Here is a 144,179-nt window from a genome sequence, read left to right on the forward strand (position 1 = left end):
TCTCTGTTTGTGTTGTTCTTGTTTCTTCTGGAGCTGCTCCTTTGCAGGCTTCTCGGGCTTCTCGGGCTTTTCTTCCTTCTTGGCAAGAGGAGGGACAGGCGGAGGAGAGGCGCTCCTCTCCCTCTTCTGTTTTGGCGGAGGGATGGGCGGAGGATGACACGGGTGTTTTGGCGACGGGGGTGGGGTGCCCTTCTCCCTGGCCGGAGGGGGTGGGGGAGGCGATGACGGTGGCTGTACCCGAGGGCGCGGAGGTGGCGGTGGGGGGGTCTTCTTGGGTCGCTTGGTCTGCTCCTCGTCGAATCCCGAGTCGGGGCTGTCCTGGTCTCGCTCTTTGCCGTGCTTCATGCTCTTCTTCTTGGAAGGCAGGGGTCCCTTCAGCAGACACTTGACGATGAGCGAGATGTCTTTTTCAAACGGCTTGAATCCCTCCTTGCCATCCTTGTTTTCTTTGGGCCCCGAATCTTTACCAGAGGCCATTCTCTAACCAAGTTTCTTTGTTTATGCGTAACTTGTTTGTATATAAAAAATAATCAGTACCACAGTTCACACAATATTTGCCCTGCAAGTCCTCCCGTTGAGTACACACTATGACTGAATGCGGTAAAAAAATCATGCAAGCAATTGCTCCACGTCGCTGAATGATGACAGTGAAGTAGGAACGTGAGCCAACCTCCTCGTACAGCTGGCTCTCTCTCATCCAGACTTGACAGCTTTGAAGACAACAAACCAGTGATGTGTACTGATACTCCCCGTCCTCACGACTCAGTCATTGTGACAGGGGCATACACCTACAACAGTCATAACAGCTATTACACAGCACTACGCGAGCATTCAGAGTAACCGCATTGAGAGAATCTGAGATAGAAAGTAGCAGGCGTCATACGACTGACTAAAATACAACAAACAAGGTCAATTCAGAGCAACTTTTTTTTTTTCTCCCCAATCACACTCTGGAACAGAGCGCTAAGCCTCGGCACCCAATCAAACTAATCCAACAACCGTGGGCTTGAATCGGAAATGCGAGAGGCCTGAACCCGTGCATACGCGAATCGCTACGTGTCCCCAGCTGGTACGAGCGTTCGATCCAACTTTTCAGCAGGCACTGCTTGCTTCCCAGTGACAGCAAAAATACATACATTCACATCAATGCCCCCTCGGTCCTGTATTTTTGGACGACTCTTATTGAGCCAGGGTGCGTGTGGGTGAATCAGTTGCCTCTTCCTTTCAGGCCGCTCTGCCGATTTCAGCCAGACTTCCGTTTGACAAATTACCATGTCCAGGAAGCGATCCCCCCTCCTGGCACCTCCTGCCCCCCTTCGCGGCTATGCTTCTCCGTGATTCGTCGGCTCATTTGTATCTAGCAACGATCCCTCAGCCCAAGTTCTGTCCATCCACGCCTGCCAAATGCTTGCAACTTTACACGCTTTAAGTACAGCAAGATTCTCACTATGCATGTACCGCTGCTTTAAAACTGTGGCACACACAACGACGTTGTGAGCACCCCAGCATTCTCACATCAGGCACACTCTGTCGTATTTTCCATTCTACCCGACAAATCTGCTCGATCCTTCCAATAAAGGTGAGTGGTTTGCATGGTTGCCAGGCGCGGAATGTTGCACTTTCTGTCCTTAAAGGTTCTGTCTCCTCATCGGAATGTAATATGCACGATATCAACAATCAAAATTTGACGGCAGTCATGCAGATGATGACTTGCCATTGGGGACATGCATGAGCATGACTGTAATAATAACAGCGCTTTACCTGCATGTGTTCGCTTCAGACACACATTTACCCATACCCATCAATATCGGCTATTGTTTCTATATTTTGGTCTTTCACCTTCTCATTCATGTCCATATATGCCAGAATTTTTAAATGGTAAAATCATGTTTCCCAATAAGGAATAACAACTGATGCCCTATGGGTATGATTCTCTGAGATGTCTTAATGATGTCTGTTTTAATCATATGTAGGCACACATCCCCTTCTTTTTTTTCTCTCTCTTTTTTTCCTTCTATAGTATCTTTTGGAGATTTTGGTGACCTTTAATCTACCTTAGTATACTACAAGCTCGTTTATGTGGCAAGCCCACTACTATTTAAGCTATCTGCATGAATGTGCACTGTATACTGTCTCAACAGCTTTCACTCAAAAATTTTTACTCTGATCTCAAAATATTATTGCACAGCAGACTTGGAGAAGACTAGGACAGGCAGATGTTAGTCTTGCCTCCAAGGCTGTCAACATGATAAGCTGCATCTCTGCCAGTTGCTTTAACTGTCTAAGCCTTTGGCTTCTAATAGTCACCTCTGTTCCATGTTTGATCAGTGTGTAGGTACATGTATGTTGCACTAATCAAGTAGTCTTCAGGAAGACTAGTGGTAGTCTCACAGCAGCAGGTATTTCCTCACCAAAAAATGGTGCAAGTGACCAACTCAATTTAGTTTCACTGATCAATGATGTAGATTCCAAATATTTCTTTAAAAAAAAAAGAAGAAAGATACTAGAACTGAATTGAAACAAGTTGCCAAAACCATGTACGAAATTATTATACATTGTGCCAACAGATATATGGATACACTGTACATCGGTCTAGGTAAAATACTAGATTTTGTTCTCTTTCTCATATTGACATTGAGCATGATTTAAATAGATAATACTACCAATGATGACATCATGCAGATTTTGGCATCTGGTAATGCCTTTGCTAAAACCACATCTCTTGTCATATCATATGAGGACAGAGTTAAAGCAAAGCTTTCCAATGTTAAGCGAGCAAATTCCAACCAAAGTGGTACCCCTGACCTGACTGAATGCATTCCAAAAATAATAATCTAAAAATACCCCCGTTCTCCCTGTCCTTGAATGAACACATTGCACTACCACTGAACTTCCAATTTGATCTCTGGCCTCTTCAAACAATTTACACAGGGCACTTCCTGCAATTTCCACACACTCTTTACAAGATTTGAAGAGTCATACATCTGTTAATTATGCAGACCTTTAACGAGCCCGAACCGTCTCTGGCAGGAAGAGATTACTTAGACAGTGTTATCACAAGGGATTGACATTACCATTACAAAGGCGAGAAGAGTCTGACTTGTGGGTTTGACCAGCACCAAACTGGGGACAAGTTTTAAATAATGATGCCCACATGTATGCCAACCTACTGACACTTTTCAGTCACTCCTATACAGCTGTCTTGCTGTGTAGCCTTCTTTGTCGCATTCTCCTCATTTCTACCAGAATAATCTTCATTTTGGGGCTTTTCATGCATAAGGGGTACATGCCAAGCTTCACTGAATACCCTTGCTGGGCTTGACATTGATAGATTATACATTTCTTGCATTCTCCCTAGTTTCTCACAATAGTCAAAGCATCTCATGGTCACCTTTAACACTGACTTAATTTTGACTAGTCCAGGGTACACTTAGGCTGGGGTCCACTGGTCCACTTCAGAAATGTACATAATATGAATATTAGCTATTCAAAGAATTAAATTTCTGTAGTACATTCCTTGTATCATTTCAAAACAAGGAAAGAAAGAAGAAAACGATCCTACAATGTATTTGATTGTTTTGATTTGTTTCGAAGACTGAAACCATGTCAACTGAGGGGGAAAAAAACTCTTCTGAAGGACAGTAATGAAAGGAAAATCCCAAGAACACTCACACACACACACACACACACACACACACACGAAGGTTGCCTTAGCGCTTGTTGGTTTCACAAGGAGTAACAAGTCTCCCCTGACAATTGTCACCCTCTCGTGTCTGCAATTACTTTGGATCAGTGGATAAAACTTGAAAAGAGGCTTTAGCATAAATCCCTTGAGAGGATTACAGGCCTGCCCTGGACTAGCTGAGGTAACTGTGAACAGCACGGATTTGATACACTTTTGAGGTTCTCGAGAAAAGGACACTGGTAGAAGGTTTTTACCCCCCTGTCTAGACTGCACTCAGTCTGAATGAGATGATGACGTGAAATATTACTACTGCACATCAAAGCAAGAAAAACAACAACAAAGAAACAAAGAAAGAGAAAGGACAGTAAGCAGGGGTACAGACAGGAAAAGTAGCTCTGTTGAGAGCAGAATACATACATATTGTACTTGCCCAAACCGAAAAATTGTCATCTCATAATCTTACAAGAAAAGGGGTGCACACAAGCAAGACCTTTCTGGTTGGGAGCACAGTACAATTGTTCAAGGACAAAGCAAGGCATAAGAACAACACAACTTGGGGAGGGAAAGGGGGCACAGACCAGCATAGTGGTTAGTCGGGAACATTATACAACAAGGGTTTCTATAGTCACTGACTATACTTGGAAAATAAATTTACAAGGACCGCAGAAAATTTCTCTTGTAAATATGTGGTGCACAGCATTATTGCACGCTACTAATGTGATTTGCAGTTTCCCAATCAGATATATGCCACAAATACATGAAGGTTCTGCATGCTTTTTTACTGTTCAAAAAGTCCTCTTTTCCAGTAATGTAATAAATGGGGGGGGGGGGGTAAGGTGGCTCTTCTGACATATGTCCTTGAGTACATGAAGGACTCGACTATAAATAAACACACACATCAAAGACCAATTACGTCAATCAATACGGCCCTCACCTCTTCATTATTCATCATATATTTAATATGTAGTTCAAGCTCTATCTTTGGGTGTCCTCCTGTGTCTCTTGATTATGTGCTTGAAGCCATCCACGTTTACGAATCTTCTTGAACGTGTGCATATGATTGTAAATGTGCATGTGTTTTTGTCATTTCAATGTCTTCTATTAGCAGTTTTATCTATTTGAGGTAACTTGCACTCCAGAACTTACTTCAAATCCCTTACACTTGATGATTTCTTAAAAGAAATCCAAGCTGTGGGTACAGCTTTGAAGGTGACTGTTTCTATTCAGAGCTGTCCATGAACCTGTTCCTCCCCTCACCCCCACCCCCACCCCCCCCCCCCCAGCCTATGTCTTTTTTGAACAGAAAGCTGTTTTTTTTTTCTATTTTTTAGGCAAAGTTCACAGTACTCTGTCCACACTTGGAAGTAGTCTTCTCACACACACTAAGTTTACTAGTGCAGATAGACTCCGCATAAAGGCAGAAATTCCCTATGGGAATATTTGGCCAGAGACAACAATGCAATGCTGCACATATCTTCTTCCTTTTTTCTTTTTACAAAAACTTAATAAGTTTCCCTTTGCAAATTTGTCCCTGAGAAAATTTCAACACAGCTTCCTGTGTGCTTTTCCTGTTCTTCAACTTTTATCCCTCCTTGATCAATCTATCATCAGTTTTGATCCACTCAGGGTGGGTTCATCCAGACTGCCTATGATGAATCGTGCACATCAATCCAAAAAAATAATCCTTTACTCGGAAAGCATCTTAATCTTTCAATGTTTCCCAGATTCATAAACTAATCTACCTCTCGAATGGTGCGAGATTATCCCTTCATCTGCAGTGAGCAAATCACAGAATGTTCTCGCGACAGATAAATATGAGAATGAATCTCGTGATTCATGAAACAATCACACCATGTTATGTGTGTGTCACAAACTCTTTGTTTCAACGTAACCATTTCTCTGACTCCTTGGAACTGTTCTGGCATATTCTAACAGTTTTACAGCTCATGGCAGACTTCTGAATTTCAAACCGACAAGTTGCATGCCTTGCTGAAGCACTTACCTTGGTCCGGCTGTACAAGCATCTGCCCTGACCTCTTGACATCGTCAAACTTGGCGTAAATAATCGATAACCTGCAATGAGTGACGAAAAACAACGAATGCCTGAACATTCAAAATTTTCTCCAGCTTGCATAGTTACATACTAGAAAAAAAGAAAAACAAAAAGGAAAGCAAAGAAAGCAAGTTGCAAGCTGTCATAGAGTGTATTTCACTTGTGACATACTAATGATTGTGCATATTCATAAGTGTCATATATGATATGGCAGTTCTCAAATGATATCAGGTACTTGCTAAACAGACAATGAACCAGTTTTTGAACAATTTGTCTGATACTCAAGACTTTTGTTTTTCCTTGTTTGCACAACCAATACGACCTGTGCCACCGGCTGTCTCTATCTGAATAGTAGTACCACACTACTGTAAAAGTGGGTGTTTTCGCACGAGTAATTTTTGTGCTCTGCCGGGTAAGATGAATTTCGCGTGTTTTCAATTCCGCGAAATCAAGACATATACTACTGGAACATACAGCATGCAAAATTATTTGTTTGCTTTTATTTTCGCGCTAACTTCTGGTTGCACGAAATGCGCAAAAATGTTCACACTGCCAACAATTTTCACTTTCACAGAACACAAAAATCTTAATTTTTACGAGACATTTGTAATGCTGAAAATGAACAATTAGATAAGAAATCAGAAACCTTCTCCTGCACTACTTTTACAAACCTATCAATGGCAAACAATATTCAATGAGAGTTAGTAGGAATAGAATGTGCACGGGAAGGTTTGCATGGGAAGTCTACACATTTCAGTCTACTGAAATGTCCTTCTCTCTCGTATGTGACTCTGCCCTGCCCATCACACCGACCTTGATGATGGGATGCCTTTCTTGCCCAGGTCTATCCTGACTTTCTCTCCAACATGCCTGTAGATTTCAACCAGTGTGTTGATTGCTGTGTCGCGCACCTGTCAAAACGACAACAACAAAATCAGATATACATATATGGTGAATATAAAGCATCAAGGAAAACTTTCAAACTACACATAAAGCATTTTAACATAAAACAGCTGAGTAATAGCACAAACGATAGAATTCTAATAAGAATGTTTATGAGTTTTAATTTGTTATTAGATTGTTCATTTCTTGCCCTGTTGCTTGTGGAAGCTCACTACAATGTGAACAAAACTTGTAACTTTGTATAGTCTCAAGTTAATGGCTAGAACATATATAATTGGAAGAGATGTATTAATCTTATCCTATATACACATTATGTTTTAAAGGTACCATTTACCTTTGGGAGCAGTGATTTTAAAAAAATGTTTGAGTTATCACAATTGATGCATATGTGTAGGTCAGTTGTATCACAAAACATTCTACCATATAAAAAATTTGCAATAAAACCTAAAATATAACCTTGGAGATATTACTATTTTCTTACTAAACCATAGGTGTAGACAATTTAGTCCAGGAACAATCTTATTATAACTATTGTTCATATTTTGCATATTTAACAATACTTTACATTGATTATATTGGTTAACTTTTTTACACTGGTTGTTTCTATCTCTAACTCACATTTCAGAACTATTTTGAAGCACTAAAGCTGGGTTTTTGTTTTATCTGCAAATGGTAAATAATGCCTTTAAATGACAGGCTTGCTGCTCTTCTCCAACAAAGCATCACAGTGAAAAAATGCTCTGATCTAGTTCTTTATTTTTTTTTTTAAGGTGACTCTCAGGTGCAACATGTCTATAGCAGGTCTGCTGAGAACAAGATGAACACAATGTACACTAAAATTTCATTGACATAGACTTACTTGGCTGTTGGGATCTCCTAGAAGCTTGCATATTGATGGAACTATTTTACTAAGTGTTAGCGATCCGGCACCAAACCTGTGAAATTAGAAGCCAAGAACAAAAGTTCGGTGAACGGATTTGACAATAATTCATTACAGCTTTAAACATTATAATTGCAAACCTGTTGGATTGGAAGGCAAAGAAGAAGAAGAAAAAAAAAAAGAACAGCACAAACAAATGAAATATCATTGCAGGAAAAAAAAAAAATCTACTCAACCAAAGACTGTAATTGCATTATCTGTGGGAGATTTGCAATGATCTTGATTTACCCATACATTGTAGTTTTGTTACAGTAAATAAGATACTACTAAAATAGAGTATCTGCATGCCATGGACTTCCATTCACTTGTCCCTAATGTGGTTAAGCATGGCCTTTTTATAAACCGACAGAAGTGCAGAACTTGATAATCTGTCATGGCCACTTCTGAAAGCCATGTGTTATGTAGTTTAATGTCAATTTCTTCCAATTGGACAATATCCACCCCCTCCCCCAAAGTGCTCAGGTGCAGTGTTATGTGTTACTCTGGATGTCTGCATAATTAGTCTCTCTTGGCCTGGCTGCCCTTGACCAATTACGGGCCAAAAAGTAGCCAGTGAAAGGCAGTAATGAAATGCGAGGCCATCGCAAGTCGCATCACCATCCACTCTGGCGGTGGTTGTACTCTGTCTGACACATTCTGATAAATTCTGATAGTTTACAAAATTTTAATATGTCCACCCTCTTATATGTTTTTGTTGTTGTTGTTAGGGGGATCCTATTATTCCACAAAAAAAGAAAATCTACAAAATTTCACAATAATTTCTGAAGGAAAGCAAATGTATATTTTTCATTAAAAAAGCATATGGAACATATAACCATTACCGGTACTTGCTTTCAATGTAATAGCAGAAATATAAACTATGTCTTGCAGACCATTCTTGATAAAAAGGAAAGGCAAATGTTTTCACATTTCTCTCTTTTTAAAGTGCAGCTTCACAGTACCTCATCATGGTATAATATGCTTTGATGCCATCAAATCTGCAGCCGTAAGGGGTGGCGCGTAGAAGATGGGGGAAGGGGAGAGATTTAAGGTCGAGAAAATGGACACATAATCAATTCACCCCGACATTAGGCCAGAAGCCGAATGCTAATCAAGGGGATATCTGTTTACTTTTTGACATCACGTCGAAGCAAACAATGACTCAGACTCGATTGGTAATGGGACTGACAAGTTTCGTTCATTCATTCAGTCAGTCAGTGGTATCTCAGGGTCCCATCCCTCGAGGCCATGTGCAATATGTATGATAGCCAGTGCTGAATTTTTAATCTCAAAATGCACCCAAATTACAAAAACAACCGGCTCTCATATGATCCTATTATAAGCCAGTTCATAATTGGCTCATGTGCAGATTGGTACAAATGACCTTACTGTTTTTCTCAGTTAGCTTTGTACTTCACTTGTTTTCAAAGCAACATAATCAAAAGGCTCGCCCATTGACATAACAATACATGAAATTCATGTTCAAACAAGGGATGAATTTGCGTATACCAGGTGACCAGAATGGCCATACAATTGGTCTTTCAATTGGGAACACCTGGGGAGACATTCATTTCATGGTTTTGCATTAAATGCATTCATAATTCTTTTTTTCAGTAACATTGCCCAATACTAAGTCTTCACTGAAAACACTTTGTTACTACCCGCTGGATGTGCTGGCAAGCATCAAGGACTACATGAATAATCACTACATCAAAGATGCTTCACTCAGTGAATTCAAAAACCAACTTGCCTGTTAGTACAAATAACCTTTTTCTGCTCATGCGCAAAGTGGAACTACGAAAAGGCTTACTGAAAAAAAAAAAAAACAATTTTCAGAAACTGCTGTTGGACTTTTCTACACAAACATGTCAGGAGACTTCACTTTCCATACCTAAAATTTCATAGATCATCATTATTATTTTTTTTTTTGGGGGGGGGGGGGGGGGTAGGAGAAAGAGGAGGTGGCCTTTGCCTACATTATCAGAAATGACAAGACTATCATACAAGGACTAATATCAAAGTGTACACTATACACCACCTATGTATATATTTAAATGGTGTTTACTTAGATATTCTATTACCAGCACAAGAGGGCAGTATTTCACACTTTCAAATTGTATCACTCCTCTGCAACTGAGGTAGGCGCAACATTGGCTGTGTGGGGCATTGCACAAGATGCTCAACTAGTGTCTTTTCATATAAGACAACGATAAACAAGGTTTGATTCTGTGGACAGACATACCAACATCCAAACCCACACACAGACAGACAGATAAACAGACATACACAAACACACCACACACACATACACAATGAAGTCTGCCTTCAGCCAAGCAGTGATATTGTGAACTGTGTTCCGATGAATCATGCCACGCAGACGGGCAGCTTGGGGAAGGGTCGAGACACATTTACTCTGCGCTTGTCATCCCCCGAGCATTCCCGCCAGCATGGGAAGTGAGCCCTCAAGAGTTGAATGCCTGGGCATGTTACTGATGCAGACAGCATTGCTCAGTGCACAATGAAGGTTGCTGCACTGTTTTCACTGACAACCTCTTTCACTCTCTATCTTCCGTCTGGTAGTACACAATAATGATTTTACACACCAAAATGAACATGAAATAAGTCCTGTTATGAATCAATGGGGGGGGGGGGGGGAGCAAACTCAGGCATATAATTCATGCAGTGTTCACAAATGTCCTTAGTCCAACACATACTCAATTGATTCTTTGTGAATCATGATTTGCCTTCTTCAAGACTAATTGATGCACACAACCTGTGCATACAGTTGGGCCTTTTTCTGGTATCTGATTGATGGACAAGTAACGTGCTGCAATAAGCGGGTAAATGAATCATCAATTCATCACAGGTGAGCGCATTATCTAGTCTGGCAGGTACACCATGGGATGTCTGCATTCAATGTTGGATCGCTCTCAATGCGACTACTATATTCCGCCTCAAGTGTATCTTCCTCTTCTTCTTCAATTCAAGTGACCAAGTCATAACTATTTGGAATGGATACATTTGCGAGATGTACAAACCAAGTGTCTTATAAATTGTGTTTGGGTGGGTAAAATGCTTCTCTTTTTTTTTTCTTTTTTTTTTTTGGATCCTCAGTGGTTATCCACATTTTCACTTCTGTTTTTAAATTTTTCATTTGAAAAGTATGCTTCTAATTAAGGATTGGTTTTGATTCTATACACAATGTACTACGGATCATATCAAAGCTTGACATGAACATCACCATTCTCAGAGAATGGAATCATAATGTCAAGCTGTGGGGTCTACAATGTGCAGTGCTACCTGTCGATCAATAGAGTACAAAAAGTATTAATAGATATTTCAAACACACAGCTGCCAAACGCACTTACCACTAGTGCAATAGTTTGTGTCGTCAGGTGGTCAATGTCACTATTAGATTATGCCAAAACATATTTTCAGTAGACCACACTACACAAAAATTATGTTTTTGAAGTGTCTATCATTGACAATCAAAACATGCACTCTTGAAATTTAGATGATTAGTCCGAGGGCATTGACCAACCTCTCTCTGGCAAATTTGGGTCAAAACACGATGAAAGCAATGAAGATCAGCCATGCCAATATACCCGGCATAAAGATTTGTGCTAGTATTTTACAAGGTACCTCTCTGCAGAGTAATAACATGTCTCATACATGAAAAACTATATCCAATAACAAAAGATTAACTTTATATGACATCATTGATACAACATGCATGCTCCATCTTCCATTATCTGACCCCGGATATAAAAAACAAAAACAGTACAAGTAATAACGTATGCAATTATTGTCATCCCTTAAGACTGCCTCGGAAGTCATCCATCACCCTGCATCTGACGTCATCCCAGTCAATCAACGCAACAAATGAGGCATAAGATGCTAGACTCATTTCTTTCCTTTTTTTTTTGGGGGGGGGGGGGATGCTGCCAAACAATTTCGGATGAGGAGGAGGAGGAGGATAGCATCGAGCTCTACCAAGATGAGACAGCATATAAACAAACGGGGCAGGCGAGAAGATACAGGAATGGAGGGAAAGATGGATAAAGGAAGATGGATAAAGCATGTCTCTTCTCTCTAGAGAAAGTCTACCAATCCCATTGACAGCTGAGATATCAAGCATCCAAGAGTTCAGACATGGAAATGTACGGATGGATGGACTACATCCCCCTCCCTCCCCCACCCACTTTTCTTTCTTTTTTTTTCTCTCTCAACTGGAAATCATCCCAGACAGATCGCTTCCCAAATGGGGCACCTCATCCCATTTCAATCTTTAATGAACTCACTGCCTCCTCGCGCCTGTTCCAGCGTGACAGCCAAAACACAGACACAAAGGCAATACCACTTATATAGTGTAGGGTATTACTATGTTCCCTCTCTGCCATTACACGCCGCCCACACGCATCACCCCTGCATACTGGGAAGCATACATTCGCAGTGTTCAGTATGTTGATAGCCTGATGCATGAACAGTCACATCTGTGCAGCATACACACCCATGAATCCTCCAAACACACGTACAGAGGGAGGATACCATATTATTTATGCAGATGAAGAGATTGCACATATTCTCTGTTTTCAGCCTTTGAGCTCATTGCAATTGATATAAACACCTGGTGAAGCACTCTTCCTATCATTTCAAACAGTGCATTATTTTCAATGTTCACATATTTCATTGTTGATACTGCCCCCTTTCATATCCTACACCGATGGTGCTATGATAAGAGTGCCCAACTTAACAACAATTAGCTATGCTCAACTGACCTATCACTGAATATTCCAAACACCAAGATTCATGGCAGATTGGTGTATTTGGAGTGTCAATTTGATGCACTGGATACATACCATAAGCACCTAGAATGGGCAAGGGACTGAGGGAGAAATGAGGGCGGGGGGGGGGGGGGGGGGGGGGAGAGCAGGAGGGATGGAACGTGAGATGAGACAGAAAGACAGCTCCAGAAAAGAGAAAGATAGTACTGAGGGAGGGATGACAGATCAACAGTTGCCCTTAGCAACAGGAGGCCCTCAAGAGAGAGTAAAGTAACACTATATTGATGAATTAACAATGCGGTAATGGAATACATTTTTAACACAGAGGAGATGCACATAACTGCTTTCAATACTGAGGACATTGCATCTCATTTCATTCTTGGGAATATTGAAGCTTTTGTGTCATTATTTTGGGTGACTTTATATATATTCATTTTCAAGACATGATACAGAGAAAATGAAATGACATCTGGGTCCCATTTCATAAAAGATGTTAGGATAGCAACTCTTGCTGGAATGGCAACTTCCAATAGCAACAGCCAATCAGGAAGCTGGATTCTTGTTGTTACCATGACAATTGCCATTCCAGGAAGAGTTGCTATCATATCAACTTTTTATGAAATGGGCCCCTGGTCTCTCAATTGATAGGAGGCATTTTTTTTTCCCGCATATCACGTGGCAATATATGTACTTCAGGGAAGCAATGGTATAATTCTTCCATTGAACTGCTAATTATCTTTTGAAAATATTTTGACTACAATAAACACACAGGAGCAGAACTGTAAAAAAAAAATGGCTAACATTTTTGTTGCTGATGACTGTTCCATTCTGATTTCTCAGTGTCCTACCATCTAGGTTTCTCTGCAGAGCTCTGAATACATAAAAGATACTTACACATTAATTGTCTGCATCAGGCAGAGAAGCACCTCTTCTCTCACCCTCCAGCCCTTGTGTGAAAACCCCTTCATTAGCCTCTCGAAGACGTACTGCAAGAGAGAGAGAGAGAGAGAGAATATTTCCTCGCAGTTTAATATAGCAGTTTTTTTCTCCCACGCCAGAGTAGACGCAAAGGGAAACGGAGACGCGCCCGTTTTCTGGAGCGTGGTATTCATATCGGGGCGAGAGTCTCTGATGGAAACGGAAGCAAGCATCAAAATGGTAATCACAGTGATGTGGGATATCAATATACTGCCTCTTGTTAAAAACAGTGATGCCATAATGCAGTAACAAGCATTTCATTGAGACTCAGATAAACAGGACTACTTAATGCTTCAGTGGGACAATATCACAATAAAAATTTCAAAGGCATGTTATTTTTACCTCTTTTACAAATGTTGGTTCAAACAAGACATATTATTCACAAGATGTTCATACAAAACAGAATTTTTTACTTATCTACTAGCACACGAAAATTCAATAGATTTATGACAAAAAGTGTAGCCATGGTTATCTAACCTTGTAGCAGTCATGAAAAGGAATATTCAACAGTACCTTTGTATCTATTGCACTGGATATCACACAGCTAACATAAGTTTGCTGGCATAATGAGCCTAGAGTAGCCTCTAAAAATATACAGTGTGTATGAGCTGCTACACATACTCATTGTGCATAATACATCAACAGCTTTTGCAAGTTTACTGAACAAAATATGCTGTCAGTGGTGATGTAAAATCTTCTCTGCAACGATCACATAAAGGAGCACAATATGCAGTCTGATTTTGTTTGTGATATGGTTTGTGCAGGTCACGGTGTGATGTGTAGACCCATACATTGCACTTCATGTAGGATACAGATGTCTAAATTTTCGACCTCTTTTTCATCACGATACCTATAGTAGCTTATAGGAGCAACAGCCTCACTCGGTAGTTACCATGATAAAGTAGTGGCAACCGTAAATATAACAGATGACTGTGTGGAATACATCTGATAAAAGATGCTATCGGTTCTGCGGTATCCCAAATGAACCAAATGAAACAAGCATATACCTGCGGTGCATTATCAAATGGCTTAAAAAAAAATGACGACTTCAAAATCTATCTGAGTCACATTTAGAGCTGGAAAGAAGGCTCATTGTCAAATATTGCTCTCCCCTGCAGGCTTGAGCTGATGTGACTTGTTTGTTTATGTTACCAGCCCTCTGTTTCTGCCAATGTCACTATGGCAACAGTGGCACTTTCTGCGACATGAGTGCATGCACTACTTGAACATTAGCAGCATGAGCAACGGAACAAATTATGCTGGTAATGGCTTTAAACGGGGACATTTATTGCTGCTGTAAAAAGCTGAGAATCAAAGTTATGAGAGGTACACTACACACTGATTATGGGCACCTTCAGGCTGTGCCAGAAAGGTATTGCTTTACAGCATAACTGGCGATGGGAAATCTGGTCTATGGATCTTGTTACATCTTGGAAGACATTGTATACCACTAATAGTTTTATGTTTATGTTTATTCTTTTCATCCTGTTCTTACAAACTTGAGGGGAGAACATGGCAAGCAGAGAATACAGTAACATCCCATTCAATTCCCCAGATAGCAAAAAACAATCCATATGATAAAATGGCCAGCTTGTGTACTTTTTTTTTCTATGTCTCTCTATGCAAAACCTGCTGTTGAATGTCCAAAAAAAAAAAAAGGCTTCATTGTTTAAAATTGCTACTCAAATGGATTACATATTTGCGTAAAAGCCTTGGAAGTGTACTTGGTATGTGCAACATAGTGAAAACTGCATTAACGTGCCTTCAAGCATTCAATCAAATATGTATGCATCCCTTCCACGGTTGTTACGCTAAATGAACACGAGGTACAAACTTCAGCATGTTGTAATGGAATGAGAGTAGTGTGCGCCTCTTGCCAAAAGCTGAGTACACAGTATACCAGTCTACCTTATAGTGCCCCACTTCAACACAGACTCATCAAGATTTAAAAAAAAAAAAATAATTAATTATATCGTGGTAAAATCTTATCTGCTATGGCATTACTTGTTACCATGGCAATTGTAACTTGGCATTCTGAACAGAGAAAGCTGACATTTCAAGTGACGTCAGTTGTACCCAAGTAACACAGCAGTAAAGATTGCGCGATACTACAATGTTGATGTTTCACAGAGCATAGTGTACCCTGTAGGAAATGCAAATGTTTTACATACATTTGATGTGGCAATTAGTAAAAGGTTAATGACTGCTATCAAAAGTGTTGGCGAATCAATTACTATGAAGTCCAAAGGTCTTCTAACATTTCTTGTTTCGATCACGTGACCTAAGCAGTACTTGAGCAATCTTCTTTTTTTCACTTCCTTTGTGCATGGAATCTCACATACTTCACATTTACTTGGCACGTTTCCTTCCTATCACTGCTAAATATAATTCCAAGGATATCATGTCTACAAACACTCTTACCAGACTGAAGAAACCAATCCCTTCAAACTAATTCGAGATGACTCGCATTTCGTTCTGCTTGTGTAGAAGACATACGTAAGAATTTTTATGACAGTAGTCATTTATAATCACACATGTGTAGGGCCTCTGAGAATAACAGTGTTTAGCCACTGACAGAGCTACCCTACTGATACAAAACAAACAAATAAATAAATAAATAAAAAATCCAAGGTAGCTATTTCCATTCTCCACAAGAGAGATAGTGTTAAGCTGACATGCAGACATTCAAATTATTATCTCACATCAATTTTAAGATGTTGCTTAAAACTTCACAAGCTGCTCTTTTAAAATTGCTCATTTCGTGCGAAACTCTTTTGAGACAGTTTTGTCCATAAGCCTCTGGTCAAGTCTTGTTTGTAAAATTTATTTCGAGAGAAATGTGGCAACATTATCTTGACTGTTCTCATTATCAGAACAGAGCTCTTTTATACAAGTGTAGCTCACAAGTCCACAAAAAAAGGACAAATGAAACTCCAGTATGTTGAATTTACTTACACAGTACATTGAATTTACTGTAAGTTCGAAAGTTCCATTACATTTAAATGAGCTTCACAGTGGGTCATAGAACTCAACTGCCGAACTAAAACGGTGGTCTGCAACTCAGGCCAAAATCGAGAAAGTATACGATGAAATTGAAAATATTTTCTGCACGAATTTTCAGTGGCGTCGAAACACAAAATGGCTATATGAACGAATTGACTGCACATGCGCGAAAGGGATCTCATATATTCTTAACCGAGAATTGCGTGATAAAATACAAAGTAGAGTGATACTATGGTGCATGACTTGAACTTCCAGACTTCCACACCAAAAAGTGGTCATATTGTGTTGCACATCTACACGGTAGTCTGACATGGAATTAACATTACAAGATCAGTTAACAAGGTCTTTTTTTTTCCTTTATTGGGTGTAACGGGAGAAGAGGGGGAAGGAGAATGAGCACCCATACAAAGCGGCAGCACGAAGTCTGAGGATCGATTTCACACATAAAAATTACACCTCGTCGATCACACGCACACAAAGGGTACATGACATGCAGTGGCTCCTCAATTCAGCACGAGTATGGGGAAATGATGGAGATCAAGTAATTTTTGATTGATGTAAAGAATCAGACTGCAGATTAATCTTCTCTCAGATCAGCAACAGTGGTAGATCTACACAGACCAATGTCTTTTATTTCTTTCCAGTGAAAAGACAAGAAGACAGTTGAAACATTTGATAAAGTTGTGGAGAGACCAAGATTTAAAAAAAAAGAAGAAAATATACTGTGAACAGGTACTGCAGCTTCCATTCATTGCATTCGCCTCAGGGAATTTGAATTTCATGTTGAATGCCGCCTACCTTTGACTGTCCACCAGGAATAATATTTGAACTGTTTCCAGTGCTAAAGGTCACGTTGTAGGTGCACCCATCTCACACCTTCCAAACAAGAGAGAGGTGGGGTACAGTACTTCCAAGTCTAAAACTGACATTTGCCATACGGGCAAATATTTCCAGATATAGAATAACAAATATCAACTCTTCTCCCCAACCCCTCACACACACACTTTAAAACGGATAAATCAAATGCATTTTTTTTTCTAAATACAACATCATCTATAGCGGGTTAACAAAGACTTTTTCCCACAATGAAGTTTACACATCAGCTCAGAATTGTGTGTCTACCTACGAAGGATAGATTTACAAGTGTGTAAAGGTGTGCTTCAAAATCACACAGTACAAAGTGAGAAACTACATGCTCATTGTTGGTGATCTAAAAACGAAATGTGCATACCAGGGTAACCATTTACCAAACAGCAGAAATGCAATTCAATAAAAAAAACCCAAAAAAAAAAAACAGGTACTTTGACACATGATATATTTTAGCAGGTATTGAACAAGTCATGCAGTTTTCAGTAATATCATCAGAAGATAATGTGTTGTATATCGTCGCTGGGGTGACAAGACCTTGTATCTGCAATTTTGGTGAACATGCCTTTTTTCGATTAAAAGTCAAATAATGGGTTAAGTGATGTCCTGTCCAAATCCCAACTGTCTTACTCCAAAAATAAGCCACCACGGAATGTCATAGGAAAGACTATCCCATTCGCCACTTTGCTCTGGCCGCCATGTTTTTTGGCTCTCCTGAACATTTGACATTTTGTAGATACGAGGTCTTGTCGCCCCAGCGACGATATGACACTTAGGATGGCACAGTTCAGATCCTAGCTGAAATTGTCCATAAAACAGTCAGTGGACCCTATATTCATGATGCCACCAGTTTGAACAACAAACTATGTAATTTATACTCTATATTACATAAATATATTACATTTATACATTCACTTTTGTTTTAGTTTAGTGTTATTTGTTTGTTGTTGTTTTGTTTCGTTTCATTTTTGCTATTGGGATTTAAGCATATCTTTGTTAGTCCATATTTTGTGCTTTTTCTTAGAAAATGACACCCAATACCCTATGCGTTGATCAGTCTGCATGCTTCGAGCACCCTGTGCTACACTGTCTGTATTCAGTCAAAGCAATAATGTACTACCAGGTCTGTCCTACTCATACAAAAATCTCTTTGTGGAGCCGGGTCTGAGTGCTGTGCCTTCATAGAACTAGAAAACTGTTCTTGACTACAGAGGAATGTAGATGAATACATGGATGAAAAGATAGATTGATGGATTTGCGAACGGACAGATAGAAGGCTCAAGAAAGACATGGGAGAACCAGAGAGGGAGCGAGGAAACAGATTTTGCTCTTTTTTATAAAATGACACAAAAGAGAAAGAAAAATATAGATCACTTCGTCATTTCCTGCTCTGAGAGTCAATGTGTCAAAACCAACCTTTTGGAGCTAAATTCCAGTACTCTTGGTATGAATGCTTCCAAGGTACAGGAATGTCCTTGACACAGGTGTCTGACAAACTCTATTAGGTTGTCGCCACCAGTGTACTTTGCACTGACCAGCTGGCTAACCATGAACAGGGACTTCCTTCCATGTTTGCTGCTCTACTTCACTGCCAGCAGTACAATGTACCATCGCTACCACTGTACCACCAGCAAAATATCATGCAATATTGTCACATATGCTCCCCCACCACCCAAAAAAAATCCCCTCTCTGGTGTTTTATCCCGTAGAAGACTAGTCCCGAGCATACTCGTACACGCATCTATGGGAATTGCGTGCTGCAGCAATTAAGGAACCCGAGTTGCCATTCTTCTCCTGGACTGTGTTTTTGTTTTTGTTTGTTTGTTTGTTTTGTTTTGTTTTGTTTTTTTGCTTTATAAAATACTGTATACTAGTGGAACATCTGTAGCATGGCAATGACTTCCGTGAAGATGGAACCAAAAATAATTGAGGGCATTTAAATAATTTATAAAACATAGAAATTCTGTGTGTAACTTTTATCTGTTGTAATGCTCCAGGTACGTTCAATGCTCATTGCTACTCTACATTTCTCCTCTGGCTCGTCAATTCCTCTTCATGTTGTTTCACATAAAATGCCCTGTTATTGTACTGATATCCTCAGCTGTAAAGGTAATTGTCTTTTTCATCATCAGGTCCACTGTAAAGATAATAGTACTTTAGGCAAAAAACAGATGTGATATACTTATGTTCATGAGTGGTGTATATGCCATAGAGCAAAAATAAAGTCCTCACCTGGCGGTACCTTAAAGTTGGCAGGGCACCAAAGCACGGGTAGGAGAATCTAGCGACACAGTCTATTGCTTTCAAACAACAGTCTAATACAACCCAGCGTGCAGCAAAAGTGATAACATCCCGCTGCCTCATTCATCCAGCAAAAAAAAAAAAAAAAAAATCAATTATCTTTACAGTCCAGAATATCAGTGCAAAAACAGGGCATGTTATGTGAAACAATATAAAGAGATATTGACGAGCCAGAGGAGAAATTTCCCATTACAGACAACTTTAGGGGTATCTGTCCTATCTAACACTTCACCGAGGGGAAACCTGGCCACTATGTAAACTCATGACATATCTGTGTCTGCCATTGGGACAACACTGTATTTCTCATACGAATCTCTGTTCACAGCAAAGAGTATTATGTTCCGGTTCATCCTGCACGAAACCTCCCTAGCTGACAGCCCTTTATTGTCTGCGCAGGGAAAAGGCACTGTACTGCCAGTACACAGCATTTCATCACTCGCCGAGGTGTAGAACACCTCTGCATATTAACCTCCCAAGACAAAATATAAATAAAGTACATAGGATATCTTCACTGCCTTATTGACATCCTCACCTAAATTGTATAGTAGGATACGTCATCCTAAAAGTGAGTGATGGTCTATTCGATTGATGAGTTCATTGGACACATGGTGATTTCAATGGCTGCACAACATGGACATTAAACTGTGTCATTCTGAACACTGGGCATTTCTGAAGTAAACATGTTGCTTCAACACATTTAACTATGAGCGCTTTCAGACAAAAGACAAATCTTTCTAGTAATCATCTGTATGAATCGTGATTGTGATTGTGTTTTGAGCTTCGGACCTTTCAGATGCTCAAATGTTATATAGATCTCTTTCAGACAATAGAAAAAGCTCTCTTGTAATCATGTTTATGAATTGTTATTATAGTCTTTATTTGTTTTGGGTAGTTTTTTGTAGTTGGAAGTACCTGCTTACTGATCTGTCAATCAAACTCGCAAAGCGTATGCTTGCTAGTGAAGCCCAGGCAAAGAAATCACATTTATACATTTCACACCATCTGTAGGCAGAAGTAAATGTAGGGTCGAGCTCAGCTCCACCTACTCAATCTGAATCATGTTTGGGAGGTCATGCCACTCAGATGAGAAGTGCTCACCACGAATTGAGCAAATCAAGATTTGAAAACACCTCCGGATCTCGATTTGCTAATCAAGATTGATTTGCTCATCTAGAATCGTGATTGCAATGATATACTTTCATATATGCAAGAAATATCTCATTTACAATCACGTTTCTTCTAATAGAATCACAATTTCGAGAGAGATTTCCCTACTGTCTGAATGGGGGGTATGTTGGCATGCAATGTGTAAACATATCAATTGCATTTTGAGATGACGGCCCCGAGATGGATATAGCTGTAACTAGGTTATGCCTCATATATTTCTTTTTCCTGCAAACAAATGTGATCAACTCATACAACTGCTGCCAGTTTCTTGTTACAAATCCTTCAGAATTGCCTTTATGTGAGCTATGATGGGATTAAGCACGTGTTAAATCAAGGAGGGGCATTTTTTCCCCCTTGATCCATGAACAATAAGACCATATCCACAGCCACTGCTTTGTCCCACATATCAGCCACAGCATGGTTGCAAAAAAATAAAGAAAGAAATTACAACACTCTGCCAGAAGCCCTCTTGTAGCGCTGCTTTGTGGCGAGTGACTTGATAACAGGATTCTTAATATTCCGCCGCAGGGAAGCACGATTATTAGGAGGGATTTTCGGGAAAAATCACTTTCCTTTCTGAGACGCAATCAAGAATGCTCACCTGAGGTGTGGCTGCTGGTGCCATCAGCTTCTGTATTAAGGCTTGGGACTGCTCACGAACCTGAGTAAAAAGACAAATATATATATTTTTTTAACAACCATAAATGTAAACAAAAACCAATGAAGTGACCCCAAGAAACTAAGCAACTGTCTAGACAGCTAATTGAATGATCAAAAGCAAATTCTTCTTTGATTTGAAATGATGTACTTTCTGTTTCATCCCCCCCCCCTTTCCCCTCTGGCAAATCAAAGACCAGTTAATGGAATTATGTGCTGCATCGACACTGCACAGTTTATCATTATTGGTAACAATACTCTCACCCAATGGAAACAAAGCGTGACAAATATAAAGAACTATAACATTTTCCTTTATAACTTCAGTAGTCCTTAAAAACAAACTGAAAATTATCAGTTTCAGAATACTTTCATGTCAGGCCTGGCATAATCTTTTCTCTCTCATTAATGACAATAAAAATTGTGAGATCATTTCAAACGAAACATTACAACTTGTAGGGAATAAAAGAATCAGTCAAGAATATGCAGCACATTTACAGTGTAAAGAAATGTTAACTAGTTGCAGGACAAATCAGCATGCCACATTCATTAACCCGTTCCACTCGGGAACCTGGTAGCCTGTGTATTAAATATATGGGGATTTCCAAATTCAGTATGGAACGGGTTAACAACAGAATAATGATGCCATGCTTTCATTTTCATTTTCATCTTTTCTTTTCTTCTACACAAACATGACTGCATGTACAGTACATGTAAGGTATGCCATATATTTGTGACTAGAAAGCATGTACATGTATGCCATTTTGTGACTAGCAAAATTTGTGAAAATGAAAATACTGCAAAATATACCCCATACAAAGTATAGACACTAAATCTTGAAAAGGCAATTTTGTTGTTCATTTGTTAATGATTAAAAGTCTTGAAACATTAAATCCTGCATCACTCAAAATAACAAAATTTTGAGTAATTCTTCCGTTTGTTGTACAATTTCCTCAGAACACTTAATGCATCCATGGTACTGAATGTTGAAGACCACAGTAATACATCACAAGATGGCTACAAACTCGAGACATCACAAGGTTTCCTTATTAAGCAGTGGTGACGCAGTTCAGCATCAACCCTCGCACCTTGCTGTCTTTTACTGCAGCTTCCATCAGAATCATCACAGTTCTCCAGCTTCTAATTAGGGCATGGATTTTGTGGGTTGGTTTTGGAGGCAGGGTCACGCCGACCTGCACTTGTTAACATACCACAGAGACCCATGTGTATTTAGGGCCCCCATTCACATCTAGATTGGAGGGCATAATGTCACCTCATTCAAAACTGGATACACAAAACATTATCAGGTCTTGTGACAACATCTGACTGACAAAGTAAAAGGTCATGATAAGGTTATAAAAAGGGTCAGAGAAGAAAACAAACATCAAAAGAGCTAAAAGATAGAGTAAAGCACTTTACCTGTTCTTTGCTGTCCCCTAATCTGTCAACTGCTGGCGGTAAAGCTGTGTGTGGGAAGAAAATGTTTAGATAAGAGTTTTATTGAAGCGCCAAGGGGAAGTGCCAACCTTGTACATACAAAACTGTTTGAGTTACTGCAAATTACATCAAGGATCGAGAATTAATTGAATTTTAACACAAGCAGTCTACTTCAAAATATTCTCATATCAATGACACTGACAAACCCTACAAGCATCCTATGGAAGGGGGGAAAACGAAGAAGGAATTTCATTTCAATGTATTTATGAATTACAAATTTATGCAAAAATACACATTATTGTTAACAGTATTCTATAAATCATGACAAAATAATCATAGCATGCCTGAATACTCATATGACATTTATATCTTTCTTGAACACCATGACATTGGCTAACAAAATGACGGTAATTTCTCCTTGGGCATAATATGTGTACTGCCAGAGACAAGCCTCATTAAACCAACACTTCTAATGTGCCATTGATAGTGAAGCTAAAATTCCATTACATCTCCTAGTACAGCTAACCACTTTCCACTTAATCAAATAAATGTCTATTTTCCAAGACGTCTTCTCTCCTTTTTTATCCCTAATATCTCTTTAACGAACCATAGACATAGAGAGTGGGGGGTGGGGCATATTATCATCTAGTCATGAAATCAATTTATATCATTGCATAATGTAACGGGCTACCTAACCCTCCCTGTTAGTGCTACACCCAGCATCAGGAGACAATCTGAACACTGTTGGGGCAAATGCGTGCCTGGAACCCTTCAACTTGACTGCCCTGACAGAGCCCCACTAACGATTTCATTAGCATTTCACCAACGGGCATCTAATGTCTTGCTGTACACAGACGGGGCCCAAAGCTGAGATGCATGACAATCCAAACCAGACATCGACACACAGCTCCGGCTTTTGCCCGGACTACCAACTGCTCTCTCTCCCTCTCCCAAGAGTATGTCTGTAGTGTGTATGTATGTGTGTGTGTGTGTGTGTGTGTGTGTTTGCGTATGTATTTTTCATCTCATTGAGAACAGACAGAAATGCTCAACTAGTTAATGTGAGGACCCACAGCCATACCATGCACCTGCCATTGAAGTGAAGAATTTTTGATTCACTAACACTCCCACAAATTATCGTTGTTGTTGTTTTGATACACAGGGTAGTAATGTCATTATTGATGCAAACGATGTCAAACAAGAGCACCATATTCCTGGAGTTCCTATTTCCATCCAAACCATCAACACAGCAATACAGGATTTTCAATTGTAGAGTCACATCCACAGGTTACACTGATGGTACTATATTTCCTGGAAAGAGGAAGTGATTTCCCCCCCCCCCCCCCCCCCCCTCCGATTTCAAAGAGGCAAGCATTTGGGTTTTTGAATTCACACATAATAGCTACATACAGAGTTCCCCTGTTTTGATTTCTGCTCAAAATTTCATAAATCACAATTTTTAATAGCTTTATACTTCTGATGGCTGAGAGAACATTATGTTATCTTGACAGCATGCACCAACCCTGGCAGTACCACAAGCGACTTATTTCCATATAATCCCGAGGGTATTTGGAGATGTTACATCTTTAGTTCTGAAAGGATAAGACTGGTGTCATGGTTTTCGTAATCATATAAGTGTGCTGGTATCTCTTAAATCTCACTTGGTAGCATGCATTCTAATAACTTTTTTGCACACTACTCACATTTTCAAAGCGCTTAGATGTTAATCACAGCTGAAAAAATAAACAATGAACACACTATATCTTTTGCTGAAAACAAAATACCATTTTTCCACTCAATGCTCTATTTCTCAAACTGTGGCAATAGACTTCAATGTGTAATGTACATAAATGAATGCAGAGGAGGGTGTTCCTGTACTTAAAAATGAAAGAAGCATCAACTTTGTTTGTTATACGTGTGAACATGTACATGTATCTGCATGGTTCTTTCAAATGATGAATATTGAATTCAGTGCACATATTATACAGACTGTCTTCTGAGATATCTGGCATTAACATATAAATATACAGTTGTCCTACACACTGTATATGTTCTCTATTTGACCTGTCACACACACATACACACATACACACACACGAACACCGTACACATACTTGGCTACCCAATGTGTAGAATACCAATTAATCTGTGCCAGATAGGAGACTCTAACTGCATACATACAGATCTTACAACCATTTCAATTGTATGCAGTATCTCTGTCACTTTGACACACCAGGTGAAAAGCACAGTTGACATAATGAGGGCAGTTCCACAGTTTGCTCAAGCACAAACACACACAATCCAGCCAACCCTGGCATTGTTCTCCTCTGTTCAAATATTTCTACACACGTAATAATAGACCGCCTCCTGTGAATCAAATATTGTTTGCACTGGCGAACAACAACAACAAAAACAACAATAGGAGAAATCAAAGACAATATCAACAAATTGCCTAAACATGTGGGCGCTCAGGCTGTGCAGGCATACTTAACACTTTCTTCTCTTCCCTCTAATCCTCGCATTGTCATGTCCACCAAGCTACCTTGGGGACACCCACTTATGATGAACATATTCCAGCCCTGCCTCCCCGCTCATTACTCCTCGCTGACTCATGCACAAATTTCCAATCACAGAGGAAAATATATGATTCATGATCAAATTACTCTTATCATAAAGGTGCTGTACTCCTTCTCTTCTCTCTCCCTCTCTTTTTCCATCCTTCCCTCTCTCTCTCTCTCTCCATATAAATCTCTTCCTCATATCTCTCTCGTTCTCTCTATTTCTCTTGCTCTTTATCTCCCACAATATCTCTTTTCATATCTTTCTCATTCTCTGTTTCTTCTAGACAGCGCTCTGTGATGTGATTACACCGATAATTTGAGAAAACATTTCTAGCAGGTGGCCAACAATTATTAGTCCGTGTTGTAGTACAGCCAGGACACAAGTATTGTAATAGGTAGCCGCAAGTTGTAGCGGCGAGACATGAATGCTAAGTGAAGCATGTCCCTCTTCTGCAAGCTCTGCAATTGCAAAATTTACCATCTGATGCCTTAATACTTTAAAGGTGATGCTTGGTACTAGCTGAGCACATTCCCCACTTAACCAAACACAAGATAACTGTTTCAGATGGCGGAAGAATGGATAGGTAGTGATGGCATTTCCTATATGTTTTCTTCAAATTAACAATAATATACCAAGCTTCATTTAAAGACACAATCAGTAGGTATTTAAAAAGGTTATTGCAAGGGTATTATGAATGGACTGTGTCTTTGATTTCCCAAAATATTTGTGTGGACAAGCAGAACTTATCCGCTGAGGAAAACACACAAAAATGCATTACTCTATTTTCTGTGCCATGAACAGGTCTGAAGTAAATCTTTCTCTGGAGAAATATGAAAATTTGGTGAAAATTTGTGTATATGATAAAACCAAATGGAGAGCTGCTCAACGTACATCACACAGAGTTGCCAATTTGTCCTACTCTCTATAAACTTTTGCAGTTCACATCTTAGTTATGTGTTTTATTTTTGTCCCAAATTTTTATTGATCTTCTTCTCAGATTTTTTTTGTTTTCATACAAAGTCAAGTGACATAATCTCAGTATGGAATTTCCCTTTACATCATTCTACCAGCAACCCAATTAGAACCCTGAAGTAACCATCCCAGACACATGACTGTGACAGCATCTTCATGGAGATTATTATATTGATGTATTCATCAACTGTCACTACTTTATTTATTTTTATTTCATTTATTTTTGGTAGAAGATGAATTGTCTTTGTGATTCTAATTCACAACAGATAGATTTCTCAACAATTTTACCAAAAAAAAAAAAATGCCACATTATGCTCCCGATGCCTTAAAAAAAATAAACGAAAGACTTCATGTGGCCGAAAGACAATTACAAACACGATACATCACAGGAATATCCATGCTAACTTGGAAAATAATGACTGTGTAGCTGCTACAAGTTTTGCTTTTGCCACAGTACTTTCTTTTGTCCTCTAGAATGTTTTTGCTGTTGTTGCTTTTAACTTCAACTAAATGTTAGCATTGCTACAGGCTACGGGCTTCTACAGGAGATGATGGAATCAGTGAGCTATTCCATTTCTCATAGATACTTTCCATGTACTCCTTCAAAAAGCGATTCATACTGCTGTAGTGTGTATCAGGCATGGTAAAATGTACAGTATACAACCTGTACACTGGAACAATCCACCTTCAGACATAACTGCACTCTGGGCCATAAAATTCAGTCATAAAGGTCTATGTAAGGCAATCACACACAGTTACCCTATTTGCACAGGGTCTTCACACAGGGAATGGATTTTAGTTTACATTTTAATGCTACGAAAAGAGCCCATCTAGCAGGATATACAGTATACAAAACAAAGCAAGTCATGTTTATAAGACAGTGAAATCTGTACAGAAAAACCATAGAAACAAAATCATAACCCTGACTTTCTAAAGAGAGATGACCTCTCTGTACAGAGTCACTGGGGCTTATCTGATAGCAAGTCCATTCATACAACTTTTACACCATCAAAAAGTAATGCAAAAGCTTGAATCACACGATACAAGGACTGATTAATACCTACAAGTTTTTATGCAGGGTATGTCTACACTTGGATGTAATTATTTTCTATGATGATGAATATTTATGTCTAATCAATTACATACTAACAGTTTTTGCTTTTATTTCCATCATGTCTGTGTTCATGTCACAGATCTCCTTCACAGCATGAGATATTTTATAGCTCTGCTACACCTATGCTGAAGAAATGCATTACCGACACTTGGTTAATGTGTGTGGTTAATAGAAAATAATCAAGGGATTATGATCGGATGGTCACTGGCTATACTAGACAGAAGGCTTAGAGTGTACAGTAAAAGTACTATTGTATTGATTTTTGCCAGAGGAAAACAAATGTTAGAGGGAGGGTGGCCATTCTACACAGGTGGCCGCATCTGGGACAGTTTCATGCATTGTTAAATCATAACTTTAAGTACCAGAAATCAAGTCACTTCGAGCAATGCTTCTTCAAAGCAGTTTCTAAAATCAATGTTACAGATTTTGTTACTTTAAAGGGTCAACGCCGCTTGAGATCATATTGCATCCTTTAGCCCATCAAGTTCTGGAGAAATTTGCTGCAACTGAAGAACCATTATAAATTTACCCATTAAGAGGCTTTTGAAACTCTGCAAGTGAAACAAATACTTACAAATACATGAGCAATACAGGGCTAAAATGAAAGAAAATTTTCACTCCATCTCTTGAAACAAAAATAGATACTTTAAAAAAAATCATAATACAAAAGGTACAGCACAAAACCACAGCCATGTGGTTTCTCAAACTTAAATGCAATAAAGCATTGGTCAATTTATGTATGTTGCCATTTCTGTGCTCACTTGGCAACTGGCGTGTTCCGAAACCACTCAGCAATTGCAACCTTTTGAGTGATACACAAATTTAAAGGTGTACTGCACCAGTAACAACAAGAAATATATTAGACATAGAAAATGATATTTAAAGACCCAGTAGCATAGGGATACCATGCTATGGAAAGGTTGGTCCAACTCAGATATATACAGACTTGGACTCCCGTTATAACAAAGTCCTCAGAACCGGCCGTTTTCTTTCTTTTTGTCGAAATTTCGTTATAACCGAACAAATAAACAATAAAAATACATAAAGTGGATAACGTTACAGCCTGAAATTTTACTTCGTTATAACCGGAATTTCGTTATAAACGTATTTGTTATAACGGGAGTGCACTGTATTCGGGAATACCTGTAATGAATTGTGTACAGCTTTATCATAGATCTTTATGTAAGTACACACACAGCCAAAGAATCTAGACTGGAGTTGAACATTAAAAGAATGTGCTTTGATGCACATACATGTACATGTATATTCGCTGACGGGCAATTCTATTCTAGCAGGCGAGCGCTAGTCATAGTTTTCAAACATACCCCAGTGGACAACAGATGAAGTTCGATTCAACTGGGCAAACCTTCACCCCCCATGCTGCTGGGCCTTTAAACACACGCCCTACATAGGTTGGGATTTACCATCCTGCAATATTCGGTCACCAAGGCTAAAGTTTACTAATGCCACCAGCTGGCACACACAGGCTAGGACAGGTTAAAACAGACCACTCTTGTGCAAAAGGACAATATTCTCCACATCGGTTCACAACACACAAAGCACGCAAACAAATACACTTCTGTGCATATTCATAGCTAGGCTCAATATCTGTGTGTAGAACTGCTCATACATGTACATTGTGATGCTCCAGTTCTCAAAAGGGCTTCTCTGACCATTACAACCAATGAATATGGATCTAATGGGACAATTGCAATACAGGCGAAATTTCCAATAGTTTTTATTCCAAAGAGTTTTAGAATAAAGCACATCTAATGCATTGTATTCACACAATCTAGCCGAGATGATTTACAAAGTGTATAAATTAATGTACTGTCATTTCCTCATTATATGGATATAGAAGCACAATCCAGTCAATGGTGAAAGAAAATGTGATATACTGTATGTATGTGGTTTCAGTTGTTTTAGCCTTATGGTGAAATGAATGTTTCCTGTATCTACGGCAACTGTACAAACATTTCTGAACATGTCTTTGCGGACAGATGAAATGAGTTGACTGGATCAGCCACAGAAAAATCACATACACGGAAGTATTCAAATCTTACTCTAATTATTTCACGAATGGGCCCTGCTTCCTGGGACGACCTGAACCAATATCGCTCCCAATGTTGCTTCACGTCCGACCTCTTCCTCTTGATCTGTGAGGAACTGGCCATTTCTTTCTGTTACTGATATATCAGGATGGCCTTCAAAGAACTTAGCAGTTAACTCATGGGCAGGGAATCACCTTACACAATCAATGCCTTGGAACTGTGCGTTCCAAATTCTCAATTACAGCTATAGAGGGGCTTGGCTATACGAAATGAGCTATAAATTCCCACTGTACATTTCTAGAACAGAAAACGTACATACATGTATACATTGTACGCACATGTGCAAAAAGTTGGTTACGTTGGGTTTTTTTTTTTACTCCAGCAGAGACCACCTTTATGACACTTCATTATCTCACATATATGACCAGCGAGCCATAAATGCAGAATGTGTACATATCACTACCCCCCCTTCCCCCCCCCAAAAAAAAAAAATTAACAAGCCACCTCAAATAACTGTTAACATGAAAGATCATGCCATTGTGTAGACCTTCCCTAAATTTACATCATCCACAATGAGTGAAATCTTCTAGAATCAATACACATTAAATTCCTGAGTATCTGCATTTGTCACTGCTACTGACATGGATGCTATCATGTCAAACATACAAAATTCTATCATTTCTATGTCATTTCTGTCATTTCAATTCAGTAACTGCAATTTTTGTCTTTCACATTACTATCAAATGCCACGAGAATGATAGCAATGTATGTAAAAATCTCACTGTTGTTTCAGTATGGTCTCCATACACTTTGCTCTGGGTATTGATCTCAAAGTATTCTATCTATGGGGGAAAGAAGATATTACATGTAAAACACAAACAGTTACTAGCACACATATAACTGGGCGACTTATACCCCCTTCAGTATAAACTCATGCATTTCTGGCCAGCTCCTGGCCCGAGCTAATTTGGCCCGTGCCAAGCAGTAAAAATTGCGTTCAGTAACTACAGCAGAGCCGCGCTACTTTTACGATGACCCATTCATGAACTCGGCCACGTAAGGGATAACTACCACGGCAACTCAACGCGCGCTCCGGCGGAGGGCATGGCCAGGTAATTGTGACCTTTGACCGTGCAAGAAATTTTGGCCCTAGCCTGGTGCTGCTATCATTCATAAACTCTTCGACTGGCACCTGGGCCGAGCCTGGCCCGTGTCTGGTGCTAGCTTCAGCAGCGCCAAAATAGTCCGCTCCTGGCACGGGCCACTTTGGCCCGACCCATTCATAAACTCAAAATTTTACGACTTAGCTCGGGCCTGGCGCTAGCCAGGGGAGTTACTGAAAGGGGTAACAAATACTTGCATGCATACTAACCTGTTCCTATATGTACTTTGAACTTCTCTCCCATTCGCTCTACCAGCAACGTTAAACACTCCAGCCCACAGAGAGATATCTGCAGAAAAGATGGAGAAAAAAAACATCAGAATTTAAAATTGTTAATACTGTTGACCGATGGCACATCACTGGAAGATTAATAGTGCTTTGGTGTGCAAAGACCTTACAAAAAAAAAAGGCACTAAAAAAAAAGGGGGGGATCTACTGACAATAACTCTCTCCCCCATTCTAACCTAACACACAAATAAACTTGTACACACCTGTGCAAATCTACAACAGCAGAGAATAAAACAATCTAAAGTACAAACTGAAGGACTGATAGTTTCTGCTTGCTTGGTAGATCCGTAAGGTCACCACGATCTGGTTTCGAAAATCGACATACATGTGCCTGGTAAGTGAGATATCTGTGATCATTAGTTCATGCTGTCAAAAAGAGATACTTCATCTGGACAGAATATGATACCTAAACATACAGTAAAATCTTATCATGCCATAATTTCAGTGTACATCATGTAGTGCCATCCATATGTATCACTGTATGTCATTACATATTTGAGCTTGAAAATGTGAAGAGTTAGCAAAAATGTTACCAAAATCGTACATAAATCCTGTGGAAACAAAGAGGAAAGTAATAACAAGAGGCATCAACACAGTGTATTAATGTCCAATAGATATCTAATATGCTACACATCAATACTGTGCACATTAAACCTGTAAGCATTAATTTGCAATCATGAACAGGCATAACAATAGGTGCTTTGTAGTGTATTCCTTTCATCTTGAGATAGGCATCCATATTAAAGTTCTTTGCAATCTCACAAACATAATGGTACTTTTGGCTTACATGTGTATGCAATGAGTCTTACATCTTATCTACTATAGCATTTCAAACTCTGCTTACATCTTCACAGTATACACCAATTCTATGCAAACTCTCTCTCTTTTTAAATGTTCTCCATGTATTATCTCCACATATTATCACATACTGTATGTCTTAACGCATAAGAAAAGAACAATGTATTGACATTGTATTCGCACACTTGTCACACAGGAAACCCTGATTCAACTTCAAGTCCACACATTCAAGGCATCCCCTGGCTGAGAATGTGCCTGTGCTGAACACAGTCAACTCATTAATCACTCCTGTACATATGGGCAGAGCCCAGTATCCATGTCTTCCTTCAATCTCTCTCCCTGTCTCACTGTCTCTGTCTGTCTCTCACTCTCCTCACCCCCCCCCCCCCCTTACTGGGTTTCTCCTACAAGTGTGTACGCATCACTGCCACTGTGGTTGGCTGCCTGGCTCTGCATTGACAGATTAGTTTGCTGTGGCTAGCACTGCACTGCACTGCAGTGCGCCCTGTGCATGTGAAGCTTGCAAAATGTAAATTGTATGTCTGAAGCCATACAACGTGATATACACATACAGCACGCAGCAAAGGTGTCTGCATCATTGTCGCTTAACGCTCATCTACAACTGCTCCTCGCATGACACCATAACACCAGCCAGCCTGTGTCACACAGCAAGTTATTGATAAATTAAACACCCTCTATTCCACACACTAACTAGGCAACAGTTTCCTACAAGGATACATGTTATGCAATGTTGAACAGATGTTGACTGGCAGGGGGTGGGACGATTGCACAGGAAGTCACTATACATTCAATGTGTAGATGTACAGTGTAGGGATTATAATATGACAAAGGTCTGACATTCATCAACTCATTTTGTGTTTGTTTTTATTTTCAGTTTTGAGGATAATAAGGGAATTTATCATTTTTTACAGTTATGGCACCTGACGATAATCTCCGATAGCGGGCAGTGGCAACATCAATATATTTGTTGTTTTATGACTAAATGAGGATTTTTACTGAGAGTTAGTTACGAAGTTTAGCTCTGAGCCATCATGATAGACTACAATAACCTTCCCAAGCACACTAGTGAGCATCTTTGAGGTACAGTTGTAGTTCATTGCATGCCCTCAGCATCACTTAGCATGCAGTGAGCCTCTGATGCTGGACACTTGCCTGTTTAACTGCATTGGGAGATACACAGTGTACAGTGTGAATGCATGTTGGTGTGGTCAGTTACCACATACTGAAAAAGCTTCACTAAATTGCACTAAATTGCAATGATTGCAAAGTCAGTATGACCATGACAATCATATGCCACTGGGGCACACATGAACCTGACCTGGCTGCTTACACTTGTACATAATGGATGATGGAGGGTCAGTTTAACCTTGGTACATGAATGTTCCAATTACACCTAGAGGGCCTGTAGCAAGTCAGTTTCACATACAGTATCCTAGTATAAATAACCCGAAATATCACTCTGTCCAATACATTTCATATATCTTCACTTTACAATACAATGTTACTAACATACACATGCAGGCTAACAAATTGCTTATTTAAGTCTACTGCAGTATTCGGGGGCCCGTGACCTATGAGTATTTACCAGGTAACTTTAATAGCACATCATCCTACATTGATGTATCGTATGGCCTATGGGACCTATCAAAAACAGCCATACCGGTACTACAAAAATTATATTGACACTGCTTGCACACAATTCCAGTATACATACGTACACAGAAACAATATGGTGAGTTTTGTCTCATTCGTTCCAATGAAGCACACTGTCTGTGTCATACTAAAAGCAGGTTTTATATCTCTTGGGCATAGTCACTGCAAATATACCAGCATTTCTGTCAGCAAAACATATTTTCACAAGCTATTTACAGGACAACTCTCCAGATATATCAGTTAACCCTTCACATGCTCAAGCACTAGATTATTTAATCTTGCCAAGCTTTTCCAGTTAGTATTCAGTCATCTATTTGATCCAAACTTGACCTACATGTTGTAGTTGAAAAGTTAACAAGCCCATATAGTGGAAACACTGTGCCTTAGTCCAATGGAATGACCACAGGTGACGCAATAGGGATTAGGAGGATTACCATTATACATAGGTAATCTCTGCAAAGTCTATTCACAGACAATTAGTTTCCAGATATCTCTGCCAATAGGTGAACAAAGTATTTCAGCATACTTAATAGGTGAACAAAGGATAGAAAATACCACATTCTCTCAGGGTCTCTTACTCTTGCTTGATACTACAGAAGTAGAGTGGTCCACGAGGTGGTTTAAGTGTGTTGCTGCAACATGCTGAAATTTTTGTGCAACATGCTCTAAAGCCAGCAACATCCTATGCAATGTCCTCAAGAATTGGTGACATGCTCAAGAATGAAAAGTAATCAAACATATGAAAAACATGTACAACACTTGAGAAACATTAAACTACTCAGAAAATTTGTGCGCAAATCATGAGACATGTTCAGCAAATGTAAGAAGCACAACAGGAAATCAGTTGTGAAATATTGCACGCACTCATGATGCGCACTCCGCACACATGTACTTCTGTACAATTTCCGCAATGTTCTCACATTCACAGCTTGCAACATGCTCAGATTTCAAGTTGTGGCCCACCCTGACAGTAGATCTACACACACGGTACACATGACTGAACTTAATTATCTACGATCATGCATTTCATGTTTGTAGAGTCTATGATATCTGTAAAAAGCTTATGGCATTTGGACGAAAATTACATGTTGCCCTGATAGTCAGGTGAAACGAATCATTACTTGCCCAATGGGAAGTTTCAGCTGTCACACAAAAAACAAGAACATGAATATGAGAATGATAAATGTACACTGTATGTGTACCTTGCACAGGTAAAACAAAGAAAAACAAATAGATAATGAATGCAATTCTTTACTGTGTAGTGATTTATAAATCATACTGAAGGTTACTAGGGTTTGTTATTATTATAGTGACTGTAGTCATTACCATCTCTGTGCTGTAATGCTCACTGTTCAAGAGCTGTACTAGTACATGTAGAGGATGCATGCAAAGCACAGATATGAAATTTCATTTGTTCGTAAGATTAAGAAGATTGAGCTGTGTTTACACATCAATCTAGATACTTTTCGTAAGATCTCTTGAATGCATTGTACTTGCTAAACTTATCTCCAATGCCCACTCAAAAAAAAAAAAAAAGAATAAACATTTTTAAAAAAAATCTTAACAAGGGGTTGCTGACAACTAACCACTGATTCGGGCAGCAAATTATCAAGTCCGTCAGCATTGAATGTTTGTAGTGTACACATAAAAATAGAGTGAGAATTTTGAAAAAGAGTGTGATCTACACAATATGCCATTGAATGAATAAAAGAAGAGGAGATTTGGTGGTACATGTACTTATGGCTAATAAAGGCCTCTGCACAAGAAAATACACTGTAGCATGTGCTGCATGAATTACAACAACAAACACATGTATTGTACACATGACAGACCACTGGAAAATTAAAATTATGCACAGTTTGAAAGTGGGAAAGAGACTTGAAAATGCTGGTGACTTCCAGTTGACAAAAACTCATTTCAATATCAATTATCATGGTACGTTGTATAACCAACAAGAAGGAGCTACTGTTCATAGGCAAACAGAAAGAAAAAAAAAATCAAAAGTCATATTGGTTTTGCAGTATTGCAACTTGTTGGGCATAATGAATGTTTGGTCACATCTTGATTCTTACGGAACCATGCAGGGCCTACATTGCAGATGTAGTTGTAAGCATTGCCAGTGTTACAAATTGCACTGAAGTGGGACAAAATGACCTAATCTGTAATATGACCATAATCAATACTTGCACAGCTTAATCCACACATCTTTTTTCTTTTTCTTTTTCTTTTTTGGTAGCAATATTGTAGATCTTTAATTGACATTCAAACATTCACATTACATATTTCCCCCCTTATACTGTACACTGTACATGACATTGTATCAGAATGTGGTTTAAAAAAGAAAATCATGACAACAAAATGTATCACATTTTACTGATTTTATTTGAGTAGTAAAATTGGTGATTTACTTTATTTACCCCATGATGTGACCAGTACAGTGCTGGTACAAACTGAAAAAAGTATGAAATACATTTGTACATCCTATAGATGTAAAAGATATCTACCGGGTACTCCATTTTAAACATTTAATATAAAGAGTTCCGTGATGACTGTACTTCTTTTAAGCCCAATGTACTGATCTATGCTGAACTACACTTTGGTGTCATGCACTTTTGCACACATGTATGCTTCCCAAAATAGTGTAGGTGATGCACCTCTAGCAACAAAACATGGGACGACAATTATGAATCATCGAAAACAGTAACGTGGGAGAGCACACCTCAATGTGACTGCAACAACTGACTCAGACTGTCTACATTCTTTGCTGCATTTGTTTGATCAATGCATAAAGATAAAAAAAAAAAAAATAACCAAGCTGCAACATGTCAACACAAACTGTAAACACTGGTAAACAATAGCATCACATAAAATGAAGTTTGACAGGGTTTGAGCACTATAAAGGTAATTCATGCGCATCAGATTTGTTTCTTGTTTTTTTCCAGCCCCATTTCGGAAAGCTAACGATGTCATGTGAATGGGAGAATTTATACATGTACTGCAAAAGGTGTACCAGCAGACAGGCATACAGTCATTATGTACACTGCAGAGCTATACATTATATTCCCAAAATAACGAACATGGTTAGAACTAAACTCATGTTACAACGAAGTAAAAATTCAGGTCCTAAAATAATTGCCTCCAGTATATTTTTTACATGTACGATGTACTTTACCGTTCAGCTACATTCAACAAAATTTTGATATAACGTATAAAGTGTACAAGTACATTGTAAGAACACTGCTGGTCCCAGGAACTTCATTATAACAGGAGTCGCCTGCATTCAGTGACAATTATACCATTGAGGATGGACTGATTTTGCTATAAAAAACATTTTCCAAAGACACCTGCCGAAGTATACCTCAGGACTAGTCTTAACAGGTTAATGGTAAAGATGCCTTTCATAGATCCTTTGAGGATTGGCACTCTGCATAGAACTTGTATGACATTTAAAAAAACAGTGGGTGTACACGTACGTACATGTGCAATACTCTTGTGTTATGAAGATGACGTATGCACATCGCAGGAACTAAGCTCTACATCTTTAATTTCTTGGCAAAGGATGCTGGATTCCCTTTAAAGTGTTGTGCTAGATTGGGGAAATTTCTAGTGTGTCTGACTCATTAGCCCATTACACAATGTCATTTATCTCCACTGCCACTGAGAGAAAGCAGGCAGCATTCCGCATTGTAACTGTGTTTTCTGTACATCTTAAGTTCAGTAACGTTTCAAGAGTCTGGTATTCTACTGAAATTAAACAGACTACTGAAGTTATTACCATGACATTGGAGATACAAACACGTACATTTTACATTGTGTAGCTGTGCGCTGCCAGTGTTTTGTTATTATACTAGACAGCAAAAACATACCATTCCCATCAAAACAGCAAAGGTAAAAGCAATTTGTATAAATCTGAAACGAATTATTGAAAAGAAAACAGCCATTTTCTTCAGTATTTCACCGGTTCCATAAAAGTATTCCTGTCATTTTTTTTTCTCAAACATTAGAAATACTGTGCAGAAGTGAAAAGAGGGGAGATACAAGCAGAAATAATCTACTGTCAGAAAATCCAAGGCTCTGACGATATGATTTCACAATTGCAAATTAGAATTGTCTTTGGACAACATGCATATATTGTGCATATGGCCGTACATACAGCATGCAATGTAAATCTTGCAACTTCAGCGTGTAATGTGTAATCTCATGAGGTTTGAAACAAAGGAAATGGGCGAGACTGTGGCCCAGATAAGCACCAGAAAAGAGACAATGTATCATGAAACTGGCTCTTTTCCCTACAGAGTAGGCTCTACCTGAACATTTGTCTTAAGATCCTGAAAAGGTAAAAATGGCAGCATTTGTGTGTGGTACAGCAAGTTCAAGAGTGACAGAATATCTAACTGATAAACATAAAAATATCATTACACTGATTTCTCTAGTTGAATGACATCTTCACCAAGTTTCTAAAACAGATTTGTCTATAAATTTTTATTTCATTGGACACAGCTCACAATGTGGTAAACAGTTCATCATTTGAGAACAGGAAGTTTTGGTTAAGATAGATTAATCATGACTTTGCTCCAAACATGCATCTAGACAATAAATATTCCCATGCAGCTATTACAGCAGAAATGTACAATAACTACAACTGCTAGAAGACCATGCAAACTATAACTCAAGATCTGGATGCACATTTTCTTCCATTGACAAATATACAGTATGCATGAGACATAACCATCAACTTTCATCATGAAGCATTGTATCTCTATATTTAAAAAATGATGTCATTTTTCTCTGTAATACACCACCATTCAGTTGTATCTATACTTTCAACAACACAATTAACCTGGAACATTTATCTCTAGGCTATTTTGATCTTGCTGTAGAATTTGTACGAGACCCATCAAGGCAGTGTTTCATGAAACTTGTCAGATACTGACACCACTGACAACTGTTTTAAGCTACTGAAATCCTTGCTTCTGATTGGCCGAGAGCAAATTTGTTATTGAAAAACACTTGATGAAATGCCCCTCAGGCCCCAGGTCTCTGAAAGTAATGGGTTAAGTTGCACTGACACATGATCAACAGAAACAAAAACAAGAGACAAAAGAAAAATTATGCCGTACAAGTCCAACAACTTATAAAATGTAAAAAAGACAGTATTATTGAGATAACAGCCTCATATTTTCCTGGGAAAATTACTGTACACCTTCCAGATATGGCAACTGTCCTACAAAATTGTAGAACAGTGGTTTGTCCTTAGGAGGTACATCATGCAATGGGTAACATGCTAGGAGGCTGTTATCACGAGGATTGCTTATCGCAGAATCCTTTTATCATAATATGACCCCACACAATGAAGGCTTACTTCCTCTGAGTAGCTGATTTCAGAGCTGAAGGCAGGAAATTTGCTACTCACCTTGAAATTGCTGCTGTTGACCCATCCTGCCAAAGCATCGATAAGCCGGTCAATGTTCTCACACTGTAATGGTTTGTCTACATCCTGCAGGTAATTCTGCAAGTCCTCGGATGCCTGGAACTTGGCCGAAGTGTCCTGCTTCATCACATCGTTCACGATGTCGTCCAAACTCTTCCCCGCCATCTTACTCGGAGCTGCCGCTAGCGGCCGGACTGGGGAGGAGTTATTTCCAAAGTATCTGATCCAACACTGCGGGTGGGGCTGACCGTTTCCCTTGCCCGGCTAGAGCTCGTACCAGAGGATATCAATTTGGGTGTGTCCGTCTGCAGCCAAACCGTGTGCGAGACAGGATTGCAACTTCATACATGTATGAAACTTTAAAGCAGTCCGCAGATGCCTGAACCTGTAAAGTTGCAGCTGGCTACACGAAGACCCCTCAGTGCTCTGCTTACACTCTGATGATCAAGACTGAAACTTGTGATGCGAACTTTTGTTCAACCCGAGGTGTGTCCGTTCTACTGGGCAGTAATTACACCATGTACCTGTCACAGAAAGAAAGCAGAACAACTCAAATCATAAAATATCATGTTGAAAAACAATGGAAGAAATATAATAACCATCTGATTGCTTGGCTTTAATTCTCATTGTTAAAATTTTTATATTGTAGCTCATTCCTCATTTCAATATCCTAATTAATGACATTTAACACAGCGTGATACAAGTTATGCCAGTCAGGCTTTTGCCATGTTCTGCTATGACTTCATAATGTGATAGGCACAAAAAGAAATCCACTATACAACTAGTTTTGATTTGCAATTGATCTCTCAACTCTAAATGTATTTTGTGAGAGCAATTTCTTTAGTCATTATTGCATCCTTTGTTTAAGAATATAACAATGTAATCTCCATCCAGGGAAATGACAAATTATGGCAAATTATCTGGTACATTATAAACAGTAATAGACTTACCACATAAGTGGGCACTTCAGACTAGCATGAGTGGTTTCTTTTGAAGACACACCCTTCTGTAACCCCCCCCCCCCAACCTCGCCCATAAAGGTTACATACTTTAAAACACTATAAAAAATTTTAAAAATCAGTCACATAAAATCTTGCAAACACCCTACCATAAGTACAAATACACTAATTGTATTGCAAGTAAGATTAGGTTATTCTGTTTCTGCATCTTGCATCCCTTTTCTGTGTGATCCTCTTTAATGCTGATTTCTACATCATCTAATTAAATAAAAAGGCAACAAAATTTCTATCACAGCCTTAGGTGAATTAAACAAAATAGTTGGAAGGCTGGAAGCCCTCTTTAATCAACACCACATTCGTCCATCACAGACATACACTTCATGATAATGGGAAGACATTCTATGGCTACATTTATGTGTATCTCAATTTGCTTCCGGAATAACCAACGTCACAAAGTGAAGTACAGCGCATACTTTCTGGAACTTGTTTCACAAATCTGTGCTTTGAGCCTGTATTGTGTCATATAAAACTTGACTTCACAAAACTCATTTCATGTACAACACAATCTTGAAAGATAATGCAACACATTATCCAATCCTTTCCTTTCTTTATTGTTTAAAAGTGTTATGCCAAAAGTGCATTACTATTAACAGTCTTTGTTTTATAATGCAGTATCTTACCAAAAACTATTGAATTCTGCTACATGTTTTTACTCTGACTCTGAGCATTGCCCTGATGAACTTTGAAAATGCAAGTAGTTTTAATACGAAGTACTCAGCAACATAATCAACACCTGGCATGCAAAAACTATCATGACATAGGAGAATGCAATTATTGAATACTTGAACACCTGACAATACTGAATGAGTAAAAATTAAGATGCACTGCAATAGGTGTCTAGTTCACAATCTTACAAAATACAAAACCGTGTACGTGAATCTGCATTTCAGTATAATGCTTTTAAATTTAAAATTACTTCTTTCAGCTTGCCTTTTTTAATTACTTCCTGCAGTTCATCCCGTCTCTTCCACAGAGGATGATTAATCTATGATCATTTTTTAATAAAACACCTTTCTTGATTTCGGTGAATCACTGTTGAACTGCGAATTTAACATGCAAATGTCGCTACATGTTAGGGTAATAATGCACTGACAACCTCAGTGTCAATTCACACACACACAAAAATCATCATCAAATTACAAAACAATTGTTTTCTGTCAGTTAAAGAGCAATAAGCAAACAGTACTGTTGGCATTCAGATTTCAGTAGACCATGTTGTATACAGATACAATCCTGTAGCAACAACAGCTTCACTAATTAAACTAGTTAAACAATGGGAAAACAGCTTCCTGATAAGGGCTGTAGACACTATGTATGATACAGAGATCTCTATGTTATAAAAAACATTTATTTTTAGCAAAACAGGGATGATATTGAGGGTTGTTGAAAAAATCAGAAATCAAAATTTTCATGGGATTTTGATATGGAAAAAGCAAAGTGAGTAGGCCCTATACTATACTATAGACTTGAGAAAAAAAATAATCTGAAATCAGATTCAAATCTACAGAAAATAACGCTTTAAGATCTAGACACCTAACGTTAGATGTCTACACAAAATGGTACACTGTATCATCAAATTAAACTAGAAACAACTAGAGAGGGGCCGTCAAAGGCGGCAGACCCACGCCTAAGTACAAAGTCGGGGTAAACATAATGTGCATTCGGTCATCTACCAGAATTCGGCCACTTAATTGCCAGTGTGCTTTATCACCAGCCAGTGAGTTCTACCAAAGATCGTACACTGAAGTGTACGATCTTTGGTTCTACAGTCACATCACACGCAAATCACATAATTACACATACGGTATTAACACTCATTCACGTACAGGAAAGTCCTTAAGTCTCCTCCAAAAATCCATCGAAAATCCCAAATTCCACCGTCAAAAGTGCAGAATCGGAACTTTTCCAAGCGCGCGCGAATTAAGTCCAGTTTTAAGAGTATTGTCTACGCGACGGGTCGCGGAAAAAGCGCTAAAAATCGAGAAATACGCCGTTTTCTTGCGGGATATTTTGATTATAGCAAGCCGAGAGTGTGATGATATCAAAGGTCGTATGAGTGTACGATCTTTGATGGTATCCACAAAAGCAAAAAAGAAAAACAAAATTTACGTACCCCCTAGGCAATTACCCCTATGATTAGTGTCTACGGGAATTATTCAATGCAAGGGTTGAATGCAAATGTCTACTGCACCAGTATTCGGCCACCAACGAGCGCCGCAACGTCCCCGGTGCAATTTTGCACCAACAGTGTAGAGCGCGATGCATTTTCAGCGGCCTTGCACACGCATTGACATTGAGCACGCATATCGTGCAGTGTGACTGCGACCGAGCAAAATGCTCCTCCAACGAAAAAAACAATCAATGTTAATTTGAAAAATCATCAAATATCAAAGGTCGTATGAGTGTACGATCTTTGATGGTATCCACAAAAGCAAAAAAGAAAAACAAAATTTACGTACCCCCTAGGCAATTACCCCTATGATTAGTGTCTACGGGAATTATTCAATGCAAGGGTTGAATGCAAATGTCTACTGCACTAGTATTCGGCCACAAACGAGCGCCGCAACGTCCCCGGTGCAATTTTGCACCAACAGTGTAGAGCGCGATGCATTTTCAGCGGCCTTGCACACGCATTGACATTGAGCACGCTTATCGTGCAGTGTGACTGCGACCGAGCAAAATGCTCCTCCAACGAAAAAAACAATCAATGTTAATTTGAAAAATCATCAAATATCAAAGGTCGTATGAGTGTACGATCTTTGATGGTATCCACAAAAGCAAAAAAGAAAAACAAAATTTACGTACCCCCTAGGCAATTACCCCTATGATTAGTGTCTACGGGAATTATTCAATGCAAGGGTTGAATGCAAATGTCTACTGCACCAGTATTCGGCCACCAACGAGCGCCGCAACGTCCCCGGTGCAATTTTGCACCAACAGTGTAGAGCGCGATGCATTTTCAGCGGCCTTGCACACGCATTGACATTGAGCACGCATATCGTGCAGTGTGACTGCGACCGAGCAAAATGCTCCTCCAACGAAAAAAACAATCAATGTTAATTTGAAAAATCATCAAAATACGGGCCAGTTTGTGATGACGGAGAACGAACTTTCATAAATCTAGAAGGACATAGTCCCTCAAATAGGCCTAAACGTAAATTTCGGAATTCTTACGAACATTTGAGCAGCGAAGTCGGATCGTTGGGGAGTTTATGTCTTCGTATGGTAGCGGAAAATCGCAAAGTGAGAAACGGGAAATTTTCGGAATGGTCACTATACCATGGGGTCAAAACTTCAAGGTCACACAGAATTTGCAAGGGTCAACCGATTATCACCAAAATCTAATCGATTCTTTCCTGTCATTATCCAAACATTCCCTGAACATTTCGTGCAAATCCGTTTACCCGTTCTCTTGTTATCTTGTACACAAACAAACAAACAAACAAACAAACAAACAAACAAACATACAAACAAACAAACAAACAAACAAACAAACAAAAAAACAAAAAAACAAACAAACAAACAAACAAACATACGGAACCCTTTACATAACCCCCTGCCGATTTTCATCGGCGTGGGTAATGAACAAGCAGTGCAGTGGTGGCCAGTGCAGTGAAAGATCTCCCCAAAAACAGGTGAGGGATAAGGACATTGGAAAGGTGTCTCATCATTGGCAATTGTGGCATTAGAGCAAATCTATCAGTATTGACTGGAGGTCTATGCAGATGCACATAAAAAAAGTGTCATCACGTCACTTTGGATTATTCAGCCAAATTCAGGTAATTGCTTGCTTGATTTACTAGAGAAACTGCGTCAGTAAGCGGCCGTGCAGCCGTTCACGGCAAGTACAAGATCCAAGAAACTGGATTTTTTGTCGTTTTCTCGATGTTCATGGATTTTGAAAACATATCCTCACGTAAAATAGAATTTTCGCGAGCCGATGTGGGCCGCCATTTTTTTCGGAAAGTGGATGTTACCATCGAAAAAAAAATGAGAAAAACACGAGAAAGACATCAACAACACCGCCAGAATTGCGATCTTGTTTGCGGCCAATGCATGTGCGCACGCTATTTTCACGTGCTTTCGCAATGGGAATTGGCGCTTACGCAATGTTCGCGAGACATGTGAAGGCGTTCAGCTAAAGATCGCGGAGCACGCGCGTATTGCATAGGGATTGTACATCGTGCCGCAAGCAGAAATACTACGTCGCATATCGCCTTTATCGGCGAAAATTGTGCCGGGTTTTGCCCTGGTAAATCATGAAAACTACGTTGGTTAATGGTAAATTTCTTTCATGAAAACAATTGCGTTAATGAATAATCTTGTCTATGATATATGAAATGGTTGAAAATAATTCAGTTCGGGAAACCCACTCACAAGGGGGGCCCCTCCTTATAAGTAACCCGTCCCCCTTATAAGTAACCCCGTCCCCCTTATAAGTAACCCCCGGGGCACCCCTTATAAGGAGTCTCCACGCTTTTTTGCAATGCAACGCGAAAATGAAAGGACTGCGGCAATTCGCTTGATTATGTCCATAAAGCTTGACAAGTTTCCTAGTTACTCACGAAATTTGAGCAAAATCGGTTTGAGGCATCATATCTAAAATCATGGATTTAAATGCGATGTCAAACGACCCATGCGAATGCTGAAATGCGAGCGATTACTGGCGTGAGTGTCGCCAGGCGCGGCGGCGCGGCAATGCTTGAGTGCAGACGTGGCGACTGAGTACGGTACTCAGTCGCCACGTCTGCACTGAAGCATTGCCGCGCCGCCGCGCCTGGCGACACTCACGCCAGTAATCGCTCGCATTTCAGCATTCGCATGGGTCGTTTGACATCGCATTTAAATCCATGATTTTAGATATGATGCCTCAAACCGATTTTGCTCAAATTTCGTGAGTAACTAGGAAACTTGTCAAGCTTTATGGACATAATCAAGCGAATTGCCGCAGTCCTTTCATTTTCGCGTTGCATTGCAAAAAAGCGTGGAGACTCCTTATAAGGGGTGCCCCGGGGGTTACTTATAAGGGGGACGGGGTTACTTATAAGGGGGACGGGTTACTTATAAGGAGGGGCCCCCCTTGTGAGTGGGTTTCCCGAACTGAATTTGTCTGATTTGTTTACAAGTTGGAAAAACTCTTAACAATGCTTAAACTGCCGCAAACGGGATATTTTACTCTATAGAAATCTCCCTTTTTACTTGAATATTATTGCCAGTAGTCCCTATTGTTCCAATGCATAAAAATATTCATTGATGACAAGATGTGATGTGGGATACCAACAGTACACATATTTATGCCAAAGTGTTTTGCGTGGTGCTTTGAGCAAGACGATACCACCTGTCCCAGTTACAAAAAGACCGCTGCTAGCTGCTGTCCGCTTTAATCGCCGACCTGTGGCCTCCCAGCCGCCGGTAGACTACGGCAGCGGTTCGCGATCAAGATCCGGTGCGTGCGCAGGAAGGCGGCTGCATGCATAGGAATTGTAAAGTAATGGCTTCACACACATCGATTGTTTACACTACTTTTAACCGTAGTCACAATTGCGGCAGATTGCATCTCATAACGAGCTTCAGCATCTAGATTTCTACAACAATGGTGGATCAAAATATACTCACTGAAACAGCGGCTGCTTCAGCATAATCCTCAGGAACAGGTGCATACTGAGAGAGAAGCAACGCAGCGAGATATCATGTCGAAAACATCGCCCACCAGTTATCCAGCACCACTCAGTACACTTCAGTCCGCCATATTGACCAAATTTAAATGAATGACGTCATGATTGCCATTGTATTGATTCCGCAACGGAAGAGGGAGTAAATCCACTTGGCTAACAAACGGCCTCAACAAAACCTGTTGTGTTTTACTCGGCGCTAGCTTTGATGCCAACGCTGTTCAGTAGGTATTTTGGAAAATCCCCAATGAGAGCTACATCATATTAACCTGTTTCGTTGGAAGGGATATGTAGACATTATCTTTCAGTCACCAGTCCCGACATTGACTATCCGTGATCTACTTGACACATAATACTATAGCTTTACATTATTTTATAGTATGACAGGAAAACTTTGTCATGCAAATTACTTTCAGTATTCAGAGATCGGTAAAAAAAAAATATTGTGATAAGAATAACTTCAGAGTAGAACATGAAATATTACTTTTTAAAAATTGTGTCGAGGGTTTGGGCACTTCTTGCCTGAATGCGTAAATTGATTTCTGCTCAGCTCCTGAAACGGCAGAGCAATCAGCTGTTGGAATTTATTGATTCTTTCGTCTCATTATAGGTCTATCGAGTTTGCTATACGCAAAGTCAAATCTACAACTTGTCGATACAAGACAAAGTTTTTTTTAATGGTTTTTGCAATTATCTACGATATTAAACATTGAAGTGAATATGACAACAAATTTAGTAAGAGAATAAAAGGAATCAATGCTGTGCAGGGTTTGTGCATGACATATCACGTCGTTTAGGCCTATCTGCAACTGTTCAGTTCTATAAAATCCAAGTAAAAAAAAAATATTGCAACACACTAATGATACAAAGACAGATTAAGTATAAAGGTGGATGGATAGGTACGTCTATGTATACGAATACTTCAACATCAGCCCTGAAATCACTGTTCACCTGTTGCTTTGATCTTCTTTATCATTAGGCCTTTTTATACATTCAGGGGCCGCGGAACGTGTGCGTTGCTCGTGTGAAGAGTGTGTGGTGGTGGTGGTGGTGTGTGTGTGTGTGTGGGGGGGGGGGTCTCTCGTGGTTGACTCTTAAAGCTGCAGGTCGACTTTCCAATTTGAGTCCTTAGACTGGAAATCAATCGAAAAGATTGTTGTGGGGGACCAATCCAACATAAGATTGAGAAAAACATTGGCTTTTAAGTCTATCAGATTGATTATTATTTCAATCTAATTTTGGATTGGTCCCTCATCTCAATCTCAAGAATTAGGCCTAAGAGAGAATGCTCCCTCCGCCCCGCCCTCCTCGAAAGGGCAGAACTCTCCAAAGTTGTCCGGTTTCTTGTGCTTTTTCATTTCTAATTTTGTATCCGTGTTTGTTTGTTCTTTTATGTTTTAAGTTTCATTTCAATTGGGATTTTTTTTAAAGGTTTGGTTTGGTTTAGTTTTGTTTTAAACCAAAAGCCCTTCCCCGATTTTGCGGCTCCTGATATTGTTCAGAGTTATGATATACCGATAAACACATTATACTCACTTCGGATCAATGGCACCGGGGACAACAGATCTTAAAACACATCGCATTTCCCATTGGCCGCGTTGCTCAGATAATTGGCAGCGTAATCAGGGTTTGTCATCTCTTCCTCTCTCTCTGACATGCCCTATGCTTATTTTTATTTTTTCTAACGAAGTAAAAACATTCTAATTTGGGAGTATACTGTAAAAAATATCATTCATTTTTCTTCTAAGATGGTTATCTTCATTTGTAGCAGCGTAAATTTTGAAAGAAAATGTCAAGACATCAGCTGGGAGAGAGAGAATATACGACAGATGTGAATAAAGATAAAGTATTTATACAGCCGGAAACAGCGGACGTGTTTATAATAATTACGAAGAGAGGAATTAAGAAAGATGGCCTGATTGAAAGAAATAAACGACTGATGATTTGAAAACAATTTACTGCAAATTATGACTATTTTCTTTATTAATCCATTCAACAGATGATCTTAACAGATCAATCAATCTTAGAAATAAATCAAAATGAACGTAATTTCTCCATTTCTCTTTTCTTCTCCTTCTTCTTTTCCTTCTCTCATTTTCAGCGAAAGGGCATTACATCATGCGGTGTAGGCCCTACTATTATGTTTGCTTCATTGCTCAAAAGACGTCATTATTTTGATGAGAGAGTCTGTCAGGTAATTATACCTCCCAACTGAAAACACTGTTAGATGTAAGCTTCTTTTTTCGATTTCACTTACTTTCAACTGTCTCTTCATGTTCATTTCGTATTACAAAACAACCAAGCCTATCTCACTGATTAGAACAACGTTTCAAAAATCAAATATCACTGGTTTAAGTCTGCTATCTATAACGCGTCGGCCTGGCGCGTCGGGTATACAGAAGAAGTCGCGAGCGCACGGCGTCCGTTCGGGCTCTATAATATTGACGGAAATGTGGAATTCTGCATGTGCATTCGTGGGCGAATTTCGTTGAAATAACTTATTCAAAGAGTTCATTAATCCCAGAATGAAGCAAGGTTCGTTATTCTGAAAAACATGAATTCCGTAATATACATGTACCTCGATGTTCGTTAGTCCGAAAATGAAATAGGGTTCATTAATCCGAACATTTTGTGGCGTCATTCAAAGGTTCGTTGGTTCGAAAACGATATAGATAAGGTTCTTTATTCCGAAGGTTAGATAGTCCGGAAGTGAACTGAGGTCCCTTGGTATGAAAAAGAAATAAAAAAGGAGGAGAAGAAGAAGAAGAAGAAGAAGAAACAAAAAGGTTACGCACTGACAAACCTTCAGAATTACGAATTTTCTTTCGTTTTCGGATTAACGAACCTTCGGAATAACGACCCCTACTTCATTTTTGGGTTAACGAACCTTCGGAACTGAACTTCCGAATTACGAATCTTACTTCATTTCTGGATTAACGAGCCTTATGGAACAATGAACTTTCGGTATAACAAACTGTAACTGTTGTTAGCCTGGCGCATTCATCGGACAGGGATTTTGACGGTACGGTGCTTTTTCTGGTTCAATATTGATTATATCATCATGATTATTGCATGCGTGTCTGTGTGTGTGTGCGTGAGTAGGACCTACACTATAGAGGTTACATCAGTTCAGAATATCGAACGAACATGTAACTTTCACTTACTTTTAACGCCCTTCTGTGTGTCTTCTTTGATGTTATAGTGACGGGGCTTTACAAAGTAGACGAATCCCAGTTTCCCAACATCAGAGTGCTTCTTTCTCATTGTTATAAATTCAAAGCATGTCTCTCTGACAAACACACACACACACATACACACACATACACATACACACACACACACACACACACACACACACACACACACACACACTTTCTCTCTCTCTTAATGTGAATAAATGCATGCAGGTATAAGAAGATTATATTGTCACATATGCTTATACATGTATGTCTTTATGGTCATAATGAAAACATTATTATATTTGACTTACTTCTTGTTTGTGTCATCAAAATATAAATCCTATCATGGTGTGTATACACCCTTTCCAGAATGACAATATAAGTAGCATTATTTCGCATAAGTTGCCAGTGACAGCAAATGAAAATACAAATGCACATAAGCACTCATGAATACATTCAAAGACAATAAACATGCTATAAAAGAACAACACAGACACACATACATGATGATGAACAGACACACTCACACACAGACTTCACTGGGAAAGAGGAAAGCAGATGACGCCCTCTAAAGTCAACGAAGACAGAATCCTTGAAATATATCACATTTTTAATTCTTTATTTATCAACTTATTTTCATTATTATTATTTTTTGACATGTGGACAATGGATCAAAGAAATTGTGACAACATAATGTAACATAATCATACAGGTGACTCTCTTTATACTGAAGTCATCTGGACTGGCAGATTTCTTTTCTTCACACAATCAAAGTATATAAAGATATTATATAGATACCAATATTTGGACCCGAATTTGTTGTAACAAAATTTTGTAATGACCATGTTTGTTAAAATGGGAGTATACAAGGTATAGCATTTAATGCTTTGTGAACTTAACATCCCAGACTGCTCTCTTGTAACACAACTACACAAATAAAGACAAAGAAAATTATCGTGACAATTTTATTATGGAACAAGTATGCATATATGAATTTGGTTAAAGTTCAATGGCTCTGATAGATTTAGACAGAGAGAGAGAGAGAGAAAACCATACACCTCCAGCTACAGTGTTTTGTGATTGTCATAATATTTCTCTTCCAAGGTATACAAACTATGTGTACTGCACCACAAACTGCTGATTACAAGTCCGTTGATACAATTTGCTAAAATAAGCATGATTTAAAGGCCAAAGTAGGAAGGTAACATTCATCAACTTACATATGCGTAATGCATCACTAAAGCAACAAAGAGTTGCATGCCCTGATTTTACATGAGGATTATCAAAAAGGTACAATGGGTCAACCTAGTAAATGTTGAGTTGTTCATATTTTGTGAAATAGCAATTCTTCTTCTACATTATTCTAAAATTTGGGATCATAAAATGAATGGGAAATTTTATTTTTAACAGTTTCTCTAGAACACTTTAAAAAAGAAGAAGAATATATTATGTGCTCAGGTATGTCTTAGAGGCTCCTTTTCATTTTTAAAAACCCTTTACACACACTTCAAGGTCAACTCACTTTTGAAAAGATAGTGCTACTGCTTTGAAAGTTGGTATTAGTCATGGAAAGAATGTGTTAATAGAGCATGCTCTATTTCAGTTTAATCTGATAATCCCTTCATTGTTGTTGCTAAGGAGATTTACATCCTGTTTTTTTTTTGTCCCATTCATAGCACAGAGCACCACTTTGTAAGATTAAGCATTTGTTAAAGCACTTGAATAGACTCTACACTTCAGAGAAATTTTTTCTCAGTACACATCTTCCCAGCACCTTTCCTGTGTGCTTTCTTTCCAATATTTAGATATGTCAGGAGAGTCATCTGACTTGATCTATACATCCTTCTAAGGATTAAAGTCTGCTCTTTCAGAATCTGCCCTTAACTAAAAATCCATGTCTGGCGACTTTTTGTTGATTTTGTGATGCAGGGAAACATATATCGTCGCTGGGGTGACAAGACCTTGTATCTCAAATTTTGGAGAAAATGACATTTTTAGATTAATGGTCAGATAATTGGTTACGTGATGTCCTGTCCAAATCCTAACTGTGCTACCCCAAAAATGAAGCCACCACCGCATGTCAAAGGAAAGGCTATCCCATTCAGTATAATGCTTTGGCCACCATGTTTTTTGGCTCTCCTGAACATTTGACATTCTGTAGACACAAGGTCTTGGGGCGACGATATACTCTTACCATCAACTACCTCATTTCTCTTTTGAGATTGGGACTACATGTAACATTTCTTTTTCAGTTTATTTCTGAAGCAATACCACCAATACCACCACTGAAACGTCTTGCTCCTATGTCCTCACCACAAACCATCTACAGCTGGAATGCATCCTTACAGTGGCAAACAGAAGCCAGTCATTCATTTTTCACAGACACACCCACCCACCCACACACATATTGGATAATCCAAAATTTGTCAACATGCATATCTTAAACAAACTGGCCCAAACAGTGAGACTAAGAGCAAAAAGAAGTGTATTAAAAAAAGTTATTTCAGGCACTTTTTTCTAATGGCAGCTTCAGGGCTTCGGTACAGAAGAACATCGCAATTCACATCATTGTAAATTATCAGTTTACACAAAAACACATGGAAGTTTAATCTATTTCAGAAATTAACCTAACTTAGAAACTTATGAGAACTAGAAATGTCGCTATGGCGACTGGTGTATGCCTCCGCCATAATGCATGGTTCTCCTAATAGGTCTATAGTACAATGTCTTGACAATGTGTGATGACAGTTTCACACATTTGGCAAAATATTAAAATGACAGGTTTGCCACAAATGTGCTGAATGTTCACTTTCCTAGAAGTAGGTTCAATTGGATGAATGATTAAAACGTCAGAGTGCAGGTATTTGGGGGAACTGATGATTTTTACTTGACTTTTGACCCTTTTATAAGTTTATGCATTGAGTAATTTTCAAGGTATTGAGAAAAAGTATAATTTCAGTATCAAATGGTAAAATAGTATTATCTAAACCTGGCCTTTTGACTTTTGACCTCACAGTTCCAAAGAGAATCACTGTTAGGTAGAACATGCATAAATATATAAGTTTCATGATAATACCTTGAGTTACTTTTGAGATATGGAGGAAGAAGTGCAATTTAGCACTTTCACTTGACCTTTGACCTTTTGACCTTTGACCTTTTGGCAAGAAACTTCCCACAGAATATATATTGGGTTATACATGCATACATCAAGTAAAAAAAAAAATCCTTCAGGCATTGCATAAATATAAGGAAAGTAGTGATATTTTGAGGAGTTGACCTTGACCTTTGACCCATGACCTTTGACCCATGACCTCAACTTCCCTAGATAATCACTGCCCATTGGTACATGCATATATACTAAGTTCCATGAAGATACCTTGAACCATTTGCGAGATATGGAGAAAAACATGAAATTTCAACCTTTTTTTCACAAAATAACCTGTGACCTTTGACCTTTGACCCTGTGACCCTAAAATCCAAACAAAGTATTATCCCCCCACGATATACCTCGTACCAAGTTTGATGCAAAACTACCTCACGGTTCTTGAGATATCGACAAAAACAAAACGGGACGGACGTACGGACGCACGGTTATCGTGAATGGCCAACAATGGAAAATAGTAAAAAGCACTGTGATATCACTAAAAGCACTGAAAATCTCAGAACATGAGTAAGATACGATGGAAGAAAATTTCTCATCTGAAAAAAAAATATATCCTGATTTTTACGCTGACGCATCAAAGAAGATGCCAACTACCTATGAAAGACGACTTCCGCACATCACGCATCAATCTTGCTGGAAGCTCTTCTCTGGATTGGCGTAGTCTATATCGCTCCAGTCTGGCCACTGCTGAGGGAGGGATGCAGTGCAGTCGTCGACAAAACCCGAGAGGTGCTTGTAGAGGAACCCTGCTCCTTCCAATGTCAAGTGTAGACCATCGCAGAGGAACCTCGGGCCCCAGTTCTGGAAGACAGAAGAGCACATTGCAACTGATTGACAAATTGCCCAACATCGATGTAAATAAGCACTGAATTGATCAGTGTTTTTGTAGTAGCCATGATAAAAAAATCATGGGCGTACATACTCAAACCTACGACCTCCTGATCTCCGGACAGGCGTCATCTCCACTAGACCATCGAGCTTCATCCGACAGAAAGTGTTGGTTCTAATCCTTATAGCATGTAACAGGTACTGCAAAAAACAGTGATCAATTCAGTGCTTATTTACGTCGATGTTGGGCAATTTGTCAATCAGTTGCAATGAAAACATCTCAACGGACGAATTTCATGAATTAGAAGAGCACACGTTGTCATTACCCCCAAATCTATTGTTGTCAAGTGATTTTCATCATCAGAGTAGTCATCAGGGTCCCATTTCATAAAACTTGTTATCAGTGACAACTGCTACATGTCTGTGACAAATTAACTCTCAGCCAATCAGACGCAAGGATTTCAGTAGCTTGTAACAACTATCACAAATTGTCACTGATAACAAGTTTTATGGCAGTTATCAACAGGGCATGTGAGAGGAATACTGCCATAGCAAATAGTGTCAAGTGCGAGAAGTTGATTTTGGGAGGAAAGAATGTCACTGACAGATGCAGTCTAGAATAGTTCAAGAAGATAAATAAAAACAGATCCTCTGTGAATTAATTATCATATTTGATTTCTTAATGCATGGTTTATACAGTGCCTTGTATTTGTAACCCAGGAACGTGTAAGAAGTGACACATGGCTTTAAAGTGTGCGTTTGTCATTATTGTTATCTTTGCTGGGTGGTCTGTGTGCTGCATAACGTGGCCTCTCTCAGCTTGTTGTGTTCATCAGGCCGTGTTGCGAAACCCCTCAAATCATCCCCCCTACATCAACACATTCACCTTTTTGTCTGCTGTTACACACTATCTCCTTCTTAATCATTCATCAAGTGATACATTCATACTTTTCAATCAAAAATTGTGCTCTAATGCGATCAAGTTGCACAGTGCACGGAAAGTAGCTGCTCTATAAAACCATAGCTACTCTGAATAGTGTCCTACATACAGGGGGCCCCCAGTACAATGAACATGGTTATAACAAAATTTTGAAACAACGAAGTACAAATTCAGTTCCCAAAAGTATCATCATCAAAGTCTAAGTGGAAAAATTCCCTTCGGTTATAACGAAATTTCGATACACTGAAAGAAAACTGTAGGTCCTGAGGACTTTGTTATTTAACGACAGCCTCCTGCGACACTCTCCACTCTCAACGTTCCTACTGCTGTATCCCAGATATCTCTCCTAAAAGCACCATACTTCCTCTGTAGATATTTCAAACTTTAAACACAGGAGGGCGCTCTAACTCACAACTTATTACACCTGTCTTCATCCTACCTCTTCCTTCTGCATCAAGGTCCACAGGTCTATTACTTTCACTCCCAGATCTTGGGCAAGATCGCAGCAAGCCTTGGCATATTTTCCTGAGTTCTTGAGTGTTCTGTTCAATGTTGTACCTGGGATGAGATTTAAAAAAAAGTAAAAAGAAATTGAATAGCAAATGGGAATGCACTTTTGAAGATGGCGCAAAGGTGAATACTGTAATTTGCAAAGCAACAAATTTGACACCAGAAGATACATACATATTCATGTTTACGCTGATGTTTATGACATTCAATAGCAGAATTTCCCAAATTCAGATACAGAGAGAGCATGAAATCAACTAGTAATGCCCTTTTCATGCAAAATAACCAAAGAGCAGAGTGATTTGATACTTGTGACATGCCAAATTGATGTCAAAGGTCTTTGCATGCAAAATGTGAAATCCTGTGGGAATATGCAAACTAGCAGCTACACAGTGAATTATATACCTCAGAAATGAAATCCTGTTCTGTGATTCGTCTACACATTGTCATATGACCATACATAATATTGTTTTGATGTCAATAATGTTGAAAACAAAATGCTGATGGCATAAAATGCACTATACAATGATGACATTCATGGTATAGTGCACTATACAATAAATGTTATTATGGATATATTCTGCGCTTGATCAAAGGTTTTACCCAGAGGTGTGACATCTTAAAGGACAAGTTCACCTTCAGGTTGAGTGAATGCAGCAATATTAGTAGAACACATCAGTGAGAGTTTGAGGAAAATCTGACAATCCGTTCAAAAGTTATGAATTTTTCTGTTCAGTCATGGCTGGATGAGAAGACTACTGTAGCTTGTGATGTCACATGAGTACAACAGTATAAAGAAAGTATGTAAAAGAAAATTCACCTCTATTTTCACTTTTCTCGCATAACAAAAGAACACTTGACTTCTCTCTTTCAGAAGGCAAGGGGAATAATATTATCTTAAACATACATCAGTAACAAGTCCAAGAAATGTGCACTTTATTCAAAAAGTAAAATTTTGTGAAATTCTTTTTTTATTTTCATTATATTGTTGTACGCATGTGACATCACACACTGTAGTAGTCTTCTCATCCAGCAGTAATTGCGCAGATACTTTAAAAATTCATAACTTTTGAACGGATTGTCGGATTTTCCTCAAACTTTCACTGATGTGTTCTACTAATATTGTTGCATTCACTCAATCCACATGTACATGAAGGTGAACTTGTCCTTTAAATTGCTATAGCCCTCGAAGAAAATGGTGCTATTTCTGTCACCGAGCATATGCGTATTACACTGTATACTCTTTCACTAGTGGCTTGAAACAGTGTTAATATCCCTCCAATGAATCTTTTAAAAAAAAGATAAGTCTGATCCTGCTCATAAACTGTATGTACAGAGTGGTGTTTGTAGATGATACCAATAGCAATTTAAAGGACAAGTTCACCTTCATGTACATGTGGATTGAGTGAATGCAACAATATTAGTAGAACACATCAGTGAAAGTTTGAGGAAAATCCGACAATCCGTTCAAAAGTTATGAATTTTTAAAGTATCTGCGCAATTACTGCTGGATGAGAAGACTACTACAGTGTGTGATGTCACATGCGTACAACAATATAATGAAAATAAAAAAAGAATTTCACAAAATTTTACTTTTTGAATAAAGTGCACATTTCTTGGACTTGTTACTGATGTATGTTAAAGATAATATTATTCCCCTTGCCTTCTGAAAGAGAGAAGTCAAGTGTTCTTTTGTTATGCGAGAAAAGTGAAAATAGAGGTGAATTTTCTTTTACATACTTTCTTTATACTGTTGTACTCATGTGACATCACAAGCTACAGTAGTCTTCTCATCCAGCCATGACTGAACAGAAAAATTCATAACTTTTGAACGGACTGTCGGATTTTCCTCAAACTTTCACTGATGTGTTCTACTAATATTGTTGCATTCACTCAATCCACATGTACATGAAGGTGAACTCGTCCTTTAAATTGCTATTGGTATCATCTACAAACACCACTCTGTACATACAGTATATGAGCAGGATCAGACTTACTCTTTTTTTTTTTTTAAAGATTCATTGGAGGGATATTGACACTGTTTCAAGCCACTAGTGAAAGAGTATACAGTGTAATACGCATATGCTCGGTGACAGAAATAGCACCATTTTCTTCGAGGGCTGCTCCCCTAGGAATTTCTGGCACTGTGAAATCTATAATTTCAACGAGAGCTTCTTAGTGCGAGTTATGTTTGTTTAATAACCAGATGTGTATGGAAATTTGAATGAGATTGGATGATAAGTACCGCTATATTGATCAACTTGTTTTGATGCCATGATGAATGGGGGAGGGAAGGGTGTAGGTTACCTTTTGTCTTACAAGCCTCACTCCAAGCTGCTTCATCTATAGGAGGCGGTGTGATCAGCATCAGTCTCTCCTTAGGAAGCCCTTTGCTTTCAAAATACTTGATCATCGCCTTAGAATGGGAAATTGAATGTCACATCACATTAAACACATCTATTTCTTCTTTAGTTCATTGGGGACAGGCACAAGGACGATTGTTAAGGAAGTGAGCAACGACAGGAAGCTTCCTTAGAGCTGTCTAGTTGTGTAAATTCAAAATTCATACAAAAAGCATTTTCATCCAAAATTACATATCTGTGGGGAATGAAATCAGGTAATACCATGGCCATACAAGCAGGCATGCAGGACTGACTTTTCCCATAATGCATTGGGCTGTTGCTGTCCAACAACATCTGAATTCATGTAATGCAGTTGGTGCATAGGTTAACTATTTCAAAGCACCCTACGAAAAATTAAAGGACAAGTTCACCTTCATAGACATGTGGGTTGAGTGAATGCAGCAATACTAGTAGAACACATCAGTGAGAGTTTGAGCAAAATCGGACAATCCGTTCAAAAGTTATGAATTTTTGAAGTTTCTGCTCAGTCACGGCTGGATGAAAAGACTACTATAGCTTGTGATGTCACATGAGTACAACGATATAAAGAAAGAATAAAGAAAATTCAACATATTTCCATTTTTCTCGCATAACAAAAGAACACTCGACTTGTCTCTTTCAGAAGGCAGGGGGAATAATATTACCCTTAACATACGTCAGTAGCAAGTCGAAGAAATGTGCACTTTATTCAAAAAGTAAAGTTTTGTGAAATTCTCTTTTTATTTTCCTTATATAGTTGCACGCATGTGACATCATACACTGTAGTAGTCTTCTCTTCCAGCAGTGACTGCGCAGATACTTAAAATATTCGTAACTTTTGAACGGAGTGGTCAATTTTCCTCAAACTTTCACTGATGTGTTCTACTAATATTGCTGCATTCTCTCAATCCTTAAGTATATGAAGGTGGACTTGTCCTTTAAGGAAACAAGATCCACTTCTCTCTTTGGTACTAGGGTAAAATTGACACTAGTAACCAGCCATCTATAATACATGCACATTCCATGAACAAGTTTGAACATTACCATTATGAAGTAGACCATGTACAAAAATTTCAAATTGACAGCAAGCCCTGTGGCATACAGGTTACGCTTGGTATTAGACACACAAAATCAAGTGTAATGTGACTTTTCAGCCACCGAAGTTGAAATTTATGTCTGTTAATTCTACACTGAATTCAAGACATTTAAAATATTTCATGCAACAGGACCCAGCCTGAAACTGCTTTAAGTATGAAAGAAAAATATCTGAACTGTAATTTTATGAGGAAACTTCTAGGGTGAAAGTTTTGTGTATCTCTCTATAGATCACCACTGTATCATCCTAACCTTCATGTTGTCTGTATAAGCTTCAAGGCTGACGTATTGTGATGGCCAGACTTCTTCTAGACAACTATCATTGGCACCCAGAAACAGTGTGACTGCGACTGCATCTCGGACCATCTCGGGAGGGAAGACACTGGGAAGGATGATGCGAGCCCAGCGGGAGTTGTAGCCCGAGAACCCTCTGTTCACTACATCGCACTTTCTGCAAAGGTTTCAAAGGGGACAATGGCATTCATTGCCAACCATTTGTGATCATGCATGTGATGCGTCTTTTTTGCCCTCTGCAATAGAGTCTTGCGCCATTGAATGCACTGCTAAGATGTTTTATCTCATTCAGATCATTTAGAGTGCAATTCCACATTATGTTCAACCTAAATGTAATAGGTATTGCAAAATCTGATGAGATAATGAAAGTTATTCATCAAATGGGACATTAAAAATGATTTATTTTTCACATTTTACTGAATAGTGATATCAGTAGCAAAAAACCTACCATGCAAATTTGCTGATATAATCACATCATCAACCCACAATTCATCCACTGGTTTGTGCACAAAAAGAAAAAAAAAGTTTTCGAGTATAATGAAGCAACTTCATACCTATCGTCATTGCTTAGTTTTTGCAAAACATAAATATGGATACATTTTTATTCATTTTTTGATGTTGTTGTAAACTTCATTTCATGTCAATAAAAGGAAATTTAACACAATTTTGTGTGCAGTACATGGGACACTTAGTGAGGTCATGACATCACCTCATCTAATTTGCATACACTTGTATGTGTTGGGTAATACAATGTTGTACTATCATCATTGCGTAAAACACGAGAAGCTTTTAAATTTCACAGCTTTCTAACTTGACGTCCAAGTTTGATGATCCATCTCATCAATGTTTGTTTGATTTACGCTCTACCAATGACAGTCAACCCAAACGTGAGGTAGAATTGTATTTAAACCATCCCAAGCTACTTGTGTCAACACAGATCATTTAACTCTTCTTTTTTTTTTTTGTTATAAATTTTGCTGTTTCTTTGGTTGAAGTCCTGTATCGTCCAGCATACAATGCCTGGGCAAAGCCCAAGACTCTAAAGTACTTGTGAAGTCTAATAGCTTCATGTGAGCAAATTGATATTCAATACCTGCAATACTGACACTCAAGTATGGTAATACTGATTAACATTTCACTGTATCACCGTCACCACTATCCTTATTTTTTTTTTTTTACATACCCCACAATAATAATGTGAATGGAAACAAGGATGTTCTAATTTCTGTCGCAACAGAATTTTTTGTGTGGGCTCAAAATTAATATTGGAAATGTCTGATCTCACAGTGTCTTATCTTACATTCTACCTTACACTCATGCAGACAACAGAAAGATGAGGGAATGATACAGTGGTTTGTCTTGGCATCAAAATGGCATGACGCCAGAACACCAGACAAAATTAATCCTGATAACAAAATATCAAGAAAGTCCTTTGAAAAGGCTATTTTTTGTTTCCTATTGCTTTCATGACAATTACAAGTTTGGCTATACTATTTTTTTCCCATTCTTGTTTTGTGAATATTTCACCTTATAAAGAAAGAGAATGAAAGAAAGATTGACAGAGACAGAGAGAAAGAAACTGAGCACCCAATGTTAGAGATATGACATCTGAAACGAGAGTTGTGATTGAATCAAAAATGTACTGCATGCTGGCCAGCAGAGGGCGATGTTATTACACAGCCAACAGTAACAGGTTAATTGCATGAGTTTGGTTATCAGCAGATGTCTAAGTACTGAAATAAAAAAAAAAATGTTGTTGCCTGACAAACTCAATGTCTTGAGTGTTGGGCTGGAGCTTATCATCAAAATAGTTGTTTATGATCTCATGGAATTACAGATGAAAATACATACATGTAAATACTTGCAGTTGTAAAAGTTGCTAAATTACAGTGGAATGTGCCAGTTGTGATAATTCCAGGGAATGCTTTGTTGGCATGGCACACTAAATACCAGAGAGTCAGTCTTGCCACAAATAAAATACTGTCACGAAGGATTTGACAAAAAGGACTGATAAAGCCTTATTAATGAGCACTCATCACTAGCAAATAGAAGTCTGGTTGTAACTTGTAACACAAGATCAGTTTGATGGTTCTGTTTGGCAAAGATAAAATAAGAGCATGTTTGTAGCACTGTGTGTAGAAGCAGGTCATGTTAATGTATTTTTAAGAATTATTTCCATGAATACTTCTCATAAATGATAATAAAGTCACAATATGGCTTGATTTATTTCACCTCACGAGAGAGGAGCTGTGTACGTAACTGTTTATTTGCAATGAAACAAAACTTGAACCTTGCCACGTTTGTATCAACACACTGGTGTACTGCCCAGAATTCCTCAGTAGACAGTCTTATGGGGATTTATTCTTAAGTTTCCTGGCATTACATTTCTATGAACTTCGATGCTGCAGCAACTGGATTTTATGGATGCTTCCTTGTCTTTAACCAACTAGTTGTTTATAGAGACTAAATGTAATACAATGCACATACAATGTATCAGAAAATGTGTATCTGCAGTAAGGAATGATTACATCTAGGAAGCAACTGAATAATCTGTAACCCAAATCAGCATTGTTCACTTGCAAGGAGGTTTTCCCATTCATAGTTTCACTAATTTACTGGTACATTAAAATTTGAATGAAAACCCATGGCAACAAAAAATTAAATAAATTAGACTGATATGCCTTTGTCTGTGTACATGGATTTGGTATCTTCAGGGCCCCATTTCATAAAAGATGTTAGGATGGTAACTCTTGCTGGAATGGCAACTTCCAATAGCAACAGCCAATCACGAAGCTGGATTCTTGTCGTTACTATGACAATTGCCATTCCAGCAAGAGTTGCTATCAAATCAACTTTTTATGAAATGGGGCCCTGATCTTAACCACCCCTCTCCCCCAACCATAGAGTTGAACTGGAGATTCAGGATGCAGACCTTTTGGACATTTGTTCACAAATATATTCCTTTAAATTGTCCTGTTACACTGTGTCCCTGTAGCAACATTAGGCCAAGTAAAAAAAGAAACCAGTTTCTCGTCCTCGCGCGCATCGATTTTGGCCGCCGCATCGATTTTTTTACTATTTACTATTTTCAAAATGGCGCTGAAAATACCAAGAAATTCATAATTCTCGTCCCAGCCCGCTCCCCGCCCGCATCGAATTTCAGTTGCCGCATTGACTTTTTTTGATATTTACTATTTTTTCGGCCGCCAATCGTGATTTCTCATTGCTAAATACGCCTTGCGTCCTCTACTTAGTACAGCTGTAGCTTATGTAGTGCGTATGTAATATAACGCATGCATTTCACACTGCGAGCTCGGCAAGAAGCTTCGAACTGTAGTTGGATAGGCGCGCGGCGGGCCTGAACTCGTTGATGAAACGCCCCCCCCCCCCCCCTGGGCTGGCTGTGTGATGTATATGTACAGCGCACTCGGTACGTCGTGAACGCGATAGCGGCAACATTTTTTTCGAACAATCGCTGATATTCCACGCATATTTCGCGCATTGTTCGTATTTTCCCCCGTTTCTCATATTTTAAGCGGATGAATTGTACTGTGCAAATGCTTGTGAGGATTGTATCGAGTTTGTATGTATACATTTTCATGTCATTGTGACTATGTGCATGTGTGTGCAGTGTCGGAAGGTACGGTGCCAGTGCAGTGGCTGGCTGTGCCGGCCGCGTATGCGTGTCTGTAGCTGTCAGGGTCCCATCCAAAGATATTATAGAATGGGTAGCGAGAATGCTGCGATCTGATTGGTCGAGAGCTGTGTGTTCATTTTTACTGGCCGCACGCTGAGTCACAGTGGTAAACATGTTATCGCGCACTTAGCAAGAGTACGCGTACTTGTAACAAAGGTTCGCGCACTAAAGCAAGCGTTCGCGCACTCGGCTTGGCCATGCATCCAGTAAAAACTTATGCATGGCTGGCCATGCATCCAGTAAAAACCGTAAGTACGGGTATGCATGCCCTTTACGGAAAGCCAAAAGGAAATGCATCCAGTAATTTTGTCATCGGGTAACACGATAGAAAACTGGGTTTTTGACAAGAAAATTACCCATTCTATAAATCAAATGACGCACATGTCTTTTCGTGCCTCAGTCGGAATATAGTGTGCATGCGGTAACTATGGAATTTAGCCTAAACCCACTCGGCTTCGCCTCGTGGGTTAAGCATTCCATAGTTACCTTATGCACACAATTCCGACTGACGCACTCAGACCTGTGCGTCATTTGTATACTGAAGTAGTAGAGATAACAAGATACGAAGGCGCGCGATAACAATGGACACAAAATGGCTACCCTACATGACGATACAAAAGAGAGCTAAGTACAAACTCAGTACACCTAGGAACATCATTCATTTCCAAAGGTAGTGGTATTTTTGTTATCTTAAAAAGATTTAAAAATTATAATCGTAGCTTTTTATCGATTCGTGTCTTATTAGTTAAGCGTCTTTGGTCCCATCTCCCTGGTCTGTCAGCTATCTGCACGCACGCATGAACACATTCGAATGTGTAGAAGAGGCCCAAACACTGCTCTGTACAAACGTTGCATCTGACAGCGATATGCTAGTTTGTATTCTATTTTGAAGAGAATATGAATGCGCTTTTCCAGCAAATGTAGAATCATTAAATGGGTGTATCTACAAAATGAATAACTTTTCCACGGATTCTGGTTTGTCTTGTATTTCTGCGGGATACTTTTCTTTACGATGTAAATTCATAGACACGGCCGTGAGTCGTAGGCCTATCACCTGAAGTGTGATTGAATCATTCATCATCCAAATGATGAGTGATTATCAAATGTCTTTTTAGAACATGAAGAAACATCTTTAAATGTTTAATGCTATAATGCCATATCAGTATCATTTTGACATCCATGTACCGGCCAGTTTCCGGTTGAATGTGCTACAATTGTACTGTGAAGAGATGCAGATAGGCTTACAGCGCAGCTGTGTGGACACAAAAAGTCACAAACACCAATGATAAATAAAGCAGTCTTTTGAATATCATGGAATTTATTTCAGTCGTACATTTGTTGATAGAGTGTTTTATACCTGTTTCAATTAATAGCACAATACATCAGAATTGCAAGTACACTGGTATCAGAAATGCCATTACAACACTAAATACCAGTATTAAGATGATCATTTTCCCTTGACATCTGTAGTGGAAAGGAAAAGCAAATGTATTTCTGCATGCATGAAGTTTCATTTCAAGTATGGTACATATTTATATCTATTTGTTTGAAAATGCACAGAGTGCTGGCAAGACATACACTTGGGACCTGGTCTCTCATAACACAGCTACCGCATACCAGAGTGATATTTCATTTCATAAATTGGATATAGAAAATAGTAAAGCCCTCTCTCGTTACCCTTCTCAAAATTACCGGACGAGAAACACATGTTACTTTCATTTTGACAATCCTCGAAAAAATAGTAAGATATCAAATAGCAAGGACCTCCCTCATCGCCTTGCTCAAAAAACCCGGACGAGAAACTACTTTCTTTTTTTACTTGGCCTTACATAAATTTTTTATTCAAATGTCAAGTTTTGTGTAAGAATTATATGTGACCGTGCACCTCAAAACGAACATAAAGTCGCACACACTGATTTTGCGTGAGGACTGAAAATAAGTGAAATGAGTCAACCTAGCCGAACTTGACTTTTTCATATTTTCTGAAAGAGCGGGTCTTCTTTTACATTATGCTAAAATTCGGTATCATAAAATGGGCAAGAAAGTGTTTTTTTAGCAGTTTATCTCGAACATTTTTGGTAGAATAGTGTGATTAGGTGTGTCTTTAGAATCCCTTTTTCATTTCTGAAAAACCTTGTCCACACTCTTCACTTTCAACTCTAATAACTTTTGAAAGGATAATGCTACTGCTTTGAAAGTTGGCATTAATTATGGACAGAATGTGTTAATGAGGCATGCTTAATTTCAGTTTAATCTGATAATCTCTTCATTGTTGTTACTCTGGTGGTTTACTTCCTGTTTTTTGTCCCATTCATCGCACAGCCAGCACGGTTTGGTGAAGATTAAGCACTTGAATAGACACTGTACTTCAGAGCCTCTTTTCTCAGTTCACACTTTTCCTGAGTTTGTGCTTTCTCTCCAATATTTAGATAGGTTAGGAGAGTCCATTTGATTTGAGTTATACATCATTTTAAAGCTTGAAGTGTGCTCTTTCTTAACTAAAAATTCATGTTTGGCGACATTTTGTTTGTTTTGAGGTGCAGGGTCACATATACATATAAATGAAGGGAAAAAATAATTCTCATGGATCAACATTTGGAAAAAATAATATCAGATGCTAAAAACAAACATCTAATGAAATCCCTGATATGGAGCAATTAAGAAAGAAAAAAAAAACCCACAAAAAACCCACTCACAAACAACGAAAAAAAAAACCAGCTATGGATAGATATGCTGAAAGAGGGAAGGAAGAAAAAGACAACAGCAAAGCCACCACCTGCCTGAATTTATATTTCAATTTCACCAACTGCCTTTGAGAATTCAGTAATTTCGCACCTCTATCTCTAGATTGAGTAAGTGGTACACTTGCTCACTGTTATAAAGGGGGTTAATCATCAATTTCCATTTATATATATCAGAAGAAGCAAATGGAGTGATACCTTAATGTTGGAGACATAGTCCAAGATGGGTACATGTTTGTCTGCCTGAAGGCCAGGGTCACAACAATCATTTGCACCAAAGAAAATGGTTGCCATGACAACACCATCTAGCATTTCTGCTGGGAGTGCATGTGGCAAGGCAGCAAGAGCCCATTTGGTGTTGTAGCCAGAAAAACCTCGGCAAATTATGTCACACTTTCTGGAGATGAAGTTTGCACAGAGATGAGACAGGTTCAGACATGCCAAGAGGACCCCCGCAATGAAAATCATGAAAACAAACATTAAAGGCATAATTTACCACTTGTAGATGAAACAAAAACCCAGCTTTAGTGGTTCAAAATAGTTTTAAAATGTGAGTTTAGGGATAGAAACAACCAATGTCAAAATTTGAATCAGTATAATTAATGTTAAGTATTGTTAAATATACAAAATGTGAACAATAGTTGTCATAAAAATGCTTCTAGACTAAACCATCTACTGCTATGGTTTATTGAGAAAAAAAAAGAAGTGATATCTCCTTATATTTTAGGCTTTATTACAAAATTTTTACATGGTAGGATGTTTTGTGATATGACTGACCTAAACATATGCATCAAATGTGATAGCTCGAACATTTTTAAAATCACTGCTCCCAGTGGTAAACAGTACCTTTAAAATTAATGACCTGGAGATATTGCATCACATACTATGCTTTACTTTAAAATCACTTGATCAAAGCAATGCATGAAGAGTCAATATTTGCTCAAACAGCTGAAACAAAAGAAAGAATGCTTTGTTGTCATTCGAATATTGGCAAAGTTAGCTGACAGGCTGTTCAGATGTCTTAAACAAACAAGATATTTCAGGAAAGATACCATTCTTTCAAAACACTGAACTGGCATCTGCCCTTATCCCCCTTTCATCAAACAAGACAAAGCATACTATACTAGAACAAATCTATGAACAAACAAGACAAGTAGAAAGCAAATGAAATATGTATTCATACATTTTAACGTTCACAGTGATAAAATTTGTTATGATAGCTACTGCAAGGCTGCACACTAACCTATTTTTTCTACTGGTCCGATGGACAGGTTGAACCAGTAGGTACGCACTTTTTCCACTTTGTACTTTTCTATGAAAGTTACTGGTCTGACAGTGATTTTTTACTGGTCAGTGCCAGTGTGCAGCCTTGGCTACTGTACATATATTTGTTTTGTTTTTAAATCGAAAAACTTATCTGTCCAGTAACTTAATAGTGAAGTTTTGCATGGTAAAAATATTGAAGAACAAATCCACTTCACCTGGTCTTATACCCATACAGAGTTCTAACGGGAGATCTAGACAAGTGTCAAATCATTGAAAGAAAAAAACAAATCAGAAAAAAAAATGCATTGAAAAATATGCTGTGGGATATTTATCTGATATCATTTATGTTCTTATATTTAAGTTTTCCCTTCCCTTTTTTAAAGTGCATGATGCATCAGTTTGCTGAACATTTGCTGAACATAAGAGGAAGTTATCCATGTATAAATGTGAAGGAATAAAGGTTCCGTCTTACACACTGTTGAGTAGAAACATGATGAGAGTTAATGTGTAAGCGTGCTACACTGTTTATGCCTTTATAAATTTCAGCTGATGAAAATTACATATGCTGAAATATGTAAAATGAGCATACAAGTCTATCTGATGTGTCATTCGGATGGCTTTTCATGACTTCTAGTCACCATCGACCAAAATACCATAAATCATAGGTGTGCATAGTGTTATTAAACTATATATGTTGGTACAAAGACATGACAGTCACTAGTCTCTTTTTGAACAAGATTCTAAAATAAGGCTGCAGCTTGCTTGATGATAAGTAGCAGTCTCTTGTGAGATTGCAATACCAAAAATAAAATAAAGTTTCAAATTCTTCACATTTTCTACATCATGCTTTCCCTTTTCTTTATCTTGTTGCAGCCCCATCATTACAGCAACTCATCATCATTTTGTATTGTGTATATAAAAATAATATTCATTTTACCTCTGGACCTGATTTGCAATTGAGGCACCCCATCCACCCGGTTCAAAGGAAAGCTGCAAGGACAGAATGAATATGGCAAAGCAAACAATTAATTTCAGTGGCATGCCATGACGCCAAGAAGACATGCAAAACTGTGAAAGCACATATATGTAGGTGAGGACAATATTCATCATGTCATGATGCGTTACTTTAAACTACTGTATTATCTTTAACCCGTTGAAGACGAGTCCCAAGACTACTCGGGCAGGTGTCTATGGGAAATGTGTGTTATAGCAAAATCAGTCTATCCTCAATAGGTTAACCTGTGAAAATACAAAATCGGTGTCCATCATTGCAGCCAGCGCAGACTAGTACGAGTTAGTAAATAGCCTCTGACCATCTGTACAATGCTGCGTCTGTATGGTGGTTGTCATGAAGGTTCATGAAAATCAAGCAATCTTGCCAAATGTCGGGTAACAAAAGCATCAGACCATTAATTTGACATTCAACAAAAATTCACTTTTCTAGCATTATGAAAGAGCACTTGACTAACCGCTTTCAGAAAGCTGAGGGAATAATTGCTACCCCTAACATATGTCAGTATCAAGTTGATGGAATTTGTAATTTTCATGAAAAATGAATTTTTGTGGAATTTTCTTTTTATTTTCTTTATATTGTTGTTGCGTTAAACAAATACATACTGCTACTGAACGTTTTCGACGTGCACTCTTCGGAGTAAAAACCGCACGTATGAAACAGGAAGCGCGAACATAACAATATAAGCAAAAATTGTTATGTTCGCGCTTCCTGTTTCATACATGCGGTTTCTACTCCGAAGAGTGCACGTTAAAAACGTTCAGTAGCAGTATGTATTTGTTTAACGCAATTTTGAAGTTTTGTTCCACCAAGCATCTCTTTTTATATTGTTGTCCACTCATACGTCGTAACCTCTAGTAGCTTCCTCATCCAGCGGTTCCAACACCAAAAAAGTTCTTTAAAAATTCATAACTTTTGTATCGATTGTCCGATTTTACTCAAACTTTCGCTGATGTGTTCTACTAATGTTGTTGCATTTAACACTTTGGTGTCTCGAATTGGTTAGGTCATTGTTAGTAATGGTAATAATTTACTTAATTATTTGATATTCATTCTTGAATTTCAAGTCATCCTTACATGAATAAATTGCAGGCCTTTGTGTTCTTGTGGTTGGAATAGACTCTGTCATCAGTCTAGATCTAGTGAACTTTATCAGCGGTGAAACAGAAAAAAGAAGTGAACCATAAACAAATTTACCAATAATATACCACCTAATATAATAAGATTAAGAAGACATATTTTACAAGGGTAAGGAACATCATTGCTCTAAACGTCACATCAAATATTGACACAGACATAAAACAAACAGTAATAAGGAACATGTGTACAATATTTGATAGGATATCATTGTTAAAATATAGGATTAATGTTTGCATGAATGAGTGGAAAAGGTTTGCACGTTTCAGGCTAAAGTAAATTATGCATGTTACTAATATCAAGTACGGTACACTTTTATTTAAAGGGTGTGTACAGTTCTGGTTGAGGTGAGGATTTAGCTTTTAGTGTTTTGCGAGATATTCAGAAACCACTCTATGAGATGTCAAAGAGCATGCAATTCTAAGGGGTATCAAAAGTTTATTTGATGAAATTCGGTTTTGAAATGGCTGAGATATCCAAAAACAAGGTGAAACAAAGAGATCCTATTAAAAGACGTGGCCTGTCGCCTTTTATTATTATCACTTTTTTGGATATCTCAGCCATTTGAAAACCTATTCATCAAATAAATGTTGAATCCTTCTTAGAATTACATGCTCTTTCATATTTCATAAGAGGTTTCTCATTATCTCACTTAGGAATGTTCAAAACATGAATCCCCACCTCAACCAGTACTGTACAAGTCCCTTTAAGTTTACATTGCATTGGAAGACATTTTGTTTTTGGTGTTTTTTTCGATAGATCCAAAATGTCTGATTATATTCGTAGATGAAAGGGCCGGTGTAATTTTACTGTTTGTGGTGGATATTTTAAAAGACTGAATGGCCGGGCCTGGCAACAGTGGGCACGGAAGCTCAAAGGCGCGGGCGCCCGGGCGCGTTTTTTTTAAAGACGGCACAGATTGGGGGGCGGTCCCAGTCGTTGGCTGGTTATGGAGTCGCAGTGGTCTTCGCTGCGCTGCGCTGGCTGCAAGCCAAGCGCAGCGCAAGCTCACTCTTGTCCGATCTTCTCGGCTCGACCCGCCCGGTACGGACCACGGATATAAAAGTGAGCGTAATCACTGGTTCTTGCTATCAGGAGCTTACCTGTGTTATTGAGTCACCAAACAGAAGTATCTTGGGCCAGTGAACGCTCATTTTCATTCAGTTCGTGCAGGACTAAGAGCAAGAAAACAGGTTTTGACTCTCTAACAGTTAGCCGGTTACTTCCGGCTAAACGCGCGTTGATTTTCGAGAGGTCGCGCCGTGCATACGTTGAAAAAAGAGAAAAACAACAACAAAGGCGGGGGTTGCGTCATATTTTGTGAGAGCTAGTTTGGGTTTCTAGACCCGTTGTCTGCATTTCTTCTCCTTTTCAATTCAATTTTAAAAGCGTTGTATGTTTGAAACTCAAGGGACGCTGAATAATGACTTGCAATGGTGATAAGCAGGCATTAATGAAAGCAATGGATTTATTTTAAAATTTTCTGTGTGTAATTTACATACCTGGTATGCCAGGCCTACTAGGAGTGCAGATTTTTTTTCCAGAACTTCCCAAATGAGGTTCTTTATTACTCCTTATCATTTCTTTTTTATCCTGCAACTTTTGTTGTTGTTGTTGAAGTTTTGAAAATACAATGAAAAGGCAAAATGTTCATCCTAACTGGCCATTTGGGGAGAGCAAACACGTGTCTTTCTCTTTTTTCTTCTGCTGTGGCAAATCACTTCAGGTTATTTTATCCACGTCGCAAGTTAAAGTACACTCTAATAGTAGGCCTATACAACTGGTAACTGAGGACCATCATGAAATTTATGTTCAATCACAAGAATAATATGAGGACAATAGAAAAAAAATGTTTGTGTGCCTTAAAGTGTCATGCGCAGCAGGTATACTCAAATGGCGGTATCAACATTGGCTTTATCAAATACTAAGCGAACTTCTGCTTTTTGTTTTGTTGGCACTGCTCATTTTCCCCCACAATATTTAGGATGAGTGCTGCGCAAATGAGTCAAATGATCACAAAGTTAATACACATGATGAATGGACCAGGAAATAAATGTGACACAATATGGGTTAATAGTGTCACCATGTCCGCAGGCATTGACGAAAAGGCACTGGCATGATGAGTTCTTGATTATTTATTTAACTTGATTGTAGTGATGAGGCATAAGATTAAAGAGACATTCAGCAAAAATACGGAGGTACAAAGAGTAGGTTTACATTGGGCAAATAACTTTGAACCCCATCCCAATCCGACTGAAATGTGGTAAACTTAGGACTACAGTTTTTAATCAGGAGCGGATCCAGGAATTCTGTAAAGGCGGGGGGGGGGGGGGGCGTGACTAATATCTCTGGTGCCACTTCCGGGTTTCATTTCTTTTTTTTCTCTTTTTATTTCTTTTGTTTTTTACGAAAATAAAGGGGGGGGCGTGCACCGGTTGCGCCCCCCCCCCCCCTCTGGATCCGCCACTGTTAATTGCAACTATTTAGGCTTATACTAGTGGTAAAATTAATTTGCTGGAGTTTTTATGTCCCATGTCCATCAAATAGACCTTGAATTTAGTTCAGTGGCAAATTAATTTTGAGAAATGTATCATTCTCTTCGGAAGTGGCTGTGAGAGAAAGGCGTCGAATTTATACATTTTGGTAGGCAGTCTACGATCTAAAGTTTTTGTACATTCTGGGTCTGTGCACGAAAGACTATGGACAGCGTCGAGCTTTGATAAACAAAAGAAGCTCTTCCGGGGTAAGCACGTGTACACACTGCACCTGCCTTGTCACACAAGTAAAGTGCTGTGTGCACATACACGCATACACACACACACACACGCACCGCCACCGGAGAAATTTTGCTTGTACACAGTAGTAGTGAACGGTTCAAGGCCGCTATTCGCTGTTCAGTCAACCGGGAACACACGGTGGTTTGCTTGTATTTCATCATCCTAAATACTTCTTTCCTGGTAATCCCTCTTTTTGTTGTCTTCGTCTCCTGTATTTGCGATGATTACAGTATTCCATTCCAAAGATGCGTGGTAGTTCTTACTTGTAATTAAGAACGTCTAACTGTGTTTCGCTTGCGCTCGGCTCGATAATCGGCCTACACTCTACAGTACTGTCTGTGTGTATATAAATGTATGCGCTCTATTCCACCAACACAATAATCAGACAGCTGTGCACCAGACAGTGCAGTGGTGCTGTACTCAACTCGCACGATCCGACCAGGGAGGTGTGTGTGGTACTGATAGGATATCCGACAGTTAAACAGGTAACGTTAAACGTAAGTTTTATAGATCTGCAGGATCATCAACTGGAAACTTGTTTTAAAGATGGCTATTCACTGGGCTAGAACCATCTACAGAGCAGAGTAGAGTCGCATCATTAGTTTTAGTATCATTGGTTTTTATGAACAGTCAGCGCAGTGATTGTTGGGAACGAACGATCAAGTGTTGAGTCTCAACTAACTTGAGAGTTTGACAGTTTGCCTCTTTCTTTCTTTTTTCCCATGCCATGCATTAATTCTTGGCTGCAATTTGTTCCGGATCATATCTCATCACATCTGTTGGCGGTGTCATCCTCATCAGCAATGAAGTTGTTTTCTAATCCGGGAAATCAGCATACGCTGAAAGTGCTCATAACTGCTCACCGGCATGGTGTTGATCTAGAGGTCGTAACAACAACCTCTTCAGGTAAGTAGAATTTGCTGAACAATGGCCATGCCAAAGCAGCACCTCATGTAAAATGCTGACATTCAAAGACAGACTTTCACTTGTATAGAAGCATGTAATGTAATTGCTAGCTGTTACTTATGCTTCGTTCAGTAGAATTCTAGATCAATTAGACTCTATATACTGCACTGAACCTGAATCGTTTGTTTTAGGTATGTCACTGGTACTATTTCATTTATTGCATCACACTTTGTTTCCTACTTCTTCTTTTTTCAGGGTAGTTTACATGTACACAAAACTATTAAGAATGCAAGTGTTTCTTTGTTTTTTTCAAAACTAGTGAAGCTTCTATAAATACCATATCTATAAAAAAATCTAGACCCTATGTGAAAATCATTTTAGGACAATTTAAATTGAAAAAAAAATGGTGTAGGTTAAACTTAATTTTTAATTCATTAGACTTTAATAGAGAAAGAAGTGCAAATGTTTTTGTTTCTCAATTACATGTACAACATATATCGGTAAACTTGTGAAATGATTACATCACCTTACGACTTTGTCACTTTGCACATACAAATTATGTAATAAACTTAACAGTTGTGACAATTCTGTAACTGTATATTAGATTACAACCGTCCATTTGGTTTATCTTGGATGTATAGGAATGCACCTTATGATTTTCTCCTTGAATATTGAAACCTTCTTTTTTTTCAAGTCAGAGGAGGAATTCAGACAAATAAATCTATGTGACAGTTTATATATTTCTCTCTCTTCTTGCCTCAGCAAAGTTCAAAGACACACTTTGGCAAATACAGTCTGTATGTCAAAGCCAAAAGGGCGAGTGAAATATTTTCTAATGTTTGATATGAGGCAGATTCTGAAATGAATATGCTATCTGCTATTACTTAGCAGTCAATTTCTGGTGGAGACCTCTGTACAATGTACCTGTTTGCTGCAAGTTGCTGACATTACCAATATTGCTAATATTTAAATCATACACTTTTTAGTCAGGTATTGAGCCTTGACTGATCATAGTTTTAAAAGACTTTTTAATGTTTGATCAGATAAAATTTAAGGGAGAGTTAACAAAACTGAAAGAGAGAATGAAGAACCACTAAATATGCTCTTGAATTGAAGATGTTTAAATATACAATATTCAAGAGTTTCACCATGTTAACTGCATCAATCTTTAAACTACAACCTTTTTCTCACCAATATCGCAAGCACATACAGTATGTATATGCTTGCTTTTGAATTTAGCATTGTTGATAGAGGAAGTTGGCTGGGTGCTATGTTTTACTATCATTTCCTTTACAGTGATTTAGTAATGTACAAATATGTTGTTCTCATTCCAAGATTGCAAAGTTCCGTACCTGAAGAGGAATAGACTGCCCGTCCTTGAGATTGCTCCTGATGAGTTCATCTTCTCAGCCAACAACATTTGCAGGTGAGGTACATATACACGTATATATTTCCTGAATGAGATATACCTAGCCTGTCTTGATTCATTCAAAATCCATGAATATTTCCAATGTAATGAGTAATGTTCTCACTTATTTCTCTCGAGCTTCATTTCACTGTTTAAGTGCCCATCTTGTTAGCATTCATGACTATTTGTATCATGCAAGTACTTGTATGCATGTTTCTGTTTTGTTTGTTTTTTTCTGGCCACCAGGTACATCAGTTCTGAGGGCTCTGTGAATGCTGGGACGTGGGATATCAAGGTTGGAGAGTGGGTGGAATGGGAGAGCACAAGACTACAGGTGACAGTAATCACAATATTTGTGTCAAGTGGCAAATATAAATCTTAAACTCAAAATTTGCCCTATTCTGATATATATACATGTACCATGTCATGTTATCAAAGCCAATATCATTTGTAACATAATCTTATCTCTTGTAAAAGTCATAAGTGTCATAGATATTTGGTTTCAAACCCCAGCTGGTTGAGTCCTTTGATAACTTCTAGGTGCATCATATACATTTTGTATAACATAGTACTACATTCTTCTGAAAGCAGATGTATGAAACTATGGAATTTCTACGTATCTTTCTTGGTCCTCTTCTTCTTTTTCTCCTTCATATTCTTGTTGTCTTCTTGGCCATCACTGTTTCCGTCTATACTTCTCCTCTTCCTCCTCCACCTTCTCATCCTTTGAATGCAGTGTATATACATATAGAAGGTTTGATGGGAATTGGTTCTGATATGTAGGAGTTATGAGTAGATTGCACTTTCAGAGTTGATTGTAAATTTGATCATTTTTGTAATGACTTTGCAATGAAGAGTGCTGGTGGCGAAATGTTATTCAGTTATCTGTCTGTCTGTCTGCCCAGACATGTTACATGAGACATAGATGCGCTAATCAGATTTTAGGCAAATATCCCTTAAAAGGAACCCAAACCCAAAGAGAAATATGGATTGAATGAAAGCAGCAACATTAGTAGAACACATCAGTGAAAGTTTGAGGAAAATTGGACAATTGATGCAAAAGTTATGAATTTTTAAAGCTTTGGTTTTGGAACTGCTGGATGAGGAGACATCTAGAGGTTATGACGTATGTGTTGTACTCCTGCAGGCTGCTTTGGGCCCCTACCTCTCGGCTGTGTACAGTGGTGGCAAGAGCAACGCTGATGTACTGTCAGGTGTTCTGGGCAGACTGAACGAAGCACTCCGCAACAAGCAGTACATCGTTGGGGTATGCATCAATATTGATACAGAATATTGCATGTCATCGTTTAAAAGCCAGATGCTCACATCCACCTCAACTGCACTGCAATTCTCCAATCATTCATTCAGACACCAATATGTTGACACAGAGTCGACCAGGCTTAGTTTATATCAGCAAACTGTAGGCTGCCCAGTGGCAGGTGGCAAGCGGCAAGCGGCAAGCGGCAAGCGGCAAGCGGCCAGTGGCAAGCAGCAAGGTTCAACCTTGATTTAATGACAAAAGAAAACAAGGTGAGAATCATGAACAATGTACAACCAAACAATTACTGTTAAGACACAGTAAATCATCATAACCATCTGGATGTACTCTGCATTGTATTCAGATACCCCAATGTGTTCAAACTTGATGTGTACCTTCAATATATGATTACACATGTACACTCTCATCAGAAACCTACATCTGTATATCAGCAATCATTGTTTGCCTGAACACGTCACTGTCTCTTATGACTCAAACTATGTATGTGAATAAATCATTTGTTACATTCATAACTGTGCTGCACTTATTGTGTGTCTTTAAACTGTAATGAAACTGTAACTATTGCCCCTGACCTACTTTCATATTACGAGGGTTCTACATATTCAACCACTACTCAATGTGAACTGTAAACACAACTCCTCTCATTATTTATTGTCTATAACTGTAACTTGAGGCCAAAACACTCATTATACGCCTCTTTACAGTTAACCCTAAAACAGCTGTGGGGAGTTGAATCACCCCCCCCCCCCCAACATTTCCCATGACCGTTCTCCCGTGCGAAATTTTTTGACCGCGCCGCTCGCTGACTTGTTACTTTAAAGTTTTGCACGTCTTTTGATGCCATTTTCGCGAAAATCAGGGGTGAAAATCGGAGGGGGGTACACAGTGGCCTCTACATGCAAAAATTATGAAATGTGTCTCAGTCCTCGCTTCTGATATCACACATCTCTTATAGTAATTGTATATTTATGGCAAATATCAGAGTGACTTGCACAGTTCAGGAAGATGGTTCGTTCATGTGTGACTGAGTGACTTTGTTTCTAAGCAATCCACCCACCTTTAATGGCTCAGGAACAACACTTACAGAGCAACACTAACCATGGTCACACTGGCAAAACTTGTCAAAGTTCAACTTCAAGAACTCTTTGCAAAGTTTACTTGTCCGTTCACAAATTTTGATCATTGATGCACATGCGCAACAAAGAAGAAATCGCATGCTGTCTGGCAGCTATTGATTGTTATGTATTGAAAGAATACATTCAGGTACATCCCAATGTCCATGCACTTCAGAGACACCACCGCGGGCAGGCAGTGGAGTTGTCACACGACAACTTTGTGAAGTTTCAGTTGTACAATGTACGTATTCAGACGGCACAAATTTTGACGAGATTTGCTGGGCTTCGGGAACTTTCCCTAGTTTGAGTGGGAAGTTTCATGAGAAGATATTTGGGAAGGTTGCAGTCTCACTAGCAAAACTTTGGGACTTCTCAAAGTTTTGCCTTTGTGACAATGGCTACTTAAAGACAGGGGTCAACAGCTCTTTCCTTTCATGCGTTGCCTTTTCGTGAATTCATCTGTGATTTCCAGTGGAGTGTGCAGACATTGTCATTTCATCAGCGGTGCATGAAATATGCGAAAATGAAATCTTTTGTTCTTCGGACTTGCTCTGTAGCAGGCTCGGTTCTGGTATTGTTTCAGCACAAAACATGAAAATGTTCGGTGGTAGGCGGTACAGAGTAGAGAATACTTATGTTGTACTCCTTGGCTTACTGTACAGTGTTATACGGTTTTGAGTAGTAGGTAAGGAATGGCCTTGTGCATTGTGAAATAAACAATGTGTCTGTTGTTTCACCCCTCAAGTGTTTGAAACCTGTTCTATAGACAGATGAAATCTTGCCGTGTGAAATTATACCCATTTCTGACTTGGGGAAATCAACAGCAACCCTTTTTACCAAAATTTAATGCCATCAAATTTTCTGCCCTTTTTCTCTCTTTCTTTCCAATGATTTGTAGGACAATCTGACGGTTGCAGACATAGTACTTTGGGGTGCCCTATACCCAGCATTCTGCAAGACCCAAGATCTGTCGGCCAGCTATCCTGCTGTGCAGTCCTGGTTCCGGGGCCTGTCAAGCAATGAGAGCTTTCAGAAGGGCGTCACTGCCGTGACGGCTGGAAAGAAGGCGGATGTCTTCAAGGAAGCCATCTTGGCACAGCCAGTAAAGACTCTGGCTCCTGACGTACATGTAGGGGGCGACAAACCCTCAAGAGCTGCTGCAGCGCAAGCTCAAGAGAATCATGTAAGAAATTTTCATTTTCTTTCATATGTGTCCAATTGAGAAAACATTTTAGCAATCAGCAGTGAAAGAAAATACAAAGAAATGTTATGTGATGGTAATTGCAAACTAAAGATTTGAATTACTGAGTGCTGTTAGTTTTGGCATCGACTGTACTGTTGATAATTCTCGAATAGGATGCAGAATTTACTTCTGGAGATTATCACACCTGATAAGGCAGATTAATTAGCATGTGTTTTTAAGTGTATTTGAATAGAACATAGTACTTTTGTCTTCATTTTTTAAACAATGACAGCAGCAAAGTTGATGGTAATATATTGAGTAAATGGTAGCAGTTATGTTTCCTCACAGACCATCATCTCAAGTATCATTGTCATTTTATGATGATCTTGTAGCTTCACTTTTTTCTTTAAGAGATCATATGAATACAATTTTAACAATTCCTTGTGGTCAAGCTCAAATCCAAGTGCATGTATGTTTCTGTCAAATCCCCCTGTCCTGTACCATGCTATGTCACTCTGCAAATGTCCAACCGTCGGCTACAATGATACGATGATGTCTGCCTGTCTCATGTCATGTAGGAAGAGACCAAGGAGGAGATTCCTGCAGAAGAGATTGCTGCGGCAAAGGCCACATTCTTGAAGGGACGGAAGGCCTTGCCAAAAGCGCAGAAGCGTTGCCACCCAGTGTAAGTTCATTTCTCAATTTTTTGGTAATTCATTCAGTCAGAATTCCTTGTCGGAGGTAGCCTTCCCTCTCGCATAAGTGGTGAAAGCACCATAATGCTTTCTGTTTTGGCAACAAAACAAAGAAGAGACGCCAAATCATTTTGTTCAAAGATAAAAGTTGTGTTGTACAATCTAAACTATTTTACACTTTTGATCTCAAATACTCCAAAGCAAGTCATTATCCTGGCAAATCCCATCAGCCAGACAAGTTTCTTGGGAGATGCTTTCATTATACAGTGAAACCCCATTATAACGAGGTCCGTGGGACCGGCGATATTACCTCGTTATAACCGGTACCTCGTTATAACCGTACGCATCAAAAACAAAGAAAAACATAAGCACGAATTCATATACCTATCAATCAAACTCTGCATTGTTATTACACAATCATGGATCTTTATTATTGAGAGAATGAAGTAAATTATTTGTGAATTGATACAAAAAAAAAAAAAAAAATGACGGGAAAAAGTAAGGGTTGAAATGCGTTAATTTATTTTTTATCTGAAAATCTCTTCGCATAGTAGTTGCATGTGTTCTTGAAAAAAAAGCCTACTCAGCAGGATCATATTCGTGATTCTTTCTACACCTATATCTTCCTCTTGTATTGAACCAATTTCAAAGAATTATATTTTTTCGTTTGTGAAATAGTGTAAAATGACAATGAACAAAATCAGATTATATAAAATGCGTTTGTTAAGTTTTTCTAAACACCAACGCAAATAGAGTAACATACATGCGTTGTTTACCGCAACTTGCGAGGTATTTTACGCTGTTGCTGTCAGCGGGAATGCGATGATTTCATGAATCATTTCGGCTGTAATCCTATACAATATATGATCGTTGCGCCCCGAAGGGATTGAAAAATGCGTTCCTTATCTTCTTCCGTAAATCTCTTCGCGTTTTGTACATCCGTTCTTGAAAAAAAAAAAAATGCGACAGGGTTCAATTTGGAAGGTTGTGATCCTTTTTACGCAAATCTGTACCTCATGGACTGTTTTGAGAGAAAGAAAAATCTTCACTGTGAAATCCAGTGTTAAATGATAATGAACAAACCCAGATCTATTCAAACTGTTAAATGCGGCTTTTTTCTTTTCTTCTTTTTTCTGAACGCCGACTCAACTACGTGAAGTACGTAGATGAACATGCGTTATTCAACTATTTTATGCTACTGTCACCCGGCGGGATTGCGATGATTTCATTAATCATTTCGGCTTTAATCATACATAGCCTACTCGTAATTTATAGCCAGCAAAACAACTGGAAGTCGGAACTAAAAATGGAAAGGATAACGATGAGTTGTACACGCATTCCAATTGTCCATTTTTGGCCACGAGTGTCGCTACATGAAAAGTTTCGAATGCAATATTTTTTTTTTTTTCCGTTGCGGTGTGGCCTGACCTACTATTACGCACGCGTATCTTTCGATAAAGAAAATCGAATGATTTCAGTAAATTACTTAGTAGGAACTTCAGAAGATATTTCTGTGTCTTATCGCGTGGTTTAGAAGAAAACATGGCCAGAACGGTACTTTCCAAAACGGGAAAGAGACATGGATAGCGTGAATTCGGTTTTCAATGTTTCGTTTGTCGCGTGTTTGAAAGCGGCAAGTCAAGAAATGTTTTTTGTTGCGGTGTGGTCTGACCTACTATCACATACGCATATATTTCGATTAAGAAAATCAAACGATTTTATTATATAACTTAGTAGGAACATTGAAAAATATTTCTGTGTCTTATCGCGTGGTTTAGAAGAAAACATGGAAGGAACGGTACTTTTCAAAACGGGAAAGAGACATGAATAGCGTGAGTTCAGTCTTCAATGTTTCGTTTGTCGCGTGTTTGAAAGCGGCAAGTCAAGAAATGGAACCTCGTTATATCCGATCAAATTGCTTATATTTTTCTTTATCATGATGCACCGAAATTGTCCTCGTTATAACCGGAATCTCGTTATAACTGAACTCATTATAACCGATTCGTTCTGCCATAGGTTAACACGCAAAGGAAAACGGGACCGACGCAACTACCTCGTTATAAGCGGTTCCTCGTTATAACCGAACTCGTTATAACGGGGTTTCACTGTATTGCAAGCAAATTCCAAAAAGTGGAAAATGAATTTTGAACCCTTTCCAGAACTATGTTTTACCTATGCAGTCTGTTTATTCCATGAGTGGCATTTTACGTGTTTGAATGCAGACCGTAAATTGTGGTTCTCTCTCCCTCTGTAGGCTTCCGCAGCCGAACGCGAGGAACATCCTGATGACGAGCTCTCTGCCATACGTCAACAACGTGCCTCACCTCGGCACCATCATAGGCTGTGTGCTCAGTGGTGATGTGTTCTCAAGGTATTTCCTGTCACAAACCTCTTCCTGTTAATACTTTTTTTCTTTGGGGGGGGGGGGGAGGTGGCAAGTCCCACATTTTATAGCTAAAGATATCCATGCAAATAATATTACCAGCCTAAGAAATGAAAATACATTTGATGCTGTTGTGTTTGAAGTTTGAGTAAGTGAAAAGTAGTACCACTACATCTTTCTGAAAAACACTTCAAAGTCATTGTACTTATATTAAGTATGATGCAATTAACTTTGGACAGTTTCATTTTTTTCTCCTGTGTGGAGCATTTCTGTCTTGTGTGAGGAGCATATTATGCCCCATAAAGATCATATTCCATATTAGTATGAATAATGTTTGTAACACCATGGTGTTAGTGCCAAATGATATATGACTGTATTGCTTTGGAACTAGAAGGTCATATGAGCAACATTTGAAAAAAAAAGTAAAAGAGAAGACCTTAGGTCCATTTGTTGCAGACAAACCAGCCATGTACAATATGGTAGACTTTCGAATTAAGTTACAGGAAAGGATTCCATTATCACGATGATGTTTGTAATACAAGTTGAAACTAGATCCTGCCGTTACAATGTTTAGGCCCTATTTACAGTTGACGTATAATAGTAAACAAGTAATAGAATCATTCAATAACTTTAATGCCTGAACACAAACTGTTAGTTGTTTAGAAGAGCTTTTTTAGTAAAATGTAAGCGTTTTAGTGCCAAATACTGAGATGTACTTTTAAAAGTATACATCATCTGTTACCACTGTTGCCCAGATACTGTCGCTTGAGGAACTACAACTCCCTCTACATCTGTGGGACTGACGAGTATGGGACGGCCACCGAGACGAAAGCCCTGGAAGAGGGCCTCACCCCGCAGCAGATCTGTGACAAGTACTTTGCCCTCCACCGCGACATCTACAGCTGGTTCAACATCGACTTTGACCACTTTGGCAGGACGACCACTCAGCAGCAGACAAAGTGAGTTCATTCAGCATTCATGTCGTTGGCTGTGGAGTGATAGGGAGCTTTAGATTTGTGGCGAGGACCTTTGAGACGATGCTAGAGCGGAACGTTCTCCTCTGTCCTGCGTCATGTTGAAAAGTAGCTTTAGATTACGCCGAGACGCAACCTATGAAAAAAAGAAATGGCTCCCCTATATGATCGGTGCATGAAGTAGCTCTCTACATCGTGAATTGAGCGGACATAGAAGTAGCACAGAACGCGTAGTGAAAACTTAGGCGACGCAAGCTATAAATAGATCGAATATGATACACGATTTTGCGCATACTCAGAATAGGTTTTTCTCTGTGAACATTCCCATTGCAAAAGTCTAAAGCTCCATAATAACACAAGTGACAGAAGTGTAGTGTCTTATTATGTGTGTTTGTGAGACAGAGACTGTTTTCAAACTGACTTGTTTGCATAAAAACGGAACCAAGCAGACAAACTGAAATAAACTCAACTTTGTGATTTTTGCAGGGCTTTTGTGTAGTATTCAGAGTTCCCCTTTTCGTACAATATATCTGTTGTTTCTCAATAGATGTTGTCAACACACAATGTACATAAAAACATTTTTTCCCCCGGCTGATACTCCTAATGATGGTGTTCAGAGTAGTCATACATATCAGATGTTTTTGGTTTTTTAACCCGTTGAGGACAAGTCCCAAGTATACTTGGGCAAGTGTCTTTGGGAAATGTGTGTTGTAGCAAAATCAGCCTGTCCTCAATGGGGTAATACATCATGTGGACACTCTTCCTTGTAGGCTCTGTAAAGTACTCAAAGAGGAGATGCCTTTGTTGCTGTTTTTTATGGCAGAAAGTATCCAAGCAATAAGAAAGATGTTGTCAGGACATTACACGCTTCAGTCACATTCCAAAGGTATTCAAGAGATCTATGGAATTATTGATGTGCGTTCTTTCATGAAGAAAATCAGATTGCCATATTGCTTATTGCTGTTGCCTATATTGCACTGTATATCGAGCTATGTTACATGAATGACACATTTTGTGTCATTACTTGAAGGTTTGGCTGTTTGCCATTAAATGAAGCTCACTTTGCCAGCAATGAGTCAATCTCACATTAAAGATTTTGTATGTGTGTGTGTGTGTGTGTGTGTGTGTGTGTTGTTGTTGATAGTGTGATCCTCTTAAATTTAGTGCCAAAGGAAGTCGTAAAATTACAAAGCCTGCAAGGTATATTGGTGTGTCTCATTCAAATTTCAAACAAAGGATAGCGCAAGACATCTTCAACCGTCTCCATGCCAATGACTACCTTTTGGAGGACACCGTTGAGCAGCTGCTTTGTGAGAAGTGCAACCGTTACCTTGCTGACCGCTTCGTGGAGGGCACCTGTCCGCTGTGTAACTATGATGACGCCAGGGGCGACCAATGTGACAAGTGTGGAAAGCTGATAAATGCTACGGACCTCAAGGTTGGTATCTTTAGGAGCAAAATACTGTTACAGCGATATTTTTGGAGGCCATCATTCTTTCGCATTACCCAATGTTCCACATTAATATTGCATACCAACTACCATCTGTTAGCTACTTAGTGTGAGTCAAGAAGGGTACAGGAGTGTGTTCAGTATTTCTGTTTTCTATACCACTTCGCCGAGATTCCCCAGTTTTACCCTTTATGAGATTGGAAGTCGGACCACTCATGTACCATATCTTTCACTGACACGTCTACGAAATATTAAACAGGACTTCAGATTTTATGTGCTATAGGTCTCTTTGTTTTGTCCAGTGTCATTCTGTGCTGTTGTGATGTTCTTAGTTTGTACATATTTCCTGTGACACAGTACAGTGATCTTGAATTTAAAAAAGAATGATGTTCCCATTCCAGAACCCAAAGTGCAAAGTGTGTCGGGCCACGCCAGTGGTCAAGAGTTCCAAACACCTGTTCCTGGACCTACCCAAGCTGGAGCCACTCCTACATGACCACCTGCAGAAGGTCATGGCCGAAGGGACCTGGACGGCCAACGCAAAGCTGATCACCAACTCGTGGATCCGCGACGGCCTCCGCCCCCGCTGCATCACCCGTGATCTGAAGTGGGGTACACCTGTCCCCCTGGAGGGCTTCAGAGACAAGGTTAGCATTGTCACTCGGTGTGGTGTCCAACTTCTACCTTCTGTACAAGCTTTTCACTGAGCTATATCTTGTCTATCTTTGCTTATTTTCATATTTCACTTCAATAAAACATAGTACAGACGATACAATTCCGTGATAGACCAGCAATTACTCACAAACATTTCCATTAAAAGAAAAGGGAAATCAAGAAGTACAATGTATGATGAAAACAAAATGGTCATGCATAATATGCAGAAGAATGATGCTTTAAGAAATTGATAAGCAGACACATGGAGAGAGGTCATATTTTTTGTATTTAGCACAGTGTCTCCATGTGTTAAAGGGATGATATAGTTTTGGTTGAGATAGGAATTCAGGTTTTAGTTACTTTTTATAAGACATTTAGAAACTTTTTACATGAAATAATAAAGAGCATTCAATGCTAAGAGGAATTCAAAGTTTATTTGATCAAAATTGGTTTTGAAATGGCTGAGTTTTCCAATAACAAAGAGGTCCTAATAAAAGGTGGCCCTAAAAATTGTATGCTCTTTCATATTTCATACGTAGTTTCTTATTATCTTGCAAAAAGTTAAAATCTGAATTCCTAATCTCAACCAAAACCATATCATCCCTTTAAGCTTCTAAGAATTTGTATGTATGGTTTAATGTCACTGCAAACGAAGCCTCAGCGAATAATCACTCTGACAATGACTATTCTTCCCTTTCATTACTCTATGATTTTTAACTGTAACTTTTCAACAGGTGTTCTACGTGTGGTTTGATGCTCCAATTGGCTACCCGTCCATCACTGCCTGCTACACTGACCAGTGGGAGAAATGGTGGAAGAACCCACAAGAGGTAAAATGATTAAATTCCCCCTCAAGCAACTATTTGAAGGGACCAGTGATGGACAAGAAATTGTTTGTTCTACTTAGAATCACGACTCTGTGTTTAACGATAGTCTGTATTTAGTTTTTGCAATTGAAATCAGCAAGGGGAGTCATCCTAAAGGAAAGTTAGTTTATGAGCAGTTGGTATAAATAAGTAAGTGAAACTGTGAAACCAAACTGGTCCAGTAGATCTTGACTTGTTTCCCGACCCCAACATGTCTTAAAACATGTTATTTAATTTGACACGTTAAAAGATTGAAATGAATAATTTCCTCCTGGTTAAGATGAATGGATAAACTCCTTCTTTCCTCATTCATTTCTATTAATGCATTATCTTTCTTTCTTTCATATTTTCTTGTTGCTCTTCAATACCAGGAATCCAGTTTGCTGGCATTAGATGTTGCTGTGTCAGGCAAGACTAGGACTCTTTGGTTGTGAGGTACAACCTTTGTCAGGAAGGAATGCTTTCAAATTTGAATGATCTAGTTAATCAGTCTATTGAGAGCTTCTCCTGGCATATAAACACTGTGTTACTGTACTTTAAATGTTTGTTTGTTTGTTTGTTTGTATTTCATTCTTGTAGGTGGAGCTGTATTGTTTTATGGCCAAAGACAACGTTCCCTTCCACAGTGTAGTGTTCCCGTGCACGCAGCTGGGCGCAAAGGACAACTACACTGTGATCAACAGCCTCATTGCAACAGGTAATGTCACCACATGTGGACACCAAATAAGTTGACCTAGATAAATACTTGTCATTCTCCTCATCATGATAATATGTCTCTCTGATGGTGTTTTCTTTTTTTTTTTCTTTTTTTTTCAATTTGGAAGTTATACCAGACATGTACACAGTGATGTGATTGATTTCATTTCGATAACACCTCTTACATGTTGGGGAAGGGGGGGGGGGGATCTGAAATGGATTCAAGTGCTGTGTGTTACAGCCCATCAGTATCAAGATGGACTAGGAGAGGCATGGACATTCACTGACTCAGAGAGCAGCATTAGGCTGAAAAATAAATGGTATGGTTAAGGTGATGATAAACTCCTACCATTTTAAAAGTCAGAAATGAGTGTAGAGAATGGATGTTGGAGTGGGAGGGGGGGGGAGGCAGCATGGGCTATGCTTGTGTCTTTGCAGCATATATCATTCTGTGCAAAAAAAAGCAACAACAACAACTTATTGTTATTATTAGTATGACAGGGCTGCACACAAACCCATTTTCTTCTACTGTTCCTACTTGTCTGTTATACCAGTAGGGACCCAGTTTCTTCATTTTTTCACTACCACATTCCTGAAAAAGTTACTGGTCCAACAGTGATTTTTACTGGTCCTGGACCGTCAGACCAGTGCCAGTGTGCGGCATTGATTATGATGATGACAATGATGATATTTTTAGTTTTTATTGTTATCAGAATTCTTATTATGATTGCTGTTATTGTTGCATCACTTTCAATGATGTGATATCATTCCTGTAGAATTTCTGAACTATGAAGACACAAAGTTCTCCAAGAGCAGGGGGGTTGGTGTGTTTGGGGACAACGCCCAGTCCACCGGCATCCCAGCCGACATCTGGCGTTTCTACCTGCTCTACATCCGGCCTGAGACTCAGGACAGTGCCTTCAGCTGGGCCGACCTGGTCTGGAAGAACAACAGCGAGCTGCTCAACAACCTGGGTAACTTCATCAACAGGTATGTGAGGGGATGGTTAACCAAATATGATTTGAGTGTAAATGTTGCCACCTGGTTGCAGCAGTAAGCAAGACAAAACTCCAAAATATCCCCGTATAGGCAAATGGGTCAATTTGGCCGCAAGGGCTACAATAATATTCAAGTTGACATCAAGGACGATGCTATAGAGGTAAAAAAACATCCATCAATCCCATCAAATGGCATGATTTGATAGTGCTACGCTGTCAATAGAAAGTAGTTCATAGCGTGGAAAGGTTTGTACATTGTGTGATTCCAGTGCAAAAATAATATACAAAAAATGTACAAGTATCTTTTGTACTATAGACTAGTTTTACATTTTTGTACACTAAATTTTGTCCATGTGAATTTTCATTGGCACCAAGATGTGTCAATGATGAAATGGACAGCATTTTGAATTCATTTTATGTGATCTACGTTGAAAATTCTCACTTTTTCAACCACTTTTTTGTTACACTGTAGCTTCCTTCCATTTCCAGTGATTCTTATTTCATGATTATGTAGTCTCTGGCCATGAGCTTCATGTAAAACAACAAGAAAAATATTTCAGTTGGACAACAGTCAGTTTCTTGCATTGTGGCAAAGAGCCATTCATGGCAGATGATAGAATAGAGAATGATGTTGATAGTTTGATGCAAACTGCACCACATGCACACCATACATTTACACTGGCTGCTACTCACCAGAAGTTCTCAAAGTGTCATGTCATCTCTTCAAACAAGCCACAACCAGAAGTGTTTTTGTCTTTACTAGCTCTAGCAAGAATTTTATTCTACATTGGTTTGTAGGGGCAGCTGTCTTTGTTGTGCAAAAAAAAAGAAAAAAAAGTGATATCTTTGAATCTACTTCTTACTCATACTTATTGTGATTTATCAAAGAAAAGTACTGTATATTCCTTTTATGTGTGATTTTATTGTTTGATTTTTTTTTTTGTCAACTGACATTGCATATAGGACATTACATGCATGTACATGTCCAAATATTGCCTCCTGTAGAACATAAATGCAAATGATAATATTGTCTCCAAAGACAAAAATCACTTATCAAGCTTCTTGAAAATGGATAAGTTATGAATTTTGTACTTTCTTCTCATTTTGTTGTAGTTTTGAAATTACAAATTTAACTACTTGCACAATTGTCCAGACATGTGAAATATAAATGGCATATACTGTACAGTAAAGTATAATTGTATTATTCAGCTCATTGCTGATTAGTATTTGTTTGTGGTAGTGGTATAACTTTTGCAAGTGAAGTGCTCATGATGATGATGATGATGATAACGGCCTCATTTTTCTCTGTGTTTCAGAGCGCTGATGTTTTTGGAGAAGAATTTCGACGGCAAGATACCTGAGCTGAAGCTGGAGGGTGAAGACGAGCGACTCATAGCAGAAGTCAACCGCGAGCTCAAGTGCTACGTGGCTCTGTTGGAGAGAGTGAAGTAAGGGTCAAAGGGCGAAAGGCAAAGGTCAAATGCTGTCATTGATAGACATTGATACATGGTTTCTTTCACTTGTTTTTTTTCTACACACTGACCATGAAATGATCATAGAACCTGCCATTAGAGGAATATAGTTTTCAAACATTGGCTTTGAAAATGAAATGCGAACAAGCATGAATTAGCAAAGTATTTAAACGCAATGAATCTATAAAACTGAGTTGCGTGCTGCAGAAAAACTGACATGTTATATTTCAAACCATCTTAACCTCTCTATTTCAGACAGGAAATGGTTAAAGATGCCAAACTTTCTGAGCTTCAAACAAACCTCAACTTTTGTTCAGTGGTGTCATCTTTCTCCACTGATTGTGTAATCAAGCAGCACATGATCTCCCTCGAGGATATATAAACCCCCCCCCCCCCAAAAAAAAAAAAAAAAAAAAAAAAAAGCAAAAAAGCACAGGGACAAATCTGTGCTGTGATTTGCTCTGAAATCATTCTGGTATTCGAAGTTGTTACTTGTTATTTCAAATAGTTTTGATTTCAATGACTGAATTCATCCTGTCTTGATTTCAGGATTCGAGACGCTCTGAAGCACATACTCAACATTTCCCGTCTGGGTAACCAACACATCCAAGCCAGCAAGCCATGGGTTCTTGTGAAGGGAAATCCCCAAGAAAAGTAAGCTCAATTCATTGAAAATCAATAAAGTAATAAAAATGCGAAGAGTATGCAGTGATATACATGTATTAATTAGAAAATTAATTCATTTAGAATTGAAAATATATATGAATATATCTGTGTAATGTGAGTATATATGAAAAATATAATGATGAAAGTATGTTTAAGAAATATGTGCGTAATATATGTATTGAATAATTACCAGTAAATGAATAAATAATACCGCATGTGGGATAAAATTTTGACAAAATGATCCAGCAGCTGGTTGTTGTTGTTGTTGGTTTTTTTTTTTCCAAAGTACATCATCTGTTTATACCCCATGGGCAATCTTGTGCCCTAATGAACAGATATTATGTGGGCCATTGAGTGTAAAATCAAGTAGACTGTTAAGCAGTACATTGCCGAGTTCTGGAATTAGAGGAAATGAGTTTGTCGAGCGTGGAATCCAGAATTAAGTGTAAATGCTCCTCGAGCCTCAACCCATGCATCATCCATGCCCTCTCCCGACTCCTGCGTAGACTGCGAGCAGGCAGCGTGATCAGCCTGGCAGCCAACATCGCCTGCCTCCTGTCTGTCATGCTGCAGCCCTACATGCCCGACACCAGCCGCATCATCCAGGACCAGCTCCGGGCCCCGCCCGAGGTCAACGTCCTGACGGAGGAGTTCGTCTGCTGCCTGGAGAAGGGTCACCAAATTGGCAAGGTGAGAGACAACGGGCCAAGATTTGTTTAACCCATTGAAGACTAGTTCCTAGTATACTCGGGCAGGTGGCTATGGGAAATGTGTGTTGTAGCAAAATCAGACCATCCTCAATGAGTTAAGACCCAGGGAGCATGGGAAAACATGGGTTGTCTGATTGCATCAGTCTTCATTTGCTGCCCACAGGGGTACAGTAGAAAAATACAAATAGCGCCCGTCAGCCATGTATGTCAGCGAATATGTGCATCGAAGCATTCGCTCATCGGTAATGGTTGACTCCTGTCCAGATTCTTCAGTTGTGTGTGTGTGTACATAGAGATCACTGCTAAAGCTGTACATGATTCATATGGGGGATTCTGGAATATATCCGAACCGGACTCACCTTCCCAACACTACAGGGTCATTAATACCCCAACCTCCTAAAGAAGGGTCTTTCAACCTCCTAAAAAAAGGGTCTTTAATACCCCAATTTCCTAAAGAAGGCATGGGAACATTTGTCATCATTTACCATGCAGTCACCTTGTTTGTTCACATGAATGGAAGTTTTCAGATAGATTTCAGTTTCTACAGCAGCTCTGTAATTGAGTCATGAAAATTGATATTGATCCATACAAAATAAGTCTTAATTGTTAGGACATGAACCTTACCCATGATAGTGTCAACTTTTATTGCCTAGTAGCAATTTGCCAGTACGGGCAATTGAGCAGTATATTGTTGACTGTCTGAAATGAAGCCCTCTCTAATTTCATGATGATTTCCCTTGATTTTGTTAACTAAATGACACTGAAGGTGATTTCTAAGACACAATTTGTATCATCATATATGTGTACTTTTATCGTGTTTAACCACAGCCTAAGCCTCTGTTCTCCAAGATCGAGGCTGAACAAGCTGAGGAATTCAAGAAACGATTTGCTGGAAAGCAGAAAAAATCAGTGAGTGCATCTGTCTTTCTTCTGTTTTTTTTTTGGAGGGGGGAAATAGCTGTGCAGTTGTGTGCGAGTTTGTGATCAGCTGCGCATCATGTGCTTATCACTTTGTGAAGAGTGGAGTATGGTTCTGAAGTTGTTATTTTTTTCTGCAATAACCTTTTGTGATGTTTCTTTGTTTGTTGTTTGTTTTTATTTCCAAAACAATAAATCATATACAAAATAAACAGTGTTGAACATGACATAATTGAAACATGAATTCAGATTGAAGTATCAAAACACAATGAAAACAAATTGACATGTGACAATAATGATAACATGTAACGGTGGATAGCCCATTTCAGATCTATCAACATGATAGTTCTGTTCTTCTATAGGGTCCAAGATTTGATATATGGGGCTGTATGTTTGTAAGCCACATATTGGTAACATAAAAATTATCTTATATCGCAGCCAGCCAATCACATAACAGAGGTTCTGATCTCAATTTAATTCTTATTCATAACATGTTAATGATGCCAGCTTGTATCCCTTATAAAAAAGAAGAAGAAGAAGACTAAAGCAAAGATGTATTAGGATTAATGAACTGTGTGTTCTGTGGCACTAACTTCATTTCCATGCTGATCTCACAAGGAGGCAAGTGCTGCCAAGCCAAGCCCTCCAGCACAGGTAACAGTTGCAGCCACCACACCAGCAACTGTCAGCAACACAGCAACACCAGCATCTGGTCCCACAACACCGGCTGGTCCGGCAACACCACAGGAGGTGGAGAGACTGACAGGGGAGGTTAACAAGCAGGTAGGACAAAATCACTGCTGGCATGGCAACCCATTTATTACATGCATGTAGCCCAGTGCCAATGTGAGAATGTTTGGTAGCAACATGCTCTTGCGTGGCAGTTTTTAGCTCACCTGAGCCAAAGGCTCAAGTGAGCTATTGCGATCGCCCTTCGTCCGGCGTGCGTCGTGCGTCGTGCGTCGTGCGTCGTGCGTCGTCCGTCGTCCGTAAACTTTTTACATTTTCATCTTCTTCTTGAAAACCTCAGGACCGATTTTCATCAAACTTGGCAGGTAGCATCCCTAGGGGGTTAGGAACTCAATTTGTTAAAATGGGCATCATGCCCCACCCAGGGGGCCCCCAGGGGGCCCAACCCCCCCCCCCCCAAAATTAAGGAATCTGTAAAAATCTTCTTCTCTAGAACCAGAAGTGATAGAGCTAAGTTAATACTATGAGTTAGTTCATTGATGACTGTAGTTTCAAGTTTGTTCATGGCAGAATCAGGGGTGCCCCCCTTGGGACCCAGGGGAGGGGGGTGGGGAGGGGTTCTAATGGGGCCTAAATTGTACATTTTCATCTTCTTCTTGAGAACCCCTTGACCCATTTTCACCAAACTTGGCAGGTAGCATCCCTAGGGGGTTAGGAACTCAATTTGTTAAAATGGGCACCGTGCCCCACCCAGGGGGCCCCTAGGGGGCCCAAACCCCCCAAAATTAAGGAATCTGTAAAAATCTTCTTCTCTAGAACCAGAAGTGATAGAGCTAAGTTAATACTATGAGTAAGTACATTGATGACTGTAGTTTCAAGTTTGTTCATGGCAGAATCAGGGGTGTCCCCCTTGTGACCTAGGGGAGGGGGTGAGGAGGGGTCCTAATGGGGCCTAAATTGTACATTTTTATCTTCTTCTTGAGAACCCCATTACCCATTTTCACCAAACTTGGCAGGGAGCATCCCTAAGGGGTTAGGATCTCAATTTGTTAAAATGGGCACCATGCCCCACCCAGGGGGCCCCCAGGGGGCCCAAACCCCCAAAATGAAGGAATCTTTAAAAATCTTCTCTAGAATCAGAAGTTATAGAGCTAAGATAATACTATGAGTGAGTACATTAATGACTGTAGTTTCAAGTTTGTTCATAGGAGATCCAGGGGTGCCCCTTTTGGGGGCAGGGGTGGGGGGGGGGGGGTGGTTGGGAAGGTCCAAATGGGGGCCTGAATTGTACATTTTCATCTTCTTCCTGAAAGCCTCATAATGGATTTTCATCAAACTTGGCAGGTAGCATCCCTAGGGGTCAGGATCTCAATTTATCAAAATGGGCACCATGTCCCACCCAGAGGGCCCCAGGGGGCCCCAATCCCCCCCAAATTAAGGAATCTTAAAAAATTTGGGCCCTTATTGTACATTTTCATCTTCTACTTGAGAATGCCTGGTCAAATTTTGGTAGAGCTGTGAATAATTTAGATTAGTGACTGCGTGAAAGGTGAACTTGCGATACTCAGGTGAGCGCTAGACCCGCGGGTCTCTTGTTGTTGTTTCAGTCTAGTTTCTGCTTCAGTGTGTTAAACAATGCCAAGTAATGATCCTAAGCACTTCATGTCTTTGATCATGAAATTGATAGTACAACTACTAGTATACTATGGATTTCCTCAGTACTGAGGATGTCTTTACTCCACTGAAGGGGAACGGAAATCTTTTCTGTATTAAACTTGATGACTGATAAATGGGTAATTTTGTACACTGTTGATGTGTGTGCAATAACTCATGAGATTCTAGGCTATTTTGCATTTTCTTCTGGTTGAAAACTTTTGTGTTTTTTGCCCCCCCCCCCCCCCCCACAAGCTCCATTTCCTGTGGACAGTGACTCTGCATTAATGTTAACCTTTGACCCAGGACATGTGGGATTTGTTTCTATGAATTGACATTGAAATTGAATGCAATCTTTCTCTCTGACATCCCCAGGGGGAAAAGGTACGCAAGCTGAAGGCTGAGAAGTCTGAAAAGGCCTTGATTGACGCGGAGGTGAAGATTCTCCTGGACCTCAAGAAGCAGCTCTCCATCGCCCTGGGTCAGGATCCCAACGGCCCCACCCAGCAAGGGAAGCAAAAGGGGAAGAGCAAGAAGAAAGGTGGCAAAAAGTAGGAAAGTGGAAGGACATAGGCATAGGCCTTTGCAAAAGTCACGGTAGTCCAGATTTTGATACAAAGTTTGATTCAGATCACAATTTCAGTGAATACCATGATTGAGATCAAGATTAAGATTCCAGCCACTGGCTGCTGACCACTGGCTGACCACTGGCTGACCAATGGCCTAAGGCTGCAATCGTGGTTTTGATCAAAACACGAATGAGAGTCCTGTTTCCATAAAAGTTGAAATCAAGCTTTGATTCATGAGTGGATTAGTGATTTTTTTTTCCACGTCCTGTCACTACGGAACTAGATCTCAATCTTCCAATTGTCACATCTCTGCCTTCACAAAAAGTTTCATGAAGGGTGTTGTCTTGCTAAAATTGAGTGTCATTTGTAGGCAGACCTGTGTTACATGTGGTGCATCAGTCTATCAATGCAAATATCAGATTCACATACGAATGTTTCTCTCTCAGGTAAGGTGTAAAATGACATATATCAATGTTATGTTATTATTTAATTTCTGCAAGAGTTTGTAAATTTAGACTGGAATCTGTTTGCCTCAAGAGTGTGCTTAAGTGTAATTTGTAAGGAGACAAAGCATGTAAGGCCAAGATTGTGTTTGTCAGCTATTGCCTTCCTTGGGTCTGAGGCTGTGATACTGGAGGCTGGGATACAGCTGCACAGCATCCACACTTTTGACCCATGACAAATGGATAACTGGGGCACTGCTGAGGAATGCCGATATGAATATATGTTTATGTACACCCTGTATGTTTATTTTTAATTGCACAGAAACATTTTTTAAAATTTATTTGTGTTGGTGACATTTGCATTGAAAGATCAGGTATGATATTGATGGCTTTTATGTTCATATGATCAAATATTAGAACTTATCTTTAATTTTTATTTTATACTTGGTTTATTTATACAAGATGGATTGTGTTATATATTGTACGTGGGTGAAACAGAACAAACCAAGAAGATGTTGACACATTCAAAAATATGTGATTTCATGTATTAAAAGGTATGCTTCTCTGCTGCTATACGTCTTTTAGCTCTGAATGGATCATTTCCAAAGTAATGCATTTACGTTTTTCTGCCAAAGTGACACTGCAACAACTAATCATTTAACAAAGGGTAAGGGACAAAGATTCTAGTCAGTTATGAAACTGACCTGTAGTAGTATATCTACCTGTAGGGGTGTGTGTTCTTTTGGCAGTGACTTTTGGCTGAGTAGGAGTGATTGGATATCACTGTACAGTAGAGACAGAGAGAGGAATATGTTTGGAGGATGCTGAGATTCTTAGGTTATTTTCGGATGGTGCTATCAGGCAACTAATATTCAAAATAGATTATTTTGTTTCCTTTTATTTTGTTTGGATATATTTCTTTTGCGCGGTTCCAAAATGTTAGTGGCCCAGATAAAGGATAAATTTTAGTATTGAGTTGTGCCGTAACTATGTATATATAATTGAAAGTGTGTTTTCTAGTACTACAAGTATACTCTGTTTCACTTCGTCTCAGCCAACTGCATTCGTGGCAACTGCGTCATGTTCGTTAACACCGTGATTGAAAAGTTCTGAGAATATGATTTGCAACTGTATGCGTGTATTCAAAGTAAGAATCTATTGTAATATGCAGCAGTGTATACAGGATAGAAAGAACAGATGTACAATTGTTGGATCTCACAAAGTAAACAATCAAAAAGGGTCGGTGCCAGAAGTTGTCTCACCGTACTGAGATTGTTGTCTTTTCCTGGCAAGAACTTTATAGACTGCTGCCGTATTATTTTTATGGTCTCCATCAAGAGAATGTTATCAACAAGAGCACTGGAGAAAACAAAGTGTAGGAATGGACAAATCATATCCTGTATTCTTTATGGAAAATATGATCATCTTTATGCAAACATGTGAGCCAGGTGAATCAGGTTTGATGAAATTGAAGTTGCTGTGCCCTAGCAGACTCAACATTTATGAATTCGACACTGCAAAATACCATATCTGTTCTCAATTTGCGTGCATGAATGTCTCAGTGTGTATAGATTGTGTGTGTGTATGTTTACTCGGTAATGGAAATCCTGGCAATGCTGCCATATTCATTTGTTTTTGCTCACCCAATACAGATTGTCATACTCGTAATGAAAACTCTTTGGGATTGTGTGGCTCCTATGTGCAAATCTCGTAGGCACATCGACAACTAGTGTTAATGTGCACAGAATTCAGACCTTCGCCAGTGCAGCTCATTTCCCTCCAAATGTATTGCATTTAATGCAACATTTCTGTATGTCATGTTGAAGGAATAGTAACATTGAAGTTTATTACTAACTTATGCAGTTACCATTAAACAGCCAGATCTTAAGTTATATGTATTGCCACTATCCGGACCAATTTTTTTTTTTTTTATGTCAGTTAGAACTCATCATGGGGTTGCCCCATTTTTCGTCACCAAGTTGTCATGTGCACTCTTTGAAGAGTTATGTATTGAAGTGTTTATAAATGCCCCCATAGAGTTTCATGCAAGAAATAGAAAGAGTGCCAAGTGTCAATATGAAGTGATTCTGTGTACACCATGCAGTGTAGTCCACTATTATGAAAATAATCAAAAACTGCCCCCCCCCCCCCCCCCCGCTCCATGCTTTGCTTGCAGTGCTTGTAGTGCAATTTTAAAGTGTCAGTAGATGTGGATCAGTTTTCTAGAATGAAATTCCTTGTGCCACTTGAACTGGATATAATTGACGATTTTTGGCTTTGTTTCCTTTTTTCCATTGGGATGTGAACTTTCCCTCTTGTTTCACGATACTTTGTGTGGAAAATCTGTGTGGTAAGATGTTTGTTTGTTTGTTTGTTTTTGTTTTTTTGTCTATCCTAATGGCATCTGGTGTTCAGTGATGGCACTGTGGCCCTATCTATATATATTAAAAAAAGAAAAAATCTCGTAAAATTTCTGGATCTAGATGGTGATCCAAATAAACCCCGAGAACTGATCAGCTGTTCCTTGGCCCATTTCTGACCCTTCAAAATTTGTAAAATGTCACTTTGCAAAAATAGCCAGCAGACAAACAAATGTTGACAAATTGGCAGTGACATGATAATTATTAAGTGGTTATTTAGGTCATTTCGATGTTTCCTTAGAATTCAAACCATGTGCACCCACCCCTCCCTCCAAGATAACAGACAAACAGTGAAGGGAGATAATCAAGGACTACTAAGTGAACTTTAAGGGTACTTGACATGAATTTATGCTATATACACATGTAGATACAGAGTGTATCAAATCTTTCTACCAATACTGTACAATTTTACATTCTGAGAATTAAACTCTTGCAATAAGTACCTTTCGTGTATGATGTGCCTATGTGTGTGAATCTCTTACTGCCAAGAAAAATGTGCAGAGAAAAACAAGAAAAAAAGGGAGGGAGAGAGGAGGAGAAAGAGAGAGAGAGAGAGGTAGAGGGATGGGGAGAGGATGGATGAGTCATGTAGTTTCTGTGTTCTAAACATTGAGTCTTTCTTGCAAGCTATGAACACCATTGCTTTTACAAAGTTTACACTGTTACATTGCTCACACGGCTTCCTGTTGTTAGTGTGCATAAGTTCTGAAAAGTCAGAGTAAATTTCAATGATATGAGTGCTGGTGAATGTGTCCATCTTAAAGAAGACCTCTGGATGATTTTCAGACTTTTGCATTTGAAAATCCACAAATTGGTTATACTGGGTACAGAGATACATAATTTACAGAGATTGCGATAAGGAATATGAATGTTATAAAAATTCAATACATATCACAGTGAACAAGGATGGTGACATAGCAGCCTCGCATAAGAATGCATGAGTGGGGTGTTCATGGAAGCAGAACGAAAGAAGAAAGCATGCATGAATTCTACACAGGTGAACTTGTCAAGCAAGTGGAATTACACTGCTACATTACTGGAATATGTGAGCCTCCTATGTCGTTATCCTTGTTAAATGGAATGTGTTTTCAGAGTGTTAAGTTTGTCTACTCTAGGACCACAATGAATTTCACAAATCTATTCATTGTACATGGCACTATCACAGGGGCGGATCCAGGAATTCTGTAAAGGGGGGGGGGGTGGGGGCGTGACTAATATTTCTGGTGCCACTTCCGGGTTTCATTTCATTTTTTTTTTCATTTTATTTCTTTTGTTTTTAACGAAAAATAATGGGGGGGGGGGGGGCTTGCGCCGGTTGCACCCCCCTCTGGATCCGCCACTGTATCAATTTATGTACAACATAATGTAAAATTATATAAATCGTCCAGAAAGTCCCTTTGGAATGCCTAACTGGCGGCATTCTGTAGGCGCAAATTTAAATTTCCCAGATAAGTGTAAGTAGGTGGTCTAAATGATCAAAAAAAGTATTTATCTCTTCTTTCTCCTTTTATTTTTTTCCTTCCTTTGTTTCATTTTCTATGCTTTTGCTTGTTCATTCTTTACATAGCTGTCTTTCTTTCGCTCTTTCTTTTTCACGCTTTCTTCCTTTCTTTCTTCTCTCTTTCTTATTCTTTCAATGTGTCATTTTCTGAAATGCTCCTTTCCTTGCGTAAATGTTCCACCACTTCATATTTCCTTCTTCTCCTCAAGCGAGCCGAGAGATTTGCCTTCAAAACTCTCTCGATTTGAATATTCGGATAGAGAGTGGCTTCACCCAAAATTAATGAAGTGGGATGAAAGTTGTTCCCTGCATCCTTTCTTTAGCTCTAGCCAAGGAGGTATACCTCCTTGCTCTATCTATCTGTGCGTCTTGCAAGATGAACATGAGTCTTGCATGAGACATATTTTTCGTCATACAATGTATATGTATTTCATTCTTTGAGTACCCGTCAATAGATGGCGCAATTCTGATTAGCCGCTGGCCGGTGTGGTAGTCGACTAAAAATAGGTCCAGGGAGAAATTTCAGGATAAGGGCATGGAAAAACAATAGTTGCCTGGAGTTAAATTTCTAAGTTTTACTGGCTTACCACTGATGTCAATCAAAACACATCGCAGACCCATCATCAACGATAGACTAATTCCTACTCCCAACATTTCCTTTTAAAGGGGAAGTTACTACAAATACATAATGTGGATTCAGCGAGTGCAGCAGTATTAGCAGAACACATCAGTGAAAATTTGAGGAAAATCCGAGAATCCGTTCAAAAGTTATGAATTTCTAAAGTTGCAGTGCCGCCATTGCTGGATGAGAACACTACAACAGTTGTTGACGTCACTAGCTGCAGAACAAGTAATAGAGAAAAATCCAATATAAGGAAAATTCCACAAAATTTCCTTTTCCTGTCATAATGAAAGAGCAATTGACTTATCTCTCTTAAAAGCAGGGGAATGATAATATCCTTAATATATGTCAACATCAAGTCAAAGGAATGTGCACTTTTTTTAAATCAAATTTTGTGAAATTGTCTTTATATCTTCTTTATATCGTTCTGCAGTGATGTCACAAGCCGTTGAAGAGTTCTCATCCAGCGGTAGCGGCACTAAAATTTAAAAAATAGGCCTATATATCCACTCTTGAACGGATTAATCGATTTTCCTCAAGCTTTCACTGATGTGTTCTATTTATATTGCTGCATTCACTCAATCCACATGGTTATCATGAAGGTAGAATTTGCCCATTCTGTTTCTCATTTTTAAAGTGTTTTCAAGGTGTACTTTATCCTGATTTACATCAAATGAAAAATGAATGACGTTAGCATAATTCTGACTTCAACTGAACAGGTTTTAGATACATACACTACTCCGACATTGCTGCAGAAGGTAAACCCTTCAGTGTTAACATTAAATACAACAAATTTTTCATTAATTTGCCCGCTTTGGCATTAACATAATCATATTACTCCGGTTTAGTGTTTTCCCTTTGAGATGTTTTATCATTTCAATCTTGATATTAATCAAAAGTGTGCCCACCTGAATCGATGCTGAATTAACTGCACATTAACTTTTTACCCCAGAACATAGGTGCTCAACGCCGAACTCAAACAAGAAAGGTGTTTATTACTAAATCAGGAAGGTGTGAGAGAAGGAGATGCAACTCCTGGGGGGGGGGGGGATGTTTCATAAAGCTGTTCGTAAACTTATGAACAACTTACGAGCGACTGGTGATCAGTTCTTGTTCTGAATTATGGAAATTCTGATAAGTATAATATAGCACGTCAGAACTGATCACCAGTTGCTCATAAGTTGTTCGTAACTTTATGAACAGCTTTATGAAAAAGGGCCTTGCTCTCCTTTGAAGTCATGCTCGTCAACGTCGAGAAGTTATGCGTGGAGCCTAAGTGCCAAAGTGCTTGCCAAAAAAAGAGCATCGATAATCGGGACTAGCGCCCCCACACCAGGAAAGACTTCCCCTACTAACTGCAGTTCGTTCTCTCTTTCAATGTGATGGCAACAATGAATTTGTGTGCCTTGAATTGGAGCAGCGAATCAAAATGCAGTGTAAAAGTGACAATTTGAACAGCAAAAAGCTTAAAAGCATGCTGGAACACACTTCAGCGGAAGACTTTATTTGAAAGATCAATATATCTCAGATTAAAAGATAAAAAAATAACATGCGCAAATATGCGCATCATTGAAAAAATTACGTTTTTAAGAGGATCTAATTTTCATTTCCTGTCGATTTGCGCATTACGAAGAAACTATGAATACATGTTTAGAATGTCGAATTCTTTCCCAAACTCTTCTAAATTGATTCGAGTTTTTCACTTCAGAGTTTACGGTGAATGTAGCTCGTAATTCAATGAAAAGTGAAATGCATTCGTTGTCTCCAAACTTCGTCTTGCAACTAGATCGGTACGTGTCGAGCATGACTTAAAAGCGTAGTGGAATGTTAGACATCCCATTGTCAACGTGTTGAATGCAAACATGACTGATTTGTGTTTGCATGAATTACGAAGAGTTGCCACTTTTATGTAACACACCCCTGATTAGATGGAGTGGAAATGAATTGCTCTCCTCTGAAGTCAGGAGCGATACGGCCGTGAAGTTATGCGCTTAACTGCAAGTGTTACCCAGGTGTTTTGACAAAAGAGCGCATCAGTAATCGGGGACTAGCGCTCTCACAGCAGAAAAGACCCCCCCCCCCCCTCCCTGCTGCTGTTCGCGCTCTTGTGTTGGCAACAACGAATGTGTGTGCTTTAAATTGGAGCAGCGATAAAGATACAGTATAAACTTGTCTTGTTAATTGCAAAAAGTAGAAAAATACACTGGAACACCCTTTATCGAAACACTTTGTTTCAAAGATCAAATATGCCAGATTAAAATATAAGAAACTAACATGCTGAAATGTGCGCACTATGGAAATACCAAGTGTTTACGATCGAGGGACTAATTTTCATTGCTTTAAAATTTGGGCATAACGAGGAGAACAGAATTACAGGTATATAACTTAATATTCTTTCCTAAACTGTTCTGAACAAATTCTAGTATTTCATTCGAAAATTATACACTGAAATGTATCTTGTAATCCAATGAAGTATTTCGTCGGGGAGATAGAGGGAAATCGAGGGTATGGCTTGAAAGCGTAAAAGAATGTTAGACATCCTGTTGAAATGCTTTAGAACCCAATCGTGTGTTTGTAGGATTACGAAGAGTGATCACCCCTTCGATACGGTTCAATTCGGTTTTGTGGTAGGGTCCGTGGGTTTGGGTGCTGTGTTTTTTATGTTAATGTGTATTTCAACCAATCCTGGTGGGCTTCAAGTAGGCCTATGCCTAACAAAAGTTGGTTTATACACTGATATAGCAACGCACCTGACTCATTGCATAACCTATTGAACATCTCTTCCTATTATCTTGGAAGCCCCCGTGGTATGTGGCAGGCATAAGCTACAGTGCTGAAACTGAATAAATCTACAACACATCCAACACATCCCTGCTCAAACAATCAATGGTGTACAAAATGTGCCGTGAAACGATATTTACTGATGTATGCTGGGTTGTTGATGTTTTACACCCTCGTGTGATTTACATGGTATGATAGATGTATGTAAAGACTTAAAACTATAGAAAAATTTCACAAGTCATTCTTTACCCTCCATAAGAGAGTAAAGAGCTACAAAATTTTGGATGTTATCTGGTCGCGTATGTATAGTAATATCACGTTTATAATGTGCACATGAAATGAACAAATTTACCATTTACCTATAGCAATTCTTCAAATCTGTAACTGTACTGAAGTAAAATACCGACATAGTATATGCATGAACATTAAGTCAAGACAGGTATCAAACTGCGATAAGATTTAGAAATGAGAGCTTTTACAGTGGGTCAAGTACGGTATATTTTCTCTGCGAAATGTCTAGTTTACATTGAATATATTATTGTATGCCTCTGCCCTGTGACTGGTGCTAAAGGCATTGTGTCTTTGGGTTATTCTGTCTAGCCGTCCCCAGTTCCAATTGCATGATTGTACGATGGTCACTCTACTTTGACTGAAATTCCTTTTCTCAGGCCATAATTTCATCCAGTGTCCTTATATAATCCTGTATCATCAAGAAAGTGATATGAGTTGGTTTAAATAACGGCCGTTAATTGGTACTTTTACATGAGATTATAGGGATGATTAGGGTGAAAGTAAATTACCCAAGGAGGTTTAAAGGGAATGTTATATACAGTACTGGTTGAGGTGAGATTTCAGCTTGTAACGTTTTGGGAGATATTTAGAAATTATTCTATAAAATGTTAAAGAGCTTACAATTCTAAGTGAAATCAAAAGGTTTATGATGAAAATCGGTTTTGAAATAACTGAGATATCTAAAAACAAGGTAAAACAAAGAGATCCTAATAAAAATCGTGGCCTGTCAATTTCATTAGGATCGCTTTTTTTGTGTGGATGTCTCAGCCATTTCAAGGCCAATTTCATCAAATAAAAGTTGAATCCTTCTTGAAATCACATGCTCTTTCATATTTCATGAGAGGTTTCTCATTATCTCACCAATAATGTTATAAACCTGAATCCTCACCTCAACCAGTACTGTACAGTCCCTTTAAGAGAATGGAGTCACAACCGTTTTAATATTTCCTTTGCTATATGTTCGATGCCGCCACTCGAAAATATTTGAAGCATGTACCAAACTGGGTCAGCCGCGCAGACAGGAAGACGATTGACTCGTGTCTCATTGCATAATCACCAGCCACTATAGGGGAGATATGTCTTTGTGGTTGTAATTACTTTTCGCAAACCCTACTTATAAAAGATAGGTGATCTTTATAAAATGGTAAAGACACAGGGATGCGCGAATAGAAACTGCGAAAAAAAAATGATATAAACGATTAGAATTACTCGACTGGCCATGCCCGGGCACTAATCTGATATATCTATTAATAAAGTATTATACTTGAAGATTATTCCATACCAGTTTTATTTGTGGGAATTCAGGGGAAAAGTGATAAAACCGGCTCTCCGGGATGGTACAGTCTTAAACATTTTCACATGATACAGCTCTGATTTACACTTTTGCACAAATTTCTGGACGGGAATGACTTTTGTGTTATATGCTTTATCATTTCGTTTCATTTAATATATAAACAAACAAAATATAGCCAGCATTACGCTAACATTCACAATTAATCTTCAAATTGCTCAGCAAGACGGCGGCATCGAACAAGACCATCAAAGGCACATTTTGGACCTGTGGATTTTTTTTTTTTGTGTGTGTGTACATCAATAGAAAACTAACAACTGTTTGAATAATCACAGCCAGTTGGAACTCCAAATCTTAAACCTCCTTGAATCACCATAATAACGACTGAAAATACTCTTTCCAGCCACAATTTCAGCTTGGAATGATACCGTCAAATGTTGATATTGCTTGGTTTTCGATTACTATTCTAAATAAACTTTCATTACCATGGGGTGATAAGTGAAAGTTCAAGGGAAGCATTTTCCAAGTACTGCGCAGTATACATGGGACATGAGCTCTATTCAATCCAATAATTATAGCCAATGCAGATGTCAAAATAAAGAAACAAATACCAGTATATTGATACTCTTTAAAGCTTACTTCAGAGCATTACCATCATTCGTTCCTTGCTTTGAAGCACCAGACCAACTATAACCGGGGAGGTTAACTATAGAGTGGCAACTCGTAATTCATGCAAATCGTTTGGGTTCTAAAGCATTATACAAGATTCCCCTGCGCTTAAAAAAATCATAAAGTCATTTCGGCACCGCTCTAGAGCCAAGACAAAATTTAGGGACGAAGAAGACACGTCACATTTCGTTGAATTACAAGCTGTATTTCAACGTCAAATTTTGATTGAAATGCCCGAACTTGTTTAGAAAAGGTTTAGGAAAGATTCAAAGTTATAAGCATGTATATTTCTGTTCTCCTCATTATGCGGAGATCAAAATAAAAGAAAAATTCAGGTCCTCTTAAAACTAAATTTATTTCCATGATACGCACATTGGTGTATGTTAGATTTCTTTCCTTTACTCTAACACATTTGATCTTTCAAAATGAAGTACTGAAGGCGTGTTTCAGTATGGAGCTATACAACGTAGCTCCACGGTTCAAACGTGTTTCTATACTTTTCTTTGGCTGTTCAAAGTGTACATTTTACACTGTTAGCTGGATTCGCTGCTCCAGTTAAAGGTACAGACATTTATGGTTGCCAGTACATTGAAAGAGAGAGCAAACTGCTGCACTCAGAGGGCTTATCTGTTGTGAGAGCTCTAGTCCTGATTACTGATGCTCTTTTGTCAAAGCACCTGGGCACCACCTATAAGCGCATAACTTGCGTGCGTAGCATGCATGACTTCAAAGGAGAGAATAAGTCCGTTCTCTTTTTATATTATACCTCTCTGATGATGACAATACATGTTGTGCAGTACGTACATGATATGATAATGATATATATATACATGAACATATTAATTACATCAGTTATACTTCAGCACATCGATCCGTTTACAATCTTTGTTCAAAAGCTGTGGAGGCGTTGTCTGTCATAATAGGCAGTTTTCATTTTGTTAAAATTTTGACTGATACCTATACGATGCCAAAACTGTAAGAATGTACTTGTTTGCTGTGCTGTTCCTATTAATGATGATAGTGTGAAAACAACAACAACAACAACAGCAAAGAAGTAGAAGAAAAAGAACCGGCATGAGCACGGTGGTATACTGACACAAAATCCTCAACCCGGGATCACTATGGAAAAGGGCAGGGGTGTGCCCCTTGAAGTTTGGCAAAATAGCTGTGATTACTGCTACATATACTACGTACATGCTATACTACTCAGGGAGGTGTTAGAGAAGGAGTAAACTCTCTTTGCTATTTGTGCAAATTTATGCGTAGGTTAAAATTCTCACAGCATGACAATTGAATGCTCATAGTATTTCACTGGCTTTGGTGTTCCATGCGCCAAGCCACTCTTCCACAGAATTTGGATATAGAGACCAAAAAGGAGGTTCTTGACTTTAACCATTTTAAGCTGCATAGTTCAGAAGAAATATTGAAATCCTGTATGGAACTTGGTGGTAATCTTGTACGGAACAACTACTTTAAGTTTTTCTTGAAAATCTTCTTGTTATTAACACCCCGCACTGAAAGAAAGATTGTTAGTATTTTATAAAAATGTAAAGATATAACCATCTTGAGCACATTATTTTGTGCATATTGTTTGCCATGTTTAGCACTTGAATGTTAAACCTTTAAAATCAAGTAATTGGTTAATGCGTGTTTAGTAGCATTTTACAGTTAAAAGTGCATTTTTAAAATTATTTTCTTGTTGTGTCCTATATTATTTGCTACCGAAAAAAAAAATATTGAAGGGACAGCGCATTGCTGCTGGCTAGGAATGTTGTATTTTAGGCATGTTGAAGTGTTGCCTTTTGTCAAAGCATTCGATTTACACCTGTGATGGAGCGCATAACTTCTCGGCGGCACAGAGCATACAAAATGGGCAAAAGAAAAGATTCTCGTTTCGTCTCCTTCTCTGACACCTCCCTGCTACTACTATCATACCTGCTACTACCACTAATAATGATAATGATAATGATATTGATGATAATAGCAGTAGTAATAAGAATAATGATAATAATGATAACAATAATAATAATGACAATAGTAATGATAATAATAATAATAATAATAATAATAATAATGATGATAATGATATCACTAATACTATTCATAACTAATTACACTCCAGTTCAACATACGATGTACATCAGCTTGACAGAATTTGCTCATCATAAATGCATATATCTTAGCATTTGGTTTTTGTATATGCAAGTAGACCCGTTTGTTTCATTTCGGTGCATGAGAATGACAAGAAAAGCCCTCATTATTCATAAATTTCTGTAATAGGAGATGATTGTGATTCTACTATTTTAGATATTTTGTTCTTACCAAGAAACTGTTTGAAAAACTGCTGATAACTTGTTTAGTGTAAAATAGATACTGGTTTTCTTTGAACTTGTTTAGTGTGAAATAGATACTGGTTTTCTTTGAATGAGCACATCCCGTGAAGATTGGGTAGATCATTTTACTTCCCTCCCCTCCAATCCCCCTACACACACATTCACACACATTTTTACAAGGATTTACAAATTCATACATTTTGAAAGATTTTTGAATGATTTTCTTTAACTGCCCTTTATCATAGGACTATGTGTTATACTTTTTCTGGATACTATAAACGATTCACATATGCCTACATCATACGGATATGTAATGACAGTGATGACAATAATAGTATAGGTTTTCCCATCCATTTTCGCACTTTTGTCATTCAATTTCAAAGATTTATTATTCAATTTCGTCCCGAAAAGCACGTGGAAGGCAAATCCTAACTTCAATTTCGTCAATTGTCATTGTAATTCGTTTTTCGTCAAACATTTTCGAAGACATAGCATTCAAAATCGTCAGTTGTCATTCAAATTTATCCCTCCCGCTGACGGATCGCAGAATGTGAAGATCAAATTCGTCTTTGTTCACACAATTTCATGAAATTTTCATTCAAATTAGTCAGATGCTGTCGATTCTTTATTTTGAGGGTGAACCAACTTCAAGCCGACATATTTTTACTTTCTCTCGTAAATTGTATCGTTACACATTATTCCCTAACCATTTGCTTAGACAATACACACGAAAAACATTGGTTGCCAACCAAAATCGCCAGAGAAGCAGCAAACATAATTATGTTATCCATTCTTTGACATTAAACAGGCTACAATTCTACACTTAAAATTTTGTCTTTAATCATGTTTGCCTAGAAATCGTTTGTCAGTGTTTTTGTATGTGAGACGGTACGTCTGTTTGTATCAGTGTATACTTGGATTGCTTGTGTATGTGTCTGCATGTGTGGTTCTGTGTGTGTGTGTGGGGGGGGGGGACACTTGTGTGTATGTTAACTCCTGAATGTAAAATGTGAACGGTTAAAGAAAAAATACATGAATGACTGGGAAATCACACCGGATAGAGATATGAGACGAATATGAATGAAAATGTAACGAAAATGATTGACGAAAGACGAAATCGATCCTGCTGTTTTGAGTGCTGCGAGTGAGACTGACGAATTTGACCTGTAAATGACGAAAATGTATGCCAAATGACTAAATTGAATGGACTTTATTTGAAAATGAACGACGAAAGACGAATTTGAAAGTAAGATTGGCCTATTCCGGACATCCCGTGACGAAATTAAAGTAAAAATTTGTGAAATTGAATGAAAAAAGTTTGAAAATGAATGGGAAAACCTGTAGTAGGCCTAATGATGATGTTAATATTATAACACTTGTAGTGCTCCTCCGTGTTGCACATATGCATATGATACACAGTGACACTTGAACACACGCACGTACACACACACACACACACACACACACACACGTTAATAATCCCACGAGTGAAAGCTTTTACATTTTGGTTCAATCATCATTCTTTAATTCAACAAAAGCTGAAGTTACCGATAAATCCCAATGTGTGAACAAAAAATGATGTTGACAACTGATATCTCTTGCGCCACCCCCAAACTTGTAAAACAAAACGAAACAAAAGAAAATATCAGACACCATCGGAGAAAACGGGCAACTCGGATTGCCCTCTATCTCCCAGTTGTTGCAGAACATGAAATAATTGTTTGAACCAGGCCAGTTACCACGAATATAAGTGTGATTTTTTTTTTTGATATTGTTCCTCTGAGAAGTAAGCTTTTTCTTTCAATCCACCGGTTCAAATTCGGTATATTTGAATATTTGCAATGCAGTTTACATGCATTAGCTATGTTGCTAGACGGGCTGACCTCGAGCAAGCTTCATGTCCCCAGCAGGATCAAACATAAATGTATGCATGAAATTTGAATAGCACGACTCCTGACTTTCTAGCGGTCCGCTCTGGGATTCTCATCGTTGAACGGGTGGAAAAAACCTCTTAAGACTCCTGACTTTCTAGCGGGGGGGGGGGGGGGGGGGGGGCATTGATCCTTGAAAAAACCAAGTTAACCCCCCCCCCCCCCCCCCCCCACACACACACACACACACCCCATCCCCCGCGGCTGGACCAGAGATAACGCCGCTCTTGGAAATAAGAAAAACAAACAACAATGACACGGCATATTATGACATCCTAATTTCCCCCTTCAAAGACTTGCGTTGACTTGGACAAAAAAAAAAAAAAAACAAACAAAACAAAAACAAAAAACGCTCGAGAATGCGTTCCTTACCTCACGCATTAGTCGAATGGAAAAAGGTACTATTTCCCTGGACCCCCTCCTTGTATTTGGTGCTGCGTCATAGGATGAACATGGTGCACGTTGACATCACACAAACACAGACACACACACACACACACAAAAAAAACACGCATAAACGAACACACATTTAAAACACCTTATGGAAGGCATAGATCTGTTCAGTTTTAAAACACTGTATTACGTCTGCCGTAACAATAGTCATGGGTTTCCAAAACAAGACAAAAAAAAAAAGGAATAAGATTGAATGGATTATGCAATGAGTCAGCTGTGCATTGTTATGCTATGTCAGTGCACAAATCCAGTAGGATCGACCCCTAGTTGTTAGGCATTTGATAGCCGTAACAAATAAAAAGAGTGGCTTCTGGATCTAAGGGTGCGTTTATCAACTCCTTTTCTCGGCAGAAACAGGTTATCCAAACAGCTTTCAAGGAATTTTTACGAGTTGATAAACGCAAAGCTGTTTTGATAGCCCTTTAGGGAAGCCTTTTACGAAAGGGTGCGTTTATCAACTCTCCTTTCTCGGCAGAAACAGGTTATCCAAACAGCTTTCAAGGAATTTTCACGAGTTGATAAACGCAAAGCTGTTTTGAAAGCCCTTTAGGAAAGCCTTTTCGAAAGCCCGAAATTTGTGACGATCCAAACAGGTTTCCTAAACAGGTTATCAGAAACCTGTTTGTAAAAGCCTTTCGAAGTTGATAAACGCAAAGCTGTTTTGAAAGCTCTTTAGGTCGCCCTATACTGCGGTTGCGCAACCATGCGTTTCCAGTTTCTGAAAAGACGCGCGCCACGTAAAGTGCACACGAGTACGTGTACACAGGTGTATACATACAGCTGTGTGTAATGCACGCATATGCTTGGAACAAGGAGATGTTTCTCTCACCAACAAGGTTTGAGAAATAAAGTAACAACAGTCTCATTCCCTTTGATCCCATGTCTCATGCCGCTACTCAGAAATATTTGAAGTATGTGCTAAACTGGAGCTGCCTCACAGATAGGAAGACAATTGATTCATGTGGCATTGTGTCATGACTCCTCACTCTCAAAGGAAGATATGTCTTTATGATGGTAATTGCTTTTCGCCGTCCCTTCTTAGAAAACAAGCGGCACACTAATAGTACAGGCAGTCAGGGCTTTGGAAAGAGCTCTCGAAAGGGCTATGGAAAGGGCTATGGAAAGGGCTATCGAAAGTTGATAAACGCAGCCGACGAAAACAAGTGGCACATTAATGGTACAGGGAGTGGACAGGGCTTTCGAAAGGGCTATGGAAAGGGCTTTCGAAAGGGCTATGGAAAGGGCTATCGAAAGGGCTATCGAAAGGGCATTCGAAAGTCGTTTAAACTGGGGAAAGTTGATAAACGCAGCCTAAAACGTCATGCCCATTTGACTACGATAATTACATAGCCTCAGACTTCTATTAATCTGACCGTGGGTATATATGAGAGCGATTTTTATGCCTCCGCCAACGAAGTGGCCGGAGGCATTATGTTTTCGGGTCGTCCGTCCGTCCGTCCGTCCGTCCGTCCGTCCGTCCGTCCGTCCGTACGTCCGTCCGTACGTCCGTCCGTCCCGTTTTGTTTTTGTCGATATCTCAAGAACCGTGTGGTGGTTTTACATCAAACTTGATATGAGGGTATATTCTAGGGGGATGATACTTTGTTTGGATTTTAGGGTCACGGGGTCAAAGGTCAAAGGTCAAAGGTTATTTTGTGAAAAAAGGTTGAAAATTCACGTTTTTCTCCATATCTCGCAAATGGTTCAAGGTATCTTCATGGAACTTAGTATATATGCTTGTTCCAATGGGCAGTGATTATCTAGGGAAGTTGGGGGTCATGGTTCAAAGGTCAGGGGGTCAAAGGTCAAGGTCAACTCCTCAAAATATCACTACTTTTCTTATATTTATGCAATGCCTGAAGTTTTTTTTTGTTTTACTTGATGTATGCATGTATTACCCGATATATATTCTGTGGGAAGTTTCTTGCCAAAAGGTCAAAGGTCAAAAGGTCAAAGGTCAAGTGAAATTGTTGAATTGCACTTTTTCCTCCATATCTCAAAAGTAACTCAAGGTATCATCATGAAACTTACATATTTATGCATGTTCAACCTAACAGTGATTCTCTTTAGAACTGTGAGATCAAAGGTCAAAGGCCAGGTTTAGATAATGCTATTTTCCCATTCGATATTGAAATTATACTTTTTCTCGATACCTTGAAAATTACTCAATGCATAAACTTATAAAAGGGTCAAAAGTCAAGTAAAAATCATCAGTTCCCGAAATACCTGCACTCTGACATTTTAATCATTCATCCAACTGAACCTAGTTCTAGGAAAGTGAACATTCAGCACATTTGTGGCAAACCTGTCATTTTAATATTTTGCCAATTGTGTGAAACTGTCATCACACGTTGTCAAGACACTGTACTATAGACCTATTAGGAGAACCATGCATTATGGCGGAGGCATATCAGTCGCCGTAGCGATATATCTAGTTTTTTTTTTCAAACTAAATTGTATAGGCCTTACATAATACCCCCTTGGTACTAGGAGTATTCCACTGCATCAAGATGGTCCTACATAACAGGCGTAACGGAAACTTGTACGTGCAAACTGGATTTCTAGCACACATGTACTGAAATGTAAGCTTACATATTGGGAAGTAAAAAGAATAGCTCACAAGCTTGCGTCGCGGGAAATGTATAAATATGAATACACAAGTAAACACAATAGAACCATCATTCTGTCCCTACATAATACCCGAGATGCGAAAAATGATCGCTCTTTTTTTTTAAAAGAAATTCGTACAAAATGAAACAAAGGGGGGAAATCCCCAAAATTAGTAAGTACACAGTTTAATTTTCCATTTCCAGATTAACGAACCTTCGAAATAACGAGCTTTATCTAATTTCAGGACAAATAAACATTCAGAATAAAATGTTCGGAAAATGAACCGTAATAACTCACAAACCTTTGAAACAACGAGCATCACAATAGTTTCAACATTAAGTAAAAATGATATCTATATTGTTTCATGGCATTTGCATCACAAAAAATCACAATTTCTTGGCTAAAGCTCTCTATATTGACAGAACACACCCAGCTGCCCGCTGGCTCTGCACACCACGCACTCCAGTACACCCCCTGCACACACCCAGCTGCCCGCTGGCTCTGCACACCACGCACTCCAGTACACCCCCTGCACACACCCAGCTGCCCGCTGGCTCTGCACACCACGCACTCCAGTACACCCCCTGCACACACCCAGCTGCCCGCTGGCTCTGCACACCACGCACTCCAGTACACCCCCTGCACACACCCAGCTGCCCGCTGGCTCTGCACACCACGCACTCCAGTACACCCCCTGCACACACCCAGCTGCCCGCTGGCTCTGCACACCACGCACTCCAGTACACCCCCTGCACACACCCAGCTGCCCGCTGGCTCTGCACACCACGCACTCCAGTACACCCCCTGCACACACCCAGCTGCCCGCTGGCTCTGCACACCACGCACTCCAGTACACCCCCTGCACACACCCAGCTGCCCGCTGGCTCTGCACACCACGCACTCCAGTACACCCCCTGCACACACCCAGCTGCCCGCTGGCTCTGCACACCACGCACTCCAGTACACCCCCTGCACACACCCAGCTGCCCGCTGGCTCTGCACACCACGCACTCCAGTACACCCCCTGCACACACCCAGCTGCCCGCTGGCTCTGCACACCACGCACTCCAGTACACCCCCTGCACACACCCAGCTGCCCGCTGGCTCTGCACACCACGCACTCCAGTACACCCCCTGCACACACCCAGCTGCCCGCTGGCTCTGCACACCACGCACTCCAGTACACCCCCTGCACACACCCAGCTGCCCGCTGGCTCTGCACACCACGCACTCCAGTACACCCCCTGCACACACCCAGCTGCCCGCTGGCTCTGCACACCACGCACTCCAGTACACCCCCTGCACACACCCAGCTGCCCGCTGGCTCTGCACACCACGCACTCCAGTACACCCCCTGCACACACCCAGCTGCCCGCTGGCTCTGCACACCACGCACTCCAGTACACCCCCTGCACACACCCAGCTGCCCGCTGGCTCTGCACACCACGCACTCCAGTACACCCCCTGCACACACCCAGCTGCCCGCTGGCTCTGCACACCACGCACTCCAGTACACCCCCTGCACACACCCAGCTGCCCGCTGGCTCTGCACACCACGCACTCCAGTACACCCCCTGCACACACCCAGCTGCCCGCTGGCTCTGCACACCACGCACTCCAGTACACCCCCTGCACACACCCAGCTGCCCGCTGGCTCTGCACACCACGCACTCCAGTACACCCCCTGCACACACCCAGCTGCCCGCTGGCTCTGCACACCACGCACTCCAGTACACCCCCTGCACACACCCAGCTGCCCGCTGGCTCTGCACACCACGCACTCCAGTACACCCCCTGCACACACCCAGCTGCCCGCTGGCTCTGCACACCACGCACTCCAGTACACCCCCTGCACACACCCAGCTGCCCGCTGGCTCTGCACACCACGCACTCCAGTACACCCCCTGCACACACCCAGCTGCCCGCTGGCTCTGCACACCACGCACTCCAGTACACCCCCTGCACACACCCAGCTGCCCGCTGGCTCTGCACACCACGCACTCCAGTACACCCCCTGCACACACCCAGCTGCCCGCTGGCTCTGCACACCACGCACTCCAGTACACCCCCTGCACACACCCAGCTGCCCGCTGGCTCTGCACACCACGCACTCCAGTACACCCCCTGCACACACCCAGCTGCCCGCTGGCTCTGCACACCACGCACTCCAGTACACCCCCTGCACACACCCAGCTGCCCGCTGGCTCTGCACACCACGCACTCCAGTACACCCCCTGCACACACCCAGCTGCCCGCTGGCTCTGCACACCACGCACTCCAGTACACCCCCTGCACACACCCAGCTGCCCGCTGGCTCTGCACACCACGCACTCCAGTACACCCCCTGCACACACCCAGCTGCCCGCTGGCTCTGCACACCACGCACTCCAGTACACCCCCTGCACACACCCAGCTGCCCGCTGGCTCTGCACACCACGCACTCCAGTACACCCCCTGCACACACCCAGCTGCCCGCTGGCTCTGCACACCACGCACTCCAGTACACCCCCTGCACACACCCAGCTGCCCGCTGGCTCTGCACACCACGCACTCCAGTACACCCCCTGCACACACCCAGCTGCCCGCTGGCTCTGCACACCACGCACTCCAGTACACCCCCTGCACACACCCAGCTGCCCGCTGGCTCTGCACACCACGCACTCCAGTACACCCCCTGCACACACCCAGCTGCCCGCTGGCTCTGCACACCACGCACTCCAGTACACCCCCTGCACACACCCAGCTGCCCGCTGGCTCTGCACACCACGCACTCCAGTACACCCCCTGCACACACCCAGCTGCCCGCTGGCTCTGCACACCACGCACTCCAGTACACCCCCTGCACACACCCAGCTGCCCGCTGGCTCTGCACACCACGCACTCCAGTACACCCCCTGCACACACCCAGCTGCCCGCTGGCTCTGCACACCACGCACTCCAGTACACCCCCTGCACACACCCAGCTGCCCGCTGGCTCTGCACACCACGCACTCCAGTACACCCCCTGCACACACCCAGCTGCCCGCTGGCTCTGCACACCACGCACTCCAGTACGCCCCCTGCACACACCCAGCTGCCCGCTGGCTCTGCACACCACGCACTCCAGTACACCCCCTGCACACACCCAGCTGCCCGCTGGCTCTGCACACCACGCACTCCAGTACGCCCCCTGCACACACCCAGCTGCCCGCTGGCTCTGCACACCACGCACTCCAGTACGCCCCCTGCACACACCCAGCTGCCCGCTGGCTCTGCACACCACGCACTCCAGTACACCCCCTGCACACACCCAGCTGCCCGCTGGCTCTGCACACCACGCACTCCAGTACACCCCCTGCACACACCCAGCTGCCCGCTGGCTCTGCACACCACGCACTCCAGTACACCCCCTGCACACACCCAGCTGCCCGCTGGCTCTGCACACCACGCACTCCAGTACACCCCCTGCACACACCCAGCTGCCCGCTGGCTCTGCACACCACGCACTCCAGTACACCCCCTGCACACACCCAGCTGCCCGCTGGCTCTGCACACCACGCACTCCAGTACGCCCCCTGCACACACCCAGCTGCCCGCTGGCTCTGCACACCACGCACTCCAGTACGCCCCCTGCACACACCCAGCTGCCCGCTGGCTCTGCACACCACGCACTCCAGTACGCCCCCTGCACACACCCAGCTGCCCGCTGGCTCTGCACACCACGCACTCCAGTACACCCCCTGCACACACCCAGCTGCCCGCTGGCTCTGCACACCACGCACTCCAGTACACCCCCTGCACACACCCAGCTGCCCGCTGGCTCTGCACACCACGCACTCCAGGACGCCCCCTGCACACACCCAGCTGCCCGCTGGCTCTGCACACCACGCACTCCAGTACACCCCCTGCACACACCCAGCTGCCCGCTGGCTCTGCACACCACGCACTCCAGTACGCCCCCTGCACACACCCAGCTGCCCGCTGGCTCTGCACACCACGCACTCCAGGACGCCCCCTGCACACACCCAGCTGCCCGCTGGCTCTGCACACCACGCACTCCAGTACACCCCCTGCACACACCCAGCTGCCCGCTGGCTCTGCACACCACGCACTCCAGTACACCCCCTGCACACACCCAGCTGCCCGCTGGCTCTGCACACCACGCACTCCAGGACGCCCCCTGCACACACCCAGCTGCCCGCTGGCTCTGCACACCACGCACTCCAGGACGCCCCCTGCACACACCCAGCTGCCCGCTGGCTCTGCACACCACGCACTCCAGGACGCCCCCTGCACACACCCAGCTGCCCGCTGGCTCTGCACACCACGCACTCCAGGACGCCCCCTGCACACACCCAGCTGCCCGCTGGCTCTGCACACCACGCACTCCAGGACGCCCCCTGCACACACCCAGCTGCGGCTCTACATATTCTTATATTGTGTAAAAAAAAAAAAGCTGTTAGAAAAAGTGGTTGAATGAATGCATTTTTTGTACCGTCTTTTCATCACTATTGAAGGTAGTGATGATTTGACAGTACAAAGAAATGCATTCATTCCACCACCCTTTTTAACAGATTTCTTTTTTCTCGATCACATGATTGTTATGACATGTTTATGTATTCATGTCCCTGTCATGTGTTGTTACACTACATATCATATACACACATTTTCCTCTTTGACACAGCACACTTCACCTCAAATAGTGAACCAAGAGCCCCAAACAGCACCTCATCTCTTGCTTGCTCTGCAGACAACCAGCTCATATTAATTTTCGTAGCACTCTAAAAATAACGAGGAAATGAAGACAAAACAGTACAACATGTTGATATTTTTTTCTTCCGTATGATTTAGTATTCCACTCTCCACTTTAAAAGAAAATGTTAACCAATAAAGAGCCCAAAACGGATTCTAGCAGACAATGTCAAATCGTTGTAAGGTTACTTCTCTACGTGAATCTTCCTGGTCACCATTGGAAACGGAAGCTCGAGCAGTGAAGGCTCGATTACACCGAGCACGGTAACGGCAACGGTCCGGGTTGTTTTTTTTTTCTATGGTGCGCTAAAAAGAACGATGTCTGGTTCTGTTACAAAATATTTTCCCCAGCTAATAAATAACTGATCTTTACTGCGATGGGTGATTTTGTTGCTCTTGATTTTGAGATTAAGAATAACATTTTGGGTGACTTTGCACCGGTTAGCGTTTTTTTTTTTTAACAGAACCAGACACGTGGCGCACCACAGCCAAAAACCTGACCGTTGCCGTTACCGTGCTCAGTGTAAACGAACCCTTTGAGGCAGCCGATGAAGACGTTCGTGGTCGCCAGTTGTCTTTGTCCCACAGCACGTCGAGTGAAGTCGGGAAATGGAATCATGGTGCCATCCGTCACTGGCCAAACACCTAGCGACAAGATATAGAAAAAAACCCACAAAAAACACAAAATGTGACCTGGCGTTAATACAAAATAGTTCAAGGTTTGACAATCCTAATAAGAAATACATTGGCCGTCTACATTTTGAAATGTTGTAATAGAAAATGTATTACACGGACATACAGTGGTTGTTAATTAACCAAGTACAGTCATATTTGTATTCTACCATAACGCATGGCCCTCCCTTTAGCCAGAGAGGTTGTCTCTTTCAACCTTCCCGTTTTAGCTACACGAAAAAGAAATGTTCAAATGCTTGCGCCGAAAGAATATTAAATGTCTAGCGTAATCTTCCAAACAATGATCGCTTCATCCTTCCCAATAATAGCCGTGTACGCATCACTTACAACTATTGGTGGTTGAGGTACAGTCGAGCCCACGAGAACACCGCCCTATCCCCGGAGGATGATGTCCACCAAAACGGCTGTTCTTCTTCACCCGGTTTACGAAGATGGTGCAGGGGACGTTGAGTAGCATAGCAGGGAGGTGGGTTCTTCCACCTCCCTGAGCATAGTACACTGCAACACTCACACACGCTCCTTCAGAGGCGACACGATGGCAGACTGGTACATCCTCGCTGATGCACCAAGACGTCATTCTCCCCCTTTTATACTATTTTCTCAAATCAAACTACATGCACCTCTATTACAACCAATCAAAGAAGCAAAATATAGCCACACCTTGCTCTCGGGACAACATCCCTTGTCTTCATTGGTGGAAGCGAAATTACCTGACCCTCATCACCTGATCCAAAGTGGGTGTGGTTAACACTCCTAGCCAAATAGTCCTTTCAAAGTAGAATTGCATGCAAATACATGCAAAAATCTCAGCGATTGTTGCTATGTGAGGCGAGCTTTACCGACTAAAAAAGAAAGGATCACACACAATGAAACACACGGTATATTTCCCCGGGCTCGGCTTGGCGAAGGACATTAGCATGCTTAGTATTCACGTTTCCCTTCTACAACTTAAAGGTAAATTCGACCCCATGTTCTACTTAACAAGATAATAAAAAAAGTAACTCATCCAAATAGACCTACACCTTTCTTTCTCGATATCGGACGTGAAATGAGGTTGAGGGACATCAGAGTGTAACATGCTTCTACACCGTAATATCTGTCCCAAGTTAAAAGCGCAGAAGTGAGAAGGAAATGTAGTATAATCACCGAAAAACTAATTCTTCGAATAAGGTCCTTTCAAAACCATTGTAATTGTTCCCTTTGTCTAAAGTACATTTCTGATCTCAGACCCCTTTATACCATAATTGTCAGAAATTTACTTCTTTAGAATTACTTGATGCAAACGGCTTAGCCCTATATTTACTTCCTATTTTTCATGTAAAAAAAGAATGCCTATTGCCGACTTGTGCACAAACACATGGAAGATTTCCGAAGTCATAATATCATTCCCTCACCTTAATTACTCACGTAACTCTAATTGATATTACATTTCTAGAAAGTCATTTGAGATTTTAGAATTCCATTAGATACTTGCCTATATTTGCCTGATTACATTTAAACATTCTTTATTGCATTTGTTTGATTTTATGTTCCGTTTTAGACTAAACTCGACCATAGCGTGTTTTTCCCTTTAAAGGCAAGCGTGGAATAAAGGATGAAAAGAAAAGCCAATCTTTTGAATCTTCCTCGTCAAGTCACCTGCCTTCCTTTTCATTCCCTCAGGTTCAGTGTTCGAAAAGGACGTGAATGTCACATTCGACACAGACAAGTGTATAGAAGAGGTTTGCATTTCTCAAGAGAATCCTTTCAGCAGCCGAAGTTTGTGGAAATGCATTACATAACATTATATATCTTAGCTGACGCGCCAAGTTGTTATTTCCCTTTCATACATACCGTAATTTCCTCAATCTAACGCTCAGTCAGTGAAAGCGGAGCATGATAGCCAGTCATTGCCCTCGTGATAAAATCCTTCCCCTTCACTGGTGTAAAAAGGATTAGCATTTCCCCAAATCCCTCCTCTCCCGATCCAAAGTGGGTGCGGTAAACATTCCTAGTCAAATGAGTCCTTCCAAAGTCGAATTCCATGCAAATGCGTACAACATATTGGGCCTTGTTGCTATGTGAGGCAAGGTATGTCGACTAAGAAGGAAAGGAACACACAAATTTATATGCTCTCCTCGGGTTCGGCTTGCCGGGGTGCGTTCACCTACTTATATGCCCTCCGCAACTTAAAGGTAAACCCCAAGCCTTGTTCTACTTTAATAGCAAAATGAAAAAAAAAGGTAGCAAATTCGTGTGACTTTGCAGACGTTTTTTGCAATATCGAAGGAGAAGGGATGCTGTGGAAATGACAGTTTGACATGCTTCCCCGAAACAGTAATAACAGTCCCAAGTGCAAATGCACAAGCGAAGAGGAAATGATGTAATCACTGAAGACTCACTCTTCGAAAGGCTTCTCATGTATACAAACTATATTATACGTATCAATTAACTTGTAGATAGTCCATTTATGATTGTTTACCAAGCTATCATAATTGCTAGAACTTCACTTCTCTAGAAGCATTCGATATAAAAAGCTTACAACTTCATTCTTTTTTTCACGTGAAGGGAAGATTATTTATTGAAGAATTGAGGAAAATGGGGACAGGAGACTTTCAATATTATAACATCTCTTCATCTAGTTTACGTGACTATGATTAACATCGCATTTTTGGGAAAGGATGTGAAAATGTCGAATTCCATAACTTTCCTGTGTTTACTTGATCATAATAAAGCAATCTCTGTTGTGTCTGTTCGATTTAGAATTTTCTGACTTGACCAGGGAGTTTTTCCTTTAAAGCGAGAGCACGAGGAGGATAAGAGATGGGAAAAACACCAATCTTTCTTTTGAATCTTCATGGTTCAATTATCACCTGCCTTCCCCACTCTATTCATTCTTTCGGGTTTTGTTTTCGAATAAGGCGTGAATATCAGCTCTGCCAGAGACGACAGGTGGTCTGCCACATGACTCGTCTGGGGTATAATACACGGCTACTGAATCGGTTTGCATTCCTCATCACGTTAAGTGATTCATTTCTATGGCCGAAGCTTATTGTAATGCATTATAAAGTCTCGACGTCTGTTGCTATGTGAGGAAAGCTGTGCGGACATAAGAGGGGGGAAACACACACAATAAAAAAACACGATGATTTAGGCTTCCCCGGGGTCGTCTATATAGACCCGTTCAGTTTGGGTGTTTTTTTGTTTTTTTCTAAATCAACCATTACTGGGGGCTGCAGTATACTTAGGCCCCCATCTCACCAAGAAGGCGACCATGGCGACCATGGCGATCTGTGACGATTTAACAAATCGTGGCGCGATCGCCGTCCGTCTCCATTTTTGGCCTCCGAGGCAATTACACTACGGTTTCTCCACGCTAAACCTGCGCTGTAATACCCCCATCTCACTAGCCGGCGATTCCGCTACGATCATCAAAAATCGACAAAGCGCAGCAGATCGTGGCTTGAACGCTTTAAATCTTCTCCATCGTATCTTGAGCGATTCAGAAGCGCGGAGGGTCGCCACCATCGCCATGGTCGGCGACCTCGCTACGGAAGTTTTGAACATGTCCAAAACTTCTGTAGGGAGGTCGCCGTGGGTTTAGAGCATATCACAATCGCCTCACGAGCGCATTAAAGGCTCCACATTCGTAACTCTGACGGGGTAGTAACGCGTTAGGCGTAACTTAAGCGCATCGAAAGCGGCCCCAACGCCCATGTAAATTACCATATTTTCAGTATTACGTAACAGGAACCAATCATGAACGAAAGAAAGTAATGAACAGACCAGGGAGGTGGACATGGAAAAAAGCGTATAAAATTCATTTTTCCGCGTACACTCAGTACGAATCTACTGTTTATTAAATTGTTTGTTTGTCATATACCATTGCAAGTCAATGAAAGTAACTCAAGTTGTAATTTTTTTCAAATATATCTTCATAAAATTGTCTCATTGTAGAATACGATTTGTACTTTGCTCGTAAGCCGGTTCTTTGATGTTATATACACATTTTACCCTTTTAAATGTATGGATGACTTAACTAATAGCGCAATATCACATCAGGTTCTAACTGGTGTGTTCTAGAATGCTAAGATGTAAGGGTAAAACCATATTCTGCATATCCATGATGGTTTGACACTGACATCTGCCTGAAGAAATTCAATCATGAAACCCATTTTATTTTGTACCCCGATCGCTTGAGATCGTAGCATGAGCTCGGCGTAAACGGATATCACTGTCGATCCACTCGTATCACTGTTGTAGCGAGGTCTTGATAAGCGTACGAACATCGCAATACGATCGCTTTGATCGCAGAAGCAGCGCGTCTCGTCGGCTTGGAAAAGCGGCAAAAACGTGGCAGCGTCGTAGCATTCAGAGACTCCAACTCTCCCGTTTTCGACGGGAGATCTCCCGCCGAAAGCCCATTTTTGCAAAATCTCCCGTTCTCCCGCTTGAGATTTGATTTCTCCCGCCCTGGCTCTGTGTCTCCCGATGGAAAGGATTTCTTACTTATTTCTATCGTATGTTGAAAAAAATAAGCCTTAGATAGCACCAGAAAACATCTAGAACCCTAGGAACTTTGCGCTTCGCACACATCAACTTGGAGTCTCCCGTTTGCTAGGGGTTTCGGGGGGGGGGGGGAATCTCCAGATCAGAAGGTGATTGGGGTTGGAGTCTCTGTAGCATTATCATGGCACTATCGCCTACAGCGCAGGTTGAGCGTAGAGAAAACGTAGTGTAATCGCCTCGGAGGCCAAGAATGGAGACGGACGGCGATTACGCCAAGATTTGTTAAATCGTCAGAGATCGCCATGGTCGCCACGGTCGCCATGGTCGCCTTCCTAGTGAGATGGGGGCCTTACTTGGCAGTCCCCCATTTATGGCCAACATTAACCAGAGTTATAAAACTGAATAGGTCTATAGGCCTACATGCTTTGCAGTCAATGCTCCTTTCCACAATTTAAAGGTAAACTCTAATCCATGATCTACTTATAAACAAAAGAAAGAAGAAAGCAAGTAATTAAAGTGAAATAACAGCCTTTTTATCAACATCAAATGTGAATGAGGTTTTGGAGTTTAAAATTTTCATCAGAGTTTAACATATTTAGGCCTACCCAAAAGAGCACTAACTGTCCTAATTACAAATGCACAAGTGATAAGGAAATAATTTCATCATCGAAAAACTAATCATTCGAAAGGTTCGTTTAAAGAAGTCAATCATAATATAATTTTGTTGTTTATAATGCACCTATGATCTTCCCTTATAATATCATATCCTGTAGAATTGTTTGATGTAAACGTCTTCCATTTCTTCTTTTTCATGTGAAAAGAAAAATATTTTATGGAAGAATTCTGCACAAACAAACAAAAGATTTTCGATTTGATGATTATATGACATCACCCCCTTTTCTAATTTGCCGACGTGACACGGATCTGTATTACATTTCTGGGGAAACATGTGAAAATTGAGAATTCAATATCTTTCTTAGGAATTTATTGCCCGATTGTAATGAGTAATGTGTTTGTTTGATTCCGTTCTCCTCTTGACCATGGAAAGATTTTCCATTTCTCCCTTTAAAAGAGGGGACTAAAGCCCAATGCCCACTGTGCGACCTGAGCCTGCGAGCTGGTGGCGAGCTGTATGGGGCACCAACTTGTCGCATGGCTTAATTCTTTACGAAATCAGTCATTTCTCAACGAAAGGATATCATTTCGTTACGAAGTGACAGTATTTCGTAACGAAATGGTCATTTCGTCGACGAATGAATGATTTCGTAACGAATAGGCCATGCGACACTTGGCGCCCCATACAACTCGCACCAGCTCGCCACCAGCTCGCAGGCCCAGGTCGCACAGTGAAGAAACAGGTCAAGCTTTCTTTTGAATTTTCCTCGACAATTCACCCGCTTCGTACTAGGTGTTTCAAAAAACATTTCCCACTTTTGATCATTAATAACTCTAAAACTGTTCATCTGATAAAACTGTCATTGATATGAGTAATAGCTGAATAGTGTACAATTTTGTTGAAGGTAATTTGAATGTGAAAGCATAAATCAGTTTCATTAAATCTAAGATTGATTTTGAAGTAAGGTTTCAGATTTTGGTCAAATTTTAACCCTCTGTACAAAAATGAACTTTACACAGAATCTAATGATGTGTATGTGAGTGTGTGCTGACAATGGCCCTGAACAATGGACATGCCTGAACCACCTGTTCACTAGGTGTCAGTCTCGTGCTCCCTGGCACATGAATGCTTAATCAATAATTCATGTTGATTACCCTGGGCACTGCTAGTCTGAATTCATGCACGGTAAAGGGTAAAATGCATGCACATGGAAAAAGTAAGCACATGTTTCCATGTGCTTGCAAACACCACATTTCATTCCAGCTGGCAATCATTTTCAAATTTTGCTTCACATATCAGTAAATTTGGGATATAATTAAGCATAGATGATCTAAACTTCCTCATTTTTATACAACGGTCTACTAATTAAATAGTCTGACAAATTTTCGCTTTTTCGATAAAAAGCGATCATTTTTTTGTAAGGAGTTCAGCAGCATTTATCATTGGGACGATTTGTTTCACAGTAGATTTATTTAAGGCTCCATATACACAAGTGTATACTCTAATTGATTTTCTTTGCTTCCTGTCACCATGTTTACGATAGAACAGAAGGTATTCATTGTAATTTCGTTTTTCAGAAGTAGGGAGAGCACTGTCGCGACTCAAAGACAGTATCGGCAGGTGTTTGACTTTACACAGATACTGCCAGAGGCTGAATAAAGACTAGTTGTGACAGTGGAATTTCTCATGAATAAATAATGAAGCATTCAAACCCTGGCCATTGTTCAGGACCATTGTCAGGGTGTTAACCACTCACTCCCATACACACCCATTGACCCCTGTGCAAAGTGAGATTTTGTACAGAGGGTTGAAAATTGAGCAAAATCTGTACCTCCGACAGAGACGACAGAGGGTCTGCTAAACGACATCCTGTGACGTAATAAACCATTTAAGCTACCCCTTGTCAATGAAAGAGGAGTGAACAGCCAATCTTTGCCCTCATCTTCACAACAAAACGGGCGCCGTAAACATTCCGAGTCAAACGAGTCCTTTCAAAAGTCGAATTCCATGCAAATATACGTACAGACGCTTATTGCTTGCTATGTAAGGCAAGGTATGTCGACTGAGATTGAAAGGAGCACACACAGTAACACCCCCTCCCTCCTCCTCCCCCCCCCCCCCCCCCCCGTGCGCGCTCCCGGTCGGGCATTCATCTATCTCTCCCTTACACAACTAAAGGGTAAATTCCACCCCATTTTCTATTTGACAAATTGAAAAAGGGTAAAAATTAATGGTAGACGGTTTTATCGATATTGGACGTGAAATGAGGTTGTGGAATACTGAGCGTTTAAGACGTTTCCCGAAAGATAAATAATTGTCCCAATTACAAATTCAATATAGAGTGACAAAGAATGTCATCACCTCAAAAAAAAAAAAAAGTCTATAATCTAGTAGACTAGTAGTCCCCGACTAGGTAGTACTCGACTTGATTGTGTTGATGAACAGATAATGAACTGCATGTCACAAAACAGATCTACGGAATGAAAATGGAAATAGCTCAGTTCCACTTCCAGCTTCCCAATTCCGTCGACCAGCCGCTGTGCTACCATGACTATTTGCGGCTCGGACCGCTGAACTGTTTGTAGTACGTATTAAACGTGTACAGTCGGCACGCGAAAGAAACGACGACCATTCCTTTAGGCTGCGTTCACATAGAAGTATTCGGTATTCGGTATTCGCTATTTGCTATTCGCTATTCGCTATTCGAGCACCGAATACACCATCACCCGCACCGTCAACTCACCATCCCATGTAGTGAGGATTTCTTCCTCCTACATCGCAGCAAATCTTATTAACAATTTCTAAACTGCATCAGAATGTCAGTCTACATGCTTATTTTTGCGAACGGGCAAATCCAGACCAAAATTGTCATTATTTCATAAACGAGAGACGGTATTACGCTGCAAGAAAATCGAACAAGCTCGATTCCCACTTTGGTATACTTTTCGCAGGTATTCGGTACTTTCGAATAGTGCCCTCTATGTGAACCGGTGTGAGGAAATCCTATCGTTCGATTCAAGCTATTCGCGTGCCCTCGAAAAACGAGCCCGAATACCCGAATAGTATACTTCTATGTGAACGCAGCCTTATGCACCTATATGAACTCCTCAGCGATTTATCACAGAGAGAATGTAGCAATATTAGTAGAACACATCATTGAAAGTTTGAGGAAAATCAGACAATCCGTTCAAAAGTTATGAATTTTTAAAATTTTTGTGCAGCAACCGCTGGATGAGAAGACTACTGCAGTGTATGGATAACTTGCGTACAACAATATAAGGAAAATATAAAGAGAATTTCACAAAATTCCATCTTTTGAAAAAAGTACACATTCCCCTGACTCGTTACCGACAAATGTTATGGGCAATATTATTCCCCCTGCCTTTAGAAAGAGGCAAGTCAAGAGCTCTTTTATTATGCGAAAAAAGTGAAAATATGTCGAATTTTCTTTTACATTTTCTTTATACTGTTGTACGCATATGACTCACAAGCTGTAGTAGTCTCCTCATCCAGCGGTTCCAACACAAAAATTTTAAAAATTCATAACTTTTGCATCGATTGTCCAATTTTCCTCAAACTTTCACTGATGTGTTCTACTAATATTGTTGCATTCTCTCAATCCTTATTAAACAGCTTCCTTCTTTTTTATGTGATAAACATGAAAATCTATTGAAGACTAATGCACAAGAAAACAAGAGACTTTCAAAATCATTACATTACCCTCAGTCTAATTGGCCCATGTGATTCTGATTAAAATTGCACTTCAGGCCTATATTTTTGGAAATTATGTGAAAACTACAATTCCGCTATTTTCCTATCTGATTGTAATGAAACAATGTGTGTTGTTTTTTTATCTATTTTTTCTCTCATTTTTAAAATCAACTCAACGATAGAGTGATTTTCCCTTGAAAGCAACAGAGGAATTACGGATGAAAAAGAATTATAGGTAATTTACCCACCTTCCTATGCATTTCCTTTGGTTTTGTTTTCCAACAAGGCGCGAATGTCACCTTAAACAAAGACACTGTTCAGAGGGTCTGCAAAACGACATCGTCTGACCAGGGCGATGTCAGATTTCCTGCTCTCCTTATTATAAGTCATGCTTGGCACCGCCGAGAAGTTATGCGCTTAATGACAGGTGGTACCCAGGTGTTTTGACAACGTTCGACAAAAGAAAGTATTCAGTAATCAGGACTAGCGCTCTTACAGCAGAAAAGATTCCCCCTTGCTGCAGTTCGCATTCTCATTCAGTGTGTTAGCAACAATCAATGTGTGTGCTTTAAATTGGAGCAGCGAACCAAAATGCACTGTAAAGTAGAAAAATACGCTGGAACACACTTTATAGTGGAGTTCTTTATTGGAAAGATCACAATTTTGATATGCCAGCGCTCCGTTTTATCAAAAGATGGATAATCGATTACTAGTATAAATTTCCTTACCACACAGGCTGTCATAAACTTACAGTTGAAATCAACTATTATAATCAATAATATAAGCAATCAATTCATAAGACAGGGCCCAGATTGCAAGATAAACAGCTAGCATGGGCATATTTTTTTCCTCATTTTTTAAGAGGACGTGATTTTCATTTCAGTTCGATTTGCGCATTACGAAGAGTACAGAAATACATATTAATAATGTTTTATTCTTTTCTAAACTGTTCTAAATAGATTCTAGCATTTTTATTGAAATATTGAGCTGAAATAAAGCTTGTAATTCAATGAAATGTGAAACATTTTCTTCGTCTCTAAATTTCGTCTTGGAGCCAGAGCGGCGCCGAGCATGATTTCAACGCGAAGAGAAATGTTGACATTCCATTGTACTGCTCTAGAACTCAAACATTAACCGTTGCTTGCATGGATTACGAAGAGTTGCCACTGCATCCGTAACACTTCCCTGGTCTGACGTGATATATACATGTTTAAATACTGAAGCGATTTGTATTTCTCATCATTAATTGAAAATTTTCAATCGCCAAAGTTTATGGAAGTCAAAATGTAGTTTCGACGCTTGTTGCTATGTTCGGCAGGCTTTAACAAAATGATATGGAGAAAAGGAGCACAGACAATGCGGACGCATTGCACAACCTTCCCTTGGAACACTCCACATAGGTGTTCTGTTCTTTGACAATAAAAAGAAAAGTCGTACAAGCAGAATGGCTAGCAGTGTCATGGAAATCAGATATACAACAAGAAGGTAATGGATTTTCAAATGCTAACATGTTTTCGCAAAACAACCACGTACTATTATGTCCCTGTGTGATCTAATAACAAGAAAATGATGGCATATAACCGCACATTAAGTCTTCAACTTGTTTGTTCATAAATCATGTCATAAAGTCATTCAATTTGTCAACGTTGTTCACATTTTAACCATTTCAAGTATATAAATTTGTGCATTATTTTGTTCTTCATGTTTATAGCACTCGAATGTGCAATTTTTTGGATTAAGTAGGCTTAACAGGGCAATGGGTGTTTCTGCGAGTTTAATAGCGTTATATCTACTTAGTACATTTTTGACTGGTTTTTGTTCCAGTGTCATGTTCTCTGCACGCTACCAACAATATTGAAAGGGACAGCGAACAGCTGCTAGCTGGTTCTGTTGGTTGTGATATTACTTAAATTACTTATTACGCATATTACTTAAATAGAAGTGCTGTGTATTTAGCATGGGTACAAAGGAGAGGTTATTGTTTCTTCCCCAACTCAGTTATAATCCCTGGTTGAATGTTATGCGAACGTATGTATAGCCCCAACGCTTGTTGCTGTGTAAGGTAAGACCAAGGAGGTTCGAGAAATGGAGTCACAACAGTCTTATTCGCTTTGATCCCATGCTCGAAGCCGCCACTCAAAAATATTTGAAGTATGTGTCAAACTGGATCTGCCCCCCTCCCCCGATAGGAAGAAAATGAATTTACGTCTCACTGCATAATGACCAGCCACTGTCGAAGGAAGATGTCTTTAAGATGGTAATTACTTTTCGCTATCCCTACTTACAAACGATGGGCGGTAGACAATGGTAAAAGCACGGAGGTGCGCGAATAGAAATTGCTCAAATATTGCTGAAGTAGATATCAAAATTACTCGACTGTACGTATCTGTACGCTAATCTGACATATTAATTTATAAAGAACTATACTTGGAGATGATACCATATTACTTTCATTTGGCGGAAATAATCAGAAAAGTGATAAAACCGGCTTTCCATGAGGGTAAAATTTCAAACACTTTCACAAAATACAGCTCAGATTTACACTTTTGCATATATTTTCGAACGGAATTGACTTTTTTTAAATATGCTTTATCATTATATAGGTGAAATTTCATTGCATTTGATATATAAACGAGCAGCATATACCCGATATTATGTTAGAGCAGGGAGGTGATGAATCTTCAGATTGCTCAGAAAGATGGCGGCTTCAAGCATCGAACATCAAAGGCACAAATGCACCTCTGAAATTCTTTTGTCCATCCATAGAAAACTGACAGCTGATTGAATAATTATAGTCAGTTGTAACTCCATCTCTCGAACCTCCTCCTGGTAAGACCATATTGCTATTAAAAGACCGTTAAGAAAAGAGGCACAGTCAAAATAGCACATCATATCCTCCAGACTTCGGCTTGTCACTGGGCGTTTTCCTGCTCACAATACATTGTTAGGCATACCTGAAGACCCCTCCACATAAGTTGAAATAGACATTAATAATCATAGCAAACAAACCGAACAGGTGTATCCATACAGGAGTGGAAACTCTTTGTTAGAGTCCATGCAAACATGTTAAGGACCTTATTTTAAAATGGATGTCTTCCATTCTTATTATATACGCGTTGATCTATCTCCAAGGGGTAATTCACAGATTTAAAAAACCAGCAACAAAAGTTTCACATTTCATTAAATCACAAAGTAAAATTTTGAATGATATTGGGCCTATTGTAGAAGTTATGGGTTACAGTTCGTTCTTCGGAAGGTTCGTTAGTCCAAAAATCAGCATAATCAACAGAGCCAGCGGAACCGGGAGGGGGGGGGGGGGGTGGAGGCTCCCGTTTTTTGTTTTTGTTTTTGTTTTGTTTTTTGCTCGTAAAAAATTGGAAACAAAATCACACCAACGAATTTCCAAAGGTTCCGCCCTTAGGTTATTCTCGTCTACGCAAAGGGGGGGGGGGGGGGGGGGGTAGTGGTCTTGATCCCCCCCCCCCCGGTTCCGCAGCCCCTACCCTCAAAAACGTTTGGCGCCCACTGATAAGGTTCGTTGTTTCGACGGTTCTTTAATCCGAAAAGGATTTTTCTTATTTAATTTGAAGGTTCGTCATTGTACGGACAGTTCTTTTAATTTTCGGATAAGCATATCACCGTTGTCGCCTTTTTCGATCGGCAACATGCATCGAATTTAGAAATGTGGTCTACTGTCCAAAGGAACACACAAGAATGTACACTATTTTGGGAGAAAGTCCATGAACATGTATCTTGCTCTTCTTCTTCTTCTTCTTCTTTCTTATCTTTTTGTTCTTTGTAATTGATTTGGAATAGTTTTTCTTTGGAATATTGTTTTAGTTGGCTTGAAAAATATCAAAATGTTGAAACGTTTTAGTCAAACGTACAAAAGTAAATTATTATTGCAATTTGATCTTTATATATTTCCAAACCAATCCACTCTCTCTCCATTATTTTGATTCTCCTTTGTCTCTTTTTTTTTTCTCTCCTGATTTATTCTCCCGGGTTTATTCCATGTTGTTTATTGTGTATTTCATCTGTGACTACCATGTTTATGTCATAATATGGGGCTTTTTACAAACAAGATTGGTGTGCTTCAGTTGGTCCCCCACTCTTTGTAGAAATGTAAGCCCTACTGTTCAAATGTCACTTTTGTTGCATACTTTTTATGTGGAAATTGTTGTTGTTGTTGTTGTTTGTCCGTTGGCCTTTGATGTCATCGTGTACCATCCCAGTTTAGCTTCCTATGAAAAGCTGCAACAGGAATAAGCTAGTTCGGAGTTTGCTCATGGGCGCATTGGTACGAATGACCTTTCTCTTTTCTCAGTCGGTTAGGGGCACTTAACTCGTTTTAGAGCGACATAATGCATAAGCTTTACATAACAATTTATGGGATTCACAATCTTGTTCAAACAAAGAATAGAGTTGCGTAGACCAGATGAGCAGAACGATCCGTCAATTTACACTTGGGAAAGCATCCATTTCATTATTTTGCATTGAATGTATTGACAATCTCTTTCTATTGATATTGCCAAATACCACTTTAGCTGTCAGGTGGATGTGCTGGCAAGCAGCATTTATAAATATCTCATGAATAATCATTACATTACAGATGCTTGTCCCAGTGAATTTAAAAACCATTATGCATGTTGGTCCGAATGACCTTGTTTCTGCTCATGCGCAAAGTGGAACTACGAACTGGCTTATTAGGTCCATATACTTCTTCAAGGTTCAAAGTGTGCATAAATTGTAGTTTTATGAATTTAATATTTACACTGTTAGAATCCCTACACAAAACTACCTGTTTCTGTAACTTCTCCGGACATGCCCTCCTTATCTGATACAGTATATATACTGTATAGTTATCATGTTCCATGTAAATTTACTGAAATGTATCCATGTAGGCCTATTTTGTGATTGCTTTGATATTGGCAAATATGTAAGCCTATCTGAATTGAATTGAATTGAATAGAATTGAATAGAATTGAATAGAATTGAATTGAATTGAATTTACTTTGATTAAATTAAATTAAATTACATGTAAATTAAATTGAACTGAATTGAATTGAATTGAATTGAACTGGATTAAAGGATCGGATTGAATTGAATTGAATTGAATTGAATTGAATTGAATTGATTGAAATGAATTGAATTGAATTGAATTGAAATTGAATTGAATTGAATTGAATTGAATTGAATTGAATTGAATTGAATTGAATTGAATTGAATTGAATTGAATTGAATTGAATTGAATTGAATTGAATTGAATTGAATTGAATTGAATTGAATTGAATTGAATTGAATTGAATTGAATTGAACTGAATTAACTCGTCGACTCATCGCCAGCAACAACATCACAGCAGCCGACAGTCTGTGTGTACCAGCACTTCTACGCTCTTTGGTGTGTACTTGATCCGGCCGAATCCGATTCCACAAATTGCGCCGCCCACGATCTGCATGAGCCCAGTCGCGAAGGGAAACGAATGGTGATACGTCCATGATCCTGGATCATATCAAGGTCTGTATTTGTAGTGTGTGCAATATTTTCAACCCATCAGGTGTTTTAGTGAGGGTAAAATGAACACAGGAGGCAGATGACTGACAGAGTTTTCACCGATTGAGAATATTGATCTGATCAGGCCGTTTTTCCGAGACGACATTTATCCTAGTCCCATATGTACGAAATTGTGTTTGTGTGTGAAAGGAGGTGTTGTGCCTGTCACTCGTCAGTAGACTTTGATATTAGTGGTTATAATTAGTAATTACATGTAATAGTCGGACTATAGTAGACCTAGAAAAGTTTATAGAGTCTGGGGCTACCCGAGTTCCATTGGTGTCTGGCAGGGACGGGGTCAGTTTTTAATTAAATGCCTCCCCCCAGTTCAGTGACATTCCTCCCCTTTTGCTTTCCTTTACCCCAACCCCCCCCCCCCCTGCATTGATTAATTGATTGATTGATTGTGTGTGTGTGTTTATGAACTAAACCAAAGTCCTTCTAGTCTCACCTAAAAAAATGAGGGAAACAAAGTGTCAAGTTTTGTTGATAGAGACTTGGCAAATTTTCCTTTATTTGTTTCATTGCACAGATCACATGATACACTTGGCATGATAGAGACTTGGCAAATTTTCCCTTATTTGTTTCATTGCACAGATCACATGATACACCCTGTCTTGGCTATTATGCTCGGCGGAAAGGGTGCAAGCAGCCTTTTGTGCAGAGGATGTTTGAAGAAGGCAGTAACTGCCCAGCTGTGCCAACAAAGAGGCGTCTTCAATATATTTCAGAAATGGAGGAAAGGAGAGGAGCCAGCTATTCCAACGAATTATTCTGTTGTCAAGCCAGGAAAGGTGATAATCTGCTTTATATCTTACAAAATGCCCACTTTGCAGGTTTGAGATATTTCCATATCTTCAGGAAATTGGAGGGACTAACTGACATATCTCTTGGTCGTTGGACAGTGTCTTTATAGCTTAGTTCAACGGATGGTGGTTGTAAATGCACACTTTCATATATTTTGTATAAATTCCTGACAATGCAATATGAGGACTACCGAAACTCTAGAGGAATTTGTTGTGGATTGTGTTGAATTCATTCTCAAGCAAGGGCAAGATATTTAACCCGTTGAGGATGAGTCCCGAGTATACTCGGGCAGGTGTCTATGGAAAATGCATGTTGTAGCAAAATCAAACTGTCCTCAATGGGTTAATACCAGTTTGAAATGCTAAAAGCTTTTACTTGTAGGACCCTCTCTTGACTCATGAGAATGTTTTAGCGAGTTCTAACTTTTATTTGGTGAAGAAAGTGTTTTTGCAGTTGTACGAGGTTGATGAAATGCATGGTAAATTCAGACATTGAACTGCATTCTTCTTCATATCTAAAGAGCACAGTGCCAGGTATTTCTTGGTAATGTTCTCTCTATTGCAAAGCTTAATCGTCATGCGAGATTTTACCAATGGTACAAAAACAAGGAGAAAAGCACAGTAATGCTGCTGTTTTGGAACAAGTTCTGTAACAATCATAACCAAACAAGGGATACAGACTATATTATGCTCACAATTTAGTGCATCACTCATGATATGTGATATCAAGCGTGCATGTTAAAATCTAAAGAGTTACGGTGGGCTAGATGTCCTCACAACTCGTAAACACTTTATCAGGTTCCATTTTGAAGCCTTTGTTCATGATATGAATATTATTCAAATGAACCACAATTTTGTTGTTAGTGTGGTCAGAACGCAAAAATTCAGCTTTGTTCCCCTCAAAGGTCAGTCCCATGAAGACTGTCCCTGATGGAATAGAGATGCCAGAGTATGCTCACTCAGGGATACCCAACAGACCTCCAGCCAGAGATGTCTTCATCCTGGATCGTGGGGCAATTGACTGCATGAGGGAGGCAGGGCAGCTAGCTAGGAAACTCCTGGACCTCACAGCAGCTGAAATTCAGGTACTCAGAACGTGAGAAAGGTTAAGGTTGGAGTCAAACCAGTCAAGAGTTCCTGATGCAATACCATTATTGTGCTGAGGAAATGAGTATGGCATTCACTGTACTTGTTTTTTGTTTGTTTGTTTGTTTTGTCAGTGCTTGACCACTGTGTTCTCTTGTCATCTGTCTTCACAAAAACTTTAAAAGGGGAATGATACTGAAATGAATTGAGTCATTGCAGCAATATTAGTAGAACACATCAGTGAAGTTTGAAAAAAATTGGATAAGGTGATTAAAAGTTTTGGTGCTGCCATTGCTGGACGAGGAGACTACAGCAGTTTGTGATGTCACTGCAGGACGATGATTATATAAAGAAAATAATAATATGTTGTGTTCCCGGCAGAAGGGCCCTAGCATGGTAACATTAACATTAACATTATATTAAGGCCCTCCTGTCAGTCACACAATGATTATAAAAAGAACTAAACATAACTCAGGTATTTACACTTTTTTAGCATAATGAAAGATCACTTGAGTTTACAGAAAGCAGAGGGAATAGTATTACCCTCAAAGTACATCAATAAGTTGAGAGAATTGAGTGGAATTTTAGTTTCTCAGTTTTGGTGTGTATGACTTTAAAAAATTACACAATGTAGATGAAAGCATGAATGTGAGAAAGTTGTCGACAAAATGTTGGTCTTGCAGCTGTATTCCTATCCAAACCTAACTTGCCTTAACTTGCTCTTACATTGAGGCAAATCCAATAAACATGAAAGCGCTCAAAGCCAAATTGATGGACTGTCTTTTTACTGTCTTGCAGCATGTTTTTTTTTTTTGTAATTGACCCACAGAAAAACTGAAAGCTGAAAGCAAAACATTTGTTTGAGGAAAAAAGGGAGATGTGTAATTTTTAAGACTTAACTGACATTATTCGTATGGGTTGATAATACACTAGTTATACTGAAGCAAGATGACTGATTTGCCAGGAATTCACAGTAGCTTTACATTTTACAATGGAGGCTGTTGTGGCTCTTGTGTCTTGAAAAAAAAAAATGACTGATTACATCTCATTTTCATCCCCCTTTACTAGTACAATGAATGTATACCCTTGTACCCTTGATATCTTAATGACAGTTTCATGTGCGTACACTGATCTTTGCAGCTGTCTGTTTTTCCCACTTGAAATTGTGTATTGAAATGTTGGCTAGGCTGTGAGCTGCCAAAATTGGCCTGCAGTTTAACCCATTGGAGACTACCCCGGAGTGTACTTGGGCAGGTGTCTATCGGTAACATGCATTATCGCAAAATCAGCTCATCCTCAATGGGTTAAACTACTTGTATTTTGCTGTTTCTTTACTGAAAAATGCATCATAGGTGGGAGTCACTACAGATCACCTGGATGAAGCCATACACCAGGCATGCATCGACCACAAGGCCTATCCCTCCACGCTCAACTACAACTGCTTCCCCAAGTCAATCTGTACGTCTGTCAACAATGTCATGGTTCACGGCATCCCGGATGACAGGCCGCTGGAGGATGGGGACATCATAAATATGGACTTTACGGTATGTTTATTGAAAGTTGATTTTTTTTTTGGGGGGGGGGCTTGTGGTTAATATGTAGTTTGAAGTGAAAATGGAGAAGTTGAAGTGAAGTTCTACACCAGGCTTGACTTAATTCAAAGGAATATAATATAATGGAACAAAATATGTAAAATATCTCATTAAAATCAGATATGGCAAAGAACAAGTTACGGAATTGTCATGTTAGACATGTTTTTGCAAGATACAGTCATATGACCCTCAACCACTACATATGCAAATCTGTTGTTGTTTTTTTTTTCTTGAGGTTGATTTGTTCCTTATGGGATCCTGGTATACCTGGTATACCTGGCTGACTGGAAAAATGACTTTAATCACAGGATTTAAGTTTCTTCTCTCAATATCTGTTCTTTTTCTGTATCAAAACTGTAGATTTACCTTTTTCAAATGTGCTTAATTTGCTATAAAACTTGTATGAAGATGTACAATGTATGTAGAAATTGAAGCTGAGCTCACTAGATTTTGACTTTTGCCAAAACAATATACCGGTAGTACCCCTTTTAGTGAATAAAAGAAGAGTTTGTGAGCCCAGCAGTGCACTCACTATTCATAATCTCTCATCTGTAATATCAATATTTCCCACTTTTGGATGGCACATGCAGTTAACTGCAGGAGGGAGAGACATCATCTCCCACGTGTCCTGCTTGACTGCTGTTGCACAAATGGATTATCAAGTAACCTGTCTGTTCTTTGTTGATGAACAAAAAGAATCTGGTTTTGGAGGTCCTGAAGGTTCTCTGGGAATCATGAAAAGAATGGGTTAAGTCAGAGCAAAGTGTGTCCTTTGCATTCAGTCATTTCTAGATTTGTAGTAAATGTAATGTATCACTGGTAACTTTGGAGGGGGAAGAGGTTATTGTTGCTGAATTGTAAATTTGCTTAGTTGGTGATGAAAGTGTCTCAGCCAAAATATGACCCTATAAAGCAGTTTATGGTTCCAATGAGGCGATGAAAAAATTTTTCTAAAGTGTGTGACATTGAATTTTATTGCATCACTTCCTGGTAAAGTACTCACCCGATGATCAGGTGAGCACATAGTCTGACCGGGGCTTATACCTCCCATCTCTCTCCTGTCTTTCTGTCATTTACTCAACACATTATCTGCCTGTCTTCTGGTAGGTCTACCTAAATGGTTTCCATGCCGACCTCTCGGAGACCTACCTCGTCGGTGATGTTGACGACGCTGGCAAGCATCTGGTGAAGTATGCAAGGATATGCAGGGATGAGGCCATCAAAGTGTGCGGTCCGGAATACCCCATCAGCAATATTGGTAACACCATCACGTAAGTTTAGCTGTGCACTCCGATGCGTTTATATTATCCTTATTTCCTCTCTGTTTGAAGGTTAAGTTTTCTCTAATAATTATGTGGATTCTGTGAATGCAGAAAGATTTGTGACACGCTTGATGAGAGTATAAGGAAAATCGGACAGTGTGTTAAAAAGATGTGAATTTTTAAAGTTTTGCTTAAAGAGATAGTATGGGCAATTCCATGAGATGGATTTCATGGGGTGAAAAAATAAGTTGTTATTTTGAAACTTGCCACCTATTTCATTTTGTTCAGTATACTTCTGGGCATGTGGAACAGCCATTTTTTACACTAATATACCTCCAGAATGGCAGATATTACACTTTAAAGTTAACTGACATTTTCATTGAGAATTACATTGAAAATGTACTTGAATGTTTGAGTTGAATCCATGGAATATAAAAGAATGGTAACTTATTGATTTGTTGATTTTTATGATGTATTGGGTATTAGTTACTAGTTGTCAGTAAGGAAAAAAATAATCCGTATTCCCATAAATTGGTAGAATGCATACTGCCAAACTGCTTAATCTAATGTAACGTGAGTAACGAAAATACTGAAATAGTTTCATATCTTAATATTCCCTTGGATTTAAAATGTGCCAATGGAAATTCTCTTCATACTGCCTCTACCTATTATGAAAAATGGTGAAAGAGTTGTGTACATGCAATTGTATTATAATGACAGAGGTTCAAAAATTGTAACGTGAGTAACAATGTAACATGAGTAACAAGGGTGTAACGTGAGTAACGACAAAAAAAAAAAACACAAAATACAAATATATTTCTACACCAATGACAGCAAATATTTTTTGTGTGACTTTAGTAAAGTGAGGGAGCATTAAGAGAGTATGGTCTTTTAATTAACCTTATATGACCTTGCTTTAATTGGTTGTTATCAAATAGGCTAAACACACTTGCAATCCAACGAAAAGCTTGATTGGTTAACTAGACAAACCAGATGTGGCCAGTAATCGTGGATATTATAAGTTTTTGTTGTTGTTGTTGTTAAATTCTAAGCCTTACATACATATCTTCTCAGATACCAGCTATGTATAACTTTAAATCCTTTTTATAGCCAGCTTGATCTTTATTTTTCAATGCTTAAGGTTGTAACTTGTACAATTTTGGTAATTGGTAAGTGTCCAGAGCAATCATAAGACAGATGGGAATGTAATGTTGCATCTCGATACAATTTACAAATGAATTGTAAGCATATTAGATAAACAAATTTCTGTATATCTGATGTAACTTTGAGCAACAGTTGGCATTCTCTTTTTGCAATGCCATTTTTTTTTTTTTTGGGAGGGGGGGTTAACAATCATTTTCTGTCAGCTGGTAAATACTATACATTTGTGTTTCAGACATTTACAAGAATTGTCAGTGTCACAGTTCTTTACATATTATTCTTAAGGATTATCAACCCAAAATATTGACAATTGCTTAACACAATAACTTACTCAGAGTTAGAATTCACCATTACCAGATGATACAAGAATAAGTTAAATTAGGTTAAGAGGTGGATCACTGTATCATCTGTACATAGCAGGGCTGCCAAACTAGAGTGAGAGTTTGGAGTGAAGTGTGAGTAAGCAAGTGACTAATCGAAGTGACGGTGATGGGGAGGGGAGTTAGGGATGGTGTGGAAGGGGGTGTCTCCCCTCCCCCCTTTCTACTGTAGTGAAATTCATCAATTTTGCATTTTAACTGGTGCATTTGGTGCATACTCCAGTAAAGATTTCAACACGTGCCATACAGAAAGTGTGCCTGTGGGAAAATCTCGAAAGTTTGGGCTTGGGCATATTGCACATTTGGATAATCAGGAATTTTAGGGACATTACTTTTCCTTTTCTGTTTTTACATACTGTTTTGGGGGTTAAGTGTGAGAACTCTTTTATCAGAGTTAGCTAAAATTTGATGAATTGCGTGAGTCTCATGCTAATTCTCGCTATCGCCAATGACGTAAAAAGTACCCGGATGTTGATTTAAGCATCATTTATGGTGCATTATGGGATAGTCCGGTAGCAAAGTCACTTCCGTTCGTACGCGCGTGATACGTGACTAATGCGATTTACACACACAACCGACTGTATTCTACGTGTACTTCCGGTTTTCTCGACTTGAATTACAGCTTAAATATGATTTGAAATTTCTCCATTCTTAAGAAATTGCCGTTACTACAACTATTGGTTGTTGCTGCGAAGCTGCCATGTGTTGTTCGCACGACAATAAATGAAAAAAATCTGCAGAAATAGGACCCTTACTGGCATGCGAGACGTGACGTGGCAGCGTGGGTGAAGTTTGCGGGTGACTCCACAGCGCAGTACGTGCACGCGCGACTTACTAGTAGTGGTAGTAGCATTAGGTAGTAGGCCTAGTACAGCGCCTACGTACATTGTACGTACTTACTTGGAAGAAATTGCTTTGGAGACAGGATAAGTTCGAGATCACTGTTCGTTCCCGATTGTGTTCGCGTCATTTCGACAGAGAACAAATAAAGAAAAGAGATGGGCATTCCATGACAATATACTGTATATCCAGGTGGGTGAAGATTTTCCAGCATATTTTCAGCGTATGCAGAGATGACTGATCTGTGATGTACGCCGTACCGGTATGTGTTAGCTTATGCGCTGCGTGCAGTCTAGTGAGTGGTCTATGGTACATGGTGCATGCTAGCAAGAAAGGCCGGCCGCCGGCGGCGGGGACTAAGTGTACGAGTATGACAGGCCTGGCCACTCGCTGGCTCGGGCAGTACAGCGGCCTACTGTACTAGTACTAGTATCCGTGGTCGGCGCTGCGCTATAGGTAAGGTACACGTACGCGCACGCTAGCGTTGTGCAAATTATGCCCCGCGCTGGAAGTGCCCTTGCTACCAAGTGAACTAAATCTTGACGAGAAAGCCACATCCGGGTACTTTTTACGTCATTGGCGATAGCGAGAATTGCGCGAGAGTTGGAAGCCCTGACATAGAGTGGAAAGTCCACACTGGTAACAGTAGCTGGATGTAATTTGTAGACATGTACTGTATGTTATTTCTTTTAGTTTACAATATATGAAATCAAGTGTTTCACTCATGATTTAAACTTCATACATTTAAGTTCCTGTGAAAGGGAAGAGACAGAGAATATTTTATTACACAGCATTAACTAGTGTCTACTACTTTATATTTTCTTGCATTCGGTTTATAGTGGTGACTTGGATTCTGAAAAGTAAAATATGTGGCATATATGACCATATGACAGTGGGAAAAGTATGTGAAAGAGTGCCAATATTGTTTTATTTTAGGGACAAATATCTGTAGAGGTTAAATACATCAAAAGCATTTAGTTTCCTGCTAATTCTTATGGTCAGTTATGTGGTAGCAATTATGAGCTAATATGTAACGTGAGTAACGACAATTTTGCTATTGCTGTCAAATATTTCCAAAGCTCTCAAAATTTTGATCCCCTATATTTCAGTACCACAAAATGAGTTATATAAATCATACAACAGTTATTTGAAATACTACCCAGTATGAGGACACTTTTTGAATAAAGGCATGTTGGCTTTTTATGTCGTCCCCAAAAATGTAACGTGAGTAACAAAAGTATTTTGTCTTTATTTCCTGTATGGATGTGGTTAGTAAAATTCTATTAATATTGCATGGTAGACTAAGGACTTGTGCATCTATTGTAGAACAGAGAATATGTCAAACCTTCCGGTACAAAAAATATGACAATTACAATATGCAGAGACGCCTAAAAAGTGTAACATGAGTAATGTGGAATTGCCCCATAGTTTTTGTTTTTCTTCAAGATGGGGCTCCAGATTTCCAACTTTTTTGTGAGATATTGACAAGCCTCTTATGAAATATGAAAGGGCATACAATTCTTAGAGAAATTCAAAGTTTATTCGATGAAAATTGGTTTTGAAATGGCTGAGAAATCCAAAATCAAAGAGGTCGTAATAAATGGTGGGACCCACCTTTTATTAGGACCACTTTGCTTTACTTTGATTTTTGATACCTCAGCCATTTCAAAACCAGTTTTCATCAAATGAATTTTGAATTCTTCATAAAGTTGGATGCTCCTTAAAATTTCCCAAGTGGTTTCTTAGTAAACTATCCTGTAAAAGTTAAAACGCTTAATCCCCTCTCCATGAAAACTGTGCCATCCCTTTAAGTCCATGAGTGATTATGTTGCTGTGACATTTACAATTTTATCCTTGCCATATCCTCACTAAACAGACAAGGAGGTACACACATACAGCAAAACAGCCTCCGCATAACAATTGCTTTCATGCCTGTCATCTGGTTTTCTTTTTTTTTTCAGAGAAATTGCACGACGTGCAGATCTGTACGTCAGTCCCTCCTTTGTTGGACATGGCATTAATACCTTCTTCCACTGCAAGCCCAACATATGGCACTATGGTAAGAAGTTGTTACTTCATCTGTCCTCACACGTTTGTTTTTATCTGGTAAAGTCAATATGCCCAATATATCTACGTCATCATGTTTGTGATAATAATAATCACATGTGATGTGGAGAGTAAAGGAATGTATTCCATCTAATTTTTAGGCCAGTTTTGGAGGTTGATTATACTGAAGCTTTTGAGAGTGATTTCCAACTTAATCTTGTGACAGACCAGGGTATAACTCGTATGTCATGAGGACGGGCATATAGAGAATTCTTTGGAATTTAATTTGGATTTTTGCTGAGGTTAGCAAAGTTAATACAGAGCTTTTCACTTGCATAGATTTAGAGTATCTATGGCCTCCCAAACTTAGAATATATAGTTAAAAGAGAATATTTAGGAAATGCATATAACTGTTTCCCATACTTTCCAATATTTTAGACATTTTAGACAGCTGTTATGGTATGGTGCAAATCTGTTTAAATTTATGTCTGTCCGTCATTTCTAAAACTGCACTCATGAAACACTGGCGACATTATCAAATCTGTGTGTAGATATGCATGTATCTTTTAGAATGGGTCCCATGGATATACATGCTTGTAACTATGCATTATTTGCTAGATATTCTGATTGTGGTTTTTATAATATGTGTATACATTGAATTATCATATAGAGTATTAAATCATGATGATGTGATACTCATACTTTGATTATTTGTGCACTTTGGTGGATAACCCTAAAACGTAATGCATTTTTATGTCTTTGTAAAAATGTTTCTTTCCTTGAATATGTAGAATTTTAGAGTTGTGAGAACTACATGATGTGAAATTATACAGCTTGTCGGGAATGTCCCTTTAAATCCCAGTCTCTCTCCCCTCCCCTTTGATACAGCCAATGCGTACGCAGAGTTGATGATGGCTGGAATGACCTTCACCATTGAGCCAGTGCTGCTGGAGAGGATGGACAAGCCGTCCATCGGAGATGACCAGTGGACAGTGTCGGCTGTGAATCACACCAGGTGAGAGGTCAAATTGCCTTTTGATATTGTCACTGTACCGTGGTCAGTGCTGTAGAGATAAACAGTAACTCGGACCCCTGTGTAGTAAAAATGATGTTAAAAATGTCGTAGAAGAAACTTGCCCTCCAACCCACCCAATACCCTCTCACAAGCTCTAGTATGTAGGTAAAAATTAAGATTGCAAAAAGTATTGAAATGAATAGATTGTCAAATAGGATGTTTATTTTTCATTTGAATCGCTATGGTGGTCTCTGTTTTGTTTTGTTTAGATAAAGATTGAATTTGAAGTTCAGAAGTAAATGTCCTGTTAAACATATTGCCAATTGAACTTGCTCTTATGACTCAAATTCCACTCACAACCTCCAATTATGAAGGCAAAATACATGTTATACAGAAACAGAAATTGGAAAAAAAAAACACCCTGAAGTAATAACCAATTAGACTGTTGACCTGTCATCTAAAACATAACAGTGACATTTGTCTGACTTGAAAAGAAGACAAAAAAATTCAAATTTACAGTTCAGCTATTTTGTGCATCCCTGCTACTCCCACTGCAAACACTAGGTACGCGTATGCAGTTCTAAGCTGTTGCATGGTGAGGTATATTGTTATGCAGGTTTTAAGACTCATACGCATTCTACACATGCTGCATATGTAAGACCTTGTGGTATGGAAAGTTTAGCTCAGAATGTCTACTGGAAGTTGTGACTGTGAGTGAAGTAGAGGGCAGTGTTTAATTTCTTATTTCTTCCTCATCGGTGCAGTTTCTTTTTCATTTTTGCCCCTAATCTTTTTGTGCAGTGACTCCAGAGGTGATGGCTTTGGTCTTTTATCCCGTTTATTTCATGGGCATGAAACAACAAGCATATATATTGAATTCTGTACATTTTTCAAAATCACAGATGAAAATTTTCTTTTTATATGAATATATTCTGTGACAGTCCCTTGAATTTCTTGTTGTATTGATTGTCGTACTAACATAAAAAAGAAAAAAAAAAGATTATGCAAATTGTGAGAGGTCATGAAAGAAAGGATGTTAAGCAAAAGTTATGACATTTCCAAAGGTTATAGTGTAATCACCAAAAATACCTAGCAAGTAATACGTGATATGTGTGATGGATTTCAGTTACATGTTATTTCTGAAATCATAAAACTCCATAATGCTAGTGCACCTTTCAATAATGAACAAGCACTTATCCGTTTTACTAGCCCAACAGTGAATTTTAGGTGTCCTGGGTGAGCAGGCGTGTCAGCTTTTAGCACCCTGCTTGAAGGCATGGAACCATAAGCATATTTCTTAGCTAATAGAAAGTGATGCACTTTCTGCTAGTTTGATACTACAGCTTGAAATTAACGGCAATCAACTCTACCCTTTTGATGTAAAACTGCAATGCAAAGAGAAATGATATCTATTGCTCAAGGTAACACTGTGACTTCAATAATGTAATATTGCCCACCATTCATGGTTTGCAGCTGGTGAAACATTGAGTGCCTGTCTTAAATCAAAACAAATAAAAGGATTTTCTCAAATCTGTGATGGTCGAAGCTAGAAGATGTAAATGGTTATGTTAACAAAGAAGGATTCTCAATGGCAGAAGTAAGACCCTTTAATAATACTGGAGGAAATGGTTAGCCTCATTGCAACAGTTCATCGTTGGTATGCTTTCACTCTGACATTGAAATTAGCTTTATCTGTAGACCCTATCTATCACTAACTTGAGGTGGTCCAGTCGCAGGCCCGTTGCTAGGATTTCATGGGAGGGTTCAGAATTTGAAAAAGTGGACCTTTTAGTTCATGTTTATGTTTCACATTGGGGATGCAAAAAATATTTCTGGTGCCACTTTTGGGTTAATCAGCTGACAAGCGAGCGAGCAAAAAAAAAAAAAAAAAAGACTCCTCCATGCAATTTTTCTGTTTCTCCTGCCACTTCCGGGTTTCATCGGCCGACGAGCAAAAAAAGAAAAAAGGGGCTTCAACACAACTTTTCTGGCACCACTAGTACAGTTGCCTCACAAAGGTGGTTTCTTGGTTTCTTTAACAAAAATAAAAGGGGGTGCACTTTTCTTTTTTTTGAAAAAAAAAAACATAAAGGAGGGGGGGGCACACCCGGTGCACCCCCCTCTGGATAGCATGTCTGCATTGCAATCCAGAGACTTGGTCTCGAGTTTAGGCGAGCATTCTTATCATGCTGCTCACTGCAGTAATATACAAATGATGCACAGGATAGAGTGCGTTAGTGTAGGCGTATAGTGCACTCGAGGGTATTTACAATTGTGAAACATGCACTACATTGTAAATACCCGAGAGTGAGCTACGCCTCCACTAACGCCACAAAATAATCCTGTGCATCATTTGTTTTATAGAATGGGTCGAAAATTCGAAAACTAACAGCATTTGTCAGTGTTTTTCACGTATCTTTGTGGGTCAAGACGTCCGAGGATGTTCGTCCCAAACATTTACGCACGTCGCACTCGGAAATCCCGCACATGTACGTATAAGCGTATACGTACGCCACATGATTGTTGTGCACAAGAAAGGCCGGCTGGCAGCCCGAACGAGAAGTTGTTTACAGGATTGATAGCGCGTATGGTAGCGCGCGACGCACTTGTAACAACTGATTAAGTGCGCACTGCTTGTGTAAACATTGTGACGTCAGTGACTTTACGCTTTTTTGCAAGGCCGTGCATGATAGTAAAAATTAATGCACGCACACGTGACTCATTTCAGCGCTTCCAATTGGCTACATTCTTGAACCCATTTTATAACAGGTGATAACACCCTGTCCCTCAGATGAGACATAGAGTGGAGGGCCCATGTGTTGGAGAGATGCAATCTGTGTACATATAAGATTCTTCCTCACTTCTCCTCAGACAAGCAGGGCCCAATCCAGTATATCCATCTGACACATACAAGGTAGAAAATTGATTGGATGATCTTTAGAGTTTGTGTGAAGGTGGCATATACACAAAGTAGCATGTGCCAAACTTTACTTCAACTATACTGTAGCATCACATGTAGCATTGAGAAATGTTATAAATTGTATTTGTATATAAATTTATGCTTACTAAGTCTTCCACTCTAAGAATTGTGTTTGGTAACTGCCATGAAGAATAAGATAGTGTTTGAATACCTGCATGAATGTACAACATACAAACTGCGGTGAGGCCTTTTCTGCATTGCCAATGAGAACTGCTGCCTTCAAATATTGCAAGACATCATTTCCAGAAACATTAAATCAATCAAACTGTACAATCTAGGGCAACATGTGTGTGTATTTATAATCAAATCTCATCATGTACTCCATAGAATAAGAAAATACATGCATTTATGAGCTATAGCAAGCTTTTGTTTATAATAAATGTACTATATACACCATATATTTCGCGAGTCTAAATTTTCGGGAATCAAGAATTCCCGACGATATCGCGAGTGGTTAAATTCACGATCTTGGAGTCCTGTACTGAACGGAGAAAATGTATATGCCGCGTACATCACATTCACATCGGGATCAGAGTCAATATTTTCGTGTGTCTTTTATTTCGCAAGTAGCACCCGACTCGCGAAATTCAAGAAAAATAAAAACCTCGCGAAATATTTGGCGTATAGAGTAACTGCGTCAGTAAGCAGCTGTGCAGCCGTTCGTGGCAGGTACAACATACACGGTAATATACAGCTAAACACAGCATTGCACTGTTACATGCACACTACACATATACTAACACACTAATAATCAACAAAAACCAACCGATGAAATGGGCACGATCTCTGACGAAAGTGAAATTTTCTCACCTAAATGACAACATATCGCATCCAAAATAAAATTTTCCGTACCTCTTAACATAACAATTAAGAAATAATGGTCCAAGAAACTTGATTTTTTGTCGTTTTCCCGATGCTCATGGATTTTGAAAACATATCCTCACATAGAATAGAACTTTCGCGAGCCGATGTGGGCCGCCATTTTTGTTCGGAAAGTGGATGTGGATGTTACGATCGAAAAAATTCAGAAAAACACGAGAAAGACATCAACAACACCGCCAGAATTGCGATCTTGTTTGCGGCCAATGCATGTGCGCCCGCTATTTTCACGTGCTTTCGCAATGGGAATTGGCGCTTACGCAATGTTCGCGAGACATGTGAAGGCGTTCAGCTAAAGATTGCGGAGCACGCACGTATTGCATAGGGATTGTACATCGTGCCGCAAGCAGAAATACTACGTCGCATATCGCCCTTATCGGCGAAAATTGTGCCGGGTTTTGCCCTGGTAAATCATGAAAACTGCGTTGGTCAATGATAAATTTCTTTCATGAAAACAATTGCGTTAATGAATAATCTTGTCTATAATATATGAAATGGTTGAAAATAATTTGCCTGATTCGTTTACAAGTTGGAAAAACCCTTAACAATGCTTAAACTGCCGCAAACGGGATATTTTACTCTACAGTATGTGCAAGGTATAGTAAGTCAAGAAAGAAATGGAAGCTATCGATATGTCTTGAAAATAGATATTTTAAATGAACAACTCATTATTTCAGATGAAATTGGTGTGAGTATTTTTAAAGCATGATTTTTTAAGTTTCTTGATTTGAGCATCCCATCTCACTTTTTTTTTTTTTTTTTTTTTTGGGGGGGGGGGGGGGGAGCTTGCTAAGAGACTATCCAAGCAGTATTTTACAGGTCAAATCTTCTATTCAATTATTCACCCTTCAGTTGCACTGAGAATTATGCATGTACACTGTACATGATTCGCATCTTGATGATGTATTGTATAATCTCTTATTTGAATTGAAGTCTAGTCCTGTAAACATGAAGGGGATGAATTAATTGAAAGGTGCTTTTGATAATGTTGCAATAAAATAATCCAACATTGAATACACCTGGGAGTGTTTGGATTGCATATGTGTACCTATTCATTGTTTGACCCATGCAAACAGTGTTTAGGGGTCTGTCATATCCGTGTATGATAATTTGAATTATTCAACAGTTGACTTTACCGTGTAAAATTTTGTGAACTCTGTATTGATGAGAAAGGCATACAATTGACATCTGTGTAAAT

General features: G+C 39.6%; 4 protein-coding genes across 6 annotated transcripts in view; 2 read left to right on the forward strand and 2 right to left on the reverse strand.

The window, feature by feature from the left end:
- Window positions 1-5,634: 5,634 nt before the first annotated feature.
- On the reverse strand, window positions 5,635-45,575 carry LOC139744291 (CLIP-associating protein 1-like). Its single transcript, XM_071654737.1, has 9 exons — window positions 45,439-45,575; window positions 38,786-39,327; window positions 30,823-30,901; window positions 22,734-22,777; window positions 21,262-21,321; window positions 13,239-13,330; window positions 7,501-7,576; window positions 6,552-6,649; window positions 5,635-5,758 (listed from the first exon to the last, which is right to left on the reverse strand). The coding sequence occupies exons 2-9, from the start codon at window positions 38,966-38,968 to the stop codon at window positions 5,650-5,652; spliced, it is 741 nt and encodes a 246-aa protein (XP_071510838.1). The 5' UTR covers window positions 38,969-39,327; window positions 45,439-45,575; the 3' UTR covers window positions 5,635-5,649.
- Window positions 45,576-52,396: 6,821 nt separating this feature from the next.
- On the reverse strand, window positions 52,397-68,894 carry LOC139744292 (isoamyl acetate-hydrolyzing esterase 1 homolog). Of its 3 annotated transcripts, none has more exons than XM_071654738.1 (6): window positions 68,838-68,894; window positions 66,523-66,575; window positions 57,840-58,038; window positions 56,419-56,527; window positions 54,044-54,162; window positions 52,397-52,637 (listed from the first exon to the last, which is right to left on the reverse strand). In XM_071654738.1, exons 1-6 carry the CDS (start codon window positions 68,892-68,894, stop codon window positions 52,461-52,463), a joined length of 714 nt encoding a protein of 237 aa, XP_071510839.1. In that variant the 3' UTR covers window positions 52,397-52,460. The 3 variants fall into 3 exon arrangements, with proteins under 3 accessions (XP_071510839.1, XP_071510840.1, XP_071510841.1); XM_071654739.1 differs by lacking the exon at window positions 57,840-58,038 and adding an exon at window positions 64,518-64,716 and having other exon boundaries at window positions 68,838-68,892; XM_071654740.1 differs by lacking the exons at window positions 66,523-66,575; window positions 68,838-68,894 and adding an exon at window positions 64,518-64,541.
- Window positions 68,895-70,605: 1,711 nt separating this feature from the next.
- Window positions 70,606-91,782, forward strand: LOC139744293 (methionine--tRNA ligase, cytoplasmic-like). Its single transcript, XM_071654741.1, has 20 exons — window positions 70,606-70,691; window positions 71,313-71,417; window positions 72,753-72,843; window positions 73,072-73,159; window positions 73,973-74,092; window positions 76,118-76,402; window positions 76,981-77,087; window positions 79,352-79,468; window positions 80,236-80,439; window positions 81,691-81,892; window positions 82,306-82,551; window positions 83,293-83,388; window positions 84,004-84,121; window positions 84,897-85,110; window positions 86,435-86,566; window positions 87,140-87,244; window positions 87,763-87,946; window positions 88,795-88,875; window positions 89,503-89,667; window positions 91,603-91,782. The coding sequence occupies exons 2-20, from the start codon at window positions 71,315-71,317 to the stop codon at window positions 91,780-91,782; spliced, it is 2,838 nt and encodes a 945-aa protein (XP_071510842.1). The 5' UTR covers window positions 70,606-70,691; window positions 71,313-71,314.
- A 37,058-nt stretch (window positions 91,783-128,840) lies between these two features.
- LOC139744294 (methionine aminopeptidase 1D, mitochondrial-like) overlaps window positions 128,841-144,179 on the forward strand; it is a 24,288-nt gene continuing 8,949 nt past the window's right edge. Inside the window, exons 1-7 of the mRNA XM_071654742.1 lie at window positions 128,841-128,898; window positions 129,532-129,728; window positions 130,646-130,825; window positions 132,179-132,370; window positions 133,526-133,689; window positions 138,023-138,120; window positions 138,996-139,122. Of these exons, the coding sequence (XP_071510843.1) occupies window positions 129,537-129,728; window positions 130,646-130,825; window positions 132,179-132,370; window positions 133,526-133,689; window positions 138,023-138,120; window positions 138,996-139,122 (953 nt within the window). The 5' untranslated portion in view covers window positions 128,841-128,898; window positions 129,532-129,536. The remainder of the gene's footprint in view (window positions 128,899-129,531; window positions 129,729-130,645; window positions 130,826-132,178; window positions 132,371-133,525; window positions 133,690-138,022; window positions 138,121-138,995; window positions 139,123-144,179) is intronic.

The sequence above is a fragment of the Diadema antillarum genome, unplaced genomic scaffold, assembly GCF_040938485.1.
Source record: "Diadema antillarum isolate AM-2024a unplaced genomic scaffold, OU_Dant_1.0 seq00001155_RagTag, whole genome shotgun sequence".
NCBI classification, from domain to species: domain Eukaryota; kingdom Metazoa; phylum Echinodermata; class Echinoidea; order Diadematoida; family Diadematidae; genus Diadema; species Diadema antillarum.

Excerpts from the sequence above, each read along its gene's own strand:
- LOC139744291 (XM_071654737.1), bottom strand. The coding sequence starts at position 38,968 with ATGGCGGGGAAGAGTTTGGACGACATCGTGAACGATGTGATGAAGCAG. Across the intron at positions 22,778-30,822 it reads CAAAGTACATATAGGAACAG|CTTTACCGCCAGCAGTTGAC; the intron begins GTTAGTATGCAT and ends TCCCACACACAG. Across the intron at positions 21,322-22,733 it reads TAGGGGACAGCAAAGAACAG|GTTCGTGAGCAGTCCCAAGC; the intron begins GTAAAGTGCTTT and ends CTTTTTACTCAG.
- LOC139744292 (XM_071654738.1), bottom strand. The coding sequence starts at position 68,894 with ATGAAAATGAGCGTTCACTGGCCCAAGATACTTCTGTTTGGTGACTCA. Across the intron at positions 66,576-68,837 it reads TTGGTGACTCAATAACACAG|CTTTCCTTTGAACCGGGTGG; the intron begins GTAAGCTCCTGA and ends CTGTCCTTGCAG. Across the intron at positions 58,039-66,522 it reads ATTGCAAATCAGGTCCAGAG|AAAGTGCGATGTAGTGAACA; the intron begins GTAAAATGAATA and ends AAACCTTTGCAG.
- LOC139744293 (XM_071654741.1), top strand. The coding sequence starts at position 71,315 with ATGAAGTTGTTTTCTAATCCGGGAAATCAGCATACGCTGAAAGTGCTC. Across the intron at positions 76,403-76,980 it reads CGCAAGCTCAAGAGAATCAT|GAAGAGACCAAGGAGGAGAT; the intron begins GTAAGAAATTTT and ends CATGTCATGTAG. Across the intron at positions 81,893-82,305 it reads TAAATGCTACGGACCTCAAG|AACCCAAAGTGCAAAGTGTG; the intron begins GTTGGTATCTTT and ends TTCCCATTCCAG.